At 40.9% G+C, this 121,896-nt stretch overlaps 5 protein-coding genes and 1 long non-coding RNA gene across 8 annotated transcripts; 3 read left to right on the top strand and 3 right to left on the bottom strand.

Annotated features, from left to right (window-relative positions):
- Window positions 1-208: 208 nt before the first annotated feature.
- Window positions 209-3,119, bottom strand: ssna1 (Sjogren syndrome nuclear autoantigen 1). Its single transcript, XM_029651634.2, has 3 exons — window positions 2,780-3,119; window positions 930-1,129; window positions 209-487 (listed from the first exon to the last, which is right to left on the bottom strand). The coding sequence occupies exons 1-3, from the start codon at window positions 2,829-2,831 to the stop codon at window positions 395-397; spliced, it is 345 nt and encodes a 114-aa protein (XP_029507494.1). The 5' UTR covers window positions 2,832-3,119; the 3' UTR covers window positions 209-394.
- A 28-nt stretch (window positions 3,120-3,147) lies between these two features.
- On the top strand, window positions 3,148-13,428 carry anapc2 (anaphase promoting complex subunit 2). Its single transcript, XM_029651625.2, is given in 15 exon segments — window positions 3,148-3,443; window positions 3,705-3,963; window positions 4,076-4,195; window positions 4,198-4,396; window positions 4,646-4,778; window positions 5,030-5,249; window positions 5,430-5,549; window positions 5,721-5,838; window positions 9,256-9,434; window positions 9,666-9,807; window positions 10,094-10,169; window positions 11,796-11,999; window positions 12,152-12,284; window positions 12,398-12,639; window positions 12,772-13,428. Coding segments are annotated over 15 exon segments (2,436 nt in total). The 5' UTR covers window positions 3,148-3,365; the 3' UTR covers window positions 12,985-13,428.
- A 498-nt stretch (window positions 13,429-13,926) lies between these two features.
- Window positions 13,927-76,459, top strand: LOC115122400 (atrial natriuretic peptide receptor 2-like). Of its 2 annotated transcripts, none has more exons than XM_029651610.2 (22): window positions 13,927-14,929; window positions 21,902-22,083; window positions 27,026-27,139; window positions 27,954-28,089; window positions 28,248-28,342; window positions 30,317-30,452; window positions 35,424-35,508; window positions 45,444-45,564; window positions 46,713-46,808; window positions 48,867-48,944; window positions 55,516-55,620; window positions 56,034-56,105; window positions 56,811-56,970; window positions 57,093-57,248; window positions 61,582-61,750; window positions 68,501-68,647; window positions 69,395-69,518; window positions 71,663-71,731; window positions 71,834-72,008; window positions 72,878-72,976; window positions 75,345-75,436; window positions 75,918-76,459. In XM_029651610.2, exons 1-22 carry the CDS (start codon window positions 14,227-14,229, stop codon window positions 75,978-75,980), a joined length of 3,177 nt encoding a protein of 1,058 aa, XP_029507470.1. In that variant the 5' UTR covers window positions 13,927-14,226; the 3' UTR covers window positions 75,981-76,459. The 2 variants fall into 2 exon arrangements, with proteins under 2 accessions (XP_029507470.1, XP_029507475.1); XM_029651615.1 differs by having other exon boundaries at window positions 13,928-14,929; window positions 46,734-46,808.
- On the bottom strand, window positions 56,674-57,558 carry LOC115122435 (uncharacterized). Of its 2 annotated transcripts, XR_003862459.1 has the most exons (3): window positions 57,460-57,558; window positions 57,341-57,365; window positions 56,674-57,027 (listed from the first exon to the last, which is right to left on the bottom strand). It is a non-coding gene; the product is annotated as an uncharacterized LOC115122435 (long non-coding RNA). The 2 variants fall into 2 exon arrangements; XR_010463767.1 differs by having other exon boundaries at window positions 57,341-57,558.
- A 3,098-nt stretch (window positions 76,460-79,557) lies between the features above and the next one.
- spag8 (sperm associated antigen 8) lies at window positions 79,558-86,486 on the bottom strand. Its single transcript, XM_029651601.2, has 6 exons — window positions 86,287-86,486; window positions 85,829-85,988; window positions 85,526-85,571; window positions 84,232-84,346; window positions 83,987-84,049; window positions 79,558-81,991 (listed from the first exon to the last, which is right to left on the bottom strand). Exons 1-6 carry the CDS (start codon window positions 86,356-86,358, stop codon window positions 81,878-81,880), a joined length of 570 nt encoding a protein of 189 aa, XP_029507461.1. The 5' UTR covers window positions 86,359-86,486; the 3' UTR covers window positions 79,558-81,877.
- An 11,264-nt stretch (window positions 86,487-97,750) lies between these two features.
- pmchl (pro-melanin-concentrating hormone, like) lies at window positions 97,751-98,149 on the top strand. The gene has a single exon (XM_029659032.2). The coding sequence runs from the start codon at window positions 97,751-97,753 to the stop codon at window positions 98,147-98,149; it is 399 nt and encodes a 132-aa protein (XP_029514892.1).
- Window positions 98,150-121,896: the final 23,747 nt, after the last annotated feature.

Below are 121,896 nucleotides of genomic sequence, written 5' to 3'. Positions count from 1 at the left end.
TATGTGCTTACTGTAAAATGTGTAGTTGTCAATGATTTGGGCAAAAAAAGATGTCAGAACTGTACAAATGAACGCTCAATAAATAGATGAAGCCTTGACAGTGTGACTAGTCTCCAGCCCTCATGTGAAGGCAGAATCTTCCGAGTGTGCGTATTTGTTTAAAGACACAGCACTCACAACAAATGGAATTACTTTTGAGTTGGTTCCATACATGGCAAATGTGAAGGGAATCTTCAAACTTTATTAAAATAATTCAATTGATATAAAATAAGTACACCAGTAAAGAGCAGAATTAGATATTCAAAACATTTTTACATAAATATATTACAAACAGTTCTAGATAAGATGGTGATGAAGTGCTGGTATCTGGGTGAGAGGGAAGGTAGTCTGGACGTCAGTGGTCTTTCCCTCTGGGTTCAGTGGCTTTGCCGAGATTTCCCGCTTCCTTCTTTAGTACACTCAGCAGTGTCTGAGAGCTCTCCAGAATCTGAGAATAAGGCATGAATTAACATAAGACACTTGCCTCAGTCTATGAAATACCATATAGTCTGAGGTAAGTGGGAATGAAATGCAGCATGACAATGTGCTGTGTAACAATTTGATTGGAAAGTCTGACTTTGAGCACTCCGTTTTTAATTAACGACACTTACGGGCGTTTGTTTGCTCTGCCGTTAAGCTCTTAGTAACCCCAAGGGAGTTGAATATTAAGAAAACACGTGGGATGTATGTTGTCTTGAATTACAACAAGTAATTCCAGGGTTCTTTTGTGGGTCAGAAAATGTCTTGCCCTGTACGTTTTGTAGGGTCTTTTTGCAGTCAAATTAACATGAGCGATCCTGTAAAGCGGACATATCCATTCAGGGTTTTGTGAGACTAAACTAGCGTTGAATAAACATACAAAAAATAAAGCCCCTGAACCCTGGCCTGACCTTCATATAGGCAGCCTCAGTCTCAGCGATGGTGCGGTCAAAGTCAGCGCGGGCGGTGAGTCGTCTGGCCAAGCTCTCATTGACGCGGCTTAGCTTCTCAGTGAGGACACGAATGTCGTGTTGTAGACGACCCTTCTCCTCCTCCTCCAGCTGTATCTGACGGTTCAACTCATCCCTCTTAGAGCACAGCTCCTCGATACCTGGGGAAAAGGAAATACTGGCTGTTTAGGAGATGGAATGTAAATGTACAATTAATGTGGATACGACCATGGTATTCAGTTCAATTAATTTGTACATGACTGTTTTTACAGTGTAGCCATAGCCTAAATTAATTACTTGAATGCTTAGCATCAAATATAGCCTGGGCCTACATTCCTAGTCCCAACAGCCTGTGAATAGTAAGAAATCTGGGTATTTTGAAGAGAAAACAACCTAGAGGCCTATAATCTATCCTTCTAAATACATGTCAGACTTCCTGTGCACAATGTAAGAGGGATAAGAGGGGGAGGTCTAAATTGAGGTCACCCTCACTCAGCATCCCTTTCCTGTTGAATCAGCCCATTCCAGCCTGTGATGGATGAAAGTGTGAGAGACAGTATCATACATTAATGAAATCCCACTGCCAGAGGTCACATCTTAGTCCGTAGCTATGGAATTAGATCTTTCACAGTATAAAGATAGGCATTAGTTGCATCAACACTCCATCGAATCAGCTCCATAATACTAGCCTATATTTTCAAAGCCAGCCATTATGATTCAAAACTGCTGACAAATCTATCCAAACTATAATGAGTGGGTTGAGCATCAAGGGTTCAATTGATCTTAGACAATTCCAATGAAAATAGTCTTCTGAAGCAGAACACCTGGGCTAAAGTCTAGATCAAATTCCTCTGACATTACCAGTCATGTCAGTGAGATTATGGGCATCTATACATGGACTGATTGAAACAGTTACTCAGAGATGGATGCATTTAAATTCTACACAAGCAGAATGCCATGTCTTGATTTAAACTACGTGTCAGGGGTTTGATGGCTGTGCTAAAGCAAGGTCAATTATAGTCAGTGGCTATTTCCCATGGGTCTGCTGTAGTCTGGAATAGCTGCAGACAGTATCTGCAGTGCAAACACACACCTACTACTTGGATACCAACATTCTTGTAACAGTTATATCCCCTCCCACTAACTACACACTGGGTGTCACAAGTGTGTAAATTACTAAATGAAGGCTTAAAGAAATAAATTAATACAAAAGTATTTCAAACTTAACATATTTCCTTGACAAGTCAAACAGGTAAACTTCCGCACAGACTGGGTCCAAGTCTAGCGTGTCTTGCCTGTAAAATACAGACTAAGGAATAACATGATTCTGCCGCATTTAATCCCCCTCCCTAACCTTTCAACAACAGTTGACTGAGTCACACATACTCTTGTGTAGTGATATAGGAAAAAAAATTACTGTCTGCACATGCACCTAGTGAAATAATGACTTTCTATTGGGAGAAAAGGAAACCGCAGCAAAGAGAAAGAGCCTAGAAACAGGCTGCATCAAAGCATGCGATAGAAGCAGCATACTCTTTCAAGGTTAACTAACCAGATTCAGTCACACGTGCCTAATTAGCTGTAGTTGTCCAAAATGAGGAGCTGGAATTATGATACATTCGGGAAATCTTTGTCCCTGAAGGGCCTAAGTACAGTATAAAAATACAGATATTTCCACAACGGACCCAAACAAGTGAAAACAAGAAGCTAGCTAGCTAACATATTGACATAACTGTTAGTTAGGTAGAAACTAGCTAACTAAAGCAACGTAGTATTTAAAGACAAATATACGAAATGCCACATTCACTTACACTTGACAAGCTCGTTGTTGTAGGTTTGTAGCGCTGCTCCTTGTTGGGTCATGATGTTGTCGATTATACTTACTTTTCCAGCTCTTCAGGGCCCTTCCCCGCGCACACAGCCAGAGTACTATCTACGTTAGTTAGCGACTCAGTAATAACTTTGCAGTTTGAAGCCAAGGTATTGCTACAGATAACTCTCGCTAGGTTGAACTAGTTTGCAAACTGGCTCATTTGTGCAAAGATGTAGGCAGTCGATATGGACTCCTCGACACCGACACTGTCCTTAACTAGCTTCAAAATCCCTCCATTTAGCTTGTTTCCACGACAACTAGCTAACAAACTGTTACGTACACTTCCGCCACACTTTTATGACTTCCGCAACCACACATACGTCACTATTATGCGCCACAGGTTTAGGAAGAGCGCGATAACTTCAATCAAATGGCATCTATAATTACATTTTAGATTCATATTAGTATTTCTTATAAACTATGATACGTACATATTATTAATATGGGTGAGTGATATAACACAGACGATAACTTTGTCAGTACACAATCGACTGGTTCTCGCTGAGTAATTAGGTCCACCAGGGATGATGGACTCTACTGAGATGTTTTTCTCAGTACCACAGGGGCTACCTTCTGCTTGGGACACCGTAACTGCAGCTCTGGTGAGTAGATGGACCTAACTTGCCTACGGTAGTACCTTGTGTTGTTGATATAGCCTGCTTGCCTTTTATGTGAGAATTAAATAAGATCAATTGTACCACTGTGGTTGGCTGCTGGACATGTAACGTTAGATAGCTAACGTTAACAGATTCACATGGCAGGCATTAGCTAACTAGCTAAGACCAATGTTGATCTATCAATGTACATACACACCTTAGACCATATCTGTTTATAAGAACATAAACAATTTCCTCTGTCTGTAGGTGTCTCCAGTGTCCAATGACATCACCATGTCTGATGAGTCTCTCTCTGAGGGGCTTAGCCTGCTGTGCTCTAACAGCCTGGGACAGTTTCTGGAGGGATGGCTAATGGAGACCCTGCAGGTGCGTCTTACTACTGCTATTGCCCCTGAGTTCTGGGCTGGAATGAAGCAACCAGAGAATGAACTGGAGGAGAAGGACAGGGCCAGGATCCTACTCATGGCCTTCCGTACCCTTTTGGACAGACTGCAACCTTTCCTAGGTGGGTTCAAACATTGAAGTTACAGTTAAATGCACCCTTAATAATGCTAGAATTTTGACTGAACAGAATCTTGCCATATGCATAAAAATGTGCTCTATGTCCTTTTCCCCAGGAGGGTTGGAGAGGCTGGGTACCTGGCAGGACGAGGGCCGGGGTGGTCTGTGTGGCCCTGGGGCCAGGGGTCTCCGTGAGAGGGCCTTCTCTGTCATCAGGGCCATTCTGCTGTTCTCCCCTCGGCTGTGCTCCAGGAGAGAATACTGGAGTTTTACAGTAGGACTTTCTCTGTGCACATGACCCAGGAGGGGGAGGCAGGGGAGGCTGAGGAGGGAGGCGGGGGGCCTGAGGGGGGGGTCTGTCAGGGCTGCACTGTCCCCACTCAGCGATGCTGGTGTCAGCAAGCCCTGGAGCAGCTGCAAGAGCTCAGCCAAGTACTGTGAGTGAATGGAGGGGTGCTGTGTCACTGTCTGCTCTGTTTTATAGACCCTAATTGTTGTACTGCTTAACGTCTTACATTCAAATATGACAACAACAAACGACAACATCACAAATGTCTTAGATCAGGGTTCACTTCCTTAACCATTGTCTACATCTCTACCTTTGTGTGCCTGCTATGTTTAAAATGTATCTTGTGCGGTTGTTTCTTCCTACAAATCTGCTAAAGTGTGATTGTCCCGCCCCCCAGGTCCAGGTTGCAGCTACTGGAGCGGGTCAGCTCAGAGGCAGTGACGTCCATCTTACACAAACTGATAGAGCAGCGGATGGAGCAGCACTGCAGGGGGGAGTACGAGAGCTCTTTCCTCTTCGACTTTCAGGAGGTACAGTAGACCAAAGAGCCTGTCTATGGGAGGACCACCTCACAGAATAAAGTGGAATTACCTATCAACAAGTTAGACTTTTCAAGCTTGCCTTACTCAACAGAATAGGTTGCTGACCAAATAAGATTTGGTTTTCAAACAATTTACTACACCAAGTCCAAATCTCAGAAATGTGATCATTTATCTGTTTTACTTATTATCTTACTTAAAAACATTCTCTCAAATTCCTCTTTCATTCTCTCTTTCTCCAGTGGCTAGAGCTGGTGTTGGGCTGGTTGAGCAGGGTGTTTGCCAGTGATGTGGGTGGAGTCAGTGGACTGGGCACGGTGCCCAACGGCACAGGCAGCGGGGCTGGGGTGGTGGGCCAGCCAGCCAACGCCGTGCTGCAGCGCTGGAGGTGTCACATGCACCAGTTCTTCTGCAGGATTTACGTCAACATGAGGATCGAGGAGCTCTTCAGCATCATCAGAGGTGAGGGGTTAGGGAACAGAGAGAGAAGATAGGGAGGTGGTGAATAATAAGAGAAAGCAGTTATTGTTGGGCACTTGATGGCATAGGGAAGAGATTTGTTGGGAAGGAGATACAGAGAGGGAGGAGAGTTGTGGTTATTTATTCTCCCTCACATGCTGTGGTTTGTTCTGTCCCTGTCAGATTTCCCTGAGTCAAAGCCTGCCATCGATGACCTCAAGTTCTGCCTGGAGAGAACCAATCAGAGGCAGCAGCTCCTCACGTCCCTTAAGACCGCCTTTGACACCCGTCTGCTTCACCCAGGTCAGTGAACTGATGGTGGATTACAAACAATGACTGGTGTTTGCTGTTTATTTTGTCTGTTACACATTTAAAGCAGTGAAGACTAAGTGTTGTTTGCAAACACAATGTTACAGAAGAAACTAGACTTGTGTATATGAATCCCATCCCAACAACATTCCTCTTCCCCTCTAGGAGTCCATACCTCTGACATCATCACTGTGTACATCTCAGCTATAAAGGCCCTACGGGAGCTGGACCCATCCATGGTCATCCTGCAGGTTGCGTGCCAACCAATCCGCAAGTACCTCAGGTGGGTTCACGTGTATTATTGTAATCTGTATTTACACTGAACAAAAATATAAACGCAGCATGCAACAATTTCAAAGTTCATATAAGAAAATCAGTCAATTGAAAAATAAATCATCAGGCCCTAATCTATGGATTTTACATGAATGGGAATACAGATATGCATCTCTTGGTCACATATACCTTTAAAAAAAAGTCAGGGGCGTGGATCAGAAAACAAGTCAGTATCTGGTGTGACCACCATGTGTTTCATGCAGCGCGACACATCTTCTTTGCATAGAGTTGATCAGGCTGTTGATTGTGGCCTGTGGAATGTTGTCCCACTCATCTTCAGTGGCTGTGTGAAGTTGCTGGATATTGACTGGAACTGGAACACGATGTCATACACGTTGATCCAGAGCATACCAAACATGCTCAATGGGTGACATGTCTGGTGAGTATGCAGGCCATGGAAGAACTGGGACATTTACAGCTTCCAGCAATTGTGTACAGATCCTTGTGATATGGGGGTGTGCATTATCATGCTGAAATATGAGGTGATGGTGGCAGATGAATGGCACGACATTGGGCCTCGATCTCATCACGGTATCTCTGTGCATTCAAATTGCCATACGTGCCTGCCCATACCATAACCCCACCTCCAACCATGGGGCACTGTGTTCATAACGTTGACATCAGTAAACCGTTGCCCACACGGCGCTATACACGCAGTCTGCCATCTGCCCGGTACAGGATTCATCTATGAAGAGCACACTTCTCCAGCATGGCCATCAAAGGTGAGCATTTTCCCACTAAAGTCAGTTGCGACACAGAACTGCAGTCAGGTCAAGACCCTGGTGAGGACGATGACCATGCGGATGAGCTTTCCTGAGACGGTTTCTGATAGTTTATGCAGAAATATTTAACTTGTACAAACCCACAGATTCCTCAGTTGTCTGGTGGCTGGTCTCAGATGATCCTGCACGTGAAGAAGACGGATGTGGAGGTCCTGGGCTGGTGTGATTACATGTGGTCTGTGGATGTGGAGGTCCTGGGCTGGTGTGGTCACACGTGATCTGCTGTTGTGAGGCCGCTTGAACATACTGCCAAATTCTCTAAAACGACATCTTTTATTTCAGCTCATGAAATATTGGATCAACACTTTACATGTTGCATTGTGAGGCAAATGTTAGAGAATATTGCTCTCTACTGGAACAAACAGGACACTGAACAACTTCAACCCTCAAGCAATAAGACTGCTAAATAGTTATCCCCGGTAGCTATTGGGTAACTATTTAACTATCTGCATTGACCCTTTTTGCACTAACTCTTGTGACTCGTCACATACACAGCTGCACAGCTGCTATTGTTTATGATCTATTCTGTTGCCTAGTCACTTTATCCCTACCAATATGTACATACACTACATGACCAAAAGAATGTGGACACCACATTTCCGTGGGGACTTGCTTCCATTCAGCCATGACCATTAGTGAGGTCGGGCACTGATGTTGGGAGATTAGGCCTGGCTCTTAGTCGACATTCCAATGAATCCCAAAGGTGTTCGATGGGGTTGAGGTCAGGGCTCTGTGCAGGCCAGTCAAGTTCTTCCACACCGATCTTGACAAACCATTTCTGTATGGACCTTGCTTTGTGCATGGGGGCATTGTCATGCTGAAACAGGAAAGGGCCTTCCCTAAACTGTTCCCACAAAGTTGGAAGCACAGAATTGTTGAGAATGTCATTGTATGCTGTAGTGTTAAGATTTCCCTTCACTGGGTCTAAGGGGTCTAGCCTGAACCATGAAAAACAGCCCCAGACCATTATTCCCCCTCCACCAAACTGTACAGTTGGCACTATGCATTCTCCTGGCATCCGCCAAACCGAGATTTGTCCGCCGGGACTGCCAGATGGTGAAGCGTGATTCGTCACTCCAGAGAATGCGTTTCCAGAGTCCAATGGCAGTGAGCTTTACACCACTCCAGCCGACGCTTAGCATTGCACATGGTGATCTTGGGCTTGTGTGCGGCTGCTCGGCCATGGAAGCCCATTTCATGAAGCTCTGGACAAACAGTTCTTGTGCTGACGTTGCTTCCAGAGGCAGTTTGGAACTCGGTAGTGACTGTTCCAACTGACGATTTTTACACGCTACGCGCTTCAGCACTCGGCGGTCCAGTTCTGTGAGCTTGTGTGGCTTACCAATTCGCGGCTGAGCCGTTGTTGCTCCTAGACATTTTCCACTTCACAATAACTGTCACGTTTGTCATAAGGAGTAGACCAAGATGCAGTGTGGTATGTTTCCATCCTTTATTTTGGAATAGAAAACTTTAAAGAACAAAACAACAAAGCGAACAACCAAAACGTGAAGCTATAATAATGCTCACATGCAACTATACATAGACAAGATCCCACAAAGCACAATGGGGAAATGGCTACCTAAATACAGTATGATCCCCAATCAGAGACAACAATAAACAGCTGCCTCTGAATGGGAACCATACCAGGCCAACATAGATATACAATTCCCCTTGATAACCCACCCTTAATTTACATTTACATTTAAGTCATTTAGCAGACGCTCTTATCCAGAGCGACTTATCACACCCCGACCTAACCAACATAGAGAATAAACAGCTCTCTATGGTCAGGGCGTGACAATAACAGCACAGTTGACCAGAGCAGACATTTTACGAACTGACTTGTTGGAAAAGTGGCATCCTATGATGGTTCCACATTGAAAGTCACTGAGCTCTTCTGTAAGGCCATTCTACTGCCAATGTTCGCTATGGAGATTGCATGGCTGTGTGCTCAATTTTATACACCTGTCAGCAACGGGTGTGGCTGAAATGGGGCTCCCGAGTGGGGCAGCTGTCTAAGGCACTGCATCTCAGTGCTAGAAGCGTCACTACAGACCCTGGTTCGATCCTGGGCTGTATCACAACCGGCCGTGATCGGGAGTCCCATAGGGTGGCACACAATTGTCCCAGCGCTGTCTGGGTTAGGGGAGGGTTTAGCCGGTGTAGGCCGTCATTATAAAATAAGAATTTGTTTTTAACTGACTTGCCTAGTTAAATAAAGTTAAAAAGTACCAATAGTCAAATCCATTAATTTGAAGGGGTGTCCACAAATGTTTGTATATTTGGTGTGTCTACCTCAATTACCTCGTATCCACTGCACATCGACTCGGTACTGGTACCCCGTGTATATAGCCAAGTTATAATTACTCATTGTGTATTTATTCCTTGTGTTATTATTTTATTTCTCTATATTCTATTTTCTATTGTTGGAAAGGGCTCATAAGTTAGCATTTCACTGTTAGTCTACACGTTGTGTGCGAATTATGTGACAGATATTTTATTTGATACTTGACTGATTTGATTCCCATAGCATATTGCTGTTGAGTTGCTGTGATGTTGACGTAACGTTTGTGTGCCGCTGCTAGGACGCGGGAGGATACAGTGCGTCAGATAGTGGCCAGCCTTACTGGAGATGCGGAGGGCTGCAGTGACCTGGCCAATGAGTTGTCCCGTGCCGACCCCGTGACCCTGGAGACCCAGGACAGTGAGGACGAGGGCAGCGACCCAGAGGAATGGACCCCAGACCCTAAGGATGCTGTGACAGGTCGAACCCTCTGTGTACCCACCTTACACACACTGCATTCTCTTACTCTGTGAACTCCAATTCTCCAGTGGAGATGTATTGTATATGATTATCACTATCTGGTTGTCATCACACTAGACAAACTGTGTCCGTTTCCTGTTTCTGCTGCATTGAACTAGAATTGCTCCGATAGAACACCTCTCCAACACATCTCTTTCACTAAATGCAAAATCATCTTCCTTCTTCTCTCAGACAAGACAGGGTCTAAGCGACGTTCGTCTGACATCATCACTCTTCTGGTCAGCATATATGGCAGTAAAGAGATTTTCATAGACGAGTACAGAACTGTCCTGGCAGACAGGCTGCTCCACCAGTTCAACTACAATACAGCCAGGTACGCAACACTCACGTACAGTAGCTAGTACCTGCACTCCAAAGGCATGTATCCCATTGCTATACTGTACATTACTCACTCCTTTACTGCACACCATGAAATCCTACTACTCAGCATCCATCTACACACTTGAGACACTTTGGAGACACTATTATTACGCAGATATACTGGTGTCTTGTTGATTATAATGTATAATGTATTATAATGTATTCTCTGTCTGGTCATTTTTGGTGAGTGAAATCGTTCCATATTTGTTCTATAAGTCACTTTTCTCATGTGCCTCCAGGGAGATCCGTAATGTGGAGTTACTCAAACTGAGATTCGGAGAGTCCCATATGCACTACTGCGAGGTGATGCTGAAGGTAAAGTACTGTACATACACTACTCTGTGTCTCCTTAAGTCCCCATTCATACCAGCGTGAGCTTTGACATCATGACTCCCTAGCTGTGTCACAACTGATCACCATCAGAGTATGTGAGCGGAGTTGAGCAGGTCGGAAATCGTCCTCATTGCTCATGGAGCCGTGCTTGCGCACCACTCCCGGTGCTCCACGTCCTTTCAAACCGCTCGACTAAAAACACTGCCACTCCATTCATTAAAGTCACAATTTAACCAACACTCATCTATTTTTGTGACTACTGGGTCACGGGGTCATTTGGTTTTGAACTATTCAAACCAAACCATATGATTTGAATGAAACGTATTTGAATAAACAACAGGAAAAGGTGACTGGAAGAAGCGCTCATAACTTTAAATGGGCTACATGTCATATTAAACCGCTTCTAAACATTATAAATAAGTCAGGAGCCAGACAGGGAGCGTAAGGAGGAACAAAAATGTGTTATTTAGGCTATATTATTTCAATTATTTCAAGGCTATAGCCTACAAAGAAATACATGGTGAAGCATTTGCGAGTGCAACACACTAGACTGGTAGGGAGTCAGGGACATTAAGTACTCAGCGTTTAACCAACATTTTATTGTATTAAATCATTGTTGTCTATAAATTGCGCATATAGGCGGTGACTTAAAATTAAATACAAACTAAACGAAAAGTGCCTTATTAGGCTCAGTCTACAGTGCCTTTGAATTCATTTTTAGAAACACAAGTTTGGCCAGAGTCTGTGACTTCAGACTCATGTGATGGTGCCTGGAGAGAAGGCCAGCAGTGGAGAATATCCTCTCCACACTTGCAGAGCCACTGGGGATGCTAAACACCCTTTGGGCCACTCTTGCCAGCTGGGCAGGGTGCATAGTTGTTTTTTATTTTTCTGCAGGTAAGCCTAAAAGATTTTAGGTCAAATAACCCTAACAAAATGGATGCAAAATCAATTTTGGCCTATTGTATAGATAAATGAACGAAACTGAACAAAACTTTTAAGAGATCTGATTTCTTTTGTTTATAAATACTTTGCTACAATGACACACTTAGCTAGCTACCAACCTCATTCCTTTCTGTTAGCACGTGCACGTAGTAAGTACACCATCATGCTTTCAGGATACATGTCTTTTCAGATTCCACAACGATTATTTAGTTGTGGAGACTACATCACTGCACTCCCTCTTTTGCTCTTAGTCCTCCTGTTTTATCAGTTTGTTTATGAAAATATTTAGCAAACTGGATGACAGTAGCTAAATCAAGGGAATATAGCAGTACACAAGTGGACTACAAATGCATGCTGGGCCGGGCACGGCCTGAGCTCGTGAAGTGAGCGCTACTGGAGCGAAATTGGATCAGGCAAGAAGGCCGACGCTCCAGCCTTGGGGAATCTTGCTTCACCTCCAGTCAAATTGGGCACTCTGTGCTCCGCTCACATACTCTGATCACCACTGATCAAAGCAGTATCTTTAAAAATACATGCAGTCCCATCTATCATAGGATAAAGGCCGAGGACACAGGACAGTACAGTATGAGGAAAGGAGGGCATTTAAGCACTTTAGGACAGAGCCTCACTCTCTTCTCCTCTCTTCCCTCTCTCTCTCTCCAGGACGTGGCTGACTCACGAAGGATCAACACCAACATCCGTGAGGAGGAGTCCAGGCTGGCTGAGGAGGAGCAGCCCCCTCTGGCCCTGTCAGCCATGATCCTGTCCTCTGAGTTCTGGCCCACACTGAAGGAGGAGAAGATGGAGCTCCCGCCCCTGGCCTCCCAAGCCATGGAGGCCTACACACACCGCTACGAGAAACTCAAGGTACTTGATGATGGAGCCGTAGCCTGGGTGCCAGTCTGTTTCTTCTTTAGTGAAGTCTTTATAAACAGACTGGCAGCCAGGCCAACAGAGAATGAATAGGGAAATTTAATTTAAAAATTAAATTCCATAATTCAAATGCTCTCGCTCCCCAGGCGATGAGGACCCTGAGCTGGAAGCCTCATTTGGGCTTAGTGACCCTGGATGTGGAGCTGGAGGACAGGACTCTGACTAACCTGACTGTGTCCCCCATCCATGCTGCCATCATCCTGCACTTCCAAGACAAAGGTATTACTATGGCCATCACAGGCCTTATGTACAACTTATCAATGCATACAAACATTGTACAAGTAACTAAGATTTAGCTTTACCATCGCTCTCTCTGTCTATGTGTCCTGAAGGCTCGTGGACTCTGGAGGAGCTGAGTGGGGTCCTGGGCGTGCCGCAGGAGATGGTGAGGAGGAAGTTGGCTCTGTGGCAGCAGCAGGGGGTCCTAAAGGAGGAGGCTGGGGGGCGCTACTCTGTCCTGGAAACAGGCTCGTCCCGGGAGAGACCTGAGAAAGGGGTGATGCTGATTGACAGTGACGAGGAGGGAGACTCCAACACCACCACCCAGTCAGAGCAGAGGGAGGAGAAACTACAGGTGCATTACACACACACGCGCACACACACATTGGAGGCATGGAATTCAAATACAAATCTCCTGTCAAATACAAATCAAGCTAGCCCTAACAGCAGTGTTCTCTCTCCCCTGTGTATGTGGTTGTTGGTGCAGTTGTTCTGGGCCTACATCCAGGCCATGCTGACCAACCTGGAGACCATGACCCTAGAGCGCATCCACTCCATGCTCAGGATGTTTGTTGCCACGGGACCAATTGTCACAGAGATGGACGTGAATGAGCTGCAGGCCTTCCTGCAAAGGAAAGTGCGAGACCATCAGCTCATCATGTCCGCAGGCATCTACAGACTGCCTAAGTCCACCAACTGAGGATGGGGAGAAGAGAGGAGAAAAGAGGAGGTTCAACTGAAAAGTGGAAATATCTGATTAGTTTCTGAAATGTACATGATGCCGCATTGCAGTTGGAGACTCCAGTTTCACAGATGAACCTTTTCAGAAATAGGGTTTGTAAAGGCAACTGAAAATGCCAAGCATCGTGCTGAATTACTATGTCTTACAATACTAATGGCTATAAGGAGCATGAACCTCTCATTCTGTCTTTATTGTTGACCATCCAGGTTGCTTGACTTTGTTATGAGTTTTGGAGGACTCAAAAATCATACTATCAATGTGTTTCAGCAACCATTGTGTTCTGATGCTTTTAAAACAAAGTTGCACATTGAATTGACACGTGGTTGGACTTTGTGTATTTTGAAGTTCCCCTTTTGATAACATGACAATTGTCTGAGTTAATAAAAATACATGAATATGTAATATGATTGTATTTGTCATTAAAGATTATTGTAGCGCTTGCCGAAATGAAGCCTTGTGAGGAACTCCTGACCTCTAGTGGATCATTATGGAATCTCAGATTTGTGTAAATCAAATTCAGCGTCTCAGTTTGGAATGTGTACTGCATGCTTGTATTTTTGTTTATTCAACTCCCACGGAGTTTAACAACAAGGCTTGCAACTGCTGAAATTGTGTTTTACAGATTATTGTCAAAAACAGTTCATATTTAACTGATCATCTCTTGACCTGGTCATAGAGATCTACACGTGTGCAGGTTTTTGTTCTAGCCCAGCAGGAACACCTGATTCAAGGGTAGTTGAATCAGTTATGTTAGTGCTATGGCTGAGCAAAAGCTTGCACACCCGGTGGGTCTCCAAGGACCAGGACTGAAGAACATGGACAGCAGGCAGGGGGCGCCTCTTCCTAGTCTTTCTCAGACCTGTGATATGACGTGTGCAGGGCTGCACTGAATGTTTCTGTGATTTAAGTTCCAGTCATTTGGATGGATGTTATCACACTCGGAGGGGCGAGTTAAGGAACATCAGTCCGAGAAATGCGCTGAAGTGAACAACGCACAGAATCACTGCTGGATAACCATTAGAGCAACGTTAAAGATGATAAATGACACATGGATTACCTAAACATTTCTTCTATTGCCTGAAGTTACATTTCAATAGAGAGCCATATGGTTAGGTTTCAGGACAGTAAGGCGTCTTACTACTCCAGGTGAACACACGAGGTCCGTTTTCTTGGATTTATTTTATACTTCAAATTAAAGCAATGGGATATAAAACGGATCTCGGATACTGTTTATTTGTGGTATTCACATACTCTCTCATATCCAGGTGTCGAACGAATATGGGAAATAATATCACAGTTGCGGTGATGCTTCCCGACAATTACCACAAGTATCCCTGGGCTTTGCCTCGGGTTTTCCCAGCAATTATTATGGCGAACGAGAATCTACAGAGGAAGCACGGAGTTCTCCAAGGCCACTCAATTCAACTCTTGAATTTCAGCACGGAGGATTCAACCGGTGTCTGCGCAGAAAATAAGGCACAGATTATCGCCGTTGACACCAAACTTTATAATAAACCAGATGCTTTCTTCGGACCAGGTTGCGTGTATTCAGTTGCCTCAGTTGGAAGATTTGCATCTCATTGGAAACTCCCATTGATAACTGCGGGAGGAACAGCATATGGGTTTGTTAACGGGGATGAGTACAAAACGATTGTGCGCACCGGACCCTCGACCACAAAATTGGGAGACTTTGCTAGTATTATTCACGCGCAGTTTAATTGGACCTCTCGTGCCATTCTGATTTTTCACGATGTGAAAAAAGATGACCGACCTCACTACTTCCTCTCTGAAGGAATTTACATAATTTTGAAAGCGGAAAATGTCACAGTTGATGCCTTGCCATATCAAGACTCGCCAAGCTATTATAAAGAAATCATTACTTTCATGAAAGACCACGGAAGAAGTAAGTCTATAAATTGGCTATTTCCACATGTGCAATATGAAATGTAGATGTTCCATTATAAGATGTGGAACATTGGCTTGATAGTAGGCTAATATGATATTTGGGCTTACGTTTTTAATTTACGAGTAGCCAGTGTTGGTCATATACACTGAGCGTACAAAACATTAGGAACACCCCCTTTTGCCCTCAATTCGTCGGGTCATGGACTCTACAAGGTGTCGAAAGCGTTCCACAGGGATTCTGGCCCATGTTGACTCCAATGCTTCCCACAGCTGTGTCAAGTTGTCTGGATGTCCTTTGGGTGGTTGATACACACGGGAAACTGTTGAGCGTGAAAAACCCAGAAGCGATGCAGTTCTTGACACACTCAAACCGGTGCGCCTGGCACCTACTACCATACCCCGTTCAAAGGCACTTCAATATTTTGTCTTGCCCATTTACTCTGTGATGGCACACATACACAATCCATATCTCAATTTTCTCAAGGCTAAAAATGATTATTTAACTTGTCTCGTCCCCTTCATCTACACTGATTGAAGTGGATTTAATAAGAAAATCAATAAGAGATCATTGCTTTCACCTGGATTCACTTGGTCAGTCTATGTCATGAAAGAGCAGGTATTCCTAATGTTTTGTACACTCAGTGTTAGTCAAAGCATATTCTTACATAGGCCTACAGTGGGGTTAAACATGTTCTTGGAATACTTATTTAATATAATAAAAACATATTTAGTAAGCCTACCTATTTTATTTTTTTATTTAGATTTTATTTATTCAGGAGAGACCAGGGTCTCAATTGGAGACCAGGGTCTCATTCACAATGGTGCCCTGAGAACAAACCACTCACAACATAAATCAATAAAACTGTTAACAATAAACTAGAAGATACAGCAGATAGACACACCACATCTCAACAACACAAATAAGCCACCACAATCTACAAAACACTTGTAAACCTAAGTGAATTCACTCCTCATCAGAATTCTAAACTGCCCTATTGGCACCAGGGATTCCAGATTTAATGAGGTATTAAAACTAAAAGCTGATTTACCTAGGTTGGTAGAGACACGAGGGACCTCAAGAGTTAACCAACCCTGTGAGCGGGTTTGGTGGCCCTTATTTTTGTACTGTAACAGATAAGTGAGATGTGTTGAAAGCTTGTGAAGAAGAGCTTTGTAAACAAAAAGGGAGAAGTGAAGAGATGAAGACCGTATAGAATGCACTTCTAAACCCAGTATGTGACTTACCAGACCACCATTTATTGCTGTGAACCACCTGCGTAATCACTGAAAGTGTGTTTGTGTGTGTGAGAGAGAGATTATGTGCCTGCACGCATAGATTTTCTTTATTTTTTTTTCTTATTCAATAGGTATTTCATACAAGTTATTTACAGCATCTATCCCAATTAAGTAGACAGGCATTTTCAGCTGAAACCTAAAAAAGTATCGTAAATATTAAGTTTTACCTGTAATAAGGCTAAGGCATTATTATTGTTCATTAATGCCGTGTTGACTCACACCACCTTGTTTTCCAGCTCATTCTATTTACAGTTCACCATTATGTACTTGATGTAGCCTATTGCTTATTTCAAAACAATTAAAAATACATTCTTATCATTACACAAATAGTGTGGATTGTTTACCTAGTGTAAAATCGCAGTGACACACAGCTGTTGTAACATTGTTTCCATGGTAATCCCACCTGTAGAATATGTTATTACATGTTCATTACAACAGGAATGTTGTCATTACATTTGATTAACTGGACAAATGGTTCATTAATCCTCACTACTTGTAATGGGCTGAGAAAGCATATAAACAGAGACTCTGCCAAGTCGTCACACACACATCACTCTACATTATAACATTTACAAATATTATTGTTAGTGATATAGAGAGATGTTGTCTGTAGAGACCCATTACACCTCTGTCTATATACAACATGTACTCAGATGTATTGTTAGATGTGGCAAATGACCCATTGTGTTGACACATCTAAGGTTGAAAATGGGTCATTTGTTTGCTACCAGTTACTTGTGAGTGTTTGCTCTCTGTTAGTCATCAGGAACAGGCAGCTCACAGTTGCATTATGCAGCTAGACTTTCTTGTTGTTTACCCTTATCAATACAATTAAGTGACATCAATGCTTTTTTTTTGTGTCTCAGTTGAATAAATATTTCACAAATTCAAGACCAAGTATTTTAGGAATTTGTTGCTTTCAAATTTGTTGCTTTCAAATGTGTTGCTTTCAAATTTGTTGGTACCTCAGAATCCATCAAAATTGGATGCTGCATATCAATAATACAATGGAATGATGTTAACAATCAATTCTACTGACATAGTTGCATCAGCTAAACAATCACCTTGGACCATAGTGTTATACTGCAATATCAAAATATCTATACCGATAGAGGGGAATTGGGGTGTTGAAAGTCCATCAGCTAAACAATCACCTTGGACCATAGTGTTATACTGCAATATCAAAATATCTATACCGATAGAGGGGAATTGGGGTGTTGAAAGTCCAACAGCGAAACACAAATACTGGCAAGTGATATTGATGTGTGCTTTGGCCCAGAACTGTTCTGTTTGTAGGACCTGTCTGATGCTGTGTGTTGGTTCATCTGGAAGAAGTAAAGGCACTAAACTCTTTCACATCATCTGGGAAGATACTGGCCTTTGGTTTTCTCAATAACCCTAAAACATTACTATAACCACAAAATTATACTCTTGGCTCACTGTTTTCATCCATAGTTATTGTCAGGGTACTGATTAGAAATCAGTGGATGAGAAGAACATTATAGACTAGAGTGACTAACCAGCATAGCACAGAATACAGATACGGCTGTGTTGTCAATGAGTGATGCATGGAAATGACTGGGTTTATTCTCTTTTAAAGCACTTGAAAAAACTTTTCCAGCAGTAACATTAACAAATAGTGCAATAAACACTACATATGGTACTTAACTGCTGTTACATCAGGAAAATCATTTTGAAAGCTGCCAAACCTCTTAGCTGAATTATGGGCCCGCCATGGTGAGCTTGGGGTCACGGAAGCTAATGGTTTTGTCACGGCTTGTCTAAGCTTGGAGTTCTGGCTTGACATTCCATTCACATTCATCCCTCTGAGATCACCAACATATAAACCCTGGGTTGTCAACCTTTACCTCAACTGTGTGGTCTCTCATTTTGGTTGACGTCTTGACAGTACTGTATAGCGTTGAGTGTTGATTGTTTTTAAGCTAGTGGTTGTCAGGTACAGATTTGTAATGTACATTGATTCACTCCGACATAGTCCCTCTGATTTTGTGTTCTGAATCTGATGGGAAAACCCTTTAAAGTCTAATTATTAGCCTCCTATCAGATTTGTTAATGAAAAAAGAGAAATGGTAGAAACATGTAATATCTTCCCCAAAAAACATTTACCTGCCTCAAATTAACAAACCTTAACAACCAAACTGAACATGAGGCCAATTATGTTTTCAAAGTCCCACCAGGTTACTTGTGGAGAAAGCTCACACCTTGATCATTTTCAGACCACTAAAAAGCACACATACACTTGGGCTCCCAAGTGGCACAGCGGTCTAAGGCAGTGCTAGAGGCGTCACTACAGACACCCTGGTTCAAATACAGGCTCTATCACAACCGGCTGTGATTGGGAGTCCCATACGGCAGCGCACAATTGGCCCAGCGTCGTCTGTGTTTGGCCAGTGTAGGCTGTCATTGTAAATAAGAAATGTGTTATTTTATTTTATTTATTTTTTAACCTTCATTTAATTAGGCAAGTCAGTAAAGAACAAATTCTTATTTACAATGATGGCCTACCAAAAGGCAAAAGACCTGCGGGGACAGGGGCTGGGATTTATATATATAATATAGAAATATAGAACAAAACAAGAGAAACAACACAACATTACATAAAGAGAGACCTAAGACAACAACATAGCAAGGCAGCAACACAGCATGACAACAACATGGTAGCAAAACAACATGTTAGCAGCACAAAACATGGTACAAACATTATTGGGTACAGACAAAAGAACAAAGGGCAAGAAGGTAGAGGCAAGTTCTTAACTGACTTGCTTAGTTAAATAAAGGTAAAAAATGCCACACGGCTGGAAGGAAGAATACATCAAGCTGTGTCTTCTCTTTTGTGGAGGCACATACTGTATGTGAATGTTTGTTGCAGACTACCTGAGTGCTAACAGGGTTGCCAACATAATGTAGCACAGGTACTATATAGACCTCTCACTGTAATCACACAAATTGTGTTTCCTGTAATATATATATATATATATACAGTACCAGTCAAGAGTCTAGACACATCTACTCATTCAAGGGTTTTTTCTTTATTTGTACTATTTTCTACATTGTAGAATAATAGTGAAGACATCAAAACTATAAAATAACACATATGGAAGTATCATGAAGTATCCAAAAAAGTGTTAAACAAATCAAAATATATTTTATATTTGAGATTCTTCAAAGTAGCCACCCTTTGCCTTATTGACAACTTTGCACCCTTTTGGCATTCTCTCAACCAGCTTCATGAGGAAGGCTTTTCCAACAGAGTTCCCACATATGCTGAGCACTTGTTGCTTTTCCTTCACTCTGCGGTCCAACTCATCTCAAACCATCTCAATTGGGTTGAGGCCGGGTGATTGTGGAGGCCAGGTCATCTGATGTAGCACTCCATCACTCTCCATCTTGGTCAAATAGCCCTTATACAGCCTGGAGGTGTGTTTTGGGTCATTGTCCTGTTGAAAAACAAATTATTGTCCCACTAAGCGCAAACCAGATGGGATGGCGTATCGCTGCAGAATGCTGTGGTAGCCATGCTGGTTAAGTGTGCCTTGAATTCTAAATGAATCACGACAGTGTCACCAGCAAAGCACCCCCACACTATCACACCTCCTCCTCCATGCTTCACGGTGGGAACCCCACATGCGGAGATCATCTGTTCATCTACTCTGCATCTCACAAAGACATGGCGGTTGTAACCAAAAATCTCAAATTTGGACACATCAGACCATAGGGCTGATTTCCACTGGTCTAATGTCCATTGCTCATGTTTCTTTGCCCTAGCAAGTCTCTTATTATTATTGGTGTCCTTTATTAGTGGTTTCTTTGCAGCATTCGACCATGAAGGCCTGTTTCATCATAGCGGTTGATGGTTTTTGCAACTGTACTTGAAGAAACTTTCAAAGTTCTTGACATTTTATGAATTGACTGACCTTCATGTCTTAAAGTAATACTGGACTGTCATTTCTCTTTGCTTATTTGAGCTGTTCTTGCCATAATATGGACTTGGTCTTTCATCAAATAGGGCTATCTTCTGTATACCACCCCTACCTTGTCACAACACAACTGATTGGCTCAAACATATTAAGAAGGAAAGAAATTCCACAAATGAACTTTTAACAAGGCACACATGTTAATTGAAATGCATTCCAGGTGACTACCTCATGAAGCTGGTTGAGAGAATGCCAATAGTGTGTAAAGCTGTCATCAAGGCAAATAATCTAAAATATATTTTAATTTATTTAACACTTTTATGGTTACTACATGATTCCATATGTGTTATTTCATACTTTTGATGTCTTCACTATTATTCTACAATGTAGAAAATAGCAAAAATAAAGAAAACCCTGGAATGAGTAGGTGTGTCCAAACTTTTGACTGGTTCTGTATATCAAAAACTGTCAGCATGCTATCACATTTGTGTTGTGTGACTGGCTCTTTTCTGTCTATCGTAGATATAAATGTGTTTATGGAAGTTGTGTACAACTTCCTGGAAGAGAACAAAGACATGCGACGAAGGCGTACGGTTCCTAAGTCCTCTTACGAGAGTTGTTAAAGTCCATCTGACAGATTAGACCATGGTAACACAATGGTCTACAAAATAATTATCTCTAAAAGGATCTCTGTCATATTTGTATTACACTTTAATAAGTAAGATACACATTACACAAAACACGGTGACGTTGATGGTAGTTTCTAAACATGCAATTTTGCAGAGACTGTTCCATTGGTCTTCTTTCAAGCGTCACACCTGGGAAAACTACAAATGGAATGTAATCATGATATAGGCTTGGAGACTCAGGCGCTTGATTATGAACAGAATGGGATGCATTTAATAGTCATTGCAGCATTACGTTTCTCTACGTGTAGATGTTGTGTGAGTCATGGGAGCTAATGCTGCCTTCTACTAGAAATGGAGAGTTCAGGTAAGGTGGGCTGGTTGCTATCTTTGAGTCTGCCGCTAAGTGAAACAAAATCTACCAAACAATTTGATGTGCTTTGTAATAAGTTAAGCCCAGGCAGATCCTTATGGTTCCTACAACACAGGTTGACTTTCCCCCCGCCTTTTTGTACATTGGTTTTGGACGATGTCCAGGAGACATCAGGACTACTTGGCATGACTACTTGGCATGGCTCCTTGTGAGCTATGTTGGAAGAGATGAGAGTTGGGGTCTGCGAGGCGGTCTGTGCCGACTTTGGTCTAACACTTGAGGAAATGTCTGCTAACTGGGAGGACTGCTTTAGAGCTGGCAGCAGTCTCTATGACATATGCAGCGAATGGAAATAATGCCTACAGACATACTGTCTATGGAGCAGACTGCATGAAAACTGAATGGGATGGTATTATGTAGGCTGGCGTACAGCACAGACAGCTTTAAACACTCTAAACACACATGCACACTCCCCCTAAATAGCAGACACATGGCTGTGCAACTTCAGTAGGCGTACCTACACATGATTCCTCATAACAGCATTCCCCAGAAGTTACTGATTTGGATTGATTTCCATACCTCATATGGTTTATATCTACATCTAGTCTACCAATGATAAGAGGAGCAATTCACAAAATGGAGAGGTTTGATAGCTAAAGCAGTTATAGGAAATAGAACCATAATTCGGATAATCAGTTATAAGTAACTTTTGTGTTGTGTTTTTTTTGTCTTCTCTACAGTTGTGTATATCTGCGGGCCTCCGGACACGTTTCTGAAAATCATGAAGCTTTTCCAGAGTGAGATCCCAGACCCTGAGAACTACGCCATCTTCTATCTGGACGTGTTTGCTGAAAGCCTAACGGAGCGCAAACCCTGGCTGAACAACGACAGCCTCTGGATTGATCCCATCAAGGTCTTCAAGGTACACTGCACTGAGACTGACAGGCAGACAGACAGACAAACATGGATGGAGACAGAGAAATATTCCTTCCATTTCATTCATTACGTTTGATTAATTTAATTTATTGCAGAATCCTTTTTGAGTAATTGTGTCCAAATACTCTGTCAATTAGTTGGTGCAGAACTGTCAGTTCTTTCCCCCCTTCGGTAATTGGAGCCAGACAGGATCACAAGTCTGAAACTGCCATTTGGCATGTGAAATGGATGTCTTTCGCTGAGGACATTCAATTCAAAACCTCTCATTCGTGTGTGAATCAGCAGCCTGTCCATCAAAAGAATACCTTCGCACCCCTCTGTTCCAACTGAACCTGTATTAAAGGGAACACAAAGTTCATCAAGTTGAATGAGGTTGACCCACATGTAGCCTACGTGTATGAATTACTGTAAAGTTTTATCTTAAAACATAACAAAAAGTTTATAGACACTAAACAAATACAAATTGCATGAGGTACAATGTATATGTTTGTTGTTTGTCACCAGCCATTGACAACCAGCTTGGAACAATTTTGGTTCACTGATCCATAACTTAACAGTTAACGAGGTAACCCATCACATCCTTTTAATCCAACCCACAAATTTCCCCTAAACCAGGCCTACTCACTGCATTCAAGTCAGAACTGACCTTTGCTTATAATAACAATTTGTGGTCCCACAAATTGCAAAAGGAAATTGCAACATGCAAACTTCATAATGGTTCAGACTCCGGCAGGCAATAATCTGTAGAAAGGTCATAACTTCCTCCCTGCCTCTTTAATACTTGGATGGACTTAATGAAGGAGAGAGTGTTTTTTTCAGCTAAAAGCCACTTATGCATATTAATGTGTCAAAAAATAAGTGAGTGGGGGTACAGATGCTCCTCTTCCAATTTGGCTGTTAAATGTCACTGACTGCACTGCAGTTACTGTAGTCACCTACTTAGTATTGGAAATGTGGATTCCGGCGTTGAACTCCAAATGAAAGGTGCTACAAATGGCTTTGGATTGATAAAGAAAAGTTAGGCTAATTAACTTGACTGAGTCATCTTAGTTAGTAAGTGGTGTAAAACATGTCTGCTATTGTCTGGCAATTGCAGATCTTTTTCTGAAGTGTTACAATACAAAAGTTTAGGGTAGACATATCAGACTGAATATCAAAGCACTTACAGTGCCTTCAGAATGTATTCACACCCCTTTACTTTTTCCACATTTAGTTGTTACATCCTGAATTTAAAATTGTGCCACTGATCTACACACAAATACCCCATAATGTCAAAGTGGAATTTTGTTTGTAGAACATTTTTTAAATTAATACAAAATGAAAAGCTGAAATGTTTTGAGTCAATAAGCTGAATATTCCTTGGAGTTTGATGACATTTACATTTACATTTAAGTCATTTAGCAGACGCTCTTATCCAGAGCGACTTACAAATTGGTGCATTCACCTTATGACATCCAGTGGAACAGCCACTTTACAATAGTGCATCTAAATCTTTTAAGGGGGGGGGTGAGAAGGATTACTTTATCCTATCCTAGGTATTCCTTAAAGAGGTGGGGTTTCAGGTGTCTCCGGAAGGTGGTGATTGACTCCGCTGTCCTGGCGTCGTGAGGGAGTTTGTTCCACCATTGGGGGGCCAGAGCAGCGAACAGTTTTGACTGGGCTGAGCGGGAACTGTACTTCCTCAGTGGTAGGGAGGCGAGCAGGCCAGAGGTGGATGAACGCAGTGCCCTTGTTTGGGTGTAGGGCCTGATCAGAGCCTGGAGGTACTGAGGTGCCGTTCCCCTCACAGCTCCGTAGGCAAGCACCATGGTCTTGTAGCGGATGCGAGCTTCAACTGGAAGCCAGTGGAGAGAGCGGAGGAGGTTGACGTTATTAATTAGGCTTTGGATGGTGTATCAATACACACAGTCACACAAGGGAAGGGAAACTGCTCAGGGATTTCACCATGAGGCGAATGGTGATTATAACAGTGAATTAGTTTAATGGTTTTATTATCAGAAAAATGACGATGTAACAACATTGTAGTTACTCCACTTAAATGATAGAGTGAAAAGAAGGAAGCCTGTACAGACTAAAAAATATTCCAATGCATGCATCCTGTTTGCTACAAGGCACTTAAGTAATACTGCAATAAATGTGTCAAAGAAATTAGCTTTTTGTCCTGAATACAAAGCATTATGTTTAGGGCAAATCCACCAAAACACATCACTGAGTACCACTCTTCATATTTTCAAGCATGGTGGTGGCTGCATCATGTTATGGGTATGTTTGTCATCAGCAAGGACTATGGAGTTTTAAAAGAGAAACGGAATACAGCTCAGCACAGGCAAAATCCTAGAGGAAAACCTGGTTCAGTCTGCTTCCCAAAAGCCACTGGAAGACATTCACCTTTCAGCAGGACATAACCTAAAACGCAAGGCCAAATATACATTGGAGTTGCTTACCAAGATGACATTGAATGTTCTTGAGTGGCCTAGTTAAAGTTTTGACTTAAATCGACTTGAAAATCTAAGGCAATACTTGAAAATGGCTTTCTAGCAATAATCAACAACCAACTCGACAGAGCTTCAATAATTGTAAAAGTAATAATGGGTAAATATTGTACAATCCAGGTGTGTAAAGCTCTTAGAGACTTACCCAGAAAGACTCGCAGCTGTAATTGCTGCCAAAGGTGTTTCTAAAATGTATTGACTCAAGGGTTGAGTACTTATCTAATCAAGATATATTATTATTTTATTTTTCATAAATGTTTTATAAATTGTAAAAATTTTTGTTCCACTGAGTATTTTGTGTAGACAAAAATGAGAACTAAATCCATTTTAATCCTACTTTATAACACAACAACATGTGTCAAAAGTCAAGGGGTGAATACTTTCTGAAGGCACTGTAGATGGAGATAGTGGGACACACTAGATGGACACACACACACACACACACACACACACACACACACACACACACACACACACACACACACACACACACACACACACACACACACGGGCAACATTGCTGCTACTATTTATTATTATTTATCAAAGCTGCTCAACCATGTCACTACTCACTTTAGCACATTTCATTGTCTATACTGTATATTAATATTATGTATATATTTCCAAACATGGCTATTTTTCTTCTTACTACCTATCTATTACTTATTATGTACTTTTTCTTTATAAATGTGCACTGCACTGTTGAGAGCTTGCAAGTAAGCATTTCACTGTACTGTTTACACCCTGTATCCTGTGCACGGGACCAATACACTTTGGTTGGATTTGAGATAAACTGAAGAACTTCGTAGAGATTTACTAATACATAGTTAATATTGATTCCTTTTATTGATGGCAATTTAAATGCACAGAAATACCGTGACAAGATCCTGAGGCCTATTTTTTGTAAGGTGTCTTTGACCAACAGACGAATATCTGTATTCCAAGTCATGTGAAATCCATAGATTAGGCCCTAATGAATTTTTTTCAATTGACTGATTTCCTCATATAAACTGTAACTCAGTAAAATGGCAATATGCTGCACATAGAACGTTGATTGCTTTTGGAAGTTGGTTGTTTATCATTACTATGTCGAGCCATTCAGCAGGATGAAGCTTATTTCAGTATATCAAGGCACAGTACAAGTCAAAACTCAAGTGATGACCTTATATTGAGTCTTTGGCAGAAAGCGTGCTTTTCCATCCAGACATAATCAAACAATATGCAACAAGACACAACTGTCGTGTAATAGCAAATTTGTAACAAGTGGTGCAACTAGGAATGAGGGATAACATAAGCAATATACAGAGTTACCACAGCTGCTCTTCTATGTTTTTGCCTTCTCTTCAAGACATGTCTATAAGTTTAAGTGCATTTGGATACAGCAGATTGTCTATTCTTCACTATAAATAATGTTGTTGCTGTTTACTCATAATGGACTTTTAATTAGACCGTTTAGATTATAAAAGAGGAGACATCTGTTCGTCATTAATCCTACTTCTGGTGTTGACAATACACTTCAAATGTAATGTTTATCATTGACATTTCCACCCAGTAGGAAATCACTCTGCATACTATTAAAAATCTGTCAAACAGTAGTTTGTACATGTTTATGATGCTCTGGGTGTAATTCCAAGCATGTCAGTTGGGTATGGCAGCTCAACACCAACAATTTAAAATAGGATACTAAAATCATTCCAATCCCGATTTAAAGGAAAATGCAGTTTAGAGGTATTAGGTTCTGAGTTTAGGACCATGCAAATGCATGGGAGTGGGAGGGAAGGCAGTTTGTATGGCTGGCTGGCTTGATGAAGAGTGTAGCTGCAGGGACCTGTGCAGAGGTAAAGATGGCTGTACTAGATTGCTTTGGCTAGGTAAATGCTGTTTAACTTGACACGAAACTAGAGTTTAATCCAGGTGCTGAGCAAGTGCGTAGCATCTAATTATTGTGTGACGTGTTTGTAGAATGTATAGCTCTGGGACATCCAGAGTCTGTATTAGTTGGGACTACCTGAGTTGTGTATTGTTTTGGTGGGTTGCGACTACAACAAAAAAAAACTTTCCTGTCGACTCAGGTATATGTGTAATTTATAGGAACTCTACCCACCAGACGTGAAGTGAAATGTGTCCCTCGCTATCAAATAAACATACGAATCAACTTATTATCAAATCCGTACCATATTCCTGCTGTGTAAGACAGTGGTAGATTTTGTGGTAGGAAGTCTCACGTGAATTGCCTGGTCTGCTGTTTGGACAAACGTTGGATTCATGTTTATTTGATAGAGAACGATGCACAACTCAGGGATTCCAAGTATTACACAGACTACCGATGTCGTGTCCCAAAGCCAAGTCCCCTATGGACTGAGGTTGAAATTACATCCCTGTGTAATTCCACAGGAATGCTCCACTTTCTCATTGTTGTCTCTTTCTTCTGCCCAGTCTGTGTTGGTAATAACATACAGGGAGCCTGATAATCCAGAGTACAAACAGTTCCAAGATGAGCTCCACATTAGAGCTCAGAAGGACTTTGATGTGAACATAGAACCGTCTCTGGTAAGTTGTTTGAAATCCTGCCACATCTCAGCATCAGAGCCACAAAGTTTATTTGTTGAAAGGCTTTTACACCTTTGATAGGATTCTCCACACTAGAAAAAAAGCACTGTGTTTTTAAAATATCTTTCAAAGGACCCAAGAGAGATCATAAATTCAGATCATTTATGCATAGTTATTAATGGACGTCTTTGATTCATGAAAAACTTCACTCTTCTTTGTGAAGATGTATAGCCTTTTGGCAGACTAAGTGTATGCAAACAGATATTTAACTAGAGACAGCCATAGACCCATGCCTATAGGGGTCAAGGTAGAATTCCAGGCAAATAGTAAACAAAGTCAATCAATCAATCAATCAAATGTTATTTGTCACATGCTTCGTAAACAACAGGTGAAATGCTTACATACGACAATGCAGAGAGAACTTTTTTGAAATAATAGAAAAATAATAACACAAGGAATACAAGGATACACAATGAGTAACAATAACTTGACTATATACACGCGGTACCAGTACCGAGTTGATGTGCAAGGGCACAAGGTAATTGAGGTAGATATGTACATATAGGTAGTGGTAAAGTGACTATGCAACAGGATAGATAATAAGCAGCAGCAGCAGCATATGTGATGAGTCAAATGCAACAAGGGTCAATGTAGATAGTCCAGGTAGCTATTTGGCTAACTATGTAGCAGTCTTATGGCTTGGGGCTAGAAGCTGTTCGGGTTCCTGTTGGTTTCAGACTTGTTTCAGACATGAAGATCATGAAGAATACTCTCTTGCTGGCTTATGTACAGACCTCCATTTCATTCCTTTCAGATGGATTTCATCGCTGGCTGCTTCTATGATGGCTTTGTGATGTATGCTAAGGCCTTGGAGGACACGCTAGCTGAGGGGGGCTCCCAGAACGATGGAATCAGCATCACACAGAGGATGCAAAACCTGCGATTCTGGGGTGAATATTATGAGTTGATCATGGTGATGTGTTTAGTTGACTTTGCATTCATCTATTTGGTGTCACTTGGGAAGGAAAAAGGTATTGCATTTGTTAAACCCATTATTGCATTATGAGTGATATGAAATGTCTAAATGTGAAAGTTTTCTGTGTTTAAGGGGTTACAGGACTTGTGACCACAGACAAAAACAATGCCAGGAACACTGATTTTAACCTCTGGGCAATGACAAACCAGGAATCTGGAGAGTATGGGGTAAGTGATACTTCTGCAGGTAGATCAATTTAAGCAAGACATCTAAAGCTTGTCTATTTTGGAAGCCACTCACAGAAAGACACAACTTGCTATTTTATTTTCAGGCTTTGTTTTTCTGGCAAGTTAACTGTACAGTGTTCAGGTCAGGATACTTATTACTATTTCAAAAAGGACCAATAGTTTCTAAACATAACACAATACATTTGTTGCTAATTTACCATAGTGGTAGACAGTGCACCATTATTTTATACTGTTTGAATTGTGGTCTGAGGTGCACACAATGCACAGTGGTGGGGACTGCAGCTCATGGCTCTGACTGGCTCAGATAGACTGATCACTTTGGCATCATCATGAGATTTGAGCTGCATGTAATGATGTCATGCAAATATGCTTTGATGAGTGGCCATATGTTCACTATGACAAAGGTACTTTTAGGTTAGTTTTGAGTGTGATTTACAAGATAACCCTTAAGAGTTCTCCAAGTAAACATTTGGCAGTATGTGTTTTCCTGTGTGAACTTTCATTAACAGTGTTCATGTTCAAATTCCTGCTTTTACAATATCCCACAGAGGTGATGAGGGATGCAGATTATTAATACAGTCTTATTTATAATTATTGTTTATGGCTCTAGCCAACATTTCCATAGACATTTATGTTTCTAAACTACAAAAATATATGTTGTCAAAAGATCAATTATTTTACTTTATGGTTTTTATATTTTATATTTCAGTGGTAAATACTAGTAATGAGTGAGAGCAGTGCTTTTGGGGGACCGGTCTAATCTGTTACAGATGTTGCTGTAATTACTGTAACAACAATTTCCCTCGAAATTCCTCTCCACATAATGAATTATGTGGAGCTGAAATCCCAATGCTTTGCTTGGGAATTGCCAAGATGCCATCAATGTAATTAAAAGTAAATGTTCAACATCATGCAAAGGCTATTACTGTTTGGGAGATACAGTATTCTGGAGTACGGTACTCTTTTAATGATAAGATGTGTAAAAAACAAACATTTCCCTGAAATTCAAATGAAGATATTTGTTTATCTTGTCTTGTGCTCTACAAACACTTCCATGACTCTCTGAACTGTTCCAGAGTTGCTCTCTGGAGGACACAAATGTTCCAGATTGATCAGCAAGTCCACTAACCTAACCAAAACTTCCCAATGTGAATAAATAGCTGATTAGAAAGCCACAGTTCTGTAGAAACCAGCAACTAGTGAATCCATTGATAAATGGTTGAGTTGAGTGGTCCTCCGGCTCCACAACAAACGGTTACAACCTGCATTGTTTTTACATCCCTCTGAGTGGGGCTGCCCTTCCCCTTCACAGACTGGCTAGCAGTGAGACCCAACATGCCTGTTTGGCCCTCCACTAAGGAGGCAGGCTAAACTGACATTCTCCAGCGACTGGTTAGAGACATGGGAGTCATGTTTCACAATGCCCTTCTGTGAAAAGGGAAGCTATTGACTGGGCTGACAAATCCCATAGCATCAAACAATAAACCTCCCATTGCTAGAGCTGAAAGGCCACCGTTTCTCAGACAACCTTTTCCAAACAGCTAATTTGTCTGAAAAGTTGCCAGTTCTGTTAAGTCAACAATATTGTGTCTTGCTATACATATTAGTATATGTTAATGTTGAACAGTTTAGTCACATAGTTATTTATTATGGACATGCCCCAAAAAAGCATGCCAAAGATTTGCTTTTTCACTGATGGGCTCATATGTTTTAAAGGCACTGAAAAAGAGTAACGGCTATTTTAATATTCAGCTTTAATGCTACTGTGAATTTAAACAGGCACTCATTAGAGTAATACTGTGATTTGTGCTCTTATTTGAAGTGGGAGAAAACAGCTCATTTGAATTAGGTAACATGCTCCATTTTCATCCCTCTGAATGTATCATTTGGCCATGGGAATTTCTGCCATCGCGTTTGTAAAAATTGCATAAACTTTTTCTTGATGTTTTGCAGCTTGTGGCCCATTACAATGGAACTAACAAAGAGATCATCTGGTCCTCAACGGAGAGGATTCATTGGCCCAAAGGAAGCCCACCTCTGGATAACCCACCGTGCGTCTTCTCTTCTGATGACCCCACCTGTGCTGATGGTATGTAAAGTAGGCTGGCTCCTGTACAAGTGATTCATAGGTAAGTCAGGTGCTTATATAGTAGTACAGCAGTTTGACTAATTCTGCTACATGTTGTACCATCTGCGTTGAATCTATTTCATGTGCAACATGTTTTTTCATGGAAGGAACATATGGATGAAAAAATGTGGCTACTGTAGAAGGAGCAACATTTGTTATGAAGTAATATACATGTATTAGCTAATAAATAATAATTAGGTTGGCCACTGCAATGTGTTGATATGGTATCTATAGATATTGAATGAGGGGGAGAGTGTTGAGAAGTAACGATCTCTCCAAATAAGGTCCATCCACAAATAATTATCTGACTTGTGAGTCTGCCTGTCTCAGTGGTATATAAGGAATACAGGAGGGAGACACTCATGCACGATGATATATTACAGTATGCCTGCTGAACAAGGTTAAGAGGCAGACAGGATTCTGCCATGTCTAGGAATGACCTTCTGACTCAGGTAGCATGAGTTAGACTGAAGGAGAACTGTAATGGAGCCACGCAGAGGGTCACTTATAGGAGGATGGTTGGAAAAGGCACATTTGAAAAACTGAGGTGATGCAGCAAGTGGTTACATATATCTCCAAGACACCAATTTAGGCCAGTGTGAGTTTAATTTAGGCCAGTTTGTATAATTTAGGCCAGTGTGAGTTTAATTTAGGCCAGTTTGTTTATTTTAGGCCAGTCTGAGTTTGATTTAGGTCAGTTTGTTTAATTTAGGCCAGTGTGAGTTTAATTTAGGCCAGTGTGAGTTTAATTTAGGCCAGTGTGAGTTTGATTTAGGCCAGTGTGAGTTTAATTTAGGAGAGTGTGAGTTTAATTTAGGCCAGTGTGAGTTTAATTTAGGCCAGTGTGAGTTTAATGTAGGCCAGTGTGAGTTTAATTTAGGTCAGTGTGAGTTTAATTTAGGCCAGTGTGAGTTTAATGTAGGCCAGTGTGAGTTTGATTTAGGCCAGTCTGAGTTTAATTTAGGAGAGTGTGAGTTTAATGTAGGCCAGTGTGCGTTTAATTTAGGCCAGTGTGAGTTTGATTTAGGTCAGTTTGTTTAATTTAGGCCAGTGTGAGTTTAATTTAGGCCAGTGTGAGTTTAATTTAGGAGAGTGTGAGTTTAATTTAGGCCAGTGTGAGTTTAATTTAGGCCAGTATGAGTTTAATTTAGGCCAGTGTGAGTTTAATTTAGGCCAGTGTGAGTTTAATTTAGGCCAGTGTGAGTTTAATTTAGGCCAGTGTGAGCTTAATTTAGGCCAGTGTGAGTTTAATTTAGGCCAGTGTGAGTTTAATTTAGGCCAGTGTGAGCTTAATTTAGGCCAGTGTGAGTTTAATTTAGGCCAGTATGAGTTTAATTTAGGCCAGTGTGAGTTTAATTTAGGCCAGTGTGAGTTTAATTTAGGCCAGTGTGAGCTTAATTTAGGCCAGTGTGAGCTTAATTTAGGCCAGTGTGAGCTTAATTTAGGCTAGTGTGTAAGTACAATATGTTATTTTTAGGAAATGTTACTGGTGGATATTATGTCTGTAAGTACTGGCTAATATAGAATACCCTAAAACTACAATTAAACGGTGAGTCTCAAATAGCCGCCTGTTCCTTTTAATATACGGCACATTTCAGCAGATAAAAGCCTGTTTCAAATAAACACCTGGTCTAAATGAATTATTTACAAGGTGACCATACTATTACTAAAAGTATCCCTGAGAGCTCGATTTTGGGACCTGTCCTCTTTACTATTTATATAAATAATATTGGTCTATTTTCAAAAACTTGCAACATTCATCTGTATGCAAATGTCACTGTTATATACGATATTGCCCCTATGGCTGACCAGGCTATGTTGGAGCTGCAATCTGATTTTGTTTCCTTGCAAAAAGTCCTTGTTAATAAAAAACACCATTTATGGGAATGCAGCAGCCACTTCCATAGTGCCCTTCGCTTTATCACAGGTGATAGTTTTAATACGCATCACTGTATCCTGTGTCAAAAGGTTGGCTGGTCCTCATTAAAGTCCCGTAGATCACTTCATTACTCAATTTTTGTTTACAAAGTTCTACAATACACGCTTCCGAATGACCTAACTTCGTTGTTAGGTCTTGGTTAACTCTTGAGATTCCTCGGGTCTCCATTGAACTAGGTAAATCCGCTTTTAGTTACACATTTTGGACTCCCTGGTGCCACTAGGGAATTTTGAAAACCCTGATGATAAATGACTTTTGATTGACATTAATAATTTGTTTATGATGCCTGTGATGTTCAAATGTAATGTTGTTTTCAGGGAACCATTGAAAATTAGACCCTGGTCTCAATTGGGCCCCCCTGATTAAATAAAAGTTTACAAAAATATTATGAATTGTTTGCGAGGTTTAATGTTTGACTTATTACATTAAATAATTCAGTAATGATTGGAAAAATGATGGCAATCATCTGTTTTTATCGCCAGTAAGAAACTGCTAGCCATTGGCTGCTAACCAATGTTCCTTCAAAAAAAAATCAGCACTGAGCATATTTCAGGTCTGCTGAGCACAAACTTGAACATTGTGAAAATGCAGTGCGCGTTTACTGAGTGAGCGTTTACTGTGAACACTGAGGCGGTACCCAAGTAGGCTACTGAGGATATTTGATCATAATGTAGGCCTACCAGAGTGGCCTAACATCAAAAACAATGGAGAAAATGCATCCCATAACAATTTTATCATTCACCCTACACTAGCAGTCAATGTCTGGTGTTCAATGTAGGCCTACATTCCATGAGACTTTTGAAAAAAAAAACATGCAGGACTTGTCCTTCAGACAAGGAGATGACTGAAAATGTTGTTGTGTTGTTTGATGCAAAAAATACCTTTACAAAATAAAATGCATTATTATTCCCATACCATTATCACAGTAAATCAGACAAATTATGCTACCCTCTGCCTATTGGCTACTTAGCTTATTCAAGCCGGTCTCAAAATACAACACTGCCCCTTTAAGAAAGAAAAAAGCTCTTTACCCGACTCACTTTTCAAATATGTCTAGAATTGTAAACATTTTGTGCTCTTGCAGGAAGCAATCACTCTCTTATTGCTGACTACAAATGATTTATAACTGGGCTAATGACTCACTAACTAGTAAAGGATATGAACAAATGTGCACACATGGCTACGTGCAGCTCTTGCTTTTATCTCAAAACAAGCGCATCTACTCATGACCGCTCATGCTGTAAACACAGTCTAGATCAAAGTACAACCTACAACCAAATCTCTTGCATTGTTAGTTTTGTTTCGGTATGTTGCATTGAAAGTGGATAATATTGCATTGATTCGATCACAATTGCCACAATAAAGGGAAACGTTGATAGTGTTAACAGGGAAAACTCTAGAACATTGGTCACCAAACTTTTCTGAGTCAAGATCATCTTTTGAGTCAAAATGCAAGCCGAGATCTACCGCACAGTATTTTTTTTAACATGACTTAAACGTAAGCCTATGAAACATTAACCATTTAAAAACTGTACTGTAGCAATGAGGTTTGTACAGTAAGCTATAGGCCCTGCCTGTAAATGATCTACGCATATTGGCTTTGCTTGAATTGCCCTGCCAATGCATTATTTAAAAATTTGAGGTAGGCTATATGAACACACCGGTAATAGATCCATTGTTGTATTACTTGTGAGGCACAGCTGAGGGAGCATACATTTAAGTAATTCATGTTGTTACTCCTATGAGCAGAGAAAGTGAAATATTCCTTGATATTAAAAAAGACCCAAGCCACTAATAATAACAACAACGCATGCCTATAGATACACTTTCATACTCATTCCTTACTGCTGCAGTGCTTGTTGTAGCGCTGAGTGGAAATATGAAGAACACACATTTTATGCCTTATAAAAGTGTTGAATACAAAGTGTAAGAACTTAAACATAGACTGTCAAAGAGAAAGTGAGTTCATCTCTAGTATCTCTCTAGTTTTGAAATCTCATAGTATCAACTTTGCTATAGCTTTCTTTTATTCCTGCTATGTTACTGCAGACACGGTAGTCCAATTGACCAGCGTTAGGCCTATAGTGTACTTGATTTGCTCTCGGGCCTGGCGGGAAGGCAGAGTTTGTACCTTCTACCATATGAAATGGTTCAAAATGGCAACAGTTCGCCTGCAAGGCAGCTGAATCAAGTGTATCTTCCGCCATCAGCCTGAGACAAATAAAAAAATAGGAACACAAGGCTTTATTGTTGGGTTTTTTACAGAAATGTTTGGACATCGACCAGTCCATCGCGATCAACCGGTTGGTGACCACTGCTCTAGAAAGTTGAGTGAAGTTCAACCTTGTGCTTCTCTCTGTGGGCTAAGCGGCAGGCCCTGGTGGAGCTGCGAGGTAGTCTCGGCAGGCCCCCGGGGAGCTGCGCGGTAGCCACGGGGCTATTGCGCGCCTGCTGCTAACAGCTGAGAACTACTAGCTAACTGGCAAGCACAAAACAGTCAACAACTTCGGGAGTACAAACCCCCAGAAATCAGCCAATCGCCCTATAGTGGCAAAAGTATGACCTATCAAAAACGCACAGTTAAAGAGGAGAATAATTATTCTGGCATACTAAGAAAAAAGAAACGTGACACAGTGTGTAAATGGTAACACATTAGTGCAGAAAATGAAGAAGTTGATTAAAATGCTGGAAGTGAATGCTGGAATCAAACAATTAACTATGCAAATGAGCAAAAGCTGTGTGAATTAAGGAAATAGACGCCTGGCTCAAATAGAAGCCTGTTTCTAATAAGTGCATGTTGCATTCAGTGATTTAAGCAAATAAAGTTTTACGGTACCCAAATACAGAATATATTCATTTCAGGAAAGCATTGTGGAGTTTTAATACTATTGATTTTTGAAAGCATCATTTGGTTTTGAAAACACATGTTATAAATCTTGAAATGTTAATAAAAGGATAAATGTGTACATTGCTGTGTTTCCCTGTATTTTCAGGTCATCTTCCAGTGCTGGGGATTGTAGCTGTCGGGTCTGGCTTAGCCCTGATCATTTTTGGAATCTCCAGCTTCCTCATTTACAGGTGAGTTGTTTTGTTCATTCAGGCTTGTGCTCTGAAGACCAAGCAGTGAAATGAACATCTTTCATCTTGGAGGGAGGTAGAGGGAGGGGGAGACAGAGAGGGAGAGGGAGGGAGGGATAGAGGAAGGGAGGGAGAGGGGGGGGAGCAAGAGAGAGAGAATTGATGTGCTTCAAAGAGGATTTATTAGGAGCACAACTATAGGTGCCAGCATGAAATGCACATGATTGTTGCCAGGAGCAACCACTCAGCAAGTGATGGTGGAAAAGTAAAGCAGAAAAGTATGTCACTTCCCAAGGTAAACTCAGTTACACTATCTGGCCTAAATATTTGAACAACCACATAGTTACGCTCACATAATAGTAATTAACACGTTCCTTTGTTATTATTCTTTACATTGAATGTAGACAGAGACCTTTGCTTGATCTCCAGTCGCATTCTATGAACTTTGCTATGAACCTGTTTGTGAAATGAAATAGAGTTCCGGTGAGCTTTCGGAAATAAGTTCTAGTTTTTCATAATTGGATTTTTAAATGCGGAGGCTAGAAACACCCACATGTGCTTGTGCATCTGCTGGGGAAATGATTGGTACTCTCAACCCTGTCTATGTAGGGGCTGCATTCGGTCTTCAACAAGGTTTAGAGGGCTGCTCTGAAAATTGGTTATACTTCCTCGCCGTCAAAATGAGCAAAAAGCCATCGTTTCTGGAATTTCCGAAGCTGCCTGAATGTCTAGCTTTAATTTATGTGATTATTGGCGAGCTGGACACAGTCAAGGAAATGTATGAATGTAGGTCAATTTTCATTTCTACACTGTTTCGATTTGGTTTTAGTCATTTTAAAGTATGTCGAGTTAGTTTTCCCAATATTATTTTTACTTAGACCACCCGTGGTCCGGACATTTGACACCCCTTACTTATCTAGAGCGACATGTAAATGTTCGCACATGCTCTTCATGCAGATATAGTTTTGGCAGTAAATTAATGCATCTACTGTCACCCCTAATATTGATGTTAATGTTCTCCGTCACAGGTGGAACACTGATATTTCATATTAGTTATGTTTAATTTCAAAACATTAATTGGCCTCCTTCTATTTGCCAGGATTTTAATGACCAAATCTATATAATTACTTTCACAGTTAGATACTAGTTAGATACTAGGTATTCCTCAGGAAATAGGCAGAATTGCATTTCTGGAGTGAAACATATGTTTGGGTCATTGGCTTTATATGAAACTCCATTATTTGGCTATATAGGGTTCTGTTATAGGGGTTGTGAACAAGCACATTTTCTCAAAGACTTCACAATTTAAGGTGTCATTTCCTTCCATGTGTATCTTACAACATTCAAAGAAGGGTCATCTTGGCTTTCTAATAAAGACTGACTGGGTTTAAATGTGTGTGAAGTGCAGAGTTGGGTAGGTTACTTTCTAAATGTAATCTGTTACAGTTACTAGTTACCTATCCAAAATTGTAATCAGTAACGTAACTTTTGGATTACCCGATCTCAGTAATGTAATCTGATTACATTCAGTTACTTTTAGATTACTTTCCCCTTAATTAACTTCTTGGTGACAGGAGGGCAGTATTGAGTAGGTTGGATGAATAAGGTGCCCAGAGTAAACTGCCTGCTACTCTGTCCCAGATGCTAATATATGCATATTATTAGTGGTATTGGATAGAAAACACTCTGAAGTTTCTAAAACTGTTTGAATGATGTCTGTGAGTATAACAGAACTCATATGGCAGGCAAAAATCTGAGAAAAATCCAACGAGGAAGTGGGAAATCTGAGGCTTGTAGTTTTTTCACCCAGCCCCTATTGTAGATACAGTGGGATATTGCTTCCACTAGATGTCAACAGTCTTTAGAAAATTGTTTGAGGCTTCTACTCTGAAGTGGGACAGAATGAGAGAGGAATGAGTCAGAGGTCTGCCAGCAGTCACGCGCTGGTCACGCGCATTTCACATGAGAGGTAGCTCCCATTCCTTTGCTTTTCTGAAGACAAAGGAATTGTCCGGTTGGAATATTATTGAAGATTTATGTTACAAACATCCTTAAGATTGATTCCATACATCGTTTGACAAGTTTCTACGGGCTGTAACGGAACTTTTTGAACTTTTCGTCCGACGTTTGGCTGGACCTGAACGCGCTTTTGGATTTGTTTACCAAACGCCCTAACAAAAGAAGCTATTTGGACATTATCGAACAAAACAAACATTTATTGTGGAACTGCGAATCCTGGAAGTGCATTCTGATGAATATCATCAAAGGTAAGTGAATATTTATAATGCTCTTTTTGACTAATGTTGACTACCCAACATGGCAGATATTTATTTTGAAATCTGACACAGCGGTTACATTAAGGAGAAGTGTATCTAAAGTTCCATGCATAACACTTGAATTTTCATCAACATTTATAATGAGTATTTCTGTGAATTCATGTGGCCCTCTGCACAATCACTGCATGTTTTAGAACTACTGAACGTAACGCGCCAATGTAAAATGATTTTAAAAAATATAAATATGCACTTTATCGAACAAAACATACATGTATTGTGTAACATGACGTCCTATGAGTGTCATCTGATGAAGATCATCAAAGGTCAGTGATTCATTTTATCTCTATTTGTGCTTTTTGTGACTCCTCTCTTTGGCTGGAAAAATGGCTGTGTTTTTCTGTGAGTTGGTGGTGACCTAACATAATCGTTTTTGGTGCTTTCGTGGTAAAGCATTTTTTAAATCAGACACTGTGGCTGGATTAACGAGAATTGTATCTTTAAAATTGTGTAAAACACTTGTATGCTTGAGGAATTTTAATTATGAGATTTTTTTTGTTTTGAATTTGGCGCCTTGTACTTTCACTGGCTGTTGGCGAGGTGGGACACTACCGTCCCACATATCCCAGCAAGGTTTTAAGAGGCATTAGAAGAAGACAGAAATGTAGATTACCAATTGAACGGAATCTATTGCAAGATAAATCAATGTTAAAGTTTAAATAGCTGGCCATATATGGATGTTAGATTTTAATTTATGAGTTGGTTATGTAGGCTTCTTCTAACCTAATCGCTTTCTACTACATATAATAATACAATTAAATTATATCTTTACATTAAAAACCAAAGGCTAACAGAATTCCAGTCATTACAATAAATGATATACCCCTTGATCTTCAACAATAGGACGTGGAAATATGAAAGTATAGATTAGCCAAATTATTTTACCTGAGAATAACCCCAAAACTAAGGATTTATAAGACAGCCCTACTCTGTTGTTTATGATTTTGTTGTCATGGAGGACTGATTGGGCTCATTGGTTCAAGTTGAAAAATAAATGCTGCGCTCATGGAATGGCATGCTTTGAGCACTACTGAAAAGGGCTATTTTCATTTGGAAAATGAATGTCATATGCTGCATAGGCCCATTGTTTACCTTTTTGTTGGTGACACTTTGATATCTTGACAATATGCAGCAGTTTAAAGGGCAAATCCACAGATGACACAATAACAAAACGGTCGCCCCTCCTCTGTTTTGGTAAAAAGCTAAGGGATGGGCCTGGAGAAATGTAACCACTCTCAGATTAATAGACAGAGCTATGGATGCAAAGATTGACCATCCATGATATCAAAATTATTGTTTTAACCATGGTATGAGGCTATACAGTGTTTGTTTACATTTACATTGTTTACAGACATTGGACAAAAACAAGCTTTTATTTTGGGTTCTCATGGAGTGTGACAGTTGAACTAAGCTCATGAGCCATTTATTTATAAGTTATAGTCTTCAAGAATCAATGGATATACAGCACCGGTCAAAAGTTTTAGGACACCTACTCATTCAAGGGTTTTCTTTATTTTTACTATTTTCTACAGTGTAGAATAATAGTGAATACATCAACACTATGCAATAAGTGGAAAATATGGAATCATGAGGTAACCAAAAAAGTGCAAAGCCGTCATCAAGGCAAAGGGCGGCTACTTTGACGAATCTCAAATATGTCACGCCCTGACCTTAGTTATCTTGACCTTATCTTGATCCTGACCTTTCTAGCCCGGTGCACTCTATTCCAGCTCCTCGCATTGGCCGGGCTAGAATGGGCATCCAGCCAGGTAGGAGAGTGCCGGCTCAGCGCTCCTGGTCTCCAGTGTACCTCCTTGGACCAGGATATCCTGCGCTGGCTCTGCGTACTGAGTCTGCACAGCCCTGTGCGTCCTGTGCCAGCGCCCTGCATTTGCAGGGCAAGTATAAACATCCAGCCAGGACGGGTTGTGTCAGCTCTACACTCCAGACCTCCAGTACGCGTCCACAGGCCAGTACGTCCTGCGCCTGCTCCCCGCACTCGCCCTGAGGTGCGTGTCCCCAGCCCAGTACCACCAGTGCCAACACCACGCACCAGGCTTCCTGTGCGTCTCCAGAGCCCTGTACGCCCTGTTCCTCCTCCCCGCACTCGCCCTGAGGTGCGTGTCCCCAGCCCAGTACCACCAGTGCCAACACCACGCACCAGGCTTCCTGTGCGTCTCCAGAGCCCTGTACGCCCTGTTCCTCCTCCCCGCACTCGCCCTGAGGTGCGTGTCCCCAGCCCGGTACCACCAGTGCCGGCACCACGCACCAGGCCTACAGTGCGCCTCGCCAGTCCAGAGCGTCCGGCGACAGTACCCAGTCCAGACCGTCCGGCTACAGTACCCAGTCCAGAGCATCCGGCGACAGTACCCAGTCCAGAGCGTCCGGCGACAGTACCCATTCCAGAGCGTCCGGCGATAGTTTACAGACCGGAACGTCCTACGACGGGCCACAGACCGGAACCTCCTACAACGGGCCACAGACCAGAACCTCCTACGACGGGTCACAGTCCGGAACCTACCACGACGGGTGACAGTCTGGCTCCCTCCAGTCCGGATCTGCCAGAGTCTCCATCCAGTCCGGATCTGCCAGAGTCTCCCTCCAGTCCGGATCTGCCAGAGTCTCCCTCCAGTCCGGATCTACCAGAGTCTCCCTCCAGTCCGGATCTGCCAGAGTCTCCCGCCTGTCCGGCGCTGCCAGAGTCTCCCGCCTGTCCAGCGCTGCCAGAGTCTCCCGCCTGTCCGGCGCTGCCAGAGTCTCCCGCCAGTCCAGAGGCGCCACTCACTCCAGACTCGACCATCAGTCCAGTGGCGTCCTCTAGCCCGGGGTCGATGGTGAGGGTTCCCGCTCCAGAGACATTACATAAGTGGGCCGAGTCAGAAGTGGAGCGGGGTCCACGTCCCTCACCAGAACCGCCACCGCGGCTTAATGCCCACCCAGACCCTCCCATATAGGTGTAGGTTTGCGGCCGGGAGTCCGCACCTTGGGGGGGGGGGGGGGGGGGGGTACTGTCATGCCCTGACATTAGTTATCTTTGTTTTCTTTATTATTTTGGTTAGGTCAGGGTGTGACATGGGTGATGTATGTGTTTTTGTTCCTGTCTAGGGGTTTTGTTTTTCTATGGTTAGTTGCCTGTGTCGGCACTTGTTTATATACAGCGTCACGTTCATTTTGTTGTTTTGTATAGTTTGTTTAGTATTTCTTCGTTAATAAATAGAAGAATGTATTCACATCACGCTGCACCTTGGTCTCCTCCATTCAACGAACGTGACAAAATATAACATATTTTGATTTGTATAACACTTTTTTGGTTACTAAATGATTCCATATGTGTTATTTCATAGTTTTGATGTCTCACTATTTTTCTACAATGTTGAAAGTAGTAAAAATGAAGAAAACCCCTGGAATGAGTAGGTATGTCCAAACGTTTGACTGGTACCGTAAATATATTTTATAAATCCAAAAATGGATGTAGCAACTACAGATTGCCCCTTTATGTTTATCAAAAGTGTGTGAGTTTGAGCATGTGTCCATTAGGACTATGGATTTTTTTTATCAGCATGAATTAGATTGAGCAATAAAACAGACTTTTATTCCTTAGGCTGGGATCTGCATTATGCAGCTGTTGCAAGAGCACATTTTTCCCTGGCTGTCCACTGGTTTCAAAAACAATGATTGACAGGCAGCTTAAACTGATTGAATTCAACCTTTATTGGGTTCAAATACACATTTAGATGTGTGAACAGCCATCCACAACAACCACAATCCGTGAGGTGCAAATAGATAAATGAGAGAGCAGCAGTGTGATTCACATCAATGCGCTATGTAGATATCAATAATAAGTGATATCTGTATCACCGTAGACTACACCACTCCTGTCATCCTTACCTCCAAGCGTTTATTCAAGTTGGATAATCTTTGGATGCCGACAGCAGTTGCACCATTGGAATACATAGCTTGGACAGTAGCCTACAAAAGCCTATTCCTGCTCTTTTCCCGCGATCCATCAAGCACATTTGGTGTGTCATCATAGTGGTCTCTGACTTGTGGTCAGACTCGCTCAGCTGGAACAAACTTAAACGTGTGCCTTTTTCCAATGCTGATTTGAATGTCATTGCGAAAACAGAGTGTCAAAGAATTTTTTTCGCAAACATCTTTTCTGAGTTTAAAAGTCATCCTTGAAGTAAACATCTAGTTTTTCAAAAGCATCTGTAATCTGATTACAGTAATTTAGCTGGTAATGTAACAATGACAGTTAGTGTTTTTTTGTAATCCCTTACATGTAACGGATTACAACTCCCCATCCCTGGTGAAGTGTCAGGGGATGTTGAGCAGAACCTACCATAGGGCTCTGTAGTTTAATGGAGAGTTTGTCCAGCAAAGGTATTCACATATGGGATTTATGAAACAATAGAGCTAGTGTGGAGCACTTTGGTGCTGCGGCTACCAGACTGCAAATGAATGCCTTTAAATAGAAAAATCCTTTTGGGGGGAGAGAGAATTGGTTTAATAGTGTTTCCTGCCTTAAAAGATTGCACCGCTCCCCAGCGATAATGTGACATTTCCATTCTTCCACACGGGCACAGTCTAGAGAGTTTATACAGTTGAAGTCGGAAATGTACATACCGTACACTTAGGTTGGAGTCATTAAAACTCGTTTTTCAACCACTCCACAAATGTACTTTTAACAAACTATAGTTTTGGCAATTGGTTAGGACATCTACTTTGTGCATGACACAAGTAATTTTTCCAACAATTGTTTTCAGATAGATTATTTCACTTATTTCACTTGTATCACAATTCCAGTTGGGTGGCAGGTAGCCTAGTGGTTAGAGTGTTGGACTAGTAACCGCAAGGTTGAAAGATCGAATCCACAAGCTGACAAGGTAAAAATCTGTCGTTCTACCCCTGAACAAGGCAGTTAACCCACTGTTCCTAAGCTGTCATTGAAAATAAGAATTTGTTCTTAACTGATTTGCCTAGTAAAATAAAAAATACTGCCCAGGAAGGAGACGTGTTCTGTCTCCTAGAGATGAATGTATTTGGTGCGAAAAGTGCAAATCAAACCCAGAACAACAGCAAAGGACCTTGTGAAGATGCTGGAGGAAACAGGTACAAAAGTATCTATATCCACACTAAAACAAGTCATATATTGACATAACCTGAGAGGCCACTCAGCAAGGAAGAAGCCACTGCTCCAAAACCACCATAAAAAAACCCTAGACTATGGTTTGCAACTGCACATGGGGACAAAGATAGTACTTTTTGGAGAAATGTCCTCTGGTCTGATGAAACAAAAGTAGAACTGTTTGGCCATAATGACCATCATTATGTTTGGAGGAAAAAGGCAAGCCGAAGAACAGCATCCCAACCGTGAAGCACGGGGGTGGCAGCATCATGTTGTGGGGGTGCTTTGCTGCAGTAGGGACTGGTGCACTTCACAAAATAGATGGCATCATGAGAAGGAAAATTATGTGGATATATTGAAGCAACATCTCAAGATATCAGTCAGGAAGTTAAAGCTTGGTCGCAAATGGGTCTTCCAAATGGACAATGACCCCAAGCATACTTCCAGATTTGTGGCAAAATGGCTTAAGGACAAGAAAGTCAAGGTATTGGAGTGGCCATCACAAAGCCCTGACCTCGATCATATAGAAAAGTTGTGGGCAGAACTGAAAAAGCTTGTGCGAGCAAGTAGGCCTACAGACCTGGCTCAGTTACACCAGCTCTGTCAGGAAGAATGGTTCAAAATTCACCCAACTTATTGTGGGAAGCTTGTGGAAGGCTACCCGAAAAGTTTTACCCAAGTTAACCAATTTAAAGGCTATGCTACCAAATACTGAAATAAATCATTCTCTCTGCTATTATTCTGACATTTCACATTCTTAAAATTAAGTGGTGATCCTAACTGACCTAAAACAGGGAATGTTTACTAGGATTAAATGTCAGGAATTGTGCAACTGTGTTTAAATGTATTTGGCTAAGGTGTATGTAAACTTCCGACTTCAACTGTATATACTCACGGGCATAAAACAAATAACTTTACATGAATCAACAACCAATCAGCATACTGCTAAAGCAACACTTGAGTGGTTTAAGGGGAAACATTTAAATGTCTTGGAATGGCCTAGTCAAAGCCTAGACCTCAATCCAATTGAGAATCTGTGGTATGACTTAAAGATTGCTGTACACAAGCGGAACCCATCCAACTTGAAGGAACTGGAGCAGTTTTGCCTTGAAGAATGGGCAGAAATCCCAGTGGCTAGATGTGCCAAGCTTATAGAGACATACCCCAAGAGACTTACAAGTTTTTATCTGGTTTATGAATTGACTAAAAGTAGCTGATTAGTAAAAGTAGCTGATCAGACACTTACTTACTAAGATGAGGCTTATCTTGTAGTTCTTATGTTTGGTACAACTTACGTCTGTTTTAGACATACCTACAGTTAATACAGTTCCTACTTAGTCAAGGAGTCACTTGAAAGCCCTGTACCGTTTGTTTTCTACTCTGAATTGGCTACTCTGGAATGCAGGGCCATGGAAGTTGGTTCCTGTGCATACACATCAAGAACAGCTCCAAGTCTTCAATGTTAAGACCCAGCAAAAGGAGGACGGGAGTTAAGATCAGAATGAATGGTGATTGGCCACTGTGGGTGGAAATGCAGCTCTTGCAGAAAGAGGAAATTAGGAATATATGAATAATTGTTTAACTACATGTACTGTACATGTGAGTGAAAATAGCTGTTTTATTTGTTTCTCCAGAACACATTTTCAAGTCACATGTATGGTACATGTAGTTAAATAATTATTCAATAGGTGGCTCAGCAGAGGGGTAAACTCCACCAATATGCAAACGCTGCAATAATATACTGGCACTATCTGGAAGTGTCTTGCACCTTTTAGACTGACCTGGAATGTGTGGCTCTTTTTCCCCCTTCATTTTCAACGTATCAAACTAATAACCATTTCCCCCTCAAAACGCTCACATTCCTAACATTGAAGCCATGCTTGAGGATTTTTAAAAACATGGATTTTTTGCAGCAAATCGGGGGGATGTTGAGAAACACCAGGTCCTGAGAGATCTGCACCAGATGTGTTTATTCACTTGGATATTTTTTTTTCACATCTCAGAGTGACTTCCAGTTATACTGGTCTTTAAAAATATTTTTAAGTGGTCTATTTTTGGTCACACAGTATTTAGTTTTGTTCTGGTAACTTACAGTTTGATCGACATTGGGGAGGTAGAATTGTAACATTACATCATTAAAGTTATTATCATAATACCACAACTTTATTTTGATCATTTTTCATAGAGCTGTGGACAGTTCGAACTTGACCCTTTGTCAGTGTTAGATTGCTGAGCCCTAATCATTCATTTAATCAGATAGTATCTGAGGAAATACCACTGACAAAAGTTTGATATCTCATTTGATATGGCAAGTGTCAATTATGTGGAAAGATCATAACAGTAATGATTCTATCATGTTAGAACAATCTGATAACAACAATGTATGCATAATGTATCTACATACTAGAGTTTCAGTTCGGTGCCTTTGTTGTAAACCCTTTTATTCATGTCTCCTCCTGCTGTTCTTGTTGAAGGAAACTGAAGCTGGAAAAGGAGTTGGCTGGAATGCTGTGGAGGATAAAGTGGGAGGACCTGCAGTTTGAGAGCCCCAACAAATATCCCAAAAAAACAGGCAGCCGTCTCACCCTCTCACAGGTACATTTGTCTCTGAAATAAGACTCAAGAGTTCAAACCAATGAATGACCTGTATTATGTTGTTTATTAGTTGTTCAAGAGCAATCTCATATTATGACATGCTGGCAGCCTAAAACATTTCCTCACAATTTGATCTTAATATTGTTTAGATTTGATCAGTAGTCCTGGCACTGCCGTGCATCGGAGATGAAGATGTTGTTGTTTCTCTAGCAGATTAGAATTCCATTTTAGCCAGTGGGAAAGAAAAGGCTCAACAGATGCAGTTTATCTTGCTAAAACCTCTCTACAGACCCACAGTATCACTGCTACCTCTCTCATAGCTTTGTTCTTAAGGCATCTTTGAGATTCCGTTTGTAATGAAAAGTGGTATATAAAATACATCTATTATTATTATTATTATTATATGCAACAGAGGACGAGATGTCTGTCTCCGTGGTACAATTCATGACATCATTGTTGTTTAATAGCACACCAAATGTGCAGTAACAACACTGGCATTGGAATGTATCTAAAACTGTAGTTACATGTTTGGTGTCTGTACATACAGTATATGTTTTACATTGAGAGTGAAAGAGAGAAAAACAGTCCAAATCCTTTGTTAGTTTAAACATTCTTGAACGTCTTCCCGGTGGTTTACTGAAGGTGGCTGGGTTTGCGGTGGCAGACACATATTAAATGATTGTTAAAATAATCCCAAATCGTACAGTACACACGTGGAGACATTCATGCACGCACATGCACACACCTTCATTACAAGCTTTCAGTCCAATTCCTGGGATAATAGTGTGGAAAACATGTTGATTTTCCAGACCGATTTATTTCCAGTATGCCATGTGTTGCCAGTATTTGCATTATCTAAACATGCGTAGTGCATGCTGACACTTAATACATTACCCTCACCCCCTTTTCATTCACTCTGTGTACACCCGTTGCTACACATACGTCTCCCGAGATTCGGTTTAGCGTATGAAAACAGCAATTCTTCATTTAACTGGCAAATATACCCATTGCACTTACATATGAATAAAATGTTCAAGCTATTGCAAATAACTCATCTGAATTGTATATTTGCATATGTAATGATAACCAAACTGAACCTAACTGTAGTGTGCCTGAACATTTCTCTGACTGTATCTTATCTGAGAAAGGATACTTGTTCCTCCTTCCAGAGAGGCTCCAGCTACGGCTCCTTGATAACTGCCCATGGAAAATATCAGCTATTTGCTAAAACAGGCTATTTTAAGGTAAGGCTTTCTGAGTTCTGACATTTTCAACTCCTGCTCACCCACGTGTACACGCTCACAGAGGAGATGGAGAAGAGAGTAGGCGAGCTCTGCACAGCTCAGCTGGGCTGGTTTTAATGTGATACACAGTGTGGTTCACACCTCGTCTGGACACAGCTAGCAACGTGTTGTTGTTAATGTCTCTGTTTAATGAGTCTACTGAGAAGGGGGAGGATTATGTGAAAAACGTCATGCTTTGAATGTTGAGACGTGGTTGTTGGCTACATGTAACACATTTCTTCTCTATTGAAATATGCTGTAAAGTATCCAAAGCATTATATTTCCTCCTTTTTTCTATTTAGAATGCACACTTTGAATTTGATGGTGAGCTGCTCAATTGCTATATTCCTCCTATTGTACCTAGCAGTCTATAATGTACTGTCTCCCTGGATTTCTCTCGCTTCCTCACCTTCTCTGAAGATTGACTTATCATCCCATTTCAAAGTGACAGATATAACTCTCCATTCCGGTAGCATAGAGTTCATGGTAAATATACCTGGCACACAGATACTATACTCTGTTAAAGGAACACTGAAGTACACCTATTTTTACTTATGTTTTTCCCTTCCTCTTCCTCTTCCCAAGAATTCAGTGAATAAGAATGGAATACGTCAATGTTCCCATGAACCTTATACATGTCCTTTCTTTTCGCTATTTCCCTACAATGAATGGATGCCTGTCTGTCACACAGCTCCCAAAGATGGTCACATTAAGTTCTAGAACACATCTCTTTCAGTACACCACACATAGAACACATCTCTTTCAGTACACCACACATAGAACACATATCTTTCAGTACACCACGCATAGAACACATCTCTTTCAGTACACCACACATAGAACACATCACTTTCAGTACACCACGCATAGAACACATCTCTTTCAGTACACCACACATAGAACACATCTCTTTCAGTACACCACGCATAGAACACATCTCTTTCAGTACACCACACATATAACACATCTCTTTCAGTACACCACGCATAGAACACATCTCTTTCAGTACACCACGCATAGAACACATCTCTTTCAGTACACCACACATAGAACACATCTCTTTCAGTACACCACACATAGAACACATCTCTTTCAGTACACCACACATAGAACACATCTCTTTCAGTACACCACACATAGAACACATCTATTTCAGTACACCACACATAGAACACATCTCTTTCAGTACACCACGCATAGAACACATCTCTTTCAGTACACCACACACATAACACATCTCTTTCAGTACACCACACATAGAACACATCTCTTTCAGTACACCACGCATAGAACACATCTCTTTCAGTACACCACACATATAACACATCTCTTTCAGTACACCACACATAGAACACATCTCTTTCAGTACACCATGCATAGAACACATCTCTTTCAGTACACCACACATATAACACATCTCTTTCAGTACACCACACATAGAACACATCTCTTTCAGTACACCACGCATAGAACACATCTATTTCAGTACACCACACATAGAACACATCTCTTTCAGTACACCACACATATAACACATCTCTTTCAGTACACCACACATGGAACACATCTCTTTCAGTACACCATGCATAGAACACATCTCTTTCAGTACACCACACATATAACACATCTCTTTCAGTACACCACACATAGAACACATCTCTTTCAGTACACCACGCATAGAACACATCTCTTTCAGTACACCACACATAGAACACATCTCTTTCAGTACACCACGCATAGAACACATCTCTTTCAGTACACCACACATATAACACATCTCTTTCAGTACACCACACATAGAACACATCTCTTTCAGTACACCACACATATAACACATCTCTTTCAGTACACCACACATAGAACACATCTCTTTCAGTACACCACACATATAACACATTTCTTTCAGTACACCACACATAGAACACATCTCTTTCAGTACACCACGCAGTAGTCTGTCACGCAGCCTGCATAGAAGGTTATTAATATCTGTCTCTTTATCTTGCTGTCTCTTTGACACAGGGCAACCTGGTGGCCATCAAACATATGAACAAGAAGAGGATAGAGCTGACCAGACAAGTGCTGTTTGAACTCAAACATGTAAGCCCAGATCAGTGCCAAATGTTTGACTGTATACAGTGCCTTCGGAAAGTATTCAGACCCCTTCACTTTTTCCACATTCTGTTACGTTACAGCCTTATTCTAAAAATGATTACATCGTTTTTCCCTCAGCAATCCACACACAATACCCCATAATGACAAAGCAAAAACAGGTTTTTAGACATTTTAGGAAATGTAAAAACAGAAATACATTATTTACAAAAGTATTCAGACCCTTTGCTATGAGACTCGAAATTGAGCTCAGCTGCATGCTGTTTCCATTGATCATCCTTGAGATGTTTCTACAACTTGATTGGAGTTGACCGGTGGTAAATTCAATTGATTGGACATGATTTGGAAAGGCACACACCTGTCTAGATAAGGTTCCACAGTTGACAGTGCATGTCAGAGCAAAAACCAAGCCATGAGTTTGAAGGAATTGTCTGTAGACCTCCGAGACAGGATTGTGTGGTGGCACAGATCTGGAGAAGGGTACCAAAAAATGTCTGCAGCATTGGAGGTCCCCAAGAACACAGTGGCCTCCATCATTCTTAAACTGAGGAAGTTTGGTACCATCAAGATTCTTCCTAGAGCTGGCCGCCCGGCCAAAATGATGGTAACTCTGACAGAGCTCCAGAGTTCCTCTATGGAGATGGGAGAATCGTTCAGAGGGACAACCATCTCTGCGGCACTCCACCAATCAGGCCTTTATGGTTGAGTGGCCAGATGGAAGCCACTCCTCAGTGAAAGACACGACAACCCGCTTGAAGTTTGCCAAAAGGCACCTAAAGGACTCTCAGACCATGAGAAACAAGATTCTCTGGTCTGATTAAACCAAGATTGAACTCTTTAGCCTGAATGCCAAGCGTCATGTCTAAAGGACACCTGGCACTATCCCTACAGTGAAGCATGGTGGTGGCAGCATCATGCTGTGGGGATGTTATTCAGTGGCAGGGACTGGGAGATTAGTCAGGATCGAGGCAAAGATGAACGGAGCAAAGTACAGAGAGATCCTTGATGAAAACCTGCTCCAGAGCGCTCAGGACATCAGACTGGGTTGAAGGTTCACCTTCCAACAGGACAACAACCCTAAGCACACAGGGAAGACAACGCAGGAGTGGCTTTGGGACAAGTCTCTGAATGTCCTTGACTGGCCCAGCCAGAGCCCGGACTTGAACCTGAAAATAGCTGTGCAGCAACGCTCTCCATCCAACCTGACAGAGCTTGAGAGGATCTGCAGAGAGGAATGGGAGAAACTCGCCAAATACAGGTGTGCCAAGCTTGTAGCGTCATACCCAAGAAGACTTGAGGCTGTAATTGCTGCCAAAGGTGCTTCAACAAAGTACTGAGTAAAGGGTCTGAATCAAATCAAATCAAAGTTTATTTGTCACGTGCGCTGAATACAACAGTGAAATGCTTACTTACAGGCTTCAACAAATGGTGCGAGAAATAAAAGGTGTGTGTGTGTAGGTAAGTAAAGAAATAAAACAACAGTAAAAAGACATTTGAAAAAAGAGTAACAGGGCTATATACCGACACCGGTTAGTCAGGCTTATTGAGGTAGTATGTACATGTAGGTATCGTTAAAGTGACTATACATATTTGATGAACAGAGAGTAGCAGAAGCGTAAGAAGAGGGGTTGGCGGGTGGTGGGACACAATGCAGATAGCCCGGTTAGCAAATGTGCGGGAGCACTGGTTGGTCGGGCCAATTTAGGTAGTATGTACATGAATGTATAGTTGAAGTGACTATGCATATAAGATAAACAGAGAGTAGCAGCAGCGTAAAAGAAGGGTTGGGGGGGCACACAATGCAAATAGTCCGGGTAACCATTTGGTCACCTGTTCAGGAGTCTTATTGCTTGGGGGTAAAAACTGTTGAGAAGCCTTTTTGTCCTAGACTTGGCACTCCGGTACCGCTTGCCATGCGGTAGTAGAGAGAACAGTCTATGACTGGGGAGGCTGGGGTCTTTGACCATTTTTAGGGCCTTCCTCTGACACTGCCTGGTGTAGAGGTCCTGGATGCCAGGCAGCTTTGCCCCAGTGATGTACTGGGCCATACGCACTACCCTCTGAAGTGCCTTGTGGTCGGAGGCCGAGCAATTGCCGTACCAGGCAGTGATGCAACCGGTCAGGAAGCTCTCGATGTTGCAGCTGTTGAGGATCTGAGGACCCATGCCAAATCTTTTTAGTTTCCTGAGGGGGAATAGGCTTTGTCGTGCCCTCTTCAACAACTGTCTTGGTGTGTTTGGACCAATCTAGTTTATTGTTGATGTGGACGCCAAGGAATTTGAAGCTCTCAACCTGCTCCACTACAGCCCTGTCGATGAGAATGGGGACGTGCTCGGTGCTCCTTTTCCTGTAGTCCACAATCATCTCCTTAGTCTTGGTCTTGGTCTTATGTAAATGTGATATTTCAGTAAATCAAATCAAATCAAATCAAATCAAATTTTATTTGTCACATACACATGGTTAGCAGATGTTAATGCGAGTGTAGCGAAATGCTTGTGCTTCTAGTTCCGACAATGCAGTGATAACCAACAAGTAATCTAACTAACAATTCTAAAACTACTGTCTTATACACAGTGTAAGGGGATAAAGAATATGTACATAAGGATATATGAGTGAGTGATGGTACAGAGCAGCATACAGTAGATGGTATCGAGTACAGTATATACATATGAGATGAGTATGTAGACAAAGTAAACAAAGTGGCATAGTTAAAGTGGCTAGTGATACATGTATTACATAAGGATGCAGTCGATGATGTAGAGTACAGTATATACTATAAGTAACATTATATAAGGTAGCATTGTTTAAAGTGGCTAGTGATATATTTACATCATTTCCCATCAATTCCCATTATTAAAGTGGCTGGAGTTGGGTCAGTGTCAATGACAGTGTGTTGGCAGCAGCCACTCAATGGTGGCTGTTTAACAGTCTGATAGCCTTGAGATAGAAGCTGTTTTTCAGTCTCTCAGTCCCAGCTTTGATGCACCTGTACTGACCTCGCCTTCTGGATGATAGCGGGGTGAACAGGCAGTGGTTCGGGTGGTTGATGTCCTTGATGATCTTTATGGCCTTCCTGTAACATCGGGTGGTGTAGGTGTCCTGGAGGGCAGGTAGTTTGCCCCCGGTGATGCGTTGTGCAGACCTCACTACCCTCTGGAGAGCCTTACGGTTGAGGGCGGAGCAGTTGCCGTACCAGGCGGTGATACAGCCCGCCAGGATGCTCTCGATTGTGCATCTGTAGAAGTTTGTGAGTGCTTTTGGTGACAAGCCGAATTTCTTCAGCCTCCTGAGGTTGAAGAGGCGCTGCTGCGCCTTCTTCACGACGCTGTCAGTGTGAGTGGACCAATTCAGTTTGTCTGTGATGTGTATGCCGAGGAACTTAAAACTTGCTACCCTCTCCACTACTGTTCCATCGATGTGGATAGGGGGGTGTTCCCTCTGCTGTTTCCTGAAGTCCACAATCATCTCCTTAGTTTTGTTGACGTTGAGTGTGAGGTTATTTTTAAATTTACAAAAATGTCTAAAAAGCTGTTTTTACTTTGTCATTATGGGGTATTGTGTGTAGATTGATGAGGGAAAAAACGATTGAATCCGTTTTAGAATAAGGCTGTAACGTAACAGAATGTGGAAAAAGTCCAGGCGTTTGAATACTTTCCAAATGTACTGTATGTGTGATGTTATTACTTAACATTATTATCATAAAGTCTGGTGTGTTGTTTAACTCTTTACTACCTCACTGCAGGGGTATTCATTCCCTAAGTAAGCATTTGTTGAGCTTCGTTCAGCTAGATGGTCCCGTGAGGCTCAGTTGGTAGAGCATGGTGCTGTAAACATCAGAGTTGTGGGTGCAATTCCCACAGGTGGCCAGTATGAAAAAAGTATTCAAATGTGTGCACTCACTACTGTAAGTTTGCTCTGGAAAAGAGTGTCTATTAAATTACTCATATGTAAAAATATAGTGGTCTTTTACCTCGTTGATGATTTAGTTTTATTGGCTGCTATAGAGAGTTCACTCACCTGATTTAAACCAGTCGCTGATGAAAATATTAAAGTAGTAAACACTTGGACCCTCCAGGACTAGAGTTGAATGTGCCTGCCTTGTTCCCTGCCTCCTGTTGTTGTAGGGGATCATACCTCTGTTTATGACCCCTGTGCAACAGCAGTAGTAGAATGAGTCTCTCCCACTGAGGTGGTTAAGCCACTGTAGACTTTGGGGGATGTGAAGGGGATGTGTACTGAATCATTACCAGGTTGTTCACAGGAGGGCCTCTTTCACTCTGCTGCAGGAGATGTCTCATTAATGAACCTGTGCTCTTGCTGCTGTTACAAAGACAGATCCTCAAACATCCTCAAACACCCTCCAACATCAGCTGTGGATGAAGAAAATTGTCTCCGTTTTGGGAATGACATTTTATGAGACAGTTATAAGGAAATGTGGGGGGAAACAACTAATACTTGAAACACAATGTGGAAAAGGCAAACATTGATGAAACATATTAGTTTAACCCTCCTGTTGTGTTCATTTCATGTTAATTAATTCTGTGGTCCCGGTCCAAAATGACCGCTCCATTATAGCTGATTATAAATCCATAATAATACATATATTATCACCTAATGTTGTGATAGATCTTTTTATCAACTTAAGTTCTTGTGTACAAGTTTTGAACTTCTATTTGCTATTTATGGCCTCTAGGCCTCATTGACCTGAGCTCATATAACTTGTTTTTAAGTTAGAAAAAGCATAATGTATGAATTATTTTGACTATAACAAATACTCAGATTAAATATATTGTGCTAGTTATCACAGACTACTTTGTGTCAAAGTTTAACAAGGACTCTCTCTCCTCCTCACCAGTATCATGATCAAAGATATGATCAAGAGCCTCACATACAGTATATCGTTTGGTCATTGTGCTGCCACAGAATGAATTGTGAGCAAGGCCTCAAAAAAGCTTTATATACCAGAGCTGCGAGAAAAGTTCTATATATTATTGAAACAATGTTGCGATTGTTTGTGAGAATGCCAACAGGTGTGGTTCCCGTGGGGGAAAGATTATATTGGGGAAAGGTTCCCGTGGGGGTTGTCATGGAAGCCAAGAAGGGGAGTGAGGTGTGTGTGTGTGCTCAAACACACAGGCATGTGGGGGTCTGGGAGAAGAAATGTGTCCATCTGATGAATGGGGATATGCCTGAACTAAATGTTATACACTAATTGTAGTCTCACCTATTAATTTCCTTTGACCGGGAACACCACAGGTGTACAAAAGTTAAATAAAACACCCAAAATGTAATGAAAATCATCCAAATGTATTTTGTGTGTTGAGATGCTCTGTGTGGACAAAAGTCATGGAATATTTTGACAATCAGATTAAGTGAACTACATTTTTCAGAGAGAAAACTTGTAAATCGGTCCAATTCGACCAGAACACAGCAGGAGGGTTAAAGCTACTGAAAAGCCAGAAGTCAGTGCTATTATCTGATCTCTGGGTCTGTATTAATTGAGTTATCACCCGTGTTGGTGGATAAGGCTCTGGGTGGCCTGGGCTCTCTCACTCTATGTCTGTGTCTGAGCTTTGGATGTGAGACACGGCAGTGGGCAGGCTGCGAGCACAGGAGAGACAACCGTCTGAGCTAGCAGCTCCTCAGACGCCCCGGCGACCTGATCGGCGGTCAGGCCCCGCTCATGAAAGAGCCAACCAGATGGGGGAGAGAGGGGTCTGCCAATGGAAACTTAACTGCTTGTCTTCCAGAGCCTCTCCTCCCCTCCTCCGTTAGCTAGCGTTCAGCATGGGAAATGATATAGGCCAAAGGATATGCTAACTTCTCCTGAGTTGTGAAACAGGAGTGACTGACTCCCTGGTTTTGGTGTTATAGCAGCTGTCACTCACCTCTGTTTTCCATTAAATGGCCCCAGACCAAAACACACCATACAGGTTATGCTCGCTGTTTTTTTTTAGAAGTTTCATGCTGCTCAGAGATATTATGTACCTCCTCCCTGCTAGGGCATGGATGTATTGAAACCGAGAGGATACGTGGACAGGAATGAATTTGTGTGTCTCTTTAAAAGATTCCTTCACTCTGTTGTTTATACATACACAGCATATGGAACTTTTAAATACAGAGCTCACAATGCTTTCCAAGGTGATTTCCATGACATTTTATTTGACATGATTAATTTTTGGACTAGATCCCATGTAATGCATTTTACACGTTAGCCAGCTATGCACTCATATTATAGCTAGTACATCCTTTCAACACCTCCATATTTTTTCACATTCTGTGGTTTTTCACAACACTGCCTCATTCATAACCTCTCGGCCCAGTTTATTCACATGCACGTGTCAACTGGATGGCCTATGAGTGAATGCTATACTCAACACGTAGACAAGACACCGTGCCAAACCTGCTGGCTGTAAATAGACTATTCTGATGAGGTTTTGTCTGTCCTATTTATTAGCTTTTCTAGAAAAGCTCATCCATTTCTTTTAGCATCTATTGCCATATAATCTTGAGAGATATAGCTATAATGATGTAATAATTATATTTGTTTTGGTTACAGATGAGAGATGTGCAATTCAACCATTTAACCAGATTCATTGGTGCCTGCATTGACCCTCCCAACATCTGCATCGTGACTGAATATTGTCCCAGAGGCAGTCTTCAGGTAACACCTCACAATCATTATATTTAATGGAATATTAGTTGTATTGCATGTTTTGTCAAGTATGACCACCAATATTATATTAAAATGGCCATTCAGTGTAATCTTACTCATTTATTCATTCATACTATTTCTGTAAATGTATGGTTTAAAATGCCCTGACTGAGAGACATTTGGAAACAAACACTTGACTTTCATGTTCAGTTTGAAATGCCAGTCTGATATGCTGCTACTATTTACCTGCCAAAAATGTAAGAATGTAAAACTATAGGAAACTTTTAGCAATGGAGCTTATTGTGTGAAAACATTTCATACTGACTCACTGTAACACTGTGTTACTGTTTAAAAGACAGGACAAATACATGTGATGTAGCAAGATGACAGCAAGATTCCAGAAATGCTTATTTAACTTTTAGGACATTTTGGAGAATGAGAGCATCAATCTGGACTGGATGTTCCGCTATTCACTCATCAACGACATAGTCAAGGTATGTGTTCTTCACCTACTTAGGTGTCATATTGTGGAAAATATAAAGGGAATCCATGTGTGTAGCCACGTCACATGTTGCTGTAAGATAGCAGTCAACAATACTATGTTGGTAACTGCAGTTTGGTTGTTTTGAGGTCACATGGCTATATGCATCAAACTTCATATGACCTCAAACTTGGACAGCAACATAATCACAATCTCACTACAAAATTCTTTGCACTTAATAAAAAGTAATCATCCATATATTTTCAATAGTTATTTATAGCCTGCTCTAACAAAGGGGCTTTTTGTTTGAAGTCACTATCTTGAGAGATACTATATTGGTGAAGTACATGGAGAATGGAGTACACCAACCCCATTGCTGTTAAAATAACAGTCCGTCAAGCCGGCAACAACAGGGACCTTCTGACAAGCAAAAGGGCCTATAAGCCACATTCTGATACACAAGTGTCTCAAAATATTAGACGTATACATGGAAGTGCAGTATCCTTTTGAGTCCCCGTAGAAATGTTACGCACAGTAATACCACAAAAGTTCCAATGTGACATGTAAACTGAACACTTGGATCCATGCAGAATTTTTATTGCATTTCCATTTCGATCAAACTCAAAACACATATTTTCCACATGATCAGTATGTTTTCACGTATGCTATACTGTAGGAAAAATGTCTTGAACGGTACATTTCATGCTTGCTCCGCCAGGGAATGAACTATCTGCACAACAGCTACATCGGCTCCCATGGAAATCTGAAGTCATCTAATTGTGTGGTGGACAGTCGATTTGTGTTGAAAATTACAGATTACGGACTGGCCAGTTTCCATTCATCATGCGAAAATGACGACTCGCACGCACTCTATGCAAGTAGGTCAACATTGTCAGCGGAGGGGATCACTTTGCCTCTTCACCAATGGAAGGAAACTAAATGGAGGATTGGATAAAGGAAAAGGTGTTCAGTGGATAATGTGAGTTTGTTGTGTTTCCAGAGAAGCTGTGGACGGCCCCTGAGTTGTTGATCTACGACAGACACCCTCCACAGGGCACCCAGAAAGGAGATGTGTACAGCTTTGGCATCATACTCCAGGAGATAGCCCTGAGGAATGGACCCTTCTATGTGGAGGGCATGGATCTGAGCCCCAAAGGTAAAATTAATTACGCCAATAAACACAATTATAATGACATTTTGACATTTGAGTCATTTATTTAGCAGACGCTCTTATCCAGAGAAACTTACAGTTAGTGTATTCTTCTTAAGGAGGCTAGGTGAGGAAGAAACATTGTGTTTTTAAATTCATGTTGTATATTGCATTTCTGGGTTGACTAGAATGAAACTAAAGCAGAGGTGCTACTCACCTTGTTTGAGGAACATTGCAGAGAACAAATCAACAGGAAAAAACTGAATATGCAAGAACGGCTAGAGGTGTGTTGTAAGTACATTGAAGCAGTGTCGTGGAAATTCTACACAGGGACACTCAAAGTCCATCTTAAATTAATCATTGTTTATTATCAGTGTGCTGGAGAGGTTCCAACCAACTCAAGTACACATGTTGGTCAGGTGCTCCTCCCAGGGCAGTCCAGTTAGTTCTCTTTTATACAGACAAGTTACATTTGCATAATTTAGCTTATTCATCATTCATAATTAATTAATCACTAACATTTGCTTAATTCATGTGACAGACCAATACCTCATGAGGCTTCTTCTCTCTAAGCTGAGACCTTGAAACTAAGACATCCCTTTCTCAAAACAAGGTTCTGGGCGTACTGCCAAATTGCAGATACTGATAGTGAGGATTCATTCAATCAGTCACTTGCATGAACAAAGAAATTGGTTATTAGAAAAGCACATGAATAAAACACAGAAATTGAATAAAAGCTATCAGTAGCTATCAGCAAAGTCAATGCTAGTAGAAAATAGAAAGGTGTGTGCAAGTGTTAGATTACAAGAGGCAAGGGTGCTGTGGGGTTATTTAAGATACTCTTTGAAGAGGTAGGGTTTCAGCCATTTTCTGGAAGATGGGCAGGTACTCTGCTGTCCTAACTTCAGGAGGAAGCTGGTTCCACCACTGGGGTGCCAGGACAGAGAAGAGCTTTGACTGAGCTGAGCGGGAGCTGGCCTCCCATAGGGGTGGGAGGGCCAAGAGATCAGAGGTGGCAGAACGGAGTACTCAGGTTGGGGGTGTCGTGTTTGACCATAGCCTGAAGGCAGTTCTTCAAATCAAATCAAAGTTTATTTGTCACGTGCGCCGAATACAACAGGTAGACCTTACAGTGAAATGCTTACTTACAGTCTCTAAACAATAGTGCAAAAAAGGTATTAGGTGAACAATAGGTAGGTAAAGAAATAAAACAACAGTAAAGGGACAGGCTATATACAGTAGCGAGGCTATAAAAGTTACGAGGCACACCGGTACCGCTTGCGGTAGTAGAGAGAACCGTCTATGACTGGGCCTTCCTCTGACACCGCCTGGTGTAGAGGTCCTGGATGGCAGGCAGCTTTAGCCCTAGTGATGTACTGGGCCGTACGCACTACCCTCTGTAATGCCTTGCGTTCAGAGGCCGAGCAATTGCCATACCAGGCAGCTGTAGAACCTTTTGAGGATCTCAGGACCCATGCCAAATCTTTTCAGTTTCCTGAGGGGGAATAGGCTTTGTCGTGCCCTCTTCACAACTGTCTTGGTGGGTTTGGACCATTCTAGTTTGTTGTTGATATGGACACCAAGGAACTTGAACCTCTCAACCTGCTCCACTACAGCTCCGTAGATGAGAATGGGGGCGTGCTCGGTCCTCCTTTTCCTGTAGTCCACAATCATCTCCTTAGTCTTGGTTACGTTGAGGGATAGGTTGTTATTCTGGCACCACCCGGCCAGGTCTCTGACCTCCTCCTTATAGGCTGTCTCTTCGTTCTTGCTGCTCCGTAGGCAAGTACCATGTTCTTGTCGTGGATGCAAGTTCCCACATGGCTGACATATTGAACATCAAGTTGGGCATTTCCATGGTAACGGAATTACGAGTTGATTCAGTTGTTTCACTTTAAAATGTATGCCAAACAAAAACATTGATATCAAAGTTTAACAAACCCTACAACCTACTTTTAACAATGTACACTGAAAAAAAACTTTAGTAAGGAATTACGGTAAAATATACCTCAGATGTTTATGCAAAACCACGTAAATATTTGCAGAATGGGGTGTCCGCTATGACATGGCACCTTGAGTTTGAAAAATATAACATTTTGGTTATTGAACTACAGTAAGTGAAGTGGATTTACACCCGGTAACAGAATTACAGTAATGGAATTACATCATGGGTCCCTGATCTGTACTAAACAGAAATGCTTAATTATGGATATGAATGTCATCGTTTCACAAGTTTAGACATCACAGCACAGTAGTGTACAGTGCAGTACAATACAGCACAGCAGAGCAGAGTTCAGTACAGTAGAGTACAAATATACTGTACTTGTTACTTCTGTGAACTTTCATTATCCTCCCTCATCGGGAGGGGGAGAAATGAGAAAATATCTTAAATATATGTGGATTTTTGGTAACGGAATTACAACCCACAAAGCATTTCTTATTCTTACTGAAGGTAAACAATTTCTCCAAAAGTATATATACTGAACAAAAATATAAACGCATCTACTGCAAAGATTTTACTGAGTTCGTATAAGGAAATCAGTTTACAGTTCATATACGGAAATCAGTCAATTAAAATAAATAAATTAGGCGCTAATCTATGGATTTCACATGACTGGTAATGCAGATATGCATCTGTTGGTCACAGATACCTTAAAAAAAAGGTAAGGGTGTGGATCAGAAAACCAGTCAGTATCTGGTATGACCACCATTTGCCTAATGTAGCTTGATAGATCTCCCTTTCAGAGTTGATCAGGCTGTTGATTGTGGCCTATGGAATGTTGTCCCACTCCTCTTCAATGGCTGTGTGAAGTTTCTGGATATTGGTGGGAACTGGAACACGCTGTCGTACACATCGATCCAGAGCATCCCAAACATGCTCAATGGGTGACATGTCTGGTGAGTATGCAGGCCATGGAAGAACTGGGACATGTTCAGCTTCCAGGAATTGTGTACAGAGCCTTGTGACATGGGGCAGTGCATTATCATGCTGAAACATGAGGTGATGGCAGCGGATGAATGGCACGGCAATGGGCCTTAGGATCTCTTCACGGTATGTCTGTGCATTCCAATTACCATTGATAAAATGCAATTGCGTTTGTTGTCCATAGCTTATACCTGCCCATACCATAACCCCACTACCACCATGAGGCACTCTGTTGACAAAGTTGACATCTCAAACCACTCGCCCACACAACGCCATACACGTGGTCTGCGGTTGTGAGAAACTGGAACTGGTTGAACAGTGTGTTGAACAGTGTATCTATGCCTTCCTTTCCCCAAAATATAGACTCTTAGCTTTCATTTTACACCCCATTTGATATGCTCCTATGAACTTCACGTTGGTGCTCATGGGTCCTTTTACATGGAAAGGCTCTGTTGTGTCTGTCTCCATTGTTGAGCCAATTACTCTGTCTCTTCAGATACTTTAGGCAGCTTGCCTCCTGTTCACCATGAATCAAGTGCCATTATTTCCTGCTTGATTGAATGTTCCTAATCGATAAAGTAATGGAGTAAAAGTCACAATCATCAGAGTTGGACAACTCCAGTCTTCGGCTCGAGGGCTGCAGTACTGCTGGTTTCAGTTCTCCCTGGGACTTAGGGGGCTTTCACACCAAATTGGTTTTGTGCTGTTTTTCCGAACTCTGGTGCATTTACCCCCTTAGTTCAGTTCGTTTGGACTGGTGTAAACACTCTATCCAGACTTGGGAGCTCACTAAACAACGTACCGTGGTTCCATCAAAAAGGGTGGTCTCGGTCCGATTAAATTCTTACCGTGATGAGGTTTGCTGCAGGTGAGAACACAGTCCAGACCAAATACAGGAAAAGAACCGGAGTCGCTCATTATTATTGGTTGTTTGGCTGCAAGCATTTGATGAAATGCACACAGCATCATAACTTGAGATATCTGAAACATTCTGTGGGTAGCAGCGCATTTCTGAGTGCGTCCAATGCAGATTTGTAGAGACGGGGCTATACTGAATATAGTCTATTCATGGCGCGTTTAGAGTTTCCTCCTGCATGTTGTTGGAAGACAAAAGCGAAAGTAGTATGAAGATGGGAACACAAGTGTTCCTTCATGATAATCATCCATGCATTTTTGTCCAATAAGCAAATGACTTGCATGGACACGTTTAGACATTTTTATTAGTTTGACATTTGGCAATGTGTAACCAACCTGACCAAATTAAAACATTATATTAACAAATAGTCTGACTCTGATTCGAACTATAGCTCTAAACTATGTGTGAAAACACCCTTAATTGATCGATCGATTTCACTGTTTTCCCAGAGAATGCAGAACACACACACTAACACACCCCTATCTTGTCTATTACAGAGATAGTGCAGAAGGTGCGTAACGACCAGAGTCCTTACTTTCGGCCCACCACAGACAACAGCTGCCACTGTGAGAAGCTGACCATCCTGATGGATAGCTGCTGGGCCGAGGACCCCGTCGAGCGACCAGACTTCAGCCACATCAAGATCTACATCACCAAACTTAACAAGTGAGCACTGAGCACCGTCGTGCCCCAAAATGGCTTCCAATCTCATCTTGTATCAGATACCATGTAGATCATATTTTCTTTGGATTTATTTTATGAAGAGAATGAAGGAAATAATTGCATTAAGTTGATATTATCAAGAGACGCTGGAAAAGGGATCTACTATTAATATTAAATAAAATTGGGATGCTTATCACACACAAATCATTTCAGATCAGAGTGATAGGAAGTCTTCTACCTCCAAAAGTGTGTGGTTCATATTTATCTTGTTGTTTTTCATGGCTTACGCTATGCATGATTTAGATGCACATTTTGGTTCAGTGGTGTGTGCGTGTATGCATGTAAAAAGCATGTTTTCCCTTGAGCTGGGCACACCTGATGCTGATCAAAAGCAGGAAAACCTTAAAGATGTACAGATGAGTGATCTCTGTGATGAAGGAAATAAGGTACTTTATGAGCTGTGGGAGGAAATGCTGGTATTTGCTCTGTCGCTGGATTAAGCTTTCCTACTACTTTCAGATGTCCCCTTAGCTTTCCTACAACTTTCAGATGTGTCCCCTTAGCTTTCCTACAACTTTCAGATGTCCCCCCTTAGCTTTCCTACTACTTTCAGATGTCCCCTTAGCTTTCCTACTACTTTCAGATGTCCCCTTAGCTTTCCTACTACTTTCAGATGTCCCCTTAGCTTTCCTACTACTTTCAGATGCCCCCTTAGCTTTCCTACTACTTTCAGATGTCCCCTTAGCTTTCCTACTACTTTCAGATTTCCCCTTAGCTTTCCTACTACTTTCAGATGTCCCCTTAGCTTTCCTACTACTTTCAGATGTCCCCTTAGCTTTCCTACTACTTTCAGATGCCCCTTAGCTTTCCTACTACTTTCAGATGCCCCTTAGCTTTCCTACTACTTTCAGATGTCCCCTTAGCTTTCCTACTACTTTCAGATGTCCCCTTAGCTTTCCTACTACTTTCAGATGTCCCCTTAGCTTTCCTACTACTTTCAGATGTCCCCTTAGCTTTCCTACTACTTTCAGATGTCCCCTTAGCTTTCCTACTACTTTCAGATGTCCCCTTAGCTTTCCTACTACTTTCAGATTTCCCCTTAGCTTTCCTACAACTTTCAGATGTGTCCCCTTAGCTTTCCTACAACTTTCAGATGTCCCCCCTTAGCTTTCCTACTACTTTCAGATGTCCCCTTAGCTTTCCTACTACTTTCAGATGTCCCCTTAGCTTTCCTACTACTTTCAGATGCCCCCTTAGCTGTCCTACTACTTTCAGATGCCCCCTTAGCTTTCCTAATACTTTCAGATGCCCCCTTAGCTTTCCTACTACTTTCAGATGCCCCCTTAGCTTTCCTACTACTTTCAGATGTCCCCTTAGCTTTCCTACTACTTTCAGATGTCCCCTTAGCTTTCCTACTACTTTCAGATGTCCCCTTAGCTTTCCTACTACTTTCAGATGTCCCCTTAGCTTTCCTACTACTTTCAGATGCCCCCTTAGCTTTCCTACTACTTTCAGATGTCCCCTTAGCTTTCCTACTACTTTCAGATTTCCCCTTAGCTTTCCTACTACTTTCAGATGTCCCCTTAGCTTTCCTACTACTTTCAGATGTCCCCTTAGCTTTCCTACTACTTTCAGATGCCCCCTTAGCTTTCCTACTACTTTCAGATGCCCCCTTAGCTTTCCTACTACTTTCAGATGTCCCCTTAGCTTTCCTACTACTTTCAGATGTCCCCTTAGCTTTCCTACTACTTTCAGATGTCCCCTTAGCTTTCCTACTACTTTCAGATGCCCCTTAGCTTTCCTACTACTTTCAGATGTCCCCTTAGCTTTCCTAATACTTTCAGATGTCCCCTTAGCTTTCCTACTACTTTCAGATGTCCCCTTAGCTTTCCTACTACTTTCAGATGCCCCCTTAGCTTTCCTACAACTTTCAGATGTCCCCTTAGCTTTCCTACTACTTTCAGATGTCCCCTTAGCTTTCCTACTACTTTCAGATGTTCCCCCTTAGCTTTCCTACTACTTTCAGATGTCCCCTTAGCTTTCCTACTACTTTCAGATGTCCCCTTAGCTTTCCTACTACTTTCAGATGCCCCCTTAGCTTTCCTACTACTTTCAGATGTCCCCTTAGCTTTCCTACTACTTTCAGATGCCCCTTTAGCTTTCCTACTACTTTCAGATGTCCCCTTAGCTTTCCTACTACTTTCAGATGTCCCCTTAGCTTTCCTACTACTTTCAGATTCCCCTTAGCTTTCCTACTACTTTCAGATGTCCCCTTAGCTTTCCTACTACTTTCAGATGTCCCCTTAGCTTTCCTACTACTTTCAGATGCCCCCTTAGCTTTCCTACTACTTTCAGATGCCCCATTAGCTTTCCTACTACTTTCAGATGTCCCCTTAGCTTTCCTACTACTTTCAGATGTCCCATTGGCTTTCCTACTACTTTCAGATGTCCCCTTAGCTTTCCTACTACTTTCAGATGCCCCCTTAGCTTTCCTACTACTTTCAGATGTTCCCTTAGCTTTCATACTACTTTCAGATGTCCCCTTAGCTTTCCTACTACTTTCAGATGTCCCCTTAGCTTTCCTACTACTTTCAGATGTCCCCTTAGCTTTCCTACTACTTTCAGATGCCCCCTTAGCTTTCCTACTACTTTCAGATGTCCCCTTAGCTTTCCTAATACTTTCAGATGTCCCCTTAGCTTTCCTACTACTTTCAGATGTCCCCTTAGCTTTCCTACTACTTTCAGATGCCCCCTTAGCTTTCCTACAACTTTCAGATGTCCCCTTAGCTTTCCTACTACTTTCAGATGTCCCCTTAGCTTTCCTACTACTTTCAGATGTCCCCCCTTAGCTTTCCTACTACTTTCAGATGTCCCCTTAGCTTTCCTACTACTTTCAGATGCCCCTTTAGCTGTCCTACTACTTTCAGATGTCCCCTTAGCTTTCCTACTACTTTCAGATGTCCCCTTAGCTTTCCTACTACTTTCAGATTTCCCCTTAGCTTTCCTACAACTTTCAGATGTGTCCCCTTAGCTTTCCTACAACTTTCAGATGTCCCCCCTTAGCTTTCCTACTACTTTCAGATGTCCCCTTAGCTTTCCTACTACTTTCAGATGTCCCCTTAGCTTTCCTACTACTTTCAGATGCCCCCTTAGCTTTCCTACTACTTTCAGATGCCCCCTTAGCTTTCCTAATACTTTCAGATGCCCCCTTAGCTTTCCTACTACTTTCAGATGTCCCCTTAGCTTTCCTACTACTTTCAGATGTCCCCTTAGCTTTCCTACTACTTTCAGATGTCCCCTTAGCTTTCCTACTACTTTCAGATGTCCCCTTAGCTTTCCTACTACTTTCAGATGCCCCCTTAGCTTTCCTACTACTTTCAGATGTCCCCTTAGCTTTCCTACTACTTTCAGATTTCCCCTTAGCTTTCCTACTACTTTCAGATGTCCCCTTAGCTTTCCTACTACTTTCAGATGTCCCCTTAGCTTTCCTACTACTTTCAGATGCCCCCTTAGCTTTCCTACTACTTTCAGATGCCCCCTTAGCTTTCCTACTACTTTCAGATGTCCCCTTAGCTTTCCTACTACTTTCAGATGTCCCCTTAGCTTTCCTACTACTTTCAGATGTCCCCTTAGCTTTCCTACTACTTTCAGATGCCCCCTTAGCTTTCCTACTACTTTCAGATGTCCCCTTAGCTTTCCTAATACTTTCAGATGTCCCCTTAGCTTTCCTACTACTTTCAGATGTCCCCTTAGCTTTCCTACTACTTTCAGATGCCCCCTTAGCTTTCCTACAACTTTCAGATGTCCCCTTAGCTTTCCTACTACTTTCAGATGTCCCCTTAGCTTTCCTACTACTTTCAGATGTCCCCCCTTAGCTTTCCTACTACTTTCAGATGTCCCCTTAGCTTTCCTACTACTTTCAGATGTCCCCTTAGCTTTCCTACTACTTTCAGATGTCCCCTTAGCTTTCCTACTACTTTCAGATGTCCCCTTAGCTTTCCTACTACTTTCAGATGCCCCCTTAGCTTTCCTACTACTTTCAGATGTCCCCTTAGCTTTCCTACTACTTTCAGATGCCCCTTTAGCTTTCCTACTACTTTCAGATGTCCCCTTAGCTTTCCTACTACTTTCAGATGTCCCCTTAGCTTTCCTACTACTTTCAGATTTCCCCTTAGCTTTCCTACTACTTTCAGATGTCCCCTTAGCTTTCCTACTACTTTCAGATGTCCCCTTAGCTTTCCTACTACTTTCAGATGCCCCCTTAGCTTTCCTACTACTTTCAGATGCCCCATTAGCTTTCCTACTACTTTCAGATGTCCCCTTAGCTTTCCTACTACTTTCAGATGTCCCCTTAGCTTTCCTACTACTTTCAGATGTCCCCTTAGCTTTCCTACTACTTTCAGATGCCCCCTTAGCTTTCCTACTACTTTCAGATGTTCCCTTAGCTTTCCTACTACTTTCAGATGTCCCCTTAGCTTTCCTACTACTTTCAGATGTCCCCTTAGCTTTCCTACTACTTTCAGATGTCCCCTTAGCTTTCCTACTACTTTCAGATGCCCCCTTAGCTTTCCTACAACTTTCAGATGTCCCCTTAGCTTTCCTACTACTTTCAGATGTCCCCTTAGCTTTCCTACTACTTTCAGATGTCCCCCCTTAGCTTTCCTACTACTTTCAGATGTCCCCTTAGCTTTCCTACTACTTTCAGATGTCCCCTTAGCTTTCCTACTACTTTCAGTTGTCCCCTTAGCTTTCCTACTACTTTCAGATGTCCCCTTAGCTTTCCTACTACTTTCAGATGTCCCCTTAGCTTTCCTACTACTTTCAGATGTCCCCTTAGCTTTCCTACTACTTTCAGATGTCCCCTTAGCTTTCCTACTACTTTCAGATGTCCCCTTAGCTTTCCTACTACTTTCAGATGTCCCCTTAGTGCAGAAGTGTTTTGATGTTATTCAACGCTTTTGTATTTCTTACAAGTGAAAACAAAGGCTTTTTTTGTGTTGGTATAGTCGAAATTCTCCTTTTGAATTCTGACAGTTGTGACAGGGAGATCACAACTACGGTTGCGAAGGTACCGGTAATTTACCAAAGAATCTTCAGTAATATTGGTAATTAACAGCTCATTTTTGTCAATCTATGGTAACTTTGGTAATGTATACTTGAATAACTAAGATCTGGTGACTGTGCAGGCCACTTCAGTAAGCTGATATCACTGTAATGTTTATATAACCATTCTTGGACAATACTAGCCTTGTGCACCTGCTGCCATGCAGGGATGCACCTGATAGGCAATGATGTTCAGATATCCTGTGGCATTCAAACATTGCTCCACTTTTATCAAGGGGCCCAATGTGTGCCATGAAAAGACCACACCATAACACCACCACCACCAGCCTGCAATGTTAACACGCGGCAAGATGGCTGCATCTACTCATGTGGTTTTCTCGATACCATAGTCCTCCCATCAGCATAAAACAGCAGGAACCACGATTCATCAGACCAGACAATGTAATTCCAATTCTCCAGTGTCCAGTGTTTTCGTTCCTTAGCCTACTGCAACCACAGTTTCTTGTTTTTTTGCTGAAAGAAGTGGAACTCTGTAAGGTCGTCAGCTGCCATGTCCAATTCGTGTCAAGGTACGACGAGTTGTGCATTCTTTTATGGGTCTTTGGGCAACAATATTGTACTGGACTGTCAGTTGACTAACTGTAGCCTGTCTGTTGCTCTGCACAATTCGTCAGCCTCATCAATGACCCATTTTCGACCACTGGCCTGCCATTGGCTGGATGTCCTTTTTGGTGGTAGACCATTCTTGATACACACAGGAAATGGTTGAGTGTGAAAACCCCAGAAGCGTTGCAGTTCTTGACACACTCAAATCGGTGCGCCTGGCACCTACTACCGTACCCTGTTCAAAGGCACTTAAATGTTTTTTCTTGCCCATTCACCCTTCACACAGCCATTCACCCACACATACACCATCCATGTATTAATTGTCTCAAGGCTTCAAACCTTCTTTAACCTGTGGCATCAATAAGGGATCATATCTTTCACCTGGTCAGTCTATGTCATGGAAAGTGCAGGTGTTCCTAATATTTTGTACACAATGTAAATTGCACAAGAATTATACATTTATAGATTTTTTTAAAGGTATTTTTTTCTCTTTATTCAACCCGCCACTTTGTGTAGCCGTTAGAGATAATGATAATGATAACCGTCTGCTGGTAAATGGAAAGGATTTCCCAAAAACCTTCTCAATTACATTTTAACTACAGTGTAGTCTATGCCTACCTGACAGAATTATATCATGATTATTTGCATCAATCCAGTGAGCATTTCGTTTAGGAAACTCTGCAATCACACGAGCGCTACAGAAACACTGCTAACCAAACAATGGTCTCTGGTTGGTGCACACTTGCATTAAAGGGTAACTACACACAAAATGCAACATTCTTAGATTTTTCCCAGATCTTAAAGGTGGCCTCCTGATGTATAAAAAAGTGTGATTTTGAGAGGCCGAAAACCTGAAAATAAATTGGAAAAACAAAACGGAGAAATGGAATTAGGAAAAACTAAACGGAATCAGGCAAAAAAAAAGTTCAGATTTTATCCGGCCCTAGACCATGAAGTCACTTCTGAAATACGCATTGAATTGTACATTAGGTGATGTTAACAGAATAGAAAGTTCAGATATTTTTCATTCAGAATTGCAACAAATGAATGGGTATGTTATCTTTCTGTCTTTTTTCATCACAGGGAGGGAAGTACCAGTATTCTGAACAACCTGCTGTCCAGGATGGAGCAGTACGCCAACAACCTGGAGAACCTGGTAGAGGAACGAACGCAAGCCTACCTGGAGGAGAAAAGAAAAGCCGAAAATCTACTTTACCAGATCTTGCCACAGTAAGAATAATTATTATTCCGATTTTCGTCTTGCCCTATTATCCTTATTATCAGTCTGAACTTCTGCTTATCAAATTGTGAAAATGAGGAAACTATTTTCCGTGTAATGCTGTGCCACTTGATCATTGTTCAAATTCCAAGAAAGAGCGTCTCAGCTTTCTATATCTCACACTTTAAAAAAAAGATACACATTCACAGTTAAGCAGAGAGGAGATGAAAGGGCAAGGCAAGATAGGAGCTGACAAGCAAACTTCTCATTAACCAGAACTAGGAGGAGAAATGTGATAGGGGGGTTAAGCACCTCTGATAACACGAAAGCAGCAAACGATAAGCCATGTCCTCCATCTATTTAAGCTGTCTGTCTCAGCGCCGTAGTCACACTCATTTATCCTCCCATTGTCTGGCCAAATGACTCCCTCCAACTTTCAGCCAATTTGACAGACAGAGAATGGCCTGAGAGAACCGAGAAATACCTTCTCTCACTGCAGAATTCCGATCTTTTGACCAGAGTCCTGGATTAACCCAGCTGCTAGTGCTGCACTGTGCCTCTGGCTCTTTACTGTACCTTAAAATATTGGTGAACAGGAAATGATACTGGTAGAATCTGCTTATTTACTCATTGTGGATCGTAGCTGCCAAGCTTACTGTCACTGTTGATTTATAGCAAACGATAACATTATCTCTTAAGCACTGTATAAGCATTTTGTTCATTGTGGTTTTACTTACTTAGCGTTTTCTTGTCCACAGCTCAGTAGCAGAGCAGCTAAAGCGAGGGGAGACGGTCCAAGCGGAGGCGTTTGACAGTGTGACAATCTACTTCAGTGACATTGTGGGTTTCACGTCAATGTCAGCTGAGAGTACACCACTGCAGGTAAACAACTGTCAGTAGATATATTCACTCCTAACCAACAACAGGTACAGACTTTATACAGTAGCTATCCTATACCAACCAACAGCAGGAGCAAATCCACAACATGATTTTGCACTTTGAATCTTACTACGTGACCAGTCAGTTTTGCTAAGTAAAATGCACTCAATGTTTATTGAGTCAAAGTATCAATTCACCATGGGAAATGACAGACTTCCTGTAAACTCTCCCTCAAGACACTTGAAGGTAGTTGAAAAGAAAGCTTGAAAATATGCTGGTCCAACAACTCATTATGGGAAGAGAAGATGAAGAGGAAATGTAGAGGAGCTTCTTTGTTACTTACACCGATCTCACTCATGCAGAGCCTATTAAAGCACCTACCGTATGTCTCATAGTTACAAAGCATTCCCACATGGAGGCCACAACTCAAAATAGCTATTGTGAGTAGCTGAGAGCGCATTGACGCATTGCTGAGTCACTGGGTGCTGTAGCTGCTATGAAATGTGTTCTCTCTCTCTCATGAAGAAGAAGATGAAGAAGAAGATATCAAGACCACTCATATATTGAGAATCCCTTCACCATGGTCTAAAGTACTGTATGACGAATGGCTGATGAATGGTTAAGGGCTTGTAAGTCAGCATTTCACTGTAAGGTACAATTTGTTTTGATGGGATTGTTGTAATGGTCTCAATGGTTGTAATGGTTTTAAGTGCAGTGCCCCAACATGTTATTTTCTCCAGACATTTTGGTCGTTCCGAATTCTGAAATCCATCCAGAGGAACCAGGTTTTCTTCTTGATGCTACTTGTGCCATGAATTCAGACAAAGTCTTACTGGAGTGTTTCTTCCAAAATGGTGAAGACACGTCAGTCTTCATATCATTTCCAATAACTCTGCATGAGCGATATTTAGCGGAGTCAATCACCACCTTCCGGAGACACCTGAAACCCCACCTCTTTAAGGAATACCTAGGATAGGATAAAGTAATCCTTCTCACCCCCCCCCCCCCTAAAAGACTTAGATGCACTATTGTAAAGTGGCTGTTCCACTGGATGTCATAAGGTGAAAGCACCAATTTGTAAGTCGCTCTGGATAAGAGCGTCTGCTAAATGACTTAAATGTAAATGTAAATGTAAATTTTGTACTTGGCGAGTGGTACACTCAGACAGATCTATTCTATTCATCCAGCAGAAGCTACTTACAAGTACAGTCATAAATCTTACCTTTCATCAAATGTATTTTAATATAGCTCAGAGCTAAGAATCCAACCACTAGGTTTCAGTGGCGATGTATTATGTGAAATATATTCATTGTTCACTTATATTCTACGCACTTGATTTTAAGGTCACATGTCTATTCAATTAAGGCCACAAAACAGACGGTATTCTTTCAACATTAGTGTAGCTTTGAGGTTTAGGTATCTCACCTACCAGTTAGTGCTCTGTTTAATTAAAATATCGAATTACATTTATCCATTTTCCCCCCAGATTAAGTCGTAATGGTTTAAGAAATAATGCTAAGCCCCTCTGAAAGTTAAACTAGAACTAAGACTGTTTTCCTAGCACCATTTCTCTCTCCATAAGCCACTGAATCTCTTAACTTGACCAATAGACCCTCAAAGGAATTACAATATACAAACATTTATTTTATGAATGACAAGAAACATTTCATATTTTGAATAAACAGCTGATGTGTATTAATCTTCAAATCCCGGAAAATATTGTGAAAATGTATCCCCAGTATTTGGTCTGTTGCGTTGTTTTACTCATGTAAGCACATTTCTCAGTAAATTGAGGTTCTGGGCACTTGTCCAAGGCAGGGGGAGCAGAAATATTTTAATCTGACTGGGGAACCATTGGGAGTTCATGCAGAAACACATCTCAGTCAATCACGGGGGCAAACCAAATGGAACATGCCTCATGAACACGCACAGTGGAACTTATTATCTTTGCACACTATCTTTGAAATTGCTATGTTTCACAAATGTTTGCCACTAGCTGAAGAAGTATTTCTAAAATAGAGAATGAAGGAGCAGGAGGGTAACAGTTACCCGGTTTTAGTGGTGGTGTTTGCGATTGTTCTACCCTTGAACTATTGTTTCTAGTTTACCTGAGTACCGTAGCTAAAGTTTTGTTTTACTCTTCATAGGTTGTGACAGTGCTGAATGATCTCTACACTTGCTTTGATGCTATCATTGATAATTTTGATGTGTACAAGGTAAGTCAGATGAATAATGTTTTGTAATGTAAATATGGTTATTTTATATATATATATAATCACCTGTTTCAACCTACTAACATGTTGTCATGTATATCTGAGGTGGAGACCATTGGTGATGCGTACATGGTGGTGTCAGGGCTTCCGGTCAGGAATGGTAACCTACACGCAAGGGAGATAGCTGGGATGTCTTTAGCCTTACTAGAACAAGTGAAAACATTCAAGATTCGCCACAGACCCCAAGACCAACTACGGCTAAGGATAGGAATCCACACAGGTATCATTTCACATTTCACATAGAGTTTGAAATGATGGTTAAAATGTCTTATGCTTAACTACTGTTAGAAGATAGATGTTGTTGTTGTTGTTGTTTTTTTCACATTGAATGAATCAGTGCTTTTGGGAACTGCCCAATCCTTCTCCTGATCCTTAGCATCCATATCGTTACCAGTCAAAACACCTCTAATAAATCATACAAATGCAAATCTTTCAATACCTCCTAAATGTTACATGATCTTCCCTAGCCAATGACAGTTTATTTAATTCTAGGACAAATAACTGAATTATGTTATGACACAAAATTATTTATTATATGGTAAATAGTTGTCTAGACAAGAAGTCATTTGTGATTAAATTGCCCACTTATGTATCCTGCCTCATGATTGCATGGGGCTTTTGCACACTAATTGTTATAAACTGCTGTGATTGGTTATGACAGTTGATGCCAATATCTAGGTTTTAAGACATACAGTATTTCAGCTAAGAAATATCTGGAGATATCTCCAGTACCTACAATATGTTGACATGATGATCAAATACAACAAATACAAGCTGTATTGCATGCAAAGGAGGTTTTTCGTTGTGCTTGGACACAATTATCTCATGCAGGCACTATTTATATTCTTATTCAAACACTTGACATGAATATCATCACTGATAGGTCTTTAGAAATTGTGTGTGGGAGGTGCCTGATCCCGTCATTGTGGGAATATGTTGTTTTTGAGTTCAATCATATCTTGATCATGCTTTTAAATACACTTGGCTTATCATGAGGTTCTGGTGATGAAAGAAATTGTTATCCATCTACAGTATGCTTTTCCATGGAGGATATTTCCAGTAAATGTCACTGCCTTTTGTTCTGTACAGGGCCTGTCTGTGCTGGGGTGGTGGGTCTGAAAATGCCCAGATATTGTTTATTTGGAGATACTGTCAACACAGCGTCTCGGATGGAGTCGAATGGAGAGGGTGAGTTTCAGATTTGGATCTCTGTTTTCCTATTTTCTATTTTGATTGGTGTCAGCACTTTAACACTTAAAACTATTAATGTGGAAATGTAGCCGCATAAAACAGTGTCACATTCTGGAATCCAGTTGGGACAATAATATGAATGACTACCTCATCTCTGTACCCCACACATAGAATTATCTGTAAGCCCCTGAGTCGAGCAGTGAATTTCAAACACAGATTTAACCACAAAGACCAGGAAGGTTTTCCAATGCCTCGCAAAGAAGGGCACCTATTGGTGGATGGGTAAAAATAAAAATAAACATTGAATATCCCTTTGAGCACGGTGAAGTTATTAATTACACTTTGGATGGGTTATGAATAAACCCAGTCACTACAAAGATACAGGCGTCCTTCCTAACTCAGTTGTCAGAGAGGAAGGAAACCACTCAGGGATTTCACCATGAGGCCAATGGTGACTTTAAAACAGTTAAAGAGATTAATGGCTGTGATAGGAGAAAACTGAGGATGAGATATTGTACAATCCAGGTGGGCAAATCTCTTAGAGACTTACCTAGAAAGACTCACAGCTGTAATTGCTGCCAAAGTTGATTGTAACGTGTATTGACTCAGGGGTGTGACTACTTATGTAAATGAGATATTTCTGTATTTCATTTTCAATACATTTGCAAAAATGTCTAACAACATGTTTTCACTTTGTCATTATGGGGCATTGTGTGCAGTTGGGTGAGGGGGAAAAAGCCATCTTGAATTCAGGCTGTAACACAACAAAATGTGGAATAAGTCAAGGGCTGTGAATACTTTCTGGAGGCACTGTATGTTTCAGCTGACACAAACTAAAACAACAACAACAAGTATTCATTATTTCCTGTTGATTATGTGGTATTTCCTTGGATTAGGATTTTGTTCGTCTGTCGAGCATTCCCTGTTGTATATTTGCTTATGCAATTGTTTTGTGAAAGACTGGTTTCCCGTCATTATTTGTCTTGACTAAATCTGACTAATGCTTGTGTCTGAGAATGCATAACAAAAAATATTGTGGACTAGCTCTTTGCACATACTTCCCTGTAAGAAATGAAGCATCAAGGGATAGATTAAGTAGACAGGGAATGGGATATTTATCATCACAAAGCAACAGAGGGGATGGAGGTTGTCGTCCTAGTTTAATAGTGTTTATCTGGACTGGTATTACTGGCAGCAGTTCTTAACTGGTGTAGTGGTAGTTGGACCGCTGGTGCTGTGCCGGCCAGGATTTTTTGTGAGTGACTCATCACATTATTGATTAACCCACTCACTTCCTGCTCACTTCCTGCTGTGTGCTTTCACGTCCGTTGATAAATAATTAATAACACTTATAGCCAGGCCACATCCATAGTGATAAACTGCAGACCATAAAATATCCTATAGTGGTAGGAATCACCTCTGGGACTGGACTGTCAACAGCTGTTTCTAAGGACTATTTCTACAGCAACAGGAAGATTTCACTGTTCATTTCTACTTTTGACCTTCACAATACACTTGGTTGACATATGTATGTATGTATGTATGTATGTATGTATGTATGTATGTATGTATGTATGTATGTATGTATGTATGTATGTATGTATGTATGTGTATGTATGTATGTATGTATGTATGTATGTATGTATGTATGTATGTATGTATGTATGTGTGTGTATGTATGTATGTATGTATGTATGTATGTATGTATGTATGTATGTATGTATGTATGTATGTATGTATGTATGTATGTATGTATGTATGTGTATGTATGTATGTATGTATGTATGTATGTATGTATGTATGTATGTATGTATGTATGTATGTATGTGTGTGTGTGTGTGTGTATGTATGTATGTATGTATGTATGTATGTATGTATGTGTGTGTGTGTGTGTGTGTATGTATGTATGTATGTATGTATGTATGTATGTATGTATGTATGTATGTATGTGTGTGTGTGTGTGTATGTATGTATGTATGTATGTATGTATGTATGTATGTATGTATGTATGTATGTATGTATGTATGTATGTATGTATGTATGTGTATGTATGTATGTATGTATGTGTGTGTGTGTGTGTATGTATGTATGTATGTATGTATGTATGTATGTATGTATGTATGTATGTGTGTGTGTGTGTGTGTATGTATGTATGTATGTATGTATGTATGTATGTATGTATGTATGTATGTATGTATGTATGTATGTATGTATGTATGTATGTATGTATGTATGTATGTATGCATACTGTAATTGTTATGATCTACCACAGTGCATATGGCAGAGGATAAATGTTTCATTAATGCTACTCGGTGTCACTCCCTGCAAAGCACTCACTGTGATTGTCTATTGATGTGTTTCACAGCCTTGAGGATCCACCTGTCCTCAGCAACCAAAGAAGTGCTGGATGAGTTTGGCTATTTTGAACTCCAAGAAAGAGGGGAGGTAGAAATGAAGGTAAGGCCACAATGAATAATGCATGTGTTGTTGTCAGCATTATCTGTAATGGCTTCATGTATTCAATATTGTCTGATAAATGAATATGATAGAAACATAAATGAAGAATACAAAAGTGTTTTGTCACATACACCAGATAGGTGCAGTGAAATCTGTTGTTTTACAGGGTCAGCTATAGTGAAATGTGGTCTTGTGATTCCCATTCTGTTTATTATATGCAGTGCATTTCAGTAGATTGCAGGTCTGGATCTCTCAGAGTACGAGTGTCATAAAAAAAGATGTCTGTACTCTTCTGTTGAAATGGAAGAAAACCATAAAGTCTGGTTATGAAGTGTAGCGTACTCTCTCTAGGGATGCCAGATTCGTTTTAACAGGCCCAGCTAATGCCAGGGTCACCCTTTAAGAAAGAGAAGCCCTTTGGTGTATCTATCACTCCCACTCCTCTCCATTGATGAGCCTATTGATTTATGTGTTTTTCCAGGGCAAAGGCAAAATGCGAACCTATTGGCTTGAAGGGGAGAAGACTGATGTGTGCGTTATCTGAGAGGCCTGCTGACAGCGTGTACCCACAGTGGAGCCAACCACAGAGGCTACACAGTGGCACAGTCAGCCAATGCTTTATTTGTTCTAGAATAAGGCCTAAAGGTGATTCCTTCCCCAAAAGCGGAACAACAATATTTACTGAATTAGACCTTTTTGGAAAAGAAGAGATGTTTAATGGTATGTTTATAATACCTGTGTACGGTTACTGCCCCAACAATTGTAAGATGTTTTGTATGGAGAATCTTTCTGTCCTGAGATTGAGTACTTTCTATATTTAGATTTATATCATGTGTTTGGAAGTCAATTCTGTATTAATATTTCCATACAGCGTTCATAACGGACGGGCGCACAGTGTAATAGATGTCAATGCAGAGGTCCGAGTTCCACAGTGGTGTTATAGAGTACAAGATGATATATGTATTTCCAAGATATTGTAAGATATTTTGTTCAATAAACTGAGTACAATACAACTGTGTTTCATACATTGTTCAGATAATATTATTTATGTTCAACCCTGTGTGTTTTCATAGTCGTGTGTGAGTCGGTGCACTGCATTAATGTGCTTTTGATAAAAACATTTCATGATTTAGTAAATCCGATTTTTACAAAACATGAACATTTTGAAATATCATCATTGCCGGTAAAAGGGGGACATTTCTTGTAACCAGCTCACTATTTATGTGTCTGACCGTACGTCTTAACTTTTATACAGACCCGGTGCCAGGAGAAAGTGACTAAGGGGGCAGTTGAAATCGGTGAGGGAGCAACATTTTTGGTGGTTCTTGCATTGGAATTATTTAAAATTCTGCTTCTATCACAATAAACATACAGTTCAAAGGCTGAGACTCCGAGACCATTGAGTGCTTTTGAAGTGACAGGTTGGCGCGAAATCTGTAGCCCATCTCAGCTGCGCTGTATCAATACCAATAGACAGCACCCTACACACTAAAGCAATGCCACTTTGGTAATGAATATAGGCTACAAGATAGATATGCTGTTTGTAAAAGGTAAATTACCTTATGTGAATGCAGCCCTACACACATATGTCTAACCAAAATAATGCAAACTAAATGCTGAAAGTAGTAGCCTAGTTATTCATGCAAAAAAATGGGGCTTTGAATAATAACACAACTGGGAATGCGAAAGAATGAATGCGAAGAGAACAAAACAGCGGTAGGCCTACTATAGGCCTATAGACAAAATATCAGATCAATAAAGGCATAACACAATCTATATTTGGCGGCTTTTTATTGAAATCCAAAGGAGTCATACCTAACCACCCGGTGGCTTTCCATGCCCCCCCCCCCCCCCCCCCCTACACACAAACACACTCCGTGGAGCGCTCTGTCCATGGTGCTGATACAGCGCAGCAGAGGTACAGATTTCGCGCAAACCTGTCACTCAATCATTTGAACTTTTATGCTATTTTTTTATAAGGACATACAACTAAAACTGAAGGGACACAAGTTTCAACTGAGGGGGCTAAGTCCCCTTTTGCCCTCTCGTGGAACCGGACCCGCTTTAATAACTGGGCCATATTCCCCTGATGTAACTTGGACAGAATTTAGTGTCCTTATGACGTTCTCTAAAAATGTTAGAGAATCTGCTTTATTTATTGTTTGAAATGTTTCTCTTTTTAGGAGTGAAAATGTAAGTTAGTCAGCAAAACCTGTTGGGAATCTTGAATGGCCCTTCTGTTGAAATTGCTGCGGTACCTTAAGACATCCTAAATTCTAATTACAGCGTTGTTCCCTGCTTTGTCCTTTTTAGTCCATTACAGTATCACTTTAATAGGTTCCTAAACCAACAGTGGCTATTGCATTTCACACATGAATGACAGAAGTTATGCAAAGCTAAGTAGCTTTAAATGTTTTCTTTCTTTTATTTAACTAAAGTCCCACGATACAATCATCTGTAGCCTAGTATTTGCATTGCATCTGCCAGTATCAGAAACCTTCAATTAAATGTTAGAACACCACCATATGCACCATTGACAAAAATATCTTGCCTTTTCACATGGCAATGTTGTCAAACCGCACAGGTAGTGACTATAATGAACTGTTTGCAAAATTCAGGTGTGAACAGACAGAGAAAAAAGAGATGCAGAGTGAGAAGAAACTGACTGTACTGTACAATAACAGTCATTATCAGGTTGTGCAGGATGCAGTTGTGTTCAGTTGCAACGACACATCACCAGTCATTAGCTGCTGTGACATGGCATGTGTCTCTTCATCTCTGCTCCAATTAACTAAGGGGGAATTCCGTAATTAAGTGATCATGTTTATTTATTTAACTAGGCAAGTCAGTTAAGAACAAATTCTTATTTACAATGACGACCTAGGAACAGTGGGTTAACTGCCTTGTTCAGGAGCAGAACGACAGATTTTTACCTTGTCAGCTCGGGGATTTTATCTAGCAACCTTTCGGTTACTGGCCCAACGCTCTAACCACTAGGCTACCTGCCACCCTGTAGCCATGCGCAAATGACCCTATAGCGCCAAACCCACAGAGTTGATTTATGATTTCAAGAATGGTTTAATTATATGCCTGGACTTTTCACTGTATTTTTTGTCAGTTTATATCATGTTAAATATTAGCCACTATCGGTAACCCTCGTCAGTTATACCACCATAAATGTAGAACTGTCATGTTAGTGTTAGTTTCATTCCATTTTGCATCATTCCATTTCATCGTTAGTTTACATTACTTTCTGTCACGTTCCCGTGGTTGTTTCTGGGGATCGCTAGCAATAGTGGATCATGTTAGGCTAGAATATTACAAGTTGTGCTATAATTTGTCACATGTAACCTATTTGAATCATTATGGAATGCAGACCATATTGAGTTTAAACCTGGAGCCTGCACACGGTCCATGAAGACTGAACCGTTGTCATCAGTTTCATGCTTAGTGAGGATTATTAGGGTAGATTTATAGGACTACTGGTCAACCCCTATTGTACACTTTTCCCTCTTTACAATATTTAATGGATTGAACAATTGAATATTGCAACTTTCATGATGAATCAAAAAATAGTGTACAAAACATTAGGAACATTTACATGACAGACTGACCAGGTGAATCCAGGTGAAGGCCATGATCCCTTATGGTCACTTCTTAAATCCACTTCAATCAGTGTAGATTAAGGGAAGTAGACAGATTAATCCCAAATTAATCTGTGCATCAATCTAAGTAACATAATAAAAAAAATCCCCATCAAAATCTGTCTGTTTAAGTTAGAGATATTTGCATGGGCTGCGTCTCAATCCGCCCCATGTCAGCCTTCCGCATCGGCGGTGGAAGGTGGCCGAGCTACAGCGATGTTTGTCAGGTCATGAGACATCCCAAAAAATCAGTCTTCTCACAGAAACATCTGTAGCGTCCAAACTAATGTGACCACTCTATGAAGAGATGAGACTCTCAAAAACACGGTGGTGTTCTGTTTTGCTCTACGACCCCCACAAGCGCCACGGGATTCTGTCAATAATGTGATATGCCAATTTCTGTCTGTAGCATACATACAAGTCTGAATCGGGCCCTTATCAACCAAGTACAGTGGGGCAAAAAAGTATTTAGTCAAATCAAATCAAATCACATTTTTATTTGTCACATACACATGGTTAGCAGATGTTAATGCGAGTGTAGCGAAATGCTTGTGCTTCTAGTTCTGACAGTGCAGTAATAACCAACGAGTAATCTAGCTAACAATTCCAAAACTACTACCTTATACACACAAGTGTAAAGAGGGATAAAGAATATGTACATAAAGATATATGAATGAGTGATGGTACAGAGCGGCATAGGCAAGATGCAGTAGATGGTATCGAGTACAGTATATACATATGAGAGAGGCCTGTAATTTTCATCATAGGTACACTTCAACTATGACCGACAAAATTAGGAAAAGAAATCCAGAAAATCACATTGTAGGAATTTTTATGAATTTATTTGCAAATTATGGTGGAAAATATGTATTTGGTCAATAACAAAAGTTTATCTCAATACTTTGTTATATACCCTTTGTTGGCAATGACAGAGGTCAAACGTTTTCTGTAAACCAAGCTGCTTACCTATTGCAGATTCAGTCTTCCCAGCCTGGTGCAGGTCTACAATTTTGTTTCTGGTGTCCTTTGACAGCTCTTTGGTCTTGGCCATAGTGGAGTTTGGAGTGTGACTGTTTGAGGTTGTGGACAGGTGTCTTTTATACTGATAACAAGTTCAAACAGGTGCCATTAATACAGGTAACGAGTGGAGGACAGAGGAGCCTTTTAAAGAAGAAGTTACAGGTCTGTGAGAGCCAGAAATCTTGCTTGTTTGTAGGTGACCAAATACTTATTTTCCACCATAATTTGTAAATAAATTCATAAAAAATCCTACAATGTGATTTTCTCGATTTTTTTTCTTCTCATTTTGTCTGTCATAGTTGAAGTGTACCTATGATGAAAATTACAGGCCTCTCTCATCTTTTTAAGTGGGAGAACATGCACAATTATGGTGTCACATAAGTCTCTCATCACTTTTGTCTCCCCTTCAGGGAGTGTACAGTATCCAAATCTGTACATGTGTGTGCATACAGATGTTTAAATGAAATTAAATGATACTGTAGAATTCAGTAGAAGAATGAAGGATGAATTTGAGTAATTGTTGAGTCATCAAAGGCTCCTGGTTTTATCTTTTGAAGAGAGTTGAAGGGAGGGTGAAGAACGCCATTAGCATTTTTGATACAATTTGGGAGGAGAGACAACAACAACCAAGAAGGGAACTTTTGACGGGGAAATGCATTGAAGGAATTTCTACTGCAGGTATGTAGGCCTACTGTATCACAAGCACATAGTTCATAAGATGGTTCAACATTTGTCTCCTCTGACAAAAGCACTACATCCATTTTAATAACTCAGAGCAGTGCTCCCTTCACAGGGAAATACAGAGAATGAAGTATTGTAATACATTTTATATCAACTTAAACAAATACACAGTTATGGATAGATCAAAACATACATTATTAATTTAATTGAATCATGGAAGAAAATTAGTAGCCAAATTTATTCAAGGAAATATTTACTTTTTCACAGTTAATTTGAATTAAACTTGGCTGGAAGTAGCTAAATGGCATCTGTTTCAGACATCAATTGTTTCCCCCTCTAATCCCATGAGGTAAGGAAATGTTTTGGGGGATAATTTGCATAAATGTAGTCTAAAATTACTTGTTGCCATAGCTACCTCCTCATAATCTCTGCTGAAAGCAAGAGGAGAGAGGAACACAATGTAGACATGTCTCTTGATTGACAGAACACAAATCTGAATCGGAGCCATGCTCTCTAAAGTAAGGAGGCTGCATGAACATCAATATGAACATCAATATTTCTGACATCTGTAAGGCGGAGGAGGCTTCTGTGTGCCTCTCTTTCTAACGTTGGAAAAACACTTTCCTCATCTCAGAAAACAAATGGTTTTCTTGCCATTTGTCCAAGGACAATAGCCAGATCCATTTTTGCCCAGCACAGAGGAAAGTGGAACATGTGGCTTTCTGTTGTTCAGCACTGCTCAATTGTGGTAATTACAAGTTGCAAAGGTTTGAGAAAAAGACCATAGGAGAAAATAACCTACAAACAAAAATAAAAGCATGAACAAACAGAGAGAATATTCTTAATACAAAGCTCTGGTATGAATAGAAAAACAACAACTGTAATTCTGCAAGGAGACAATGACCCTGAGATAAAGTTACAATTCAAAACCATTCATCTGTCTGCTTGTGTTAAATCATTTGTGCAGTACTTACGCAATTCATATACAGTGCAGAGACTAGACCTAATTGAAATGATAAACAGAGCAATATTCATACACAATATTATGGAACAATAATTTAATACCACTGTGTCCAATGCGCACATGAGTAACAGCTTAATTCTCCGGTGTGTACAGAATAGGCTTGTCATCCATGTGTTCACTGATAGGTGTGCTGAAGGTGGCATTCTTCTTGAATGGGGTATCCCTGGTTCTCACCGCTGTTACACCCTGAGACGGCAGAACATGGTACTTGCTGTTGTTTAAAAAGGTTTTTGTGTAGACTGTAGAGTATTATCAGACTACAGTGAAGGTATGCTAGGTATGCTATTATTACAGTAGCTGCTCATTTAAGGCTTAAATTAACTGAGTTAAAAAGTGTATCATTTCTTTCTTAAATTGTACCCCTTTTTCTCCCCAATTTCGTGGTGTCCAATTGTTTAGTAGCTACTATCTTGTCTCATCGCTACAACTCCCGTACAGGCTCGGGAGAGACGAAGGTTGAAAGTCATGCGTCCTCCGATACACAACCCAACCTATTGCTTGATGAGACAAGGATTTCTTCCCTAACCCGGACGATTCTAGGCCAATTGTGCGTAGGCCGCGACCGGGATACGACAGAGCCTGGGCGCGAACCCAGAGTCTCTAGTGGCGCAGCCGGCGCTACAGTACAGCGCCCTTAACCACTGCGCAACCCGGGAGGCGAGATGTATCATTTCATTCGGAAATCGACAGTACCCTGTACCAGCTGTGCTCTTTAAAGTCTATTGGCAGAATTTAATAAGATGTCTTATTGAAGGGCACTTTGAGACCACATTCAAAATGGAGGCTTGTAAATAGCCATCAAATATGACACCAAAATTACAAACATATGCTAAATCATTTTCATTTGTTAATATCTTACATATCAACAGCCATCAATTACTAAAACTCAAGGGCCAGATGTCCAACAATAATGATGGTTTAATTGAGAAAATAAAAACCAGATTGTCCAGTAGAGATTAATATAATATGAATACTATATTAATATAAATACTATATAATGATATAATATAATGTTAGGAGTGAGTCCCAAAGAGTACAAACCTAAGGATACTTAAGAATATAAGGCTATGGGTCCTCTAACCTTGATAGGGTAAATAAAATGCTTCTGAAAAGAATTGCTTTCTTTACACACTCGTGTAATGTTTTACTGAGTTGTGGGTATGTGGGAGGTCTCTTCCAGCAATTTATTCTATTCAATTTTGTAAGTGGAATAGCCAAGCAACAAATGCTTCACAAACACAGACAGACCACTAACGCCACAGACACTGTACTATAGCAGAGTAAATGACACACCACACAGACAGACCACTAACGCCACAGACACTGTACTATAGCAGAGTAAATGACACACCACACAGACAGACCACTAACGCCACAGACACTGTACTATAGCAGAGTAAATGACACACCACACAGACAGACCACTAACGCCACAGACACTGTACTATAGCAGAGTAAATGACACACCACACAGACAGACCACTAAACGCCACAGACACTGTACTATAGCAGAGTAAATGACACACCACACAGACAGACCACTAACGCCACAGACACTGTACTATAGCAGAGTAAATGACACACCACACAGACAGACCACTAACGCCACAGACACTGTACTATAGCAGAGTAAATGACACACCACACAGACAGACCACTAAACGCCACAGACACTGTACTATAGCAGAGTAAATGACACACCACACAGACAGACCACTAAACGCCACAGACACTGTACTATAGCAGAGTAAATGACACACCACACAGACAGACCACTAAACGCCACAGACACTGTACTATAGCAGAGTAAATGACACACCACACAGACAGACCACTAAACGCCACAGACACTGTACTATAGCAGAGTAAATGACACACCACACAGACAGACCACTAAACGCCACAGACACTGTACTATAGCAGAGTAAATGACACACCACACAGACAGACCACTAACGCCACAGACACTGTACTATAGCAGAGTAAATGACACACCACACAAAAGCTGACTTAATAATTGAAAATAATAAAGATTATAAAATGTAACAACGGCATTTTGTCTAGTGTTGACTATAATGCTAAGCAGCCATCCAGTAATAGTGAAAACATGGTGCTCTCTCCATTTACGATAATGTAGAGAGGGTTATGCAAATGGGGGAGTAATGTAATAATCAGACCAACCTGTATCTGATGATGATTCTCACTCCAAAAGGTAATTGCCTGATCGCTTTTGTAGTCATGCTCCTAATCACAGCAAACCAAGAATGCATTAGAAATGAACATTCTGTTCAAGTATGAGTTGAATAATGCTGGCGTCATTTTTATATTTGAAAGACAGGAAAATGATAAAAGGTCCCAAAACAAGGTGTCTCACAAAGAGCGAAATGTTGTAATCATGTTCATAGAATATACTTGATTTAGAAGACCTTTTGTGGTGAAGGCAGGGAAGGCAGAAAGCCTTCAACTTTGTAGTCCTCTTTGGTAGTGGAGCAGAACTCTGTTTTGGGAGGCTCAGGGTTCAATTCTGCATGTGTCTGCTCACTGTGGGATAGAGGAGGAGGGCCATATCAGCATGAGAACCTACAGCAATAGCCTTATCTGTCTCTGCTACTTTGACATTGTTTTCTCACATTTTCACATTGCTGAACTTTAGATGACTATTTTTAAATCTATCAGTAGCTGCATTGCTGTGTGTAAGGTCTATGCAGTGATAAAGGCTATTTATTCTTAGGCTTACATGATTAGCGTATGAATATGCATAATAATACATTCATTACCATATGAATCAAAATAACATTGTTCCACTGTTATTCCTCATTATTCATACAGGTTGTCATAACATACTTATTTGTGGTGTAAACTCCCTGTCCCATCTCTTCATCTCTTCATGGGGCGGCAGGGTAGCCTAGTGGTTAGAGCTTTGGACTAGTAACCGAAAGGTTGCAAGTTCAAATCCCTGAGCTGACAAGGTACAAATCTGTCGTTCTGCCCCTGAACCCACTGTTCCTAGGTCGTCATTGAAAATAATAATTTGTTCTTAACTGACTTGCCTAGTTAAAAAAAAATAAAAAAAATAACTTGTGTCCACAGATCCAAATGAAATTCTCACGTTGAGCAGCTTCCAAGGAGTGTTGATATGTTGACATTTACTCTTACTGGTTCCCTACAGCAGACTATTGCCATGGAAAAGCAAAGCAACACTCTCCAAACCACTATTAAAGGTTCTATGACTAACGCTACTTATTTAAATTGATGTTATTTTTTGTCATAATAAACTAGTTAGAGCCTTTGAGCATTCAGTCAAAATCTAGCTCAGTTTTGTGACTGTGCGGTTTTGTACGGCATAAGTCAGTGAATATGAGTTGAGACTCTCTCCCCTCCAACAACCCGTTTTAACCGTCTTACCTCCCTTTGTTAAAATCGCTTGTTGGGGATGTTAACCACATTGTTGTGGACACATTCTATGAACCACATTACACTGCACATAAATGTAAAATCAGATAATGAAGTCAAATGAAAAAGCACAAAGTGTTCATAGAACTGTAAAACTAACCAAGACTTGTAAATTACATCACTTTCCTCCTACCAGTTCCGCTCAAGGCATTGATTGAACAGTGTTGTGTCACGTCTCGAGTAATATATATATATGTTTCAAGTTTGAATGTGTTGTTCACATTATGATAACTGTTATGAAATGAAACTTTGGTCAATTAGGCCTACCTTATTTTCTTGAGCAGATCATTTTCCAAAAGTTCTCCTCTGAGGCCTTAACAAATAAAACAAATAAAACATGGGCAAAACACATACCGAACTCTAAAATGCTTGAGTGAATTTTAATCAAGACAGCCAGTGAGACAGCATAACAGTATGCTTATGAACAGTTTGCACAGTAGTAAGGTTACAGTATGTTTGAATGTTGCGTGGCATCCACTGAATCTAAAACTCATTCCAGGAAAAATCTATTCAAGGTCGGCTGGATGTAGGTATGTTTATTGGTGTTCAATGTTCTTATTCTGTACCTACCTCTTTGTCTCACCCCGTGACCCTTGGGAGGGGTGAAAGCAGCATTCACTGTGGTGACACCTTGAACTTTGGATGACAGATCCATAGTGAGAATCCCTTTATGTCCATTTTTGTGGATGTGCGCTCTGGGCCTCTCATTGTCAAGGACGGCAGTGGCCCGCTGAATGAATGTAATTCCAAAGACTAATAAAAAGCTGTGCCATGTGTGACAACATATTGTTGTTTTCAATCATTTTTAATTAGTTAAAGGAGTGACTTGTACTAATGACCTATTAAGGATGGCACTCATAGCTAACTGAGAAAACAGGAGGGAGAACATGCGAGCCCTCATATACCTGAACTTAGCTATACATGTAGGCCTACCGCTAACTTACATCTCTCGCTCTCACACACGCAGACACACACACACCACTACCAGCTTTCATATTGAGACAACTTTTGCCGATAAAAAAACTCACCTCCTCTACCCAGTTATACAGCAAACATTTTCCAATAGATTTTTGTTCAACAGAAGTGTCCAATGCAGTCATTATATTTGCATTACAATGCACTTAGTTAGTAGTGTGAAATCGCTAATTTATCTTGTGAAACCAAGATAGTTGATGTAGCTAGCTAGCTTGCTTCTAGCTAAACGTAGCTACCACTATTTATTATTCTGTTGTGGAAGTGTAACCCTAACAACTGTAAACAAACGACATCGTGACGTCATTCGAAAATAAGCATAGAGATAATTGTGGGTCTTTGCGGGTCAAATAAGCTTGTTGACCAATCAGGGCCGGAATATGACTGCAAGTCACATAATAATTTAACACGTTCATTCTTTTTTTACGTAGTTATTACACATTGATTACACCATCACTCGTATTTCATATGTCACAGCATTCACCGATATGTATGCCATGATGTTAATAATAACATCTGTATCAAATATATTTTTAAACATTTTTATCCTGCTCTTATTTCAAATAATCACACAGACGTTTTCCCATTCGGTCGAACAAATAATGCCTTATTACCAACGCGGTATTGTAAACATGACGTGCAATTTCAGCACACACAACATTCTATAATATAATTTTGTTATTAAATCCTTGGTGTAAAGTTTTAATATAATTTGGCGCATAAAGCAGTATATTTTATGTAGCTAACATTCACATCACTCAATGTGTATTTGTGTCCACACCCCAATTTCAAAACCCTGTTTTCAGTATTTGCACTGTGCAGCTACACGTCATATAGTCAGTACCTGCTCTAAAAGGGTGGATGGATTTGTCCTCAGATGTGCCCATTGGTTGTGCACAAAGCATCCAGTCATGACAAGTTTTCTCCCGAGACCCTTGGGATGGGGAAAGGGATGGGAGGGTATAAACTGATTCCAAACAGCTGTCCAGATGATGGAGCAAAATTTAAATGTAGCTTCCTGTCTATTCACCAGACAGCCATTATTTAAAAAATGCCAATGCTTTCTGCTCTTAAAAAGTGTGTGTGTGTGTGTGTGTGTGTGTGTCCTCACCGCTGATCATGGCTCTGTATGTGTGCGTGTATGTGCATGTGAGTGTATGTGTGTGTAACAATACAGACTGAGGTGTCTCTTGTGAAAGGAAAGACAAATGACAGGGATATGTAGAGGATGGAAGGTATGGCATGAAATGCAGGTATGTGAAATGCATTGTTTTGGTTCCAAGAGAAGAAATGGCCCCCTGAGGTACAATTACAGTGAATAAAGAAGATGTTATTGTGTTTGGAGGCATTGTGATTGGAGAAACACTGCCCTGTGTCTGTCTAAATCTTGACAATTTATCAATATTTTTCTCTCCAAGGCATCTCCCCTATGAATTAATTTCATACACATCAAATCAAATATTTTTCCTGACAAAAGAAAATATGAAAAAAAGCATAGTGTGTGCAGGATTCATTCATGGTATCATCACAATCCAATTCCAAAGGCTGGTTTGCTTATTGTTTTGTAGACTTTCCATTGGTGCACAGAAGCACTATCCCCAATAGAAATAAGGAAAGGTGAATACAATGGAGGAAAACAACTGATACGCCTCAATTAACATCAAAGCAAAGCTCTATTTATTTATTTTATTTTACCTTTATTTAACCAGGTAGGCAAGTTGAGAACAAGTTCTCATTTACAATTGCGACCTGGCCAAGATAAAGCAAAGCAGTTCGACAGATACAACAACACAGAGTTACACATGGAGTAAAACAAACATACAGTCAATAATACAGTATAAACAAGTCTATATACAATGTGAGCAAATGAGGTGAGAAGGGAGGTAAAGGCAAAAAAGGCCATGGTGGCAAAGTAAATACAATATAGCAAGTAAAACACTGGAATGGTAGTTTTGCAATGGAAGAATGTGCAAAGTAGAAATAAAAATAATGGGGTGCAAAGGAGCAAAATAAATGAATTAATTAAATACAGTTGGGAAAGAGGTAGTTGTTTGGGCTAAATTATAGGTGGGCTATGTACAGGTGCAGTAAACTGTGAGCTGCTCTGACAATTGGTGCTTAAAGTTAGTGAGGGAGATAAGTGTTTCCAGTTTCAGAGATTTTTGTAGTTCGTTCCAGTCATTGGCAGCAGAGAACTGGAAGGAGAGGCGGCCAAAGAAAGAATTGGTTTTGGGGGTGACTAGAGAGATATACCTGCTGGAGCGTGTGCTACAGGTGGGAGATGCTATGGTGACCAGCGAGCTGAGATAAGGGGGGACTTTACCTAGCAGGGTCTTGTAGATGACATGGAGCCAGTGGGTTTGGCGACGAGTATGAAGCGAGGGTCAGCCAACGAGAGCGTACAGGTCGCAATGGTGGGTAGTATATGGGGCTTTGGTGACAAAACGGATTGCACTGCGATAGACTGCATCCAATTTGTTGAGTAGGGTATTGGAGGCTATTTTGTAAATGACATCGCCAAAGTCAAGGATTGGTAGGATGGTCAGGCCACAATGGAAGGCCACAATGTTGAAGATGATGACTTAAGAGTAACCCAAAATGACTTAGAACTCAACTTCATTCTCTGCATCTCTGCATGTCCGCAATATTGTAAAAAATCATCACAATTAGACGGTCCCCACTGACTAGATCTTTCCGTATATTGTACATGGTATGACACTATCATTTGGTGCAGTAGTATTTACTGCTTGCCGAAACAATGAACACAATTGCACATATTTATATTGTGATGAAAACAATGTGTTAATATTCTGTGAACTGAACACTTAACAGTGAATTTTGTATTGAATGATTTTATTTAAACGCAAATCTAGCTGAAAGACGATGGCCAAAGCATACCCATGATGTTGCACAACGATTTAAGGCAATAAGTATGATATATTTGGGCTTGAAGTAACATATCCATGTGAATGCGGTATCTTTTCCTACGATATGACACACAAATTATTTTCAACCTAAGTTTCATTTCAGGGCTTGGTTTTAATTGAAAGTTACCACCCACCAACCAGCATGGCATTGTTAATTCATCAGAAACAGCTACAAAATTAATCCTCTTTGCAACTGAGATGAGCCAAACATCCTTGTGTCTGCTTGGCCGCCTGAGCCATGAAGCAAATTAGAATAGGGTCTGGAAACGTCTGTTTTTTAACCTCCACTATTTTTAACATAAAATTATCATAATCCATTGGATAATTTGTCAATTTTCACTTATTTTTGAGCTAGTCTGTATTAAAAATACACATATCTGACCACTTTATAAAATGGTATAATTGTGTGATATGATAACATTTTGCAAATCCGCTCCCACCCGTCGCCCCAAGATGAATGGTTTTGACCACTAGAGTTTTGCCTCACTACACGCTCCAAATATACATGTCATCTGCGGCGTGCATGATCTTGAAGCAAATCATTGTAGCCTATCATTTCACTTCCCATGTGAGAACCATGAGCACTTCCTGATTTGGCTTTGCTGTACCGCAGCCAAAGCCTGCCAGCAGCTTACCTACCAAGGGTTGTACCGTGTCCATTAGAATTTCGCATTTCAATAGTTATACATATTACCGGAGCTTCATCGTATTCTTTCAAACCTTTTCTTCTGGCAGATTTGCGGCTGCCATTCATGGAAGACTACACAAATGTGGAGATAACAATAGTTGACAAAGTCAAAGATAGTCCAGTGGTTTCCATCTGTGGCGAAGTTTTACCTAAATGAATGATTATGACAAATCCAACTCCAGAACCAGCTATAAAGCCAGCTGGCTAATCTTTTTAAGATGGTGTAGTAGTAAAAGAAAATGCAACAACATAACATGAGATAGCTAGACAAGGTTAGCAAGATCGCTAGCTAGTGCTGAAATGGACTTGAGCATACTTTACGTTTCAACACACATCCGAAAATTGCTTGTACGCAATTGAGAAAAACGGTAAGCTCCATACCAGCTTTACTCAGTTCAGGTGCAAGGCAAAACAATTACGTATGTTGTTAAAAGAAATATGTGCCTGCACACTTTTAATACGTCCTAAACGTGAAACTTTACAGCACAATCATCCCCAAAATGACTAGATCTTTCAAATTCCTGCATGAGGGATTTCAGTGGAATTATAAATATCTCTGAGTGAATGGCTGTTTACATGTACAGTGCATTTGGAAAGTATTCAGAACCCTTGACATTTTCCAAATTTTGTTATGTTACAGCCTTGTTCTAAAATGTAGAAATTGTTTTAGAAATGTTTGCAAATATATTCAAAATAAAAAACAGAAATATCACATTTACATAAGTATTCAGCCCCTTTACTCAGTACTTTGTTGAAGCACCTTTGGCAGCAATTACAGCCTCAAGTCTTCTTGGGTAGGATGCTACAAACTTGGCACACCTGTATTTGTGTGCTTAGGGTCGTTGTCCTGTTGGAAGCTGAACCTTCCCAGTCTGAGGTGCTGAGCACTCTGGAGCAGGTTTTCATCAATAATCTCTCAGTACTTTGCTCCATTCATCTTTCCCTCTATCCTGACTAGTCTCCCAGTCCCAGCCACTGAAAATCATTGCCACACCATGATGCTGCCTTCCACCATGCTTCACCGTAGGGATGGTGGCAGGTTTCCTACAGACATGACACGGGATTCAGGCCAAAGAGTTCAATCTTGGTTTCATCAGACCAGAGAATCGTGTTTCTCATGGTCTGAAAGTCCTTTAGGTGCCTTTTGGCAAACTCCAAGGGGGCTTTCCTTTGCCTTTTACTGAGGAGTAACTTCCATCTGGAGCTTTGTCAGAGTGACCATCGGGTTTGTGGTCACCTCCCTGACCAAGGTCCTTCTCCCCTGATTGCTCAGTTTGGCCAGCTCTAGGAAGAGTCTTGGTTCTTCCATTTAAGAATGATGGAGGCCACTGTGTTCTTGGGGACCTTCAATGCTGCATACATTTTTTGCTACCCTTCCCCAGATCTGTGCCTCGACACAATCCTGTCTCGGAGCTCTAAGGACAATTCCTTCGACCTCATGGCTTGGCTTTTGCTCTGACATGCACTGTCAACTGTGGGACCTTATATAGACAGGTGTGTGCCTTTCCAAATCATGTCCAATCAATTTAATTTACCACAGGTGGACTCCAATCAAGTTGTAGAAACATCTTAAGGATGATCAATGGAAACAGGATGCACCTGAACACAATTTCGAGTCTCATAGCCAAGGGTCTGAATACTAAATTTGCAAAAATGATAAAAATCTGTTTCTGCTTTGTCATTATGGAGTATTGTGTGTAGATTGATGAGGAAAACATTTATTTGATTAATTTTAGAATAAAGCTGTAACATAACAAAATATTTTATGGCCTTGGTGATTCTACAGTATATTAATCTATTTTCTATGATGAGCAGCTCCATTGAATATACAATAGCCTATAACAAAAACATATGACAAACAGACAAATCACAGAGTAAGTCATGGAGTAGTCTGTCACAGCAACCCAAACATAATGGGATCCTGTTACTGAGTAACACAACAGAGGAGTTTCTTGTAAAGGCCTAACCACTCAAGTCTTTTTTACATGAGCCATCAGACAGCCCATGTGTCTGGAATGGTCTACCTCCACAGTATAAAGCGTGGTCAGAAATCCAGTCAATGTTTTATTGAAGCTAGACTTGTCAAGATTAGATTTTTCATACGGCGCAAAACTATCCTCCCAACCAGATTATTCATGCGTTGTGATGTTTGAAGACTTTTTGGTTGAAATCATCAGAATTCCTGGAGACATTTTCTCTTTGTATCATTCCACATGGGAGCAGAATAACAATTTGGCAACAAACACATCATGCCAAGAATCGCACACAGTTTCTACTTGGCATTACTTATATTGGAACTAATTAGTTGAATTAACACTTTGATAACAAAGACCTAAGAAAAGAGAGTGAAAAGGTCTCATACATTACAAACCTTACCTATTTCCCACATAGTCAATGCACAACACTCAGATTTTATCGAGCATGTCCATATAATGAATTATTCCTTCGTTTCACTAAGAAAAAAACCTGAAATACTTTCCGCAAAACATGTTTTTGTCTCTCTCTCTTACACAACACCCAGAGAGCTTGTGTTGCTATTTATAATCTGCATCATGATTACTTGTTATCTGACCATCACCATGGCTACTGGTATCTCTGCAGATCTCTTTGTGTGTGTAACCTGTGTATGTGTATGGGAGATTATACATCCTTAAGTGCTCAAAGATGAGAAGATGGCTTTGCCTCTTGTTATTGCATTTAGCGACCCCTTCATGACTCAGACCTATTTGGGTCCATATAGCTTTTATGGTATCTCTGCACTGTATCTAATGAGTGATTTAGGTGGAGGTGGCCTCTGATCTAGGATCGGCTTTCATCCATTGCCTTTTATCCAAGCCTAACCTTATCCATTAGCTATAGAGCGAAACTGACCTTACATCAGATCTGAACTTCTATCTTCCATTCAGACCCCAATTAGTTTGTATTCATCTCTAAATCCCAATGCAATAGTGCCTGCTGCCTGAAAGCGTCCTTGGGCGCACATCCTAAGTGTCCACGTCAATGCCTTACCCTGGTGAGCTGACTGTTATCCAAAGTCTATATGAAAGACACACTAGATTACCTTCTCTAGGTTCTTCACAGGATAGAAGACTGGAGGACTATGTCATCCATCCTTTAGAAATTGCATGATCTGCCTCTGAATGGTGAGTTTGGTTCAGAAATCCTCACGCCGTAAGTGGAAAGACAGATTTCTATCACCCCAATCTCAGAACTGGCTAGCAGAATGCATGGAATTTCAACAACATAATTCAATTTGTGCCTGTTAATATGTGGCATTCGTCCCTGTTAGATCTGTGCCCTGTATTTACCTAGCTGGAATAACACTTTAGCCTGTTTGGTGCGGCCTCTTGGTGTTGTTTTAAAGAAGTGCGTTGCCGTGTCCAAAAGGGCTCTGCGTTATGTGAGAGGCACTGTCTCCCCTCGGTGCTTGGCTGGGGTCTTTTTGCCCCCCTCAAACCCCCGAGACTCAAGCCTGGTGTTTGGGTTGGCATCGTCAGTGTAGTCAGCTGGTCTGCCCATCTTGGCCTCGCACTTCAAATGGCCTTTTTTTCTATAGTGGTGAGGCAGTGTTGCAGTTAATATGTGATTCTCTGTAAAGCACAAACACCTTGAACGCTGCTCTGGACTAGCTGCTACCCCCTCTCCTCGCCCAAGGGCAAACATGGAAGGGGTACCCTGTCCTCTACCCTGCCACTCGACTTTCAAGGAGAGAAAAGTTAAGAAAATACGTATTGAGGAGTATAAAAAGTCTGCAGTCTTTCATGTTGCCTTGACTGCCTATTGTATCCGGTATTTATGATAGAATGGCATCCATAGTGCATAAAACAAGCATTCTAGTTATGTTATAGAGTCAGGTCTGTCATGGACATGTGGTGTACAGCTGTACTCCAATAACCACACACATCACCAAGCAAACACCTGAGGAGGGAGAGGCCTGAAACACACTGGCCACCAACAGATAAACACTCCACTCTGTTATAACTACAGTATCCACAACACCACTGGACACATACAGAGGTCAATACAGTTCCATACTGCGAATGAATAACTCGGTGGGGTTCGGACTGTTTGTCTTTTCCACATGTGGTTTATAAGGAAAGTCATGAATGAATGAATCAACAATATGATTTGGAGGTTCTGCTTTATCATCAGTTCAATTACAGGTTATAAAAGTTCAATGTGGTTTCAGTTAGGTTTCCACCGTGTCATTACTCTGTTTTCCACAACTTTCAGTGATGTCTGTCTGTTTGAGCCGTTTGTCCACTTGTAAATAAAAGTAGATTTATGGTCATGACATCCTGTTTCAGTAATCTTAGCTGTAGTCACCCCCCATAGCATCCATCCATTTGGTCTTTACATGTTGTCTTATGGAACAGAGGGCCTGTGAAATGCACTTTATCCAATCCCGCCCACCTCCTAAAATGAAAGAATGTTATATCTACAGAGACATGAGCCCTGTAAGACAATATAAAAAAAACAAGGTGAAGAAATGGTCAACTGACAGACTAATTAGTCATCACAGATGGGCTAACTTTGACCATTCAGAACACAGACACGCTTTTCAATAAGAAATGGTCCATGGTATTTCCCATCTGGCCACACTGGCAGTACATCACCCTCACTAAAATAACCAACGTGATTTGTTCCAGACTGGAAGCCATTAAAGGTCATAGTTTTAGAAAATGCACACATTTCAGAATGACATTAATGTTCTTGATGTGACTATGGACTGTTTTCGCCCATTATAAACTGTTGGCCTAATTGAAAAATATTTAATTGAAGAAAAGACATGCCTACTGCTGTGGCCAGGTGATTTTTGATTTACTTAGTTAGCTTTTAATATATACTGAATAAAAAAATTAATGCAACATGCAACAATTTCATAGATTTTACTGAGTTATACAGTTCATATAAGGAAATCAGTCAATTTAAATAAATCGATTAGGCCCTAATCTATGGATTTCACATGACTGGGAATACAGATATGCATCTGTTGGTCACAGATACCTATTTGTGAAAAAAAAGGTAGGGGCATGAATCAGAAAACCAGTCAGTATCTGGTCTGACCACCATCATGCAGTGCAGAATCTCCTTCGCATAGAGTGGATCAGGCTGTTGATTGTGGCCTGTGGAATGTTGTCCAACTCCTCCTCAATAGCTGTGCGAAGTTGCTGGATAATGGCGGAAACAGGAACACACTGTCGTACACGTCGATCCAGAGCATCCCAAACGTCAGTGTTCGTTGTCCGTAGCTTATGCCTGCCCATACCATAACCCCACTGCCACCATGGGGCACACTGTTCACAATGTTGACATCAGAAAACCGCTCCCCCACACAATGGACATACTGACAAATTCTCTAAAACGACATTGGAGGCAGGTTATGGTAGAGAAATGAACATTGAATTCTCTGGCAACAGGTCTGGTGGACATTCCCACAGTCAGCATGCCAATTGCACGCTCCCTCAAAACTTGAGACATCTGTGGCGTTGTGTTATGTGACAAAACTGCACATTTTAGAGTGGCCTTTTATTGTCCCCAGCACAAGGTGCACCTGTGTAATGATCATGCTGTTTAATCAACTCCTTGATATGCTACACCTGTCAGGTAGATGGATTATCTTGGCAAAGGAGAAATGCTCAGAAATAAGCTTTTTGTTCATATGGAACATTTCTGAGAAATGTATTTCAGCTCATGAAACACGTGACCAAAGCTTTACATGTTGCGTTTATATTTTTGTTCAGTGTAAGTTCGATATAGATTTTAAGGTTGTTTTGATTTTGAAGAAATATGAAGTGCTTGAATATTATTTTGGGGGGGGTGATTTTTTTTATTTTTATAAATGGAGTAAGAGGACATTAATTGAATTTAAAAAACATAGTACTGCATCCTGATACGCTTTTTTTCTTGTATATCATACTAAACCCTGCTAGAAATCCTTATGAAATTTTGATTTTGTCTCTAGCTAGTTGCTTGATTTTAATAGCATCGTGTTTGATTATTTGAGTTGCAATATAATTTAATATTTTCTGTTCGAGCCAGTCTGTCACGCCCTGACCTTAGAGAGCCTGTTTATTTCTCTATTTCGTTAGGTCAGGGTGTGATTTGGGTGAGCATTCTAGTTTTCTATTTCTTTGTTGGTCGGGTATGGTTCCCAATCAGAGGTAGCTGTCTATCGTTGTCTCTGATTGGAAATCATACTTAGGAAGCCTGTTTTCCACTTGTGTTTGTGGGATCTTGTTTTTGTTCAGTTACTAGTTAGCCTGCAGAACGTTACATTTGTTTATCTTTTTTTTTTTTTTTGGTGTTCATCTAAAAATAAAGATGTACACTTTCCACGCTGCTCTTTGGTCTCATTCCGATGACGGACGTAACACAGTCGGCTTGTTTACATCCAATTCTTTTTTGACATTTAACATTCACCTGCAAAAAGAGGAGGCTGGAGTATTAATTTGCTGAAAACAATAATGCAAACTTCTAGATCCCCCTTCAACAGAACCATTTTCTCTCTGATAAGGAGAAGGGAAGATAACATTAAAGGAGGCCATTAAAGCATTTCTCTGAGACGAAAACACAGATACCACCTACTTCAAGTTTATTCCTCTTAATTGGGGAACTATGGGAGAACTTCTTAGAGTGTCATTTTCACACAGTATACATGTATGTGTGCTAACGATGTCTGAACAAATCAGATTCCTATCTAAAGTGATCAATTTCTTTAAAATGTCTTGGAAAACTACACAAAAACATCCTCCACTTTAAAGTTTTACAGCTGGGTTTGACCATTGGGCAAAAACCAACCCTTGTCAAACAAAGTTAAGTTTTGAAGCAAGACATGCTAGTATGAATAAACAGACAAAATGTCCAAAATATACTGTAGTAGGCCTATTTATAGAACAATAATAACGGCTCCCCAAAAATATATACTTCTTTGGACGAGAGTGGTGCGTATTTGAAAAGTTATTATGCAGTAACAACATCTGACCGTAGCAATATCTTATCTGAGGTCATCTCTATAAATCACCAAACAAAACCATTGACGGTTCACCAGCCAACATCTCCTTTTTTGTGCAAATCTCTAGCCAAGCTGACTTTGAACCCATCATCATCACACCAGCATTCTGTTTGAAGAGGGCTACAGTATGTGAGCAGGTTTTCAACCCTTAACTCCCTGTCTGATCTTCCTAATTAGGTAAGGTTGCAAATATGCAGGTACCAGTAAGTGAACAAATAAGGCTTTACAGAGAGCACAGACAGCAGACATAAAGGATATGCTCTGAATTAAAAGACATTTCCGATCTTCACCAAAGCCTTACATCAGTGACGACGTGAATTTCCTCTCAACACGTATTCAAAGAACCCTGCTGGTTTTCCTGGTGCCACATACACACCAAGCTCTTCAATGATCACTAGTTAACTTTTCAACTGTAATCCCACCTGAAATCCCTTATTTTCCGTTGTCATAAGGTGGCCATGAGAGGGGAGTATGTATCATTGGGAGTCCTTAACCACAAGGTAGTACATGGGTGAGTAATCCTCTCCAGTTGTTTTAAAGGGCAGGCTCTTGGAATGGCATCTTCCTTTGTGTCCTCATTCAATGAAATCCCACTGTTTCATCCTCACAGACTTTAGAAAACCAGCCACGTTACAAATAAGCTTAATTAACTCTCCACAAGACACAACACTCCAACACTGTTAGGGGTCTCACGTCATCATACTGTTGTTTAATACCTGAAACACAATGAGAAGAAAAGCAGTGATGAAACAAATTTCAAATGTTGCAAATCCTGGAAGTCCAAACAGTATAAAAGAGGAAGACAAACATCTCGGTCAGAAGAGAACGAGCTCGAAAAAAATCACAACAACCTGCAACATCAACCTCAACGAAGATCCTCATTCTCCAAGATGAGACACTCTGTCCTCTCCATCTCCTTTGCCGTGGCACTTTTCTTGGAGTGCTACACACCGTCCACGGCGATCTCCATCGGCAAGATGGACGACGTCGCCTTGGAGCAAGATACCCTCGATTCCCTACTGAGTGTAGAGGTGTCTGAAAACAGCCCTGATTCAGTCAGAGGCAGGAGCTCCAAGATTGTCTTGCTGGCAGACTCTGGCCTGTGGATGAACCTGAACAGAGGACTTCCTTTCTACAAGCTGAGAGCTGCAGCCGCCGGGCCTGACAGAGCCCTGACTCTGGACCGCAGAGAGGCTGGCCAGGACCTAAGCCCCAGCATCTCCATCGTCAGGAGGGACACCATGAGGTGTATGGTGGGAAGGGTGTACCGACCCTGCTGGGAGGTGTAGAGTTGACCAATGAGAGCGTCTCGTCTCATCATCAATCTGCCAGCCAGATTACCCTTCTGCATCTTAAGTTGTATAATATGATCTTTCGCTTTGAGTATATGTAATCATGTAATTACATGAAATGATATCTGCAATTAAAAAGACAGGACACTGCATTTGACGTCTTGTGTATGCTTTTCTCTAGTAGCACAGCTTGCACTGCGATGCAGTGCCATAAACACCTCCCCCACTCGGGAGGCCTTTATCAGTCTTAATAAGGTTTTGTGACAGCCAATTATTCTCAAATAATAGCATTATGGAATTACCCACAGTATTACATTTACAACAGCCTTTTGTTATTTGGTCTTTAACGTTTACATCACTCTGGAATGGGAAGTAAGTGGGAAGTAGGTCTATAAACTACACAAGAAACTTGCATCATTCCGGGAATAATGTGGTGTTGCTAATAACCAGTATGATATCAGAAATAATCAGCTGAAGTCATATTCTGTTTGTCCACCATACATCCCACGGGGCACAAGTATGGAAAAAGTATGAACATGTATGCAATCAATACTGTAAGTTGCTCTGGTTAAGAGTGTCCCCTAAATTACAAAAAAATGTAAATGTAAACTGTCCAGGTTCTGAGTGGATTCTGTCCAGCTTTCAGAGGAAAAAAGGAACGTGTATTTATTGCAGTGTTTGATTGTGAAACCATTGATAATCATTCCCTCTTGTGGATGTGTACATGACTCTGAATGTCTCCAAAGTTCCTGGGGTGAGCTGAGATTGAATATGGTAATGAGTTTGCATCAAGAAGCAATTACTTGGGTTGGAGATGATTGCTCAAATTGGCCTTTAATCACCGATTATGTGATAAGTTGAAATACTCTTTTCCAGTCTCTTGATTGAGAGAATAATGTTATTATGGTTAATCTTGTTGTTTTTCAAAACACATTATTACAAGTTTCATGTTGTCTCGTTCTGTTACCTACTATAATCTTACATGACTGCACACTTTGTCCTGTTGCCAGTTTTTCCTCTGTTCACAGTATCCTCTACCATTTTCATCTCTCCCATCTCATTCCACTGACTACATTGTATAACTAGATTTCTCCTTATTGGTATTATGTTGCCCGCTACCGTATGATGTTATGAGGGAGCTGCATGTGTGAAAAAAAGACCAAAAGAAAGTCCATGTGTATCAACACAGGAAAAATATACGTATCAGACTTTGTCTGGGAGTTTGACATGCTCTCATGCTAAACATTCCAGTCCCCAGTTACATTACTAACATGTCTAACGGCTGAGTGTCTCAGGACCCTAAGCAGACGTCCTTATACTTTCAAAGCATTAGGTTGTATATGATTTCCACTAAGTGCTGCAGTGAGGTTGAGAAAGCCTCTGAACACTAGTATGTTGTCTGCCTCTTGTCTGTCTGCCATTCTGAGGTACACTTCCATTGAGAATGACCTTCGGGGTTTATAGCTCAGTTAAGAGGTGCATTAAGCTTCCTGTTGTTTCGGGGACATGAATTAAATGCCCTGAGAGTTTGGAATGGGCTTACTGTATCTACAATGTTTTGATGCAGCCACCCTGTCAAATGCAGATGCGAATGAAGGCCTAAAGATTTGTAGATAGATACTCTGAACTGTCAGAGCAGCAGGCTAATTAAAGTCCTTTGTAGCATTGATTAGTCAAAAGAACACCGCTTACTAGAATTTAGATGTGTTAGAATTAATTGAGGACATTTCTACTGGCCAACCTGGAGTGTGTTTTGAATATGTTATATCTCATGACCTTGAAAGGGAGGTATTAAATTATTATTTCATGTCATAATGATGCCAGATGATTTGCATTTGATGTGTAACCACATTTCTAGTGTACCTGACAGTATTGTAGTGCACTTAACAAGTAGTAGCAACATTGAACAGCACTAAGCTATTCTGAAGAAAATACTTCCTGGATATCAGTTCAACCCACATTAACATGGGGATAGATGACGGTAATTGCAATAGCATTAGGATGTTATGTCATTTTATTTCAATAGCACTTTGTTAATACCAAGGAGTTATATTACCTAAGAATGGATGAGGTTGAATCCCTGTAGGAATTGGTGTGTGTAATCTCTGAAAGCATTTACTTACAAATACACTTCCCTTAGGGTGCTTACAAAGTGTCCCCCTGCTACCTAACGGCAGCGCTGAATGTGTGCTGTGGTGCTGGTTCACTGTTTCTCAGCATTGAACAGGAGGTCTACATCAATGATGTCGCTCTTGCTGCTGGTGATTCTCTGATCCACCTCTACGCAGATGACACCATTCTGTATACTTCTGGCCCTTATTTGGACACTGTGTTAACTAACCTCCAGACGAGCTTCAATGCCATACGACTCTCCTTCCGTGGCCTCCAACTGCTCTTAAATGCATGTAAAACTAAATGCATGCTCTTCAACCGATCGCTGCCCACACCTGCCCGCCCGTCCAGCATCACTACTCTGGATGGTTCTGACTATGTGGACGGTTCTGAATATGTGGACAACTACTAATACCCAGGTGTCTGGTTAGACTGTAAACTCTCCTTCCAGACTCACATTAAGCATCTCCAATCCAAAATGAAATCTAGAATCAGCTTATTTCGCAACAAAGCATCCTTCACTCATGCTGCCAAACATACCCTCGTAAAACTGACTATCCTACCGATCCTTGACATCTGCGATGTCATTTACAAAATAGCCTCCAACACTCTACTCAGCAAATTGGATGCAGTCTATCACAGTTCCATCCATTTTGTCACCAAAGCCCCATATACTACCCACCACTGCGACTTGTATGCTCTCGTGGGCTGGCCCTCACTTCATATCTGTCACCAAACCCACTGGCTCCAAGTCATCTACAAGTCTTTGCTAGGTAAAGCCCTGCCTTATCTCAGCTCACCGATCACCATAGCAGCACCCACATGTAGCAAGTGCTCCAGCAGGTATATTTCTGTCACGATATTCGTCAGAAGCAGACCAAAGCGCAGCGTTGTGTGAATGCATCATTTTAATGGATGACGAAAACACGAAGTAAACTGAACAAAACAGTAAATGAATGAACTACGACCGTGAAGCTATATACGAAATGTGCTGACACAAGCAACTAACATATACAATCACCCACAACACACAATGACAAAACAGGCTACCTAAATATGGTTCCCAATCAGAGACAATGACTAACACCTGCCTCTGATTGAGAACCATATCAGGCCAAACACAGAAACAGACAAACTAGACATACAACATAGAATGCCCACTCAGATCACACCCTGACCAAACAAAACATACTGTATAAACATACAAAGCAAACTATGGTCAGGGTGTGACAATTTCACTGGTCACCCCCAAAGCCAATTCCTACTTTGACCACCTTTCCTTCCAGTTCTCTGCTGCCAATGACTGGAACAAACTGCAAAAATCACTGAAGCTGGAGACTCATATCTCCCTCACTAACTTTAAGCACCAGCTGTCAGAGCAGCTCACAGATCACTGCACCTGTACATAGCCCATCTGTAAATAGCTCATCCAACTACCTCATCCCCATACTGTTATTATTATTATTTTTTCATCTCCTTTGCACTCCAGTATCTCTACTTGCACATTCATCTTCTGCACATCTATCACCCCAGTGTTTAATTGCTATATTGTAATTATTTTGCCACCATGGCCTATTTTGTTACCTTACCTCCCTTATCCTACCTCATTTTCACACACTGTATATAGACTTTTTATATTATATTATTGACTGCATGTTTGTTTACTCCATGTGTTGTTGTTTGTGTCACACTGCTATGCTTTATCTTGGCCAGGTTCCCAGTTGTAAATGTGAACTTGTTCTCAACTAGCCTACCTGGTTAAATAAAGGTGAAATAAAAATAAATAAATAAATAAATAAAGAACTATGGAGTCTGCAGTGTACACTTCCCCACATACAGTACTTTCTCTGGCTGATATCCTGATGGGTGTCACATTCTGCCCTTGCACCACAAACTCTTCTCCCAATTCCCTTCTCTGTGCAATAACATACTGCCAGGGTTTAATTACCAAAGCCTAGCTCTTTTCAAAGGCTAATTTCTAAACCAGGTTGCCTTTTGACATTTACATACAGTGCCTTTGGAAATGATTCAGACCACTTGACTTTTTCCACCTTTTGTTATGTTACAGTCGTATTCTACAATGGATTAAATACAAAAAAAGCTCAGGAATTTACACACAATACCCCATAATGACAAAGTGAAAACATTATTATTATTATTTTTGCAAAGGTATTAAACATAAAAAACTGAAATACCCTTTTCTCAGGTGCATCCTGTTTCCATTGATCATCCTTGAGATGTTTTTACAACTTGATTGGAGTCCAACTGTGGTAAATTAAATTGATTGGACATGATTTGGAAAGGCACACACCTGTCTATATAAAGGTCCCACAGTTGCCAGTGCATGTCAGAGCATAAACCAAGCCTAGAGGTCGAAGGAATTGTCGTAGAGCGCCGAGACAGGATTGTGTCGAGGTACAGATTTGAGGAAGGGTACCAAAACATGTCTGCAGCATTGAAGGTCCCCAAGAACACAGTGGCCTCCATCATTCTTAAGTGGAAGAAGTTTGAAACCGCCTAGACTCTTCCTAGAGCTGGCCGCCTGCCCAAACTGAGCAATTGGGGGAGAAGGACCTTGGTCAAGGAGGTGACCAAGAACTCGATGGTCACTCTGACAGTGCTCTAGAGTTCCTCCGTGGAGATTGGAGAATCTTCCAGAAGGACAACCATCTCTGCAGTATTACACCAATCAGGCCTTTATGGTAGAGTGGCCAGATGGAATCCACTCCTCAGTAAAAGGCACATGACAGCCCACTTGGAGTTTGCCAAAAGGTACCTAAAGACTCTCAAACCATGATAAATTATTCTCTGGTCTGATGAAACCAAGATTGAACTCTTTGGCCTGAATGCCAAGCGTCACGTCTGGAGGAAACCTGGCACCATCCCTACAGTGAAGCATGGTGGTGGCAGCATCATGCTGTGGGGATGTTTTTCAGCGGCAAGGCAAAGATGAACAGAGCAAAGTACAGAGAGATCCTTGATGAAAACCTGCTCAAGAGCGCTCAGGACCTCAGATTGGGGCAAAGGTTCACCTTCCAACAGGACAATAACCCTAAGCACACAACCAAGACAATGCAGGAGTGGCTTCGGGACAAGTCTCGGTATGTCCTTGAGTGGCCCATCCATAGCCCGGACCTGAAAATAGCTGTGCAGCAACGCTCCCCATCCAATCTGACAGAGATTGAGAGGATCTGTAGAGAAAAATGGGAGAAACTCCCTAAATACAGGTGTGCTAATCTTGCAGCGTCATACCCAAGAAGACTCAATGCTGTAATCGCTGCCAAAGGTGCATCAACAAAGTACTGAGCAAAGTACGGAATATTTACGTTTATTTTTATTTTACCTTAATTTAACTAGGCAAGTCAGTTAAGAACAAATTCTTATTTCAATGACGGTCAAGGAACAGTGGGTTAACTGCCTTGTTCAGGGGCAGAACGACAGATTTTTACCTTGTCAGCTCAGGGATTCAATCTTTCAACATTTCTGTTACTAGTCCAACGCTCTAACCACTAGGCTACCTGTCGTAAATGTGATATCTCCGTTATTTATTTGTAATGCATTTGCAAACATTTCTAAAAATGTGTTTTTGCTTTGTCATTATGGGGTATTGTGTGTAGATTGATGGGGGGAAAAATACAAATGAATTTTAAAATAAGGCTGTAACGTAACAGAATGTGGAAAAATGAAAGGGGTCTGAATACTTTCCAGAGGCATTGCATCTCATAAGCACATGCACAATGTACCAAGATAAGGGTTTTATGGGAGATCGTGGTTCTTTATAGATGGCACACATTAAAGGGGCAATTTGCGATTGATACTTTTAAATGACCGCTGTATACCCATTGATTTTAGAAGAATTTAACTTATATGCATCCATAGAACTGTCTATGAATTTGAGAGTAGTAACATTTCTCCAGTCCTGTCCCTCAGCTTTTTCCAAAACAGTAGTGGGTGACTGCTTTACTATTGTTTGAACTGGAGATTGCATCTTTAAGCCTTGCTGGAGAAACATCTGGAAACTGTTGATTTGGAGGCTGTAAGTGTCACTTGCAGGGCTGGTTAATTTAGTTTTCATTGAAATTACTGTGGATGTTATTACACCAACAATTCTTTAGATTAACACAAAAAAATGCATCTGTCTGGAAAGGTTGTTTTTCATTTGATTAATTAGCACAGTTGAATCAGGACCCATATTCAAAACTTTAACATTATTGACCAAGGTGTAGCCTTTCCTGCAGTCAATGACCAAAAGCGCCCTCTTTGGCCTCACGTGTGGCATGTTATTAATATTTTTCATAATACATTTAAAAGAAAAACTAAATCCAGTGTTTCTGTCAAACAGTTTTGTTATATTTCAGTCTTCTATGATGTATATGAAGTGTAATGTTATGCTGCAAAAACATTTCAATTCTATATCTGACATAGTACAGGTGTCTTATTTTTGAAAGCCCATAACCATGTGTATAAGGTGCATACTTCTGTTCCAAACTAGATTTGTTCAACACTACTAAGAATCACTCTGTGTGACCCTGATTTAGCTCACTACACAAAATTAAGTATAATCTCCAAATACTTGTGTTGGACTAACTAGACTCCCAAGTTAAAAAAACAAGAGATCAATGTTGCATGTATTGTTTTGACCATTTTCAGTTTATTCTACAGTATACAGAATACATTTTCAGTTTATTCTACAGTATACAGAATACATTTTCAGTTTATTCTACAGTATACAGAATACATTTTCAGTTTATTCTACAGTATACAGAATACATTTTCAGTTTATTCTACAGTATACAGAATACATTTTCAGTTTATTCTACAGTATACAGAATACATTTTCAGTTTATTCTACAGTATACAGAATACATTTTCCTTTTCATGTTTTGTTTACAGTATAGATAGAGCCACCTATAATGGTTTCTGATTCCTTGTTTAAACAGATATTTTATTTCCCCTTTGGGGGGAATTTCGACCTGAGTTAAGCACGCGTACATGGAACACAATTCCCTTTTTGTGTACTTTTCTCTTTATGCGTATTCTGACATTGAACTTAAACATGAGAATAGCATGCTATTCACCCACTATTTGTTTGGGGTGGAGATCAACCAAATGGAGGTGTGGCAGAGGTATGTCTACAGATTCACCATATTCTGACCTTTGACTTAATTCCCTCATAATTCCGACACCTTTACGTGTGAGGAAACCATGAATAAGGTTGTGCAAACCTGCCGGTTCGAAGTGGGAAAAGCCTCTACTTTATTTTTCCAATAGAAATAACAGCATTCTCCATGAACTGTAATCTACAAATTGATCAGAGCTATTGATAACTGGTAGGTAAATTAGTCATTCGTTTGGAGAAGGGTATTGTAAATACACATAGCAATTGTTTTAGATTATTTTTCCTTATGATCCATGGAGACTCATTTTAAACCAGTCATATGAAAATAAATCATATCAACATGAGTTATGACATGTATTGCGGCTCCTTTTCTACAGTGGGCTGTAAATAACTTTATTTGAGTTGTATGCCCTCATCATTTGAGTGGATGAAATTTGGAGACCCAAGCTATAGGTACTGTATCTGTAGGGCCGAGCCTGCCGAGTTGATGTATACGCTTTAGAATGTTTTCATTATATGCACAGGCTTTTTCTCAGTTTATTTGACAATTTGTATCATGTTAAATATTAGCCACTTTCGGGAGCCACCGTCAGTAATACCCACATTCATTTATAACTGTCATTTTAGTGTTAGTTTCCTTGTTTGAGTTTATTTTATTTTTACAGGGACAGTGCACATTAATCAACTTTCAGTAAAAGTGCCGGTTTTAGCCCGCCGGCTGATTTTCAACAGCTGTCCCTGGGCAGGTTATTAAAAACAATTACAATACAGACAATCAATGAGCAGTGAGCACACGCAGAGCAACATAGGACAAGCAAGATATAGCATACAGACAGAGCAACATGGGACAAGCAAGACATAGCATACAGACAGAGCAACATAGCACAAAAAGCAACAAGACAAAATCCATAAAAGCAACAGTGTTTCCACACCTCACAAGCTACAGACAACAGACAACATGGAAAGCGACAATACACAGCTAGGGATTATGTTCACAAATCTGATTGACCTTTAGCCATGTCTTCATGTTTTTTGTGAAAGTGTGATAGGTGGTGCAGTTTTGTGTGTCTGATGGCAGTGTACTCCAGACATGGGAAGCTCTCGCAGAGAAAGCGGATTTACTAAAGGTGCTTTTCCTTAAGGGAACTATACAGTCACCTCTCATGGCAGACCTTGTGGATCTGCTGCCATATGTTTGGGTTTTCTGTTTAACAAAAATTATTTTGTAGACTACATTTTGCATCATTCCATTCCATTCCATTGACCTTTCTTACCTCTGTAACGTACAGTGGGGCAAAAAAAGTATTTAGTCAGCCACCAATTGTGCAAGATCTCACACTTAAAAAGATGAGAGAGGCCTGTAATTTTCATCATAGGTACACTTCAACTATGACAGACAAAATGAGAAAAAAAAATCCAGAAAATCACATTGTAGGATTTTTTTATGAATTTATTTGCCAATTATGGTGGAATATAAGCATTTGGTCAATAACAAAAGTTTATCTCAATACTTTGTTATATACCCTTTGTTGGCAATGACAGAGGTCAAACGTTTTCTGTAAGTCTTCACAAGGTTTTCACACACTGTTGCTGGTATTTTGGCCCATTCCTCCATGCAGATCTCCTCTAGAGCAGTGATGTTTTGGGGCTGTTGCTGGGCAACACGGACTTTCAACTCCCTCCAAAGATTTTCTATGGGGTTGAGATCTGGAGACTGGCTAGGCCACTCCAGGACCTTGAAATGCTTCTTACGAAGCCACTCCTTCGTTGCCCGGGCGGTGTGTTTGGGATCATTGTCATGCTGAAAGACCCAACCACGTTTCATCTTCAATGCCCTTGCTGATGGAAGGAGGTTTTCACTCAAAATCTCACGATACATGGCCCCATTCATTCTTTCCTTTACACGGATCAGTCGTCCTGGTCTCTTTGCAGAAAAACAGCCCCTAAGTATGATTTTTCCACCCCCATGCTTCACTGTAGGTATGGTGTTCTTTGGATGCAACTCAGCATTCTTTGTCCTCCAAACACGACGAGTTGAGTTTTCACCAAAAAGTTATATTTTGGTTTCATCTGACCATATGACATTCTCCCGATCTTCTTCTGGATTATCCAAATGCTCTCTAGCAAACTTCAGACGGGCCTGGACATGTACCGGCTTTAGCAGGGGGACACGTCTGGCACTGCAGGATTTGAGTCCCTGGAGGCGTAGTGTGTTACTGATGGTAGGCTTTGTTACTTTGGTCCCAGCTCTCTGCAGGTCATTCACTAGGTCCCCCTGTGTGGTTCTGGGAATTTTACTCACCGTTCTTGTGATAATTTTGACCCCACAGGGTGAGATCTTGCGTGGAGCCCCAGATCGAGGGAGATTATCAGTGGTCTTGTATGTCTTCCATTTCCTAATAATTGCTCCCACAGTTGATTTCTTCAAACCAAGCTGCTTACCTATTGCAGATTCAGTCTTCCCAGCCTGGTGCAGGTCTACAATTTTTGTTTCTGGTGTCCTTTGACAGCTCTTTGGTCTTGGCCATAGTAGAGTTTGGAGCGTGACTGTTTGAGGTTGTGGGCCGGTGTCTTTTATACTGATAACAAGTTCAAACAGGTGCCATTAATACAGGCAACGAGTGGAGGACAGAGGAGCCTCTTAAAGAAGAAGTTACAGGTCTGTGAGAGCCAGAAATCTTGCTTGTTTGTAGGTGACCAAACACTTATTTTCCACCATAATTTGCAAATAAATGCATTAAAAATCCTACAATGTGATTTTCTGGATTTTGTTTTTTCAATTTGCCTGTCATATTTGAAGTGTACCTATGATGTAAATTACAGGCCTCTCTCATCTTTTTAAGTGGGAGAACTTGCACAATTGGTGGTTGGCTAAATACTTTTTTGCCCCACTGTACATGTAGCTGTTCCTGAGGGATGCTAGCATTAGTGGATCATATTAGGTTAACGTTGTGCAATAATTTAGGACATGTAGCCTATTTGAATCATTATGAAACTCATACCACATGTTGCAGTTTAAACCTGGAGCCTGGCACATGGTTCACAATGACTGGACCGTTGTCATACAGCTCCATGATTAGTGAGGATTAGGGTAGATTTATAGGACTACTGGTCAAGCCCTATTACTATTTCATGGATTGAACTTGAATATGGTCACTTTCAGGATGAATCAAACCACTGTATTCTTGATTTATCAATATATTTGGTGCGTAAATGCTCTACAAACCTGTTTTTTTATGATTCATACACACTTTCCTAACCCAAAAATTTGAACAGGTTTGAACCTGTTCTCTAAATGTATTCTAGTGAGTCTGTCAACAAAATTCAATTTAAAGGTACATCGTATTTAAATGGCTTAAGATAAATGTACTGAAAACCCTATTGAATGAAAACTCCAGGAAAAAATCTGTTGGCCAGCAAGTGGGAGGGTTTTCAACTGTTGAATAAAATGAATTCCATTCACGCAAAGTAGACACACCTGAAGAGCACATTACACACCTGCATTAGGTAAGTCTGAATACCAACTACTGAGAAATGCACAGGAAAGGCATGTGTAGGAAAGGCAACATTTTCCGATGTCTGAATTGTGCCCCTTTCCAGCCTCTATTGCTACAGTAAGTTTACACAACTCTTGTTGGCTCTGGCAGAACGGCTCTCACCTGAGGCCAAAGCCAGCCCACTGGTACTTTCAAGCAGCATTTACATAACAATGGCTAACTGTGAACTTTAACACCTTTTCACAAAGCAACCATTTTCATTGTGCAGAGGTTGTTGATTCTGCTGTTATTTGTTTTATTTGTTTATTTGGATCCCCATTAGCTTTTGCCGAACAACAGATATTCTTCCTGGGGTCCACAGAAAACATGACAAGTAACAAAACCCTGAGACACTGCTAGAAAAAAACAGTCACACAAATGTAAAATAAAAAAAATACACAAAGAATACAACAAAAATAAATAATACAAAACAATACAATTATAAAATAATGTGTGTGTGTGTGTGTGTGTGTGTGTGTCCTCACCGCTGATCATGGCTCTGTATAATGCTGTGCGTTGCTGTGAATTAGTTTTGGGCTCGGGACTGTGAAGAGACACCTGGTGGCATGTCTTGTGGGGTATGTATCTGTGTCTGAGCTGAATGTTATTTGATTTTGCAGACAATCTGGAATTTTCATTACAGTAATAATTCTCATAAAAACTAGAAGAGAAGCAATTAATCTCTCACCAACCCTCAACCTGCTCTGTTTTGAGCCACCTGCAGCTTTGCTTGGTCTTTCTTTGCTGCACTTGACCATATTACTGGACACTCATCAAGATGGGATCAGAGCCTGAACAACTAGTACAGTTGATGTTTGTGTCAAAAATGCAGACATACTATACCCTTCTCCATCTTCACTACATCTTTGTCAAAATGAGTTGACTATGATAATTGACCATCCAATGTTATACCAAGGAGTTTAGCTTCCTCAACTTGTTCAATGGTCATACCAGGGCCGGCCCGCCCATTAGCCAGGATTAGGCAGCCGCCTACAGCGGCAGTTTGACGAGGGCGGAATTTTCCCAGCTAAACTGACCAAGAAGCACCTCCAACAACACATAAAACCTGACATAATTCTGTCCAAAAATAATGAAAATGTATCTCAACTAGTGGCATATGGGCTATTTAGGTGAGCACTGATGCCTCCCTGTGATAAGTAGTCCCACTTTGTCAAAAGCAGGAGCGCAAAATATTTTGCTTGTCCATACCGAGCTCCCCTCTCCAGGGTGCTGTTGGAGAGAAGCACCACTACAGCTCTCCACCAATGTTCCGTCAAAAACACATCTAACATAAATCATGTACCTTATAGCCTATGGTAGAATGAGTATATGGCCTATTCTGTATCCTACAGGCTGGAGATCAAATGTATGACAATGTCATGAGACAGACACTTTTTACATTACATCATGCACATTTCTTTGATCAAATAAGCCTAAATTGAATGGCGGCCAAACAAAGAAAAACATGTATTTGATGTGAATATGTCATGTTAACAAAAATGATATCCTACAAACAGGACAAGTCAAAGTAAAATGGACAATATGGAATGGAAAATCAGGCTACGAACAACTGCTATCCAGGAGTTTCACCCTGTGGGCTAAATTGGCATGATAACCAGTGGTTTGAAGTTTGTATCAGTACATTTTTGACAAGATGATCATAGCAAAAAGTACTTCTGCATTTCCCTCTGTGTAAACAGATTGATTCTCATTTGCAAATAGGCTCAGGATAAGTTGGGTAGTTGATATTCAGAGCTTAAATAGCCAAGAGGATTAGTCACAGGAATCAGAACTAACAAAGCCAATGCAACTCCCTGTTTTACAAACGGTAGGCCTACCAAATGATGGTCATTCATAAAATTCCATTGCAGGCGAACACTGTAGGCTACACCCTATTAAGCACGGACCGACACTGACACTGTCTTTTTTTGGTGCGGTCCGGACCGGCCTTGATTTCAACAAATCTGAACCAACCATAGACATCTACATTTGGTTCAGATTTGGTCTGGACCTGCCTTGATTTCAATGTCCACACACATCCGGTACATACCGGCCTATATTGTGCCCAAACATAGACATCTATAATTGGTTCAGATCTGTCCCGGTCCGGATGGTCTTGACTTGGCCCAAATATTTGACTGGACCAAATCTGAAACATTATATTTTTCACAAGTTTGGGCAGCACATTTTTTAAATTGTATTTATTTAACCTTTATTCAACTAGGCAGGTCAGTTAAGGACAAATTCTTATTTACAATGACGGCCTACCCCAGCCAAAGCTGGGCCAGTTGTGCACCGCCCTATGGGACTCCTAATCATGGCCGGATGTGATGCAGCCTGGATTTGAACCAGGGACTGCAGCGACACCTCTTACACTGAGGAGCAGTGCCTTAGACCGCTGCGCCACTCGGCACAGCACAGTACAGTAAATTACAGTACAGTAAAGAAAAGTAGAGTACAGTAGAGTACAACACTACAGCACAGTAGAGTATAGTGCAGTATAATGTAGACTGGCGGGTAGGAGCGTTGGGCCAGTAACCAAAAGGTTGTTGGATCGAATCCCTGAGCTGATGAGGTAAAAATCAGTCGTTCTGCCCCAAGCAAGGCAGTTAACCCACTGTTCCCTGTGCGCCGATGACGTGGATGTTGATTAAGGCAGCCCCCAGTTGTACAACTGAATGAGGGGGTATAGGAGGAGGGTGGCAGAACAGCCAGGACTTGGCCGGGGTCACACCCTTTATACACAACCCCAGTTTAGGTCTTAGAGAATGTTTTGAACCAAATACAACAATTTAAGTTTTAGATGTATTTAACACCAGTTTACTATGAATCACCCAGTCTAATACTGACTGTAAATCCTTATTTAGAATTTTGGGTTTGGGTGCTGACATGTAGAGTGTGGAATCATCTGCATACACAGCCATTCTATCTTTGTGTAAGACCAGTGAAAATCATTTGTAAAAATAGAGAAGAGATAATGGCCCAAGGCAACCGCCCTGTACATATCTGATGTTAGAAAGGCTTCCATTGAAGAACACTCTCTGGGTTCTATTGGATAAATAACTGTCCAACCATGTGATGGCAGGTGATCAAAAGCCATAGCAAGTGAACATCTTCAATCATTTCTGATCAATAACATCAAAGGCTGCACTGAAATCTAACAATACAGCTCCAACTGTCATCTTATTATCCATTTATTTTAACCAATCATCTGTCATCTGAGTCAGTGCAGTACACGTTGAGTGCCCTTCTCTATATGCATGCTGAAAGTCAGTAGTTAACTTGTTCTCTGAAAAATAATATTTGGTCAAACACAATTATCTCCATTAGTTTACTAAGAGCAGGCAGCAAACTGATTGGATGGCATTTAGAGCCAGCAAAGGGTGCTTTACTATTTCTAGGCAGTGTAATTACTTTAGCTTCCTTCCACGCCTGTGTACACAAACACTCCTTAAGCCTTGGTTAAAGATATAACCAATGGCAATACAGTCTGCTACCATTCTCAATAATTTCCCATCAAGGTTGTCTATACCTGGTAGCTTATCCTTATTGATGGATAGCAATAGTTTTCCCACCTCTCACACTAACTTTACCAAATTCAAAACAGCAATCCTACTCTTTCATTATTAGATATTTTATACAAAAGATGATGGTTCACTATTCAATGTTGTAATTTCCCTTTGGAGTTTTTCCACTTTACTAGTGAAATAGTAATTGAAATGCTAGGCAATATCAAAATGTTTTGTTATAAATGACCCATCAACTTCAATGAATGATGGAGATTAATTGGGTTTTCTGCCCATGATATCACAAGTCCTGACTGTCAGTCCTAGCTATGGAAACACAATTTCCCTAGAATAACATAAGGGTGTATACACTAGTGTAACACTGGGGTTACAGTCGAAAAACAGTATAATTAAGGCCAGGCACCACAGGCAGAATTTGTGATTTTGCTTCCATTTGTCAATTTTCAGATGTTGGGATATTTTGCAACAACATCCATACTTTCATAAAATGTACAAATATATCGGCAATAATGTATATAAATACTTCATTTTCATTTTATCCCAATTCTGTCAACTACACCTAGCATAAATGTTGTTGTTGTTGTTAGCATGTTTCATGTAGAACTTCAACCACTATTTTTAAAACTCTCCATGTTGAATCATATATCATTCAAAAGCTTGTTTTCCGGAGCATATCGTTAGCTAGACCATACATGGCTATATCCTTTGTAGACGTAGTGCTTCGTGCGGAAAAAATAGCAATTTCCTGACATCCGGTTACTGGCATTTCCAGCAACCTGATTGGTTAAAATGCCTTACGTGCCGCACTTGCCTGTTTGAAAATATCTCCCGCAAAGAATCCGGTGAAGAGAGACACAATTAGAAAATGTCGAAGAATATACTTACAGTTTGTGAATAAAAATAAGCAAACTCAGTTAGCCAATGCGAGAAAAACAGTGAATGAAAGAAAAAATGTGCCAGATCACCCGATCGAGGCAGCCAGTGACAGTACAGATAGATGAGGAAAAGGAGGTAGCTGTCAAGACGCAAATTAGTTGAGATGAAGATGAGAGCTAGCAGCGATCAACCAGGCAGCAGCCAGTCAACCAACAGTGGCTTTTATTCCACGTCACAAATAAACCAATTTGTACATGTTTTGATTTGCCCTAAGTATCTAAACACTAGACTGAAAATCACCATAGACCCCACCAACCAGTGATTCTGTAATTCTGTCATGATAGAATGTGCACACTGTGAAGGTGATCGTGGTACATTTAAGAGGAGTGTTTACACTTCTTCCAGGCTGCAGTAATGCTCCATAGGAGATGCATTTGATATAAATGTGAGGATGATTCTTCTAGCCCACAAACGTGGACTTGGTTATGCAGCTCTAAAGAAAATAAGCAAAGTACTAGGGATTCCTTCCGTGCTTCTCAGCTCATCAGGTAAATAATATCAGGTAAATAAAAAGGGAACGAGCCCATTATTGTCAGGTCTTGCTGTGCATAAATACTATTTATTTCCTTGCTTCAGCAAATGTATTCAAAGTGAATAAACAGAGTGATTGGAAAACATAACTGTACAATGAGACTGTAACATAGGCCAGAGTGTCATAGTACCCCCCCCTCACACACACACACACACATACTTTAGTTGCAGAGATTCAGAGGGCTACAGTCAATGGAGAGTGCTGCAAAGCTATTTAGCAGAGCTTCACAGATATACAGTAGACCCAGATAAAGCAGAGTTGCTGAAGATGGATGAGGATGCCATCATAGACGTTCATGCATCCTTCGATGGCACTTGGCACAAGAGACGATTCTACTACGGGATAGGTGTGAGCATTGGTGCTGGTACCAGTGAGCCCTAGAAAAGGGTGAAGATCCACCCAGTCACAAAAACTATGGAGGCCATACATTTTTGAATAAAGAGGTTGCAAAGAATATGGTACCTGTATATCATAGGATGTATACTGCATCAGCCAGTATGGCAGTAGCCACATTCAATGAGGGAGCCACTGCTATATCAAATGTGATAGACAAATTGTGGCTTGACAGCACTTTGGTGGCACTGGAGGCAATCAGAGAGGAGAATGTGAGGCGTGTTGTGAGAGCTGATGCTGCTTCAATGGAGTGTGCTAAGCGTAGGGGCAGGTCCCAGGACACGGTCAAGAAAGTAAAGCGGCTCCAGCAACAACTCAAAGAGGGCCGTACATATGGGGCAGGCATAGCTGATTAATGTTCTGCACATTTCAACAGCCATACAAAAACCTTGAATGTGACAAATTGAACAAAGTGATGTGAGAATTTTCCCAGAATTTGCCCGACAGAACAGTCTTCAAAGTATATGATGTACAGTCACATTATTTCACACACAGGTTCTTAGGTCTTATAGTCAGACTTTTACAGAGGCTTTTTTTTAAATATCTTGTATTATCGTTTTGATTTTACGTGTAATTTTATCTGTAAATATATGCAAAATATGCATCCGTCATACATAGTTAAAAAAATAAAAATAAATGTTTTGATTAACTGCTCTGTAAAAGTCTGACCATTGAGTGTCTTATCACAATAAAACAACAAAAATGATTCTGCCATGAAGCAATGTGTTGAAAAACGGATTCTCGTAATATGCAAATAAGCGCATTTTAAGGAAGTGTTGCCTCATTTGCATATGTTATTAAAAAATATAGCTTATAAATCAAAAATATCAACTGGTAAAGTTTCAGTCTGATAAGAGTAAAGAAAAAAAGGTGCCTGGCCTTAATGGCTCTGGTTCTACACTCTCAGTGGAAAGGGGAAAGGATCAGGCCATTGATTTGTTTTGTGTTGTTCTCAATGACTAGGACATAGTGATTGAATGGAGCATATACTGAATGGATGTATCCCTGTACTATTGGAAAACAATATGTTGAACTGTATGTGCTATCTATGTTATTAGATGGGACATGAAGGGAAAAAAACTGTGTGAGAATACATGACTTTGTTCATTTAAGATGAAATGAACATAGGCGAAGACCAACAGGTCTACTTTAATCTCACCAAACAATGGTAAAAGATGGAAAATTAGGAGGCTAAACATCTTAATCATGAGATTGCACCATTTGATGTAATGTTTGAAATTACAACCACTTAGCCCAAGTGTTACGCTGATGAAACCCAGAGTGTTGGCCCAGGTACAGTATATCGCTACCGCAGTCCCACAATCACACTGTCTGTGCTTTCATCACCATCTGCCTAATACAGAACAGAGTGCTATCTTATTTATTGTGGTGGTGCTTGTCCATGCTCATTGTTTCAACTCCACCTCACATAGAGATGCTCTCTCACTGCAGTTGAGATGACGTGAATGCTTTGTCTCAATGCCCATATAGGACTTGGTCATAAAGTTGAGCTCCAGCACCTTACAGGTCCAAAGAGAAAAGTACAATAAAAAAGTATAAAAGTACGATAAACCGAGAATTAGGGTTAGGGTTGGCTTAGGGGAGAAATCCAATTTCCCTGTGTATCCCTCATGTGTTTTATGAAGTCCAGGGAAATAAGGTGATGTATTGTCAATCCTGTGGCTAGAACATCCAACCTCCAGGGTTGAGCTGGAGTGTGGACATTAAGCTAGGGTTAGGGTTAATATTGAAATAGCACTAACCCTAATTGGACACAATCCTAACCCTAATGTTGACATAAACCTAACCCTAGCCTTATGTTGAAGCCTGGTTCAACCCTAATTCTAACCTATCCTCCCGAAATAGGACTCCCCCACCTCCGAATTCCCAATTTAACCCCTGATTATCTCCTTCAAACCACTTATCATGGCAAAAGACACTCTTGTGGTTTATGAAAATAATGTAAACAGTAGAGTATGTAAAATGTGAATGAATACACATTCAATCATTTGAGAAAATGAAATCTGATGGATGACACTCAGTTGATGTTTTGTCTTGGGTAGAGTTTCAGCAGATGTTGGAAGACATTTTGGCTGGAGGGAGGCATTCTTTGCAGTGAAGGTAGACCCATGAGCCCGTCCGAAATGCTTGAAACAGCTGACAGTGAAAAGAGGTTAGCATGTGAAGCATAATTGTAGCAGGCCAGGAATTGTCTTTAAATGGTCTCCTAGATTTTCATTGTTTAACAGTAGTCGATTTGCAGTTTAAAATAAATGTGTCTCGCCATCTGTGGGGTACCTTGGGGGAAAAATCACATCTGGAAGACATTAATGGTTAAGTGATTTGCCTGTCTGGTCAAATCCTAAACAGATAAAAATCTTTGCATTGTTTTACAAATTTTAACAAAATGCTTTTTTTCTTGTTTCATTGCAACATGATTGAACTGTCTGTAAATCATTATTTGTATGCCACATTTTAAAGTGAAATTCGTAATAAGTAACTTTTTAATATAAACATGAATTTATTCATTTTTACTTCATGAAAATCCCATGATATTCCTTCATCTTCGTCTTGACAGAAAGGAGTAAAAAAAAGAAGAAGAAGGGAATGCATTTAATGAAAAGGATGGACCTTGAAACAGAGACCTCCATTCCTGGGATCTTCTATTTCAGCTCATGAAACCCTGGACCAACACTTTCAATTATATTTATATATTTTTTCAATGTACATGCTTTCCTTTTGACTTTTGACTGATATTTTTTTCCACTAATTGGGCTTTTGACCAATCACATCAGATCTTTTCACATCATCTCTTTTTCATAGCTGATCTGATTGTGCTGCATGTCTAAAACTAGTCCTGGAGTCCAGAGTTATGTAGTCAGTAGCATATAACATGTCTATTTGAGATTATCCTGTCTCCTGGTAACTGACGCTTGTACAAACATAACCATGATGTACAACTCAATTTAGCGATAATAAGATTAACCTAATAGTTTCAATAACCTGTAACACAGCTGCTGGCGCCAAAGGCCAATTGGACTATGAGCGCTTAATCTGCTGATTGAATTCCCTTAATCGGTTGAAACAATCAGTGCAAGTACTTAACATGTTTCAGCTTGACTTTTGTTTGATTAACTTTCCACATGTCACTGTGGAGCCACCAGAGAAAACTATCTTGTCCACATATAAATATATCTGTAGTGCCTGAAATAATGTTGACTTTTATAGAATATAGTTGCATTCAAATCAAAGGCTTTATGTGTATATTAGTCAGAGAATAGTGTGGGAATCTCAATGAGTATAAGAAAGGTCTGAATTCCTTGACTTAATTTTTGTTCTTAACTTCTTCCTTCATTAGTGGTTAGATTGTTGAGCCAGTAACTGAAAGGTTGCTAGATCAAATCCCTGAGCGGACAAGGTAAAAATCTGTCATTCTGCCTCTGAACAAGGCAGTTTACCAACTGTTCCTAGGCCGACATTGTAAATAAGAATTTGTTCTTAATTGACTTGCCTAGTTTAAATAAAGGTTACATTAAGGCATGACACAGCACAATTAATGCACTGCTCTGCACTGACTGCTTCCTCCATGTCATCAAACAGAGAATAAATCAAATCAAACCGTTAAGCTAGAGAGCATTGACTAAATATCCCAAAGGTCTTAGTGCAATAACATCTTGGATGCTAGCTTGAGCCAGTGATTTTAATGCTCTGAGAAGTGTGAAATGGCACCGGAAGAATTGGCAGCAGTTTTACCAGCGCTCTACCAAATGTGCTATTATGTGGGAGTTTTTCGCGTTATTTGTAACTTATTTTGTACATAATGTTTCTGCCACCGCATCTTACAGCAAAAAAATAGCTTCTGGATATCAGGACAGCGATCACTCACCTCGGATTAGACAAAGATTTTTTCTTCAACAAGCAGGACGCACAGGACTCAGAACACCCGACAAGGCCAACATCCCAGTTATTGGCAAGAGGAAGAGACGCAGGTACAAGGGACACAGAGTGGGGTGCCTCGTAAGGATCCGCAGAAGGCGAGTGGGAAATCTGCCGTTACCGTCAATATTACTCGCCAACGTGCAATCATTGGACAATAAATTAGATGAGGTACGATCACGAATATCCTACCAACAGGACATCAAAAACTGTAACATCTTATGTTTCACGGAATCGTGGCTGAATGATGACATGGATATTCAGCTAGCAGGATATACGCTGCACCGGCTAGATAGAACAGCACACTCCGGTAAGACAAGGGGGGGGGGGGGTGGTCTGTGCATATTTGTAAACAACAGCTGGTGCACGAAATCTAAGGAAGTCTCTAGATTTTGCTCGCCTGAAGTAGAGTATCTTATGATAAACTGCAGACCACACTATTTGCCAAGATAGTTCTCATCTATACTTTTCGTGGCTGTTTATTTACCACCACAGACGGATGCTGGCACTAAGACCACATTCAGTCTGCTGTATAAGGAAATAAACAAACAGGAAACCGCTCACCCAGAGGCGGCGCTCCTAGTGGCCGGGAACTTTAATGCAGGGAAACTTAAATCAGTTCTACCTGATTTCTATCAACATGTTAAATGTGCAACTAAAGGGAAATATTTTTCTAGATAACCTGTACTCCACACACATAGACGCGTACAAATCTCTCCCTTGCCCTCCATTTGGTAAATCTGACCACAATTCTATCCTCCTGATTCCTGCTTACAAGCTAAAATTAAAGCAGGAAGCACCAGTGACTCAGTCTATAAAAAAGTGGTCAGATGAAGCAGGTGCTAAACTACAGGACTGTTATGCTATCACAGACTGGAACATGTTCTGGGATTCTTCCGATGGCATTGAGGAGTACAGCACATCAGTCACTGGCTTTATCAATAAGTGAATCGAGAATGTCGTCCCCACAGTGACTGTACGTACATACCCCAGGACGTGTCAATTTGTAAGTCGCTCTGGATAAGAGCGTCTGCTAAATGACTTAAATGTAAATGTAATGTGTGCTCCGGGCATGTGCTGACCAACTGGCAGGTGTCTTCACTGACATGTTCAACATGTCCCTGATTGAGTCTGTAATACCAACATGTTTCAAGCAGACCACCATAGTCCCTGTGCCCAAGAACACTAAGGCAACCTGCCTAAATGACTACAGACCCGTAGCACTCACATCCGTAACCATGAAGTGCTTTGAAAGGCTGGCAATGGCTCACATCACATCAACACCATTATCCCAGAAACCCTAGACCCACTTCAATTTGCGTACTGCCAAAACAGATTCCACAGATGATGCAATCTCTATTGCACTCCACACTGCCCTTTCCCAACTGGACAAAAGGAACACCTACGTGAGAATGCTATTCATTGACTACAGCTCAGCGTTCAACACCATATTGCCCTCAAAGCTCATCACTAAGCTAAGGATCCTGGGACTAAACACCTCCCTCTGCAACTGGATTCTAGACTTCCTGACGGGCCGCCCCCAGGTGGTGAGGGTAGGTAGCAACACATTTGCCACACTGATCCTTAACACTGGAGCCCCTCAGGGGTGCCTGCTCAGTCCCCTCCTGTACTCCTTGTTCACCCACGACTGCATGGCCAGGCACAACTCCAACACCATCATTAAGTTTGCAGATGGCACAACAGTGGTAGGCCTGATCACCGAGAACGACGAGACAGCCTATAGGGAGGAGGTCAGAGATCTGGCTTGGTGGTGCCAGAATAACAACCTATCCCTCAACGTAACCAAGACTAAGGAGATGATTGTGGACTACAGGAAAAGGAGGACCAAGCACGCCCCCATTCTCATCGACGGGGCTGTAGTGGAGCAGGTTGAGAGCTTCAAGTTCCTTGGTGTCCACATCACCAACGAACTAGAATGGTCCAAACACACCTAGACAGTTGTGAAAAGTGCACAACAAAACCTATTCCCCCTCAGGAAACTAAAAAGATTTGGCATGGGTCCTCAGATCCTCAAAAGGCTCTACAGCTGCAACATCGAGAGCATCACTTCCTGATATGGCAACTGCTCTGCCTCCGACCGCAAGGCACTACAGAGGGTAGTGCGTACGACCCAGTACATCACTGGGGCTAAGCTGCCTGCCATCCAGAACCTCTACACCAGGCGGTGTCAGAGGAAGACCCTAAAAAGGCTTCTCAACAGTTTTTACCCCCAAGCCATAAGACTCATGAACAGGTAACAAAATGGCTACCCGGACTATTTGCATTGTGTGCCACCCCCCAACCCCTCTTTTACGCTGCTGCTACTCTCTGTTTATCACATATGCATAGTCACTTTAACCATACCTGCGTGCACATACTACCTCAATCAGCCCGACTAACTGGTGTCTGAATATAGCCTCACTACTGTTATAGCCTCGCTACTGTTATAGCCTCGCTACTGTATATTGCCTCGCTACTGTATATAGCCTCGCTACTGTATATAGCCTCGCTACTGTATATTGCCTCGCTACTGTATATAGCCTCGCTACTGTTATATCCTCGCTACTGTATATTGCCTCGCTACTGTATATAGCCTCGCTACTGTTATAGCCTCGCTACTGTATATAGCCTCGCTACTGTTATAGCCTCACTACTGTTATAGCCTCGCTACTGTATATAGCCTCGCTACTGTTATAGCCTCGCTACTGTTATAGCCTCGCTACTGTATATAGCCTCGCTACTGTTATAGCCTCGCTACTGTATATAGCCTCGCTACTGTATATAGCCTCACTACTGTTATAGCCTCGCTACTGTATATAGCCTCGCTACTGTTATAGCCTCGCTACTGTTATAGCCTCGCTACTGTATATAGCCTCGCTACTGTATATAGCCTCGCTACTGTATATTGCCTCGCTACTGTTATTTTTCACTGTCGTTTTTACTGTTGTTTTTATTTCTTTACTTATCTATTGTTCACCTAATACCTTTTTTAACTTAAAATTGCACTGTTGATTAGAGCCTGTAAGTAAGCATTTCACTGTAATGCTGTTGTATTCGGCGCACGTGACAAATAAACTTTGATTTGATTTGATTTGAAGTGAAGCCCTTTCCAGCCCTCCTGAAGCTCTGAGCTCAGAGCAGAGAGCTAGCGCTTGGCAATGTCATCCTTTAGTTCTTGGCTTTGTTGCAGAATATGTTGATTTTTCCACAGTGTTTCTACTGTATATACTTTCAGCTGGGCTTCCCAGAAATGAGAGAGAAGCAGACCAGCAGGAGAGCAGAAATACCTCAGACTCTTTCTTTAAATACGCAATTCTTGTTTCATGGTGTTTTTAAACCTGGACTGAGGGCTGGGTATAGTCTGGATTTGCCTGTCTGTTTTAGTCATAGCTAGCTCAGCTGTTGCTGCCTTGTTTGGCATTTGGCATTACAAAGACAATAGTCCTGGCTAATGCTGAAGGAAATTGGAAGACAGGCTATGCTGTGCTTTAGCTTTTATGACACATGGACATTATAAAACGGCTGTTATGAAACAGGCTAGTTCTAATCCTTATTGACAAGCAGTCAATAGTCAATGGCAGTAGCAATCCCAAGGTGACTATAGTTAGATGAGTAGGTAGATGAGCTGCTTTGAGCTGTGTGATAAAACATCC

The sequence above is a fragment of the Oncorhynchus nerka genome, linkage group LG4, assembly GCF_034236695.1.
Source record: "Oncorhynchus nerka isolate Pitt River linkage group LG4, Oner_Uvic_2.0, whole genome shotgun sequence".
Lineage (NCBI taxonomy): Eukaryota > Metazoa > Chordata > Actinopteri > Salmoniformes > Salmonidae > Oncorhynchus > Oncorhynchus nerka.
The sequence above is the reverse complement of the archived record's forward strand: the minus strand, read 5'-3'. Positions and strand labels throughout refer to the sequence as shown.

What these genes read in the sequence shown, in the direction of transcription:
- ssna1 (XM_029651634.2), bottom strand. Translation starts at nt 2,831, where the DNA reads ATGACCCAACAAGGAGCAGCGCTACAAACCTACAACAACGAGCTTGTC. An exon ending in CAACAACGAGCTTGTCAAGT is followed by an intron (nt 1,130 to 2,779) that starts GTAAGTGAATGT and finishes CCTTTTCCCCAG; the next exon opens with GTATCGAGGAGCTGTGCTCT. An exon ending in CTGAGGCTGCCTATATGAAG is followed by an intron (nt 488 to 929) that starts GTCAGGCCAGGG and finishes CCTTATTCTCAG; the next exon opens with ATTCTGGAGAGCTCTCAGAC.
- LOC115122400 (XM_029651610.2), top strand. Translation starts at nt 14,227, where the DNA reads ATGGGATATAAAACGGATCTCGGATACTGTTTATTTGTGGTATTCACA. An exon ending in GCCGTCTCACCCTCTCACAG is followed by an intron (nt 45,565 to 46,712) that starts GTACATTTGTCT and finishes TATCTGAGAAAG; the next exon opens with GATACTTGTTCCTCCTTCCA. An exon ending in ATAATTTTGATGTGTACAAG is followed by an intron (nt 71,732 to 71,833) that starts GTAAGTCAGATG and finishes TGTATATCTGAG; the next exon opens with GTGGAGACCATTGGTGATGC.
- spag8 (XM_029651601.2), bottom strand. Translation starts at nt 86,358, where the DNA reads ATGACTGCATTGGACACTTCTGTTGAACAAAAATCTATTGGAAAATGT. An exon ending in TGTATAACTGGGTAGAGGAG is followed by an intron (nt 85,989 to 86,286) that starts GTGAGTTTTTTT and finishes ACATTCATTCAG; the next exon opens with CGGGCCACTGCCGTCCTTGA. An exon ending in AGAATCATCATCAGATACAG is followed by an intron (nt 81,992 to 83,986) that starts GTTGGTCTGATT and finishes CTGCCGTCTCAG; the next exon opens with GGTGTAACAGCGGTGAGAAC.
- pmchl (XM_029659032.2), top strand. Translation starts at nt 97,751, where the DNA reads ATGAGACACTCTGTCCTCTCCATCTCCTTTGCCGTGGCACTTTTCTTG.